Source organism: Salmo trutta, chromosome 37, assembly GCF_901001165.1.
Source record: "Salmo trutta chromosome 37, fSalTru1.1, whole genome shotgun sequence".
In the NCBI taxonomy this organism is placed as follows: Eukaryota; Metazoa; Chordata; class Actinopteri; order Salmoniformes; family Salmonidae; genus Salmo; species Salmo trutta.
In genome coordinates, this window is record NC_042993.1 from 10,558,772 (window position 1) to 10,679,721 (window position 120,950).

The 120,950-nt window shown below is 43.4% G+C and overlaps 6 protein-coding genes and 1 pseudogene across 15 annotated transcripts in view; 5 read left to right on the top strand and 2 right to left on the bottom strand.

Moving 5' to 3' along the window:
- Positions 1 to 2,906, top strand: part of LOC115177523 (uncharacterized) — a 5,068-nt gene extending 2,162 nt beyond the window's left edge. For both annotated transcript variants that reach the window (XM_029738393.1, XM_029738394.1), the window contains 3 exons: positions 1 to 394; positions 670 to 821; positions 1,099 to 2,906. The exon at positions 1 to 394 is cut by the window's left edge and continues 1,065 nt beyond it. In XM_029738393.1, the coding sequence (XP_029594253.1) occupies positions 1 to 394; positions 670 to 821; positions 1,099 to 1,788 (1,236 nt within the window). In that variant the 3' untranslated portion in view covers positions 1,789 to 2,906. The remainder of the gene's footprint in view (positions 395 to 669; positions 822 to 1,098) is intronic.
- A 661-nt stretch (positions 2,907 to 3,567) lies between these two features.
- Positions 3,568 to 6,167, bottom strand: LOC115176465 (toll-like receptor 13; annotated as a pseudogene).
- A 26,129-nt stretch (positions 6,168 to 32,296) lies between these two features.
- Positions 32,297 to 35,249, top strand: LOC115177239 (C-X-C chemokine receptor type 3-2-like). Its single transcript, XM_029737842.1, has 2 exons — positions 32,297 to 32,416; positions 33,396 to 35,249. The coding sequence occupies exons 1-2, from the start codon at positions 32,384 to 32,386 to the stop codon at positions 34,503 to 34,505; spliced, it is 1,143 nt and encodes a 380-aa protein (XP_029593702.1). The 5' UTR covers positions 32,297 to 32,383; the 3' UTR covers positions 34,506 to 35,249.
- Positions 35,250 to 41,442: 6,193 nt separating this feature from the next.
- LOC115176854 (C-X-C chemokine receptor type 3-like) lies at positions 41,443 to 44,245 on the top strand. 6 transcript variants are annotated; one of them, XM_029737193.1, is made up of 4 exons: positions 41,443 to 41,557; positions 41,774 to 41,858; positions 42,344 to 42,703; positions 43,014 to 44,245. In XM_029737193.1, exons 2-4 carry the CDS (start codon positions 41,847 to 41,849, stop codon positions 43,782 to 43,784), a joined length of 1,143 nt encoding a protein of 380 aa, XP_029593053.1. In that variant the 5' UTR covers positions 41,443 to 41,557; positions 41,774 to 41,846; the 3' UTR covers positions 43,785 to 44,245. The 6 variants fall into 6 exon arrangements, with proteins under 6 accessions (XP_029593053.1, XP_029593055.1, XP_029593057.1 ...); XM_029737195.1 differs by lacking the exon at positions 41,443 to 41,557 and adding an exon at positions 42,040 to 42,214 and having other exon boundaries at positions 41,585 to 41,858; XM_029737197.1 differs by lacking the exon at positions 41,443 to 41,557 and adding an exon at positions 42,121 to 42,214 and having other exon boundaries at positions 41,585 to 41,858.
- Positions 44,246 to 45,294: 1,049 nt separating this feature from the next.
- Positions 45,295 to 51,571, bottom strand: LOC115176855 (C-X-C chemokine receptor type 3-like). Of its 2 annotated transcripts, XM_029737200.1 has the most exons (4): positions 51,499 to 51,520; positions 47,312 to 47,366; positions 46,983 to 47,138; positions 45,295 to 46,808 (listed from the first exon to the last, which is right to left on the bottom strand). In XM_029737200.1, the coding sequence occupies exons 3-4, from the start codon at positions 47,088 to 47,090 to the stop codon at positions 46,074 to 46,076; spliced, it is 843 nt and encodes a 280-aa protein (XP_029593060.1). In that variant the 5' UTR covers positions 47,091 to 47,138; positions 47,312 to 47,366; positions 51,499 to 51,520; the 3' UTR covers positions 45,295 to 46,073. The 2 variants fall into 2 exon arrangements, with proteins under 2 accessions (XP_029593060.1, XP_029593059.1); XM_029737199.1 differs by having other exon boundaries at positions 46,983 to 47,366; positions 51,499 to 51,571.
- A 19,741-nt stretch (positions 51,572 to 71,312) lies between these two features.
- LOC115176781 (zinc-binding protein A33-like) lies at positions 71,313 to 76,667 on the top strand. Its single transcript, XM_029737063.1, has 6 exons — positions 71,313 to 72,018; positions 74,186 to 74,281; positions 74,779 to 75,009; positions 75,172 to 75,194; positions 75,287 to 75,405; positions 75,598 to 76,667. Exons 1-6 carry the CDS (start codon positions 71,590 to 71,592, stop codon positions 76,134 to 76,136), a joined length of 1,437 nt encoding a protein of 478 aa, XP_029592923.1. The 5' UTR covers positions 71,313 to 71,589; the 3' UTR covers positions 76,137 to 76,667.
- A 4,720-nt stretch (positions 76,668 to 81,387) lies between these two features.
- LOC115177305 (multiple epidermal growth factor-like domains protein 8) lies at positions 81,388 to 116,742 on the top strand. Of its 3 annotated transcripts, none has more exons than XM_029737954.1 (43): positions 81,388 to 81,943; positions 83,038 to 83,289; positions 83,484 to 83,647; positions 83,935 to 84,144; positions 84,508 to 84,688; positions 85,108 to 85,196; positions 86,168 to 86,381; positions 89,929 to 90,112; positions 90,397 to 90,542; positions 90,782 to 90,892; positions 90,971 to 91,134; positions 91,585 to 91,686; positions 91,831 to 91,978; positions 92,634 to 92,797; positions 93,823 to 94,026; positions 94,140 to 94,343; positions 94,492 to 94,737; positions 94,847 to 94,965; positions 95,079 to 95,210; positions 95,390 to 95,587; positions 95,826 to 96,065; positions 96,231 to 96,415; positions 98,083 to 98,296; positions 99,099 to 99,342; positions 99,460 to 99,592; positions 99,722 to 99,972; positions 100,144 to 100,254; positions 100,334 to 100,452; positions 100,622 to 100,859; positions 101,040 to 101,211; positions 101,493 to 101,656; positions 101,852 to 101,987; positions 102,098 to 102,329; positions 102,509 to 102,635; positions 102,712 to 102,928; positions 103,048 to 103,262; positions 103,407 to 103,602; positions 103,817 to 103,985; positions 105,320 to 105,512; positions 105,800 to 105,970; positions 106,312 to 106,442; positions 113,273 to 113,405; positions 113,598 to 116,742. In XM_029737954.1, exons 2-43 carry the CDS (start codon positions 83,115 to 83,117, stop codon positions 115,092 to 115,094), a joined length of 8,643 nt encoding a protein of 2,880 aa, XP_029593814.1. In that variant the 5' UTR covers positions 81,388 to 81,943; positions 83,038 to 83,114; the 3' UTR covers positions 115,095 to 116,742. The 3 variants fall into 3 exon arrangements, with proteins under 3 accessions (XP_029593814.1, XP_029593815.1, XP_029593816.1); XM_029737955.1 differs by having other exon boundaries at positions 94,143 to 94,343; XM_029737956.1 differs by having other exon boundaries at positions 90,971 to 91,122.
- The last annotated feature ends 4,208 nt before the right edge of the window (positions 116,743 to 120,950 follow it).

Genomic DNA, 120,950 nt, shown 5'->3' on the forward strand with positions numbered 1-120,950 from the left:
CAGACCCCCAAAAACCATGGACCTATTCTCCCACACACACAGCCATTCAGGCCCAGTCCAAACATCACAGTGTCTTCCTTCCCAGCAAGAGGTGGAAGCAGTGAGAGCTCAGACAATCAGATGCAGCAAACTGTCACCAACCCTGTCAGTGTGGTAGCTGCGCGTCTGTGCAGGTCTCTGCAGCTGCCGCTGCTCCGCAGGAGACACCTGGTGGCGGAAAGTAGGGAGGTGCTGCTGCAGGCCCTACGGGAGAGGCACGGGCTCCAGCTGCAGGAGAACCTACTCAACGTGCAGCGACGTCTCAGCTTCAGTACAGGACCCACCACAACCAGGGCCGGCCTGGGGCAGAGCACAATCCTGGCCGGCGTAGATGCATATGGAAGCTGGCCTGCAGGTACGGTATATAATGTACTTGCGGTTGTGAGTGTTGGGTTGAGAACCGCAATAAGAAATGGAATCCTCTGTACTCTTGATCATATAATCATACTGTAACTAATCAGATCATATTGATTGTAATGTTGGCCTATCTGTATTATTTGTCAAATGTTTTATTGTAGCCTAACTGCATTTGGATATCGATAGTATTGTACACCAAAGTGGGGACTTCGAAAATATCTTCAGTGGTGTAGTGTAGTTGAATGATTTGCCAACTCTGTCTTCCTATCACAGCTCCATTGGATGGTGGTTTTGAAGACAGCATGGTGGAACATCCGTGCCTGGACTCCCAGAGGTCAGCCCCCAGCAAGAGGAGGAGGAAGCAGCTATGCCCCAACAGAATGACCCCTCAGCCCCTCATTGGGTCGCAAAACAGCCTGGACACGGTACGAGCATAAGACATTGAACTATCAGTCATCATCAGCCATATAGCGTAATAGTAAATAAAAATTGTGAATTTACATCTAATATATAATTGGTAATTGTAGGTTTATTGTGATAGGATTTCCTAAACAAATTTGCAGTAGAACGTGCTACTATAATGCTACAGTAGATTTTGTTAGTGAAATTGTCACAGAATGTTCTAAATGACAGTCTTCTTTGCAATACTTAGATATACTGTATGATAACAAACCAATTGCTGCCACACTTGCTTCTCTTTAGGCTGCTGCATGGAACCCCAACCCCAGTGTGGAGCAGGTTGGGGAACTGATCGGAGAACTACTTAGGCCCGCTTCCTCCTCGCACTTCCTCATGGACCTCCAGCCCTCTGGTTCCCCCTCTCGCCACCATGTCTTTGCCCCCCCTCCTGCCTCACCTTGGGCAGCTCAATCCGGTCCGCCTCAGCCCTGGGATGACGTATTCGACAGGGGAAGCATGAGAGAGTCAACCAGGGTGGATCACTTTGAGAACTGGAGGTATGACCCAGATTTGAGTTTTCTAAACCAGACAGAAACAGTGAGAGAGAGGATCAGTGGGCCTTTCTATCATGAGAAGAGTATGCAGTGTTTCCTACAGTATCCCACAGGGCCACCAGAGGGACACAGAGACAGACACTTGCCACAGCAGCAAGATCCATATGACATTGAAAGAAGCCATTTTGGTGGTTCTTCCTCATCCTTTTCTGCTCTTACCCACTATCCGCTAGACAGTCATCAGCTCCACCCTTTCTATCGCTTCAACCGCCGCCCCCCAACCAGCCCTGTAATCTCCAGGTCCCACCTTCCTGACATGGCCTACTATCCCCCCTCCCACATGCTGGAGAGTGGCCTGTCCCCTCCTCTGCCCCCTGGGTCCCTACCTGCTTTCCCCAGCCCTGAATGCTGGTCTTTCCCCCGGATGAGACTGTACTGATCCTTTGTGTAGTAGAGACATGCATAAGCACAATGCTATGTTGTTGAGTATTTTCCAAATGCATGCCATCAAGTCTAATTGTTTACAATTACAACTGACTTGATTTATTAATTTATTGTTATTGAATACCATCATATGATGGGCAGGAAGGCAAAGTGCCATCCAGGAAATGTTGTTTGTATATTTACAAATATAAGTTAAATGTGTGAGAAAACATTACTATTTTTAAAATGTGTTCTTTCATACATTTCACATTCTCTAAAACTACTTACAGCCTGTACGGTAAAAACACAATTATGCTGTAGAAAGGTAACAGCAGCAAAATGTATTTTTTATTGCATGATTACTTCTAATTGAAACATGTGCATGCAAAAACATACAGAAACACTGTAAGAGAAAATGCATTGCAGAACTTATGCAGTATGTTGTCAACTATGGCAGTACAAAATATCCAAGAATGTGGCCCTTGTTTTTTTTTTGGGCCAATGGGCCTACTTAAACTATACTTTATTATTTTTGACAAGCAGAATGCTTTAGCACAGATTATCAAAGACATGAATCAGCACGAATGCATTATGCAGAGGATTGTCTGCTGTCCATGGGTAGATCCCAATTGCATATTCCTCGCCTTGTCTCCTTCTCAAAACCCATTGGTTTTGAGAAGGAGCGAGGACACGAAGAGTATACAATTCTCCCCCGGTAAGATGGACTGAATAAAATGAACCTGTGAGTAAAATACTGTACATAGTCACACACTGTATCTTATATTAAAATCTAATAATAGATCATTAATTTACTTGTTTTAGTTTGTGTACTACTGATTGAGACGGTGATATTTTACAACAAGAAGTATACTTATATAATATTTAAATTCACTTTGCAACATGATTTGTCAAGGTACGTCTGATCATCTTGTTTCCATTTTGCATCTTTTAAATGCACATACAGTATTACAATATTATTAAGTACTGATCACAACAGGATTGAGTTTGTTTTTTCCATGAGAGCAAATTACAAAAGCAAACAAATGATGGCTTTAGCTTATAGCAGTCAATCAAAGCATAAACAATGCTGGATTTCAAGAAAGTAGAACATCAAATAAAATGTTATTTCTCACATGCGCCGAATACAACAGGTGTGCATAATTTCAGTACTTTTACTACATTGAACTTTGTTTAATGTCCTGGAAACAGGCTGCTGCCAGGGCAAAGCGTGTCCTTTAACCTTACTGTGAAATGTTTATTTACAAGCCCTTAACCAACAATGCAGTTTTAAGAAAAAAATAAGTGATAAGTAAAACATTTAAAATAAAAGTAACAAATAATTAAAGAGCAGCAGTAAAATAACAATAGCGAGGCTATATACAGAGGGTACCGGACAGTCATGACACGGAGGGCACATTGAGACAGTGATATTTACCAACAAGATGTATACTTAAAGAGTATTAAAATTAACTTTGCAACATGATTTGTCAGGGTATGTCTGATCATCTTTTTTCCATTTTCCTTTTCATCTTTTAAATGTACAAACAGTATTACAATATTATTTAGTAGAGAACAGGATTAAATTTGTTTTTATTACAAAAGCCCCCCCCCCCAAATGAATTAAGCTTATTATAGCTCTCAATCAAAGCATAGACGATGCTAGATTTCAAGCAAGTAGAAATCATGGCACGGAGGGCACATTTACAAGAGATTCAGTTCCTCTCTCTGTCTATGTGTCTGTGTGTGCATAATTTCTGTACTTTTACTACATTGACCTTTGTTTCATATCCAGGAATCAGACTGCTGCTAGGGCAAAGCGTGTCCTATAACCCTTTCCTGAAGGCATTAAGTAATAGTTATCATCATCTGTCGGTGGCTGATTGAAGTATTCCTCCCTCCCCACATCCTCCTCTTCAAACCTGCTGCTCCCACTCCTCAGCGCCCTCCTCAGATGGTTCCAAAACAGTTCCTGGGCCTTGACCGGGTCCATGCAGTCTGACCCCGGCCACTGCAGGTAGGTCTTCTTCAACATGACCTTTCTCATACGGTGGTAAGCCGACAGCTGTCTTTCAGGGATGGGTTCCAAGAAGATGAGCAGGAGCCCATCCCGGAGCTCATGGAAGAGCCTGTAGCTGGCCAGCTGGATCTCCAGGGAACACCACTCGCTGCACAGGAAATGCCTACTAACCATGCAGATGGTCTTGCGGCTGCTGTACACGGCGGAGACAATGTTGTCCACGATGTTGCGGCCCAGCTCCAATTCACGGTGGTGCAGGCACAGCCTGAAAGAGGCTCCGTTGCCCTCCAGGTTGGGAAGCAGCTGGTCTAGTACCCAGGGCTCGTCCGCTGAGTTATAGGAGATGAAAGCATCGTATTTGCAGCGCTCCTCTTTCTCCCTCAGCCTGCGCCAGTGTTAGCCGAACCAGGAGCGGAACACATAATAGCTATACTTCAGTTTCCAATACAGCTTGTTGTAGAGAAGCGGGATTATAGTCAGCAGTAAAATCACAGTGGTTGTGGTAGCTAAAAGGTACTCTCCCAGTTCCAGGTAGCAAACATTGGTGTCAAAGTTGTGGAAGCTTTTTTGGAGTTTTTTATCTTGGCACTGTAGACTGTATAGTAAGACAAACTGGACTCTGGTTAGTCAAAGTCCAGTTCTGCAGGTCACTGTTGAGGCAGGTGCAACTAAGAGGAATGTTGCGCAGGTCCAGGTAGCGCAGTTTAGGGAGAGCCTCCAGCACATTCACATCTAAGGATTGCATTACGTTTTTGTGGAGAAGCAAGATCTGCAGCTCTGTCAGATTCCCAAAAACCTCCTTTGAGAAGGACTGGATGCCCATGTTCCTCGCACTGAGCTTGCTCAATTTCCACAGGTTTTTGAAGACGCCTGGCTGCAGCTGCATCACCCCGGCACAGGAGTTGTCCAAGGAGAGGAAAGTCAAGTTGGTCAGATCGTCAAAAGTGTCTGCTGCGAAGCTGAAGATGTGATTGTCGGTGAGGTAGAGCGATTGGACGGAGTTGAGACCACGGCATAAGGCAGCACGTTGAGGCCATGGGGCATCTGCGCATCTAGTTTGAGGTTGCGAAGTTTTGTTAGATTCACGAAAGGAGAGTTGGTACGTTTAGAGGAGTAGCTAACCTGATTCCCATGTAGATCAAGAACTTCAAGTGTGGCGTGGATTGGTTTAAACTTGGAGCTGTCAATCTGTTTGAGATTGTTTCCATCGAGGTAAAAATTGGCCAGGTTATCGAGCCCCACAAGGCTAACTCTTCAAAATTAGTGATTTTGTTCCCTCCAAGATCCAAAATGTGCAGGTGTTTGAGTGAATGGAAAGTCTTGTTGAAAATAACAGCTATCTGATTGTTACGTAGGTTAAGTATTTCCAGGCTCTGCAGATCTTCAAAGCTATCCTTGTACAGATCGGTCAGGAGGTTGTTGCCCAGACGCAGTGTGACAAGATTAGGCAGCCCACTGAAAGCCTTATGGTCAAGATAGGCGATTATGTTGAGTTGTAGGGTCTTCACATTTGGTGTGTGGTGGAAAGCAAAAGAGTTGACATTGAGTATGCGATTGTAATGGTAGCTCAGATCTGTCAGATTTGGGAAAGAGAGGTTCTGTCTGTTGCAGGACATTAGGGAGGTGAGGTGGTTTTTCTCTGCTGTGAATTTCTTGATTTGATCCTGTCCTTTTGAGAAAGTGGAGGCATCTTACCTTCCTCAACTGGTTGAAGAAAAGGTCCAATAAACCTCGGATTGGTGGACAGTTTGAAAGTGTGTTCTTTCGCAATGACAGAATCCCATTGCTTCCCAGACTCAGCTTTTTAACAAAACCTTTGTACTCAAAAGGCTGCATAACTCCATGAGCAGATTGTCAGTCTTCAACCCCATACCAGAGAAGTCTATGTTTCCAGCTCTAACATTGCTGACATTCAAAAGCTCTGGCACTGTAACATTGGTTGAACGCAAACGCATGTAGTTTAGCTTCCGCAAGTCAACACCTTGGAAAGCCCTTGAAGGGAGCTGGTCATTGTAGGAGAGATCCAGCAGTAGTACATGGCTGAGGAAGCCCCACTCACATGCTAAAATGACCAGATTGTTTTTACAGAGATAGAGGGTGGTGAGCGACTCTGGTAGGTCTGTATGGTTAGAATGATGGAGGGATGTTAGATTGTTATTGCACAGGTCTAGTTTTGTCAGCTTCTGTAAGTGAGTCACAGATACTGCCACCACAGAGAAGTTGTTCAGGTAGTTCTGCCGTAATATGATTGTAGAGCGTGGAGAAAATACGTGGAGAGGGAGCATAATTAGTGACATGTTTAAGCTCTTCAGTTGGCTCAGATTTTGGAAAGCCTGGTTGTCTGTGGTCTCCAGGTGGTTATTGTCAGTCTGAAGCATCCTGAGGTTAGGTATATTGTCCGGTATGTGTTTTATCAGGCTTATGGAGATTATAATTGTGGTGGCATAGGGTGGCAGGTCACCTATTTGCCTGGTGATGTATGCAAATACATTTTGTGTGGTTTGAGGTTGGGTCCTCAGTGCAATTCCTGAAGCTATAGCCAACTGTGATTTGGGCAATGTGAAGGACAATTACTACAGATACCAACATTTTATTTTTTAGCCCGGGCATGTTTTCTGACGAGTACAGCAGGAAAGGGAAAAGGTGAGTAATGTTCTACATCTAGTCTGAACTCTTTCCAAGAAGAATCTTGTCCTTTAAAGCACATTGCCATCATTTTAATTTCCAGGAAATGTTTGCAGTGGAAAAATAAATGAGTTTCATAAATGTGTTTCATTTCATTTTCAGCAAACGTAACATGTAAATATTTGTAGGAACATAACAATATTCAACAACTGAGACATAAACTGAACAAATTCCACAGACATGTGACTAACATAAATGGAATAATGTGTCCCTGAACAAAGCGGGGGTCAAAATCAAAAGTAACAGTCAGTATCTGGCGTGGCCACCAGCTGCATTAAGTACTGCAGTGCATCTCCTCCTCATGGAATGTACCAAATTTAACAGTTCTTGCTGTGAGATATTACCCCACTCTTCCACCAAGGCACCTGCAAGTTCCCAGACATTCTCAATGGGATTGAGATCTGCTGGCCATGGCAGAACACTGACATTCCTGACTTGCAGTAAATCACGCACAGAACGAGCAGTATGGCTGGTGGCATTGTCATGCTGGATGGTCATGTCAGGATGAGCCTGCAGGAAGGGTACCGCATGAGGGACAAGGATGTCTTCCCTGTAACGCACAGCGTTGAGATTGCTTGCAATGACAACAAGCTCAGTCCGATGATGCTGTGACACACCGCCCCAGACCATGATGGACCCTCCACCTCCAAATCGATCCCGCTCCAGAGTACAGGCCTCGGTGTAACGCTCATTCTTTCAACGATAAACACGAATCCGACCATCACCCCTGGTGAGACAAAACCGCGAGTCGTCAGTAAAGAGCACTTTTTGCCAGTCCTGTCTGGTCCGGCGACGGTGGGTTTGTGCCCATAGGCGACGTTGTTGCCGGTGATGTCTGGTGAGGACTTGCCTTACAACAGGCTTACAAGCCCTCAGTCCAGCCTCTCTCAGCCTATTGCCGACAGTCTGAGCACAGATGGAGGGATTGTGTCTTCCTGGTGAAACTCGGGCAGTTGTTGTTGCCATCCTGTACCTGTCCCGCAGGTGTGATGTTCGGATGTACTGATCCTGTGCAGGTGTTGTTACACGTGGTCTGGCACTGCGAGGATGATCAGCTGTCCGTCCTGTCTCCCTGTAGCACTGTCTTAGGCGCCTCACAGCACAGACAAAGTAATTTATTGCCTTGGCCACATCTGCAGTCCTCATGCCTCCTTGCTGCATGCCCAAGGCACATTCACGCAGATGAGCAGGGACCCTGGGCATCTTTCTTTTGGTGTTTTTCAGAGTCAGTAAAAAGGCCTCTTTAGTGTCCTAAGTTTTCATAACAGTGACCTTAATTGCCTACCCTCTGTAAGCTGTCTTAACGACCATTCCACAGGTGCATGTTCATTAATTGTTTATGGTTCAATGAACAAGCATGGGAAACAGTGTTTAAACCCTTTACAATGAAGATCTGTGAAGTTATTTTTTTTTATACGAATTATCTTTGAAAGACAGGGTCCTGAAAAAGGGACGTTTTTTGTTGTTGCTGAGTTTACTTTTGCTGAGTTCACTGTCACTCAGGTGTGTTTCACTCAGGTAAGTTTGAAAGTTTATTTACTGCAATTCTACACATTTTGCCATGGGGCGAAGAGAATTGTTTTGAAATTTTGTAGCAAAATTCATGCAATTTTCCCATGGAACAGAGGGAAAAAAATCTGTTTTACAGGTAATTTCATGCAATTCTACCCATTTTGGCATGGGGTGGAGAGACATTTTTGTGGTTTTAAAGAGAATTTCCTTTCAATTCTACACATTTTGCCATGACTTATGCCATGTTAATATGATATCTGAGTGAGAATGACAAAAAATATATGGGGTCTCCCTGGCTATTGACATTTGTGTGGTAGCTGTGAAGAAAACAATCATCTTCACAATTAAATCTCATACTACCCACTGAGGTCATTTTGACCAGGAGGCATATTTTTTATCACAGCCCAAAGGGGGTTTATTCAATTCTTCAAAATGTTCATGACTTTGTCAATCAATTTGTCAATCAATTAACTACTTCTAGGATGCCTTTTAAATTCAGAAAGGATGTTCGCGAAATGTTCTTTTGACACCTTTCTGTTTTCTCAATGACATTAAAATCAGCATTGGAAAAAGTCGCAAGTTTAAATTTGTTCAGCCTGAGTGAGTCTGACCACAAGTCGGAGACCACTATGATGACACACCAAATGGGTTTGATGGATTGTGGGAAAGAGCAGGAATAGGCTTGCAGGCTACAATCCAAGCTATTGTATGTCATCCAATGGTGCGACTGCTGTTGGTATCCAATTATCATCCAACTTGAATAAACGCTTGGAGGTAAAGAAGACAGCAGTGGTGTAGCCACGGGCGATACGGATATTGCTTATTGATATCTACATTTACATTACATTTAAGTCATTTAGCAGACGCTCTTATCCAGAGCGACTTACAAATTGGTGCATTCACCTTATGATATCCAGTGGAACAACCACTTTACAATAGTGCATCTAAATCTTTTAAGGGGGGGGGGTTAGAAGGATTACTTTATCCTATCCCAGGTATTCCTTAAAGAGGTGGGGTTTCAGGTGTCTCCGGAAGGTGGTGATTGACTCCGCTGTCCTGGCGTCGTGAGGGAGCTTGTTCCACCATTGGGGTGCCAGAGCAGCGAACAGTTTGGACTGGGCTGAGCGGGAACCGTGCTTCCTCAGAGGTAGGGGGGCCAGCAGGCCAGAGGTGGATGAACGCAGTGCCCTTGTTTGGGTGTAGGGCCTGATCAGAGCCTGAAGGTATGGAGGTGCCGTTCCCCTCACAGCTCCGTAGGCTAGCTAGCTAGCTAGCCACCAGAGAACAACGACAAAATGAGATGCAACAGTACAAGTTTTTTCTGTCAATGACGTTTTGCTTTTAATATGATTGGTCTGAAGCCTAATCCAAACTGGCTACTCTTGACACTTTTTTTTTGGTGCTCACTCAGTTTAGCTCAATACTGATTGGCTATTATTTTATACTTTTTTTAATCAAAGGTGGCCAAATGCTTGGTGGCTTCCATCGCATTCAATGCTACGGGCAGGCACAATGTCATATTTTTTTTGACCAGACAGCATGAGATGCAATGCCTTCGGGAAGTATTCAGACCCCTTTACTTTTTCCACATTTTGTTAGGTTACAGCCTTATTCTAAAATTGATTCTATAGTTTTTTTCCCTCATCAATCTACACACAAATACCCCATAATGACAAAGCAAAAAACGCTTTTTAGAAATGTTGGCAAATGTATTAAAAATAAAAAAACTAATATTACATTTACATATGTATTCAGACCCTTTCCTCAGTACTTTGTTGAAGCACCTTTGGCAGCAATTACAGACTCGAGTCTTCTTGGATATAACGCTACAAGCCTGGCACACCTGTATTTGGGGAGTTTCTCCCATTCTTCTCTGCAGATCAATCAATCAAATTGATTTATAAATCCCTTTTTACATCAGCCAATGTCACAAAGTGCTATACAGAAACCCAACCTAAAACACCTAACAGCAAGCAATGCGGATGTAGAAGCAGAGAGATCCTTTCTGAGATCCTCTCAAACTCTGTCAGGTTGGATGGGGAGCATTGCTGCACAGCTATTTTCAGGTCTCTCCAGAGATGTTCAATCGGGTTCAAGTCCAGGCTCTGGCTGGGCCACTCAAGGACATTCAGAAACTTGTCCCGAAGCCAGTCCTGCGTTGTCTTGGCTGTGTGCTTAGGGTCGTTGTCTTGTTGGAAGGTGAACCTTCTCCCCAGTCTGAGGTCCTGAGCGCTCAAGAGCAGGTTTTCAACAAGGATCTCTCTGTACCTTACTCTGTTCATCTTTGCCTCGATCCTGACTAGTCTCCCAGTCCCTGCCGCTGACAAACAACCCCACAGCATGATGCTGCCATCACCATTCTTCACCGTAGGGATGGTGCCAGGTTTCCTTCAGACATGACGCTTGGCATTCAAGCCAAAGAGTTCAATCGTGGTTTCATCAGACCAGAGAATCTTGTTTATCATGGTCTGAGAGTCTTTAGGTGCCTTTTGTTAAACTCCAAGCGGGCTGTCATCTGCCTTTTACTGAGGAATGGCTTCCGTCTGGCCACTCTACCATTCATGCCTGATTGGTGGAGTGCTGCAGAGAAGGTTCTCCCATCTCCACAGAGGAACTCTAGAACTCCATCAGAGTCACCATTGGGTTCTTGGTCACCTCCCTGACCAAGGCCCTACTCCCCGGATTGCTCAGTTTGGCCGGGCGGCCAGCTCTAGGAAGAGCCTTGGTGGTTCCAAAAGTTTTCCATTTAAGAATGGAAGAAGTTTGGTGGAGGCCATTGTGTTCTTGTCAAATGTGGGACCTTATATAGACACGTGTGTCTTTCCAAATCATGTCCAATCAATTGGAAATCAAAACTAAAGAACAGACGGTGGGGCATAGTCCCACATTTTAGGAGAGCAGCAGGGGGTGAGGGAGAGTCCCAGACATCAAAAGCAAAAAGGAGGACTGACACTCCAACCAGTGTGAACTTGGAGCTACCGCCATGCCAGGTTCCATCAGATGAAGTATTACTAATGAAAGAAGAAATTAGGAAGATAGAGGACGCCGACAGAGATGGCCGTCTCGCTTCGCATTCCAGGAAACTATGCAGTATTTTTATTTTTTTTATATATTATTTCTTACACTATTACCCCAGGAAATCTTAAGTCTTATTACATGCAGTCGGGAGGAACTATTGGATATAAGAGCAACGTCAACTTACCAACATTATCACCAGGAATATGACTTTCCCGAAGCGGATCCTCAGTTTGGTCCACCACCCAGGACAATGGATTGGATCCCAGCAGGCAACCCAAAACAACGGCGCCGCAGAAGGGGCCGCGGTCTTCTGGTCAGGCTCCGTAGATGGGCACATCGCCCACCGCTTCCAAGTATACTACTTGCCAATGTCCAGTCTCTTGACAACAAGGTAGACAAAATCCGAGCAAGGTTTGCCTTCCAGAGAGACATCAGAGATTGCAACATTCTCTGCTTCACGGAAACATGGCTCACTCGGGATACTTTATCAGAGTCGGTACAGCCACCTGGTTTCTTCACACATTGTGCCGACAGAAACAAACATCTCTCTGGTAAGAAGAAGGGCGGGGTGTATGCCTTATGATTAACGAGTCGTGGTGTGATCGTAACAACATACAGGAACTCAAGTCCTTTTGTTCACCTGACCTAGAATCCCTTACAATCAAATGCCGACCGCATTATATACCAAGAGAATTCTCTTCGATTATAATCACAGTCTTGTATATCCCCCCCAAGCAGACACCTCGATGGCCCTGAAAGAACTTCATTGGACTCTATGTAAACTGGAAACCACATATCTCGAGGCTGCATTTATTGTAGCTGGGGATTTTAACAAGGCTAATCTGAAAACGAGGCTCCCTAAATTTTATCAGCATATCGAATGCGCGACCCGGGCTGGCAAAATCCTGGATCATTGTTACTCTAACTTCCGCGACACATACAAAGCCCTCCTTCACACTCCTTTCGGCAAATCTGACCACGACTCCATTTTGTTGCTCCCAGCCTATAGACAGAAACTAAAACAGGAAACGCCCGTGCTCAGGTCTGTTCATCGCTGGTCCGACCAACCTGATTCCACGCTTCAAGATTGCTTCGATCACGTGGACTGAGATATGTTCCGGATAGCGTCGAACAACAACATTGATGTATACGCTGATTCGGTGAGTGAGTTTATTAGCAAGTACATCGGTGATGTTGTACCCACGGTGACTATTAAAACCTTCCCCATCCAGAAACCGTGGATTGATGGCTGCATTCACGCAAAACTGAAAGCGCGAACCACTGCTTTTAACTTTTTAGTGACAGGGGGCAGTATTCGGAAATTCAGATGAATAATGTGCCCAAATTAAACTGCCTGCTATTCGGGCCCAGAAGGTAGGATATGCATATTATTAGTAGATTTGGATAGAAAACACTCAGAAGTTTCTAAAACTGTTTGAATGATGTCTGTGAGTATAACAGAACTCATATGGCAGGCAAAAACCTGAGAATCCTGCATTTGGAGTAGTGGACTAAACGCGCGAACAAAAAGGAGGTATTTGGACATAAATGATGGACTTTATCGAACAAAACAAACATTTATTGTGGAACTGGGATTCCTGGGAGTGCATTCTGATGAAGATCATCAAAGGTAAGTGAATATTTATAATGCTATTTCTGATTTTAGTTGACTCCAAAATGGCGGGTATCTGTATTGCTTGTTGTTGTTGTTGTTGTCTGAGCGCTGTACTCAGATTATTGTAAAGTTTGCTTTCGCTGTAAAGTTTTTTTAAAATCTGACACAGCGGTTGCATTAAGGAGAAGTGTATCTATAATTCTTTGAATAACAGTTTAATATTTTATCAACGTTTATGAATAGTATTTCTGTAAATTAATGTGCTCATTCACCGGAGGTTTTGGGAGGCAAAACATTTCTGAACATTACACGCCAATGTAAAATGGGGTTTTTGGATATAAATATGAACTTTATCGAGGAAAACATGCATGTATTGTGTAACATGAAGTCCTATGAGTGTCATCTGATGAAGATCATCAAAGGTTAGTGATTAATTTTAGCTGTATTTCTGGTTTTTGTGACGCCTCCCCTGTCTTGGAAAATGGCTGTGTGGTTTTTCTTGTCTCGGCACTGTCCTAACATGAATTAATGTTATGCTTTTGCCGTAAAGCTTTTTTGTAATCGGACAATGTGATTGGATTAACGAGAAGTGTATGTTTGAGAAATTTTGAATTATGAGATTTTTGTGGTTTTGAATTTGGCGCCCTGCTATTTCACTGGCTGTTGAATAGTGTGTCCCGCGGGTAGGACGCTAGCGTCCCACATTTCCCAGAGAGGTTAATCAGGGCAAGGCGACCGGAAACATGACCGAATACAAACAGTGTAGCTATTCCCTCTGCAAGGCAATCAAACAAGCTAAGCGTCAGTATAGAGACAAAGTAGAGTCGCAATTCAACAGCTCAGACACGAGAGGTATGTGGCAGGGTCTACAGTCAATCACGGACTACAAAAAGAAAACCAGCCCCGTCACGGACCCCGATGTCTTGCTCCCAGACAAACTAAACAGCTTCTTTGCTTGCTTTGAGGACAATACAGTGCCACCAACACAGCCCGCTACCAAAACCTGTGGGCTCTCCTTCACCGCAGCCAACGTGAGTAAAACATTTAAACATGTTAACCCTCGCAAGGCTGCTGGCCTAGACGGCATCCATAGCCGCATCCTCAGAGCATGCGCAGACCAGCTGGCTGGTGTGTTTACGGACATATTCAATCAATCCCTATCCCAGTCTGCTGTTCCCACATGCTTCAAGAGGGCCACCATTGTTCCTGTTCCCAAGAAAGCTAAGGTAACTGAGCTAAACAACTATCGCCCCATAGCACTCACTTCCATCATCATGAAGTGCTTTGAGAGACTAGTCAAGGACCATATCACCTCCACACTACCTGACACCCTAGACCCACTCCAATTTGCTTACCTCCCAATAGGTCCACAGACGACGCAATCACACTGCACACTGCCCTGACCCATCTAGACAAGAGGAATACCTATGTAAGAATGCTGTTCATCGACTACAGCTCAGCATTTAACACCATAGTACCCTCCAAACTCGTCATTAAGCTTGAGACCCTGGGTCTCGACCCCGCCCTGTGCAACTGGGTCCTTGACTTTCTGACGGGACACCCACAGGTGATGAGGGTAGGAAACAACATCTCCACCCCGCTGATCCTCAACACTGGGGCCCCAAAAGGGTGTTCTCAACCCTCTCCTGTACTCCCTGTTCACCCATGACTGCGTGGCCATGCACGCCTCCAACTCAATCATCAAGTTTGCAGGCGACACTACAGTGGTAGGCTTGATTATCAACAATGACGAGACGGCCTACAGGGAGTTGGTGAGGGCCCTCGGAGTGTGGTGTCAGGAAAATAACCTCACGCTCAACATTAACAAAACAAAGGAGATGATTGTGGACTTCAGAAAACAGCAGAGGGAGCACCCCCTATCCACATCGACGGGACAGTAGTGGAGAAGGTGGAAAGTTTTAAGTTCCTCTGCATACACATCACGGACAAACTGAAATGGTCCACCCACACAGATAGTGTGGTGAAGAAGGCGTAACAGCACCTCTTCAACCTCAGGAGGCTGAAGAAATGTGGCTTGTCACCAAAAACACTCACAAACTTTTACAGATGCACAATCGAGAGCATCCTGTCGGGCTGTATCAACGCCTGGTACGGCAACTGCTCCGACCACAACCGTAAGGCGCTCCAGAGGGTAGTGAGGTCTGCAAAACGCATCACCAGGGGCAAACTACCTGCCCTCCAGGACACCTACACCACCCGATGTCACAGGAAGGACAAAAAGATCATCAAGGACAACAACCACCCAAGCCACTGCCTGTTCACCCCACTATCATTCAGAAGGCGAGGCCAGTACAGGTGCATCAAAGCTGGGACCGAGAAACTGAAAAAAAAGCTTCTTTCTATCTCAAGGCCATCAGACTGTTAAACAGCCATCACTAACACTGAGTGGCTGCTGCCAACATACTGACTCAAATCTCTAGCCACTTAATAATAAAAAATGGTATGCAATAAATGTATCACTAGTCACTTTAAACAATGCCACTTTATATAATGTTTACATACCCTACATTACTCATCTCATATGTATATACTGTACTCTATACCATCTACTGCATCTTGCCTATGCCGTTCGGCCATCGCTCATCCATATATTTATATGTACATATTCTTATTCATTCCTTTACACTTGTGTGTATAAGGTAGTTGTGAAATTGTTAGCTTACTTGTTAGATATTACTGCATGGTCGGAACTAGAAGCACAAGCATTTCGCTACACTCGCATTAACCATGTGTATGTCTGCTAACCATGTGTATGTGACCAATACAATTTGATTTGAGAGGGATTTGAACAAGCTAGAAAGTATTCTTGAGGAAACATTCACACAATGGAGAGAGTTACTTAACATGTGAAAATAATGATGGAATACTGGAGGAACATCCTTTTTGTTCAAGACTTTGAGCTGACTTTGAGGAGACTTTGAGGTGAAGTTATTGGATATGGGTTGAGCCAAAATAGAAAGAATGGAGTGCAACCATCAGCTAAGGAACAATTCAAAGCAAGCAGTCCTCAAAGACATTGTGGAGAGAATGAACATTGTCCTGGATGAAGACATAACGACACAAGTTTGATGGTAACACGCCACCATACAATTGCTGGCATCCTGATGCTTCCCCATCTCCTTGGGGAAGACAGCACACTGTTTGTGAAGGAGTTTTATAGCTAGACTTCTGATGCTTCCCCATCTCCTTGGGAGTTTTCATTAAGTGACTATTTACGGTATTTCATGTATTGGCGTATGCTACATTCTTTTTCATTCAATTTTATAATATATTGTTTTTTATTCATTTAAGGAGACTTCCACACCATCTGATGTCACCACAGGACCTCTAACTCCCTGTGTTGTGAGTATTGGCTCAGGCCATTCTTCAACACGTTTCTACTTGGTGGTGGAAAACAAAGCAGTACTTGCTCTGCGTTATTTTGTGTATGCTATTGCAGCATTATAAATTTCATATGACATATTTTGGCTACTGTACCCAAAGTGTGACTGTACTTTCAAATTTATACAGGTGCAGATACTGAAAATGCCAGCCTTTTTAATTTTTTTTAACTTCAAAGACATGTCTAGGGAAACATTTTTTTAATATAATTTTGCGTATTAAAGTTAGGCAGGCTGGAGGCAGTTCATTTATGTATAGAAATATTGTGAATAGAGTTTAACCTCTTATGGCTAGGGGGAAGTATTTTCACGGCCGGATAAAAAACGTACCCGATTTAATCTGATTATTACTCCTGCCCAGAAACTAGAATATGCATATAATTATTAGCTTTGGATAGAAAACACTCCAAAGTTTCTAAAACTGTTTGAATGGTGTCTGTGAGTATAACAGAACTCATTTGGCAGGCCAAAACCTGAGAAGATTCCAAACAGGAAGCGCCCTCTCTGACCATTTCTTGCCCTCCTTGATCATCTCTAACCAAAACAGGGGATCTCTGGCATGACGTGACACTTCCTATGGCTCCCATAGGCTCTCAGAACCCGGGAAAAATCTGAATGACTTAATTCCAGGCCCTGGCTGAAAAGCTTTAGCGCATTTGCTAAGTGGTCTATCAGCGGACAATGGGACCCCGTGTTTTTATTCTTTCGTTTTTGAACGGATACGACTCCCGGTCGGAATATTATCGCTTTTTTACGAGAAAATTTGCATAATTTTAAACAGCGGTTGACATGCATCGAAGTACGGTAATGGAATAATTTGACATTTTTTGTCACGAAATGTGTCGTGCTCGTAACCCTTCTTTACCATTCGGATAGTGTCTTGAACGCACGAACAAAACGCCGCTATTTGGATATAACTATGGATTATTTTGAACCAAACCAACATTTGTTATTGAAGTAGAAGTCCTGGGAGTGCATTCTGACGAAGACAGCAAAGGTAATAACATTTTTCTTATAGTAAATCTGACTTTGGAGAGTGCTAAACTTGCTGGGTGTCTAAATAGGCTAGCCCGTGATGGCTGGGCTATCTAGTCAGAATATTGCAAAATGTGCTTTCACCGAAAAGCTATTTGAAAATCGGACATGGCGATTGCATAAAGAAGTTCACTATCTATAATTCTTAAAATAATTGTTATGTTTTTTGTGAACGTTTATCGTGAGTAATTTAGTAAATTCACCGGAAGTGTTCGGTGGGTATGCTAGTTCTGAACGTCACATGCTAATGTAAAAAAGCTGTTTTTTTATATAAATATGAACTTGATTGAACAAAACATGCATGCATTCTATAACATAATGTCCTAGGGTTGTCATCTGATGAAGATCATCAAAGGTTAGTGCTGCATTTAGCTGTGGTTTTGTTTTTTGTGACATTATATGCTAGCTTGAAAAATGGGTGTCTGATTATTTCTGGCTGGGTACTCTGCTGACAATCTAATGTTTTGCTTTCGCTGTAAAGCCTTTTTTTTTAATCGGACAGTGTGGTTAGATAAAGGAGAGTCTTGTCTTTAAAATGGTGTAAAATAGTCATATGTTTGAAAAATTGAAGTTTTCGGATTTTAGAGGAGTTTGTATTTCACGCCACGCCCATCATTGGATATTGGAGCAGGTGTTCCGCTAGCGGAACGTCTAGATGTAAGTTAACGAGACTTTTTGTCATTCCAGATAAAATGTTGTATGGCATGTCTCTTTAATCATGTTGAAGTTAGTACTGTACTTCTGGTTTGTTTATGCAAAAGTGTGTATAGATGATGTAATATACCAATAATGTATAGATTATATAATGTATTATAGATGATGCCAAAGGAAATAATGTACCATGTTTGACTATGATTGTTTTTAGTGTCCCAGAACGCTTTGAGCAGTCCGCAATGTGTGTATTTTGTATAGTCAATTGATGTATCATTGTGGAGTGACACTGTAATAAAATTGTCTAACTCTTCAAACTCTGATAGTGTTCAGGGATTTTCAAGAGGAAATTACACCAAAATAAAGGGTTCCAGTTCTGCAGTAAACAGAACTCGTAACACCAAAAAAGGTTTCAATTCTGCGCTAAGGGAGCGGTCTAAATTGACACAATTGTTACCGGAGGAAAATTGGGGAGGGTCATGCTTTTTCAATTTCAGTCAGGGTGAGGGTTTAGTATATTTGTATTTAGTCCAGGGGAGGGTCATGTCATTTGTCATTTAAATGTCATATTGCTCAGGGTTTGAGAATGAGTTGCTTATTATAGTATCTTGATGTGTGCCCGATGATTCCCCTCATCCTTGATTCTCTGCTGGGCGAGCAATATCAAGTGCGCCTAGTGTGGTCTCAATAAAATGATCCATAGCCTATACTATACACTATAGGCCTAGACTATACGAAGAGGATGCTTGGAGAATCACAGGGCAAAGTTGTATTTCTAAGAAAATGTACTTCCTTCCTGAGTTTATGCGCTACTGGGATAGTGTATATAAAACCAGGCTACACTGCATTACACACTGCAATGGATAGGCGTTCCCAATCATGAGCCCCGGCCTGTCCTGCTCTTGCTGATGTAAACCCTTTTGTGCTGCCTAACGGTGTACGGTGGCACTTCAGGAGGCGAGTCAAAGGCATTATGTATCTGTGTGTGGATTAGGCCTTCTGAGAGGGAGAGTGTGAAGATGAGAAGGAGGACCAGCGGTAAGCTTGCAACTGCTATAATTGATTTGAATAAAAACATTGCCCATAATTGACATTTTTATCACAGATATTCAGTGGTGTAAAGTACTTAAGTAAATATACTTAAAAGTAATGCTTAAGTAGTTTTTTTGGTTATCTGTACTTTACTATTTATATCTTGGACAACTTTTATTTTTAATTCACTACATTCCTAAAGAAAATATTGTACTTTTTACTCCATACATTTTCCATGACAACCAAAAGTAGTCATTACATTTGAATGCTTAGCAGGACAGGAAAATTGTCAAATTCATGCACTTATCAAGAGACCATGTGGTCATCCCTATTGCCTCTGGCGGACTCACTAAACACAAATGCATCTTTTGTAAATAAAGTCTGAGTGTTATAGTGTGGCCCTGGCTATCCATACATTTTAAAAACAAGAAAATGGTGCAGTCTGCTTTGCCCCTTTACTCCTTCCTACATGTACATATTACCTCAATTACCTCGACGAACCTGTTCCCCAGCACATTGACTTGGTACCTGTACCCCCTGTATATACTGGAGCCTCATTATTGTTGTTTTATATGTGTTACTTTAGTTTATTTAGTAAATATTATCTTAACTCTATTTTTCTTAAAACTTGTGGCGAAATCCTGCACGGAGCTTTCACTGTGCACTGCCACTTTAAGAGCGCATCAGCAGTAAGGAAGGAGGAATTAAAGACAGCTCTTTCAGCTCTCAATTGGCTGACGACACCACCATTATTTTGGAAGATCATAATGGAGTCAAGAAAGCTATCGAGTGTATTAATGCCTTCACACATGTATCAGGTTTATCTCTGAATATTAGGAAATGTGAATTATTTGTGTTGAAAAGATTTACATTTAAGTCATTTAGCAGACACTCTTATCCAGAGCAACTTACAGTAGTGAATGCATACATTTCATACATTTTTTTTTTCCCGTACTGGTCCCCCGTGGGAATCGAACCCATAACCCTGGTGTTGCAAACACCAAGCTCTACCAACTGAGCCACACGGGACAAAAAATGTGACTTAAACTCAGTATGTAATATCCCTGTAAAAGATGTGATCGCATATCTTGGTATTTTTTATTTTACCAGGTAAGTTGACTGAGAACACATTCTTATTTACAGCAATGACCTGGGGAATAGTTACAGGGGAGAGGAGGGGGATGAATGAGCCAATTGTAAGCTGGGGATGATTAGACAGCTGTGATGGTATGAGTGCCAGATTGGGAATTTAGCCAGGACACCAGGGTTAACACCCTACTCTTACGATAAGTGCAATGGGATCTTTAATGACCTCAGAGAGTCAGGACACCCGTTTAACGTCCCATCCGAAAGACGGCACCCTACACAGGGCAGTGTCCCCAATCACTGCCCTGGGGCATTGGGATATTTTTTAGACCAGAGGAAAGAGTGCCTCCTACCGGCCCTCCAATACCACTTCCAGCAGCATCTGGTCTCCCATCCAGGGACTGACCAGGACCAACCCTGCTTAGCATCAGAAGCAAGCCAGCAGTTGGATGCAGGGTGGTATGCTGCTGTATTACAGTTAGCAAAGATCAAAAAGAAAGGGCCAACTTAAATTTCTCTCCTATTGTAGAGAAAATTGGAAAGAGATTTAACTCCTGGTTATTAAGAGATCTTTCTTTATCTGGACGTGTACTTTTATCAAAATATGAAGATCTGTCCAGATTGGTTTATACCTCCCTTGCCTTGGATGTTCCTCTGTCAGTAACTAAAATGGTTGATACGAAATTATTTAACTTCATATGGAGGAATAAACCACATTATTTAAGAAAAGCGGTAATATGTAGCACCCAAGGTGAGGGAGGGTTGAATGCTCTGGATTTTAAAACCTCTAATATAATATTTAAAATTAAATGGATGTATAACTATTTAAGAAATAAGGATTGCATCTGGAATATCATCCCTAATTTAATATTCTAACAAATTGGTGGTTGAGAATTCTTACTCAAATGCAACTTTGATATGGGTAAAATCCCTATTAAGCTTGCAAACTTTCATAAACAAGTACTTCTAACTTGGAACCTCATGTACAAACACAATTTTTCCCCTCATAGGTATACAATCTGGAATAATAAAGACATAAAATACAAAAATAAGTCTTTGTTTTTCCAGAACTGGTTTGACAACAACATTATTTGAGTTAAACAATTACTGAACAATGATGGACAACTATATGATTATCCAGAATTTATTAGAACACACAATGTTACATTCACTCCTGAGGAGTATCAAATTGTTGTTAGAGATGTCCCTAAAGGTGCTATTCTTCTTTTAGGAGAATATAACAATACTCCAAGTGCAACTGTTGAGGATTTTGTAGCCTCAATACAATTACAAGGAATTTACATTTTAAACTATAAATGTAATAACATATATATAAGGAAACTATGTCAATATGTTACTATTCCCTCTGCTAAAATGTACTGGAATGCAGCCCTAGGACAAGTGAACTGGAACAAAGTTTCATTGTTATCTGGTAAATATTGTATATCTAATAAGGTGAAAGAAGTATCATACAAACTCATTCATAGAATCTACCCTGTAAAGAACTTTATTATACACAGATTTAAAACCTAAAAAGAACTAGATTAATAATCAGATTACGTTACTGAGTTTGGGGTAGGTCAAAACTTACGTTACTGATTACAATTTTGGACAGGTAAGTAGTAATTGTAACGGATTAGATTTAGAAAGTAACCTACCCAATCCTGGCTATTAATGGATTCAAGGTGAGGTCGTTTTTATTGAGCTCAGATTTGTCAGTGTCAAAGTAACCTGTCATTTCAATAATTTGTGTGGTATGAAAAAATATTTGGAAAAATGTTCAGTCATTTAAATTAGAATTGCATGAAGTGCATTTAAGTAAGGCCATTTTTCTGGGCCCTAGGCTACTAAAAATAGTCCCCATGTGTGCAACTTCTGTAAGCGCCTCTACTCTACTTCTCCATGCCAACACGCAAATGCAATGACATGCATGCAATGTTTTATTATAAAGGTACCTCAGAGCATCCCAGGTCACCCCATCTCGCTTTTTGTTCCGGCACCTCTCGATAGAAAAAAATTAAGCACTGAACAAGGTTGTCTAGACTCTAGCTAACCACCATTTACTAAAATATCCACACAAGCCACTAGCCAGCCAGCCATATAACACGAGTTAGAAGATTATGAATATTAGGCCAAATTATGACATTAGTGAACATTGAAGATAAATCACAATCAGTAAAAAAATATTGAGCTAGCTAACTATCAGATTCAAATCAATCATTAACATCAATGACCAGCTTATAGCCTACCCTCTTTTCCCAATGTCAATCATGTCTTTAGGAGGCACTGTAATCATAGCAGGGGGAAGTAGAGGTGCTGAGGGTGCTATAGCAACCCTTGATTAATCAGAATATTTTATATCCTTTTTTTAATCGCACCAAATTAGTACACTGGGCCTTTATTACTCCTATATGAGCAGACAAAAATAGTCGTCAGCAGTGTGGGGAGAAAAAATTCTACCAGCTTTCCTCAGCACCCCCACCCCAAAATATCTTCCCTCTGCCATAACTGTAACTAGCTTGCTTACAATTAGTGATTGTAAGTGAGGGTGTTGTTGCAGAAATAAACAGTTCTATGCTAAAAATGAAAATGTAAGTAGATTTTTCTTTTAATAAGGGGGGGTGCCCTTTTTTCATTTTGAGCACTTGCCCCCTTAAAGGTTTGTGCATGGCCCTGTGCACGACTCATAGTACTAATGCAACCCTTTGAATATAATGAGAAATGAGAACTCGGCTGTGCCACTTCTGTGAGGGCTTTCTGGAGGTGAGTTTTTGTCGTGTCACTGAAAACAGTTAGAGCAGGAGCATGCAGTGGCCTCTTTCATTCTCCCTCTAACTCATTCTAAATATATTTTCGCTAAAAGGCTCTCTCTGTGGCCTTATCTGCCTTACTATTGTTTGTGGAGATTAGAGGTCGACCGATTATGGTTTTTCAACGCCGATACCAATTATTGGAGGACCAAAAAAAGACGATACCAATTAATCGGACGATTTTTATATATATTTGTAATAATGACAATTACAACAATACTGAATGAACACTTATTTTAACTTAATATAATACATCAATAAAATCAATTTAGCCTCAAATAAATAATGAAACATGTTCAATTTGGTTTAAATAATGCAAAAACAAAGTGTTGGAGAAGAAAGTAAAAGTGAAATATGTGCCATGTAAGAAAGCTAACGTTTAAGTGCCTCGCTCAGAACATGAGAACATATGAAAGCTGGTGGTTCCTTTTAACATGAGTCTTCAATATTCCCAGGTAAGAAGTTTTAGGTTGTAGTTATTATAGTACTATTTCTCTCTATACGATTTGTATTTCATATACTTTTGACTATTGGATGTTCTTATAGGCAATTTAGTATTGCCACTGTAACAGTATAGCTTCCGTCCCTCTCCTCGCTCCTACCTGGGCTCGAACCAGGAACACATCGACAACAGCCACCCTCGCAGCAGCGTTACCCATGCAGAGCAAGGGGAACAACTACTCCAAGAGTCAGAGTGAGTGACGTTTGAAACGCTATTAGCGCGCACCCTGCTAACTAGCTAGCCATTTCACATCGGTTACACCAGCCTAATCTCGGGAGTTGATAGGCTTGAAGTCATAAACAGCGCAATGCTTGAAGCATTGCGATGAGCGAAGAACTGCTGGCAAAATGCACGAAAGTGCTGTTTGAATGAATGCTTACGAGCCTGCTGGTGCCTACCACCGCTCAGTCAGACTGCTCTATCAAATCATAGACTTAATTATAATATAATAAACACACAGAAATACGAGCCTTAGGTCATTAATATGGTCGAATCCGGAAACTATCATCTCGAAAACAAAACGTTTTTTCTTTCAGTGAAATACGGAACCGTTCCGTATTTTATCTAACGGGTGGCATCCCTAAGTCTAAATATTCCTGTTACATTTCACAACCTTCAATGTTATGTCATAATTATGTAAAATTCTGGCAAATTAGTTCGCAACGAGCCAGTTGGCCCAAACTGTTGCATATACCCTGACTCTGTGTGCAATGAACGCAAGAGAAGTGACACAATTTCACCTGGTTAATATTGCCTGCTAACCTGGATTTATTTTAGCTAAATATGCATGTTTAAATATATATACTTCTGTGTATTGATTTTAGGAAAGGCATTGATGTTTATTGTTGTGGGTCCCGTGTGGCTCAGTTGGTAGAACATGGTGCTTGCATTGCCAGGGTTGTGGGTTCGATTCCCATGGGGGACCAGTTTGGAAATAATATTAAATGAAAGGCACAGTCGTGCAACAATTGTGCTTTTTTCGCAAATGTGCTTTTGTTAAATCATCCCCCGTTTGGCGAAGTTGGCTGTCTTTGTTATGAAGAAATAGTCTTCACACAGTTCGCAATGAGCCAGGTGGCCCAAACTGCTGCATATACCCTGACTGTTGCAAGAGGTGACACATTTTCCCTAGTTAAAAGAAATTCATGTTAGCAGGCAATATTAACTAAATATGCAGGTTTAAAAATATATACATGTGTATTGATTTTAAGAAAGACATTGATGTTTATGGTTAGGTACACGTTGGAGCAATGACAGTCCTTTTTCGCGAATGCGCACCACATCGATTATATGCAACGCAGGACAGGCTAGATAACTACACATGGTTGATGATATTACTAGTTTAACTATTATGATTGATTGTTTTTTATAAGATAAGTTTAATGCTCGCTAGCAACTTACCTTGGCTTCTTACTGCATTCGCGTAACAGGCAGGCTCCTCGTGGAGTGCAATGTAAAGCAGGTGGTTAGAGCATTGGACTAGTTAACCGTAAGGTTGCAAGATTGAATCCCCGAGCTGACAAGGTAAAAATCTGTCGTTCTGCCCCTGATCAAGGCAGTTAACCCACCGTTCCTAGGCCGTCATTGAAAGTAAGAATGTGTTCTTAACTGACTTGCCGAGTTAAATAAAGGTGTCCAAAAATACCGATTACCGAATGTTATGAAAACTTGAAATCGGCCTTAATTAATCGGCCATTCCGATTAATCGGTCGACCTCTAGTGGAGATATGCTCTGATGAAGGTAGACTGACTGAAAGCTCAGCTATAATTAAAATGCATTTGCATTTGACTGGAAGTGTGCAGCGATTTTTTTTCGTCTTTCTCCATGAAATTAAGGATGTGAAATCTTACACTCTTGTGTGTGCAATGTAGTTGCTTTCCGGTTGGTTTCCTTAAACAAATAGTAGTCTGTGATATACTATTAGATCAAGCGAAAAGGTTTCCCTCAATTGGATAGAAAAGAAACACCCAGTCTGAGAGCTTTAAAGATTTTCAAACAACATTTACATAATCCCTTTTAAAAACTTTACTTATGACTAACACCAACTAATTACCCATGATGTAACGATTGTGGTCAACATGAGACCAAAATGCAAGCGGGATGTGGATGCTCATCTTGTTATTTTTTTTTAAATAAAGAGAACACCAAAATAACAAACGAAGAACGCACGAACAACAAAACAGTCTTGTCAGGCTCACACAGGCAAAACAAGAAACAATCTCCCACAACACTACACCAAACAATTACCCATATATAGGACTCTCAATCAGAGGCAACGAGAAAGCACCTGCCTCCAATTGAGAGTCCAACCCCCCATTAACCTACACATAGAAATACCACAAACCAGAAAGAACATAGAAATACAAAACATACAACATAGACCAAAACCTGGAAATAATAAATCAAACACCCTACTACAAAAATCACCACCCCGAACCACATAAACAAAATACCCTCTGCCACGTCCTGACCAAACTACAATAACAAATAACCCTTATACTGGTCAGGACGTGACAGTGCCTCCCCCAAAGGTGCAGACCCCGGATGCACCTCATAAATAAACAAAACCCCCAAAACAACAACAACAACAAACAAAAAAATCCCCCTAAACTAAAGGGAGGGAAGGGAGGGTGGCTGCCGTCACCGGCGGCACTTGTGCTACACCCCCCCTCCCCAACCCACCTATACAGGAGGTGGTTCTGGCTCCGGCCTACTGTCCTCCAGAATGCAGACAGACTTGCTCAGTTTCGGGCCGTAGGCAGACTCCCATCGTTCCGGATCGTAGGCAGACCTCTTCCGTTCCACACTGTAGGCAGACTCATTTGATACACAGTTAATCATATTTAGTTCCGGATCGTCAACAGACTTACTCAGTTCCGGGTTGCTGATAGACTCCCTTGGTTCCAGGTCATAGGCAGACTCACCCGGTTCTGGGTCACAGGCAGACCCCTTCGGTTCCGGGTCGCAGGCAGACCCCTTCGGTTCTGGGTCGCAGGCAGATTCCCTTGGTCCCGGGTCGCAGGCCGACCCCCTCGGTTCCGGGTCGCAGGCAGACCCCTTCGGTTCTGGGTCACAGGCAGATTCCCTTGGTCCCGGGTTGTAGACCGACCCCCTCGGTTCCGGGTCACAGGCAGACCCCTTTGGTTCCGGGTCGCAGGCAGACCCCTTCGGTTCCGGGTCGCAGGCAGACCCCTTCGGTTCCGGGTCGCAGGCAGACCCCTTCGGTTCCGGGTCGCAGGCAGACCCCTTTGGATCCGGGTCGCAGGCAGACTCCCTCGGATCCGGGTCGCAGGCAGACTCCCTCGGTTCCGGGTCACAGGCAGACTCCCTTGGTTCCGGGCTAGACACTGTTGCCGGATACTCTGGACTGCACACTGGTGCCGGATACTCTGGACTGCACACTGTGGCCGGATACTCTGGACTGCACACTGATGCCGGATACTCTGGACTGCACACTGATGCCGGATACTCTGGACTGCACACTGATGCCGGATACTCTGGACTGCACACTGATGCCGGATACTCTGGACTGCACACTGTTGCCGGATACTCTGGACTGCATACTGTTGCCGGATACTCTGGACTGCACACTATTGCCGAACTCTCAAGGCTGGGCTGACGCACTGGAATCCTGATGCGTGGTACTGGATGTGCCAGTCTGGGGACACGCACCTCAGGGCTAGTGCGGGGAGCGGGAACAGGACGAGTCGGACTGGGCTGACGCACTGGAAGCCTGATGCGTGGTGCTGGTACTGGAGGTATCAGCCTGGGAACACGCACCTCAGGGCTAGTGCGGGGAGCGGGAACAGGACGAGTCGGACTGGGCTGACGCACTGGACCGTAGAGGCTTACTGGCGGTCTCGAGTGCAGAACTGGCATCGCTCTTACTGGCTGGATGCCCACTTCCCCCTGGCAAATACGGGGCGCTGGTACTGCGCATACTGGCCTAAAAATACTTGGCCTCGCCACAGTACCCATTACCCCGAAGCACGGGACCTGTCTAGTCACTGGTTGCCCAAAAAAGGTACGGGGATTTGGCCTGGGGCTCACTCCTCGCCCAGCCAAACTACCCGTGTGCCCCTCCCCCCAAAAAATCTTGGGGCTGCCTCTCAGGTTCCCTTAAATCCTCCACAGCCCTGGAAATGCTTCTCCTCAACTCTGCCCATGTCTCCTTTTCCCGACAGTCCATATCACATTCCCATCGCTCCCTTCTCCGCTGCTTGGTCCTATTGTGGTGGGAGATTCTGTAACGATTGTCGTCAACATGAGACCAAAATGCAAGCGGGATGTGGGTGCTCATCTTGTTATTTATTTTTAAATAAAGAGAACACCAAAATAACAAACGAAGAACGCACGAACAACAAAACAGTCTTGTCAGGCTCACACAGGCAAAACAAGAAACAATCTCCCACAACACTACACCAAACAATTACCCATATATAGGACTCTCAATCAGAGGCAACGAGAAAGCACCTGCCTCCAATTGAGAGTCCAACCCCCCATTAACCTACACATAGAAATACCACAAACCAGAAAGAACATAGAAATACAAAACATACAACATAGACCAAAACCCGGAAATAATAATTCAAACACCCTACTACAAAAATCACCACCCCGAACCACATAAACAAAATACCCTCTGCCATGTCCTGACCAAACTACAATAACAAATAACCCTTATACTGGTCAGCACGTGACACATGAATTTAATAACAAAGTTATTTCCCCATATACCTTGAATAGTTTACCAAAACATACTTTGTACATTATTGATAAGAGAATTATCTAATAAAGGTAAATGAATCAATAATCCATTATTAATTAGTAGTTATGTAGCATGGATAATGAATAATTAATGTACTGAATGGTTAGTCCAATAAGGTCTAGTAGAAGGCCGGGACAAAATGTGTGTGTGTGTTTTTAGCAGGGAGGTATCTCCAAGGTTTCTCTCATCTCGGGGGAAAGGAACGGGCAGCGCTGGACAGTGATTAACGGTTGTGAGAAATCCGGGGAGTGAATCATACATCTAATATTTGTGTGTATGTATGTGCGTAGGTTATCTACTGTTTGTGTGTGGAGTGTGCGTAAATGAGGAGCCTGGTATATAATGATGTTTTGTTATTTGGACCTCAGAACGTTCTCTGAATAAAGCCGAATGGACCTTTTGCAGAAAGCTGAGTCCTTGCCTAATTATTCTTAAACCCAGTGTCTTACAAACCCTGGGGATTAGTCAAGGTTTATTGATTGCTAATTATTATCATTAACATATAAAATTCCGTTAACAATTATCTTACTCTCAATGCCAAACAATCTTTTGCTTTTTTCCATTTACTAACATCACACCTCTCATACAGCCCTGTGAGTCAGAGTGTAGAGGAAGGAAACAGTAGCTAGGAAGTTGCACAATAATAGTATAAGCCACCACTCCAAACAGTTACAACCTCAACATGCTATAATGTCCCTCTCAAATGCAGCCTTGTCTCTGCAGTGCTTTAAAAATAACAAGTTCTAATTGTGTGTATGCTATGTAATGAGTTTTTATTAAGAGCAAAGGTATTGCAGGTATTTTCAGACTTTTGCTTCTTCCATTTGTGCTCCTGTTTAGTGCCTCTACATACCCCACTTACCTTTCTAATATTGACCTCACAACCCAGAGTAAAAACCTTGTAGCGTCTTTATTCTTTTGTCAAGTGAATAAAGAGAACCTGACAGCTCCACCACCTAACGTGACTTTTTCTTCATTTTGTTACGTTACAGCCTTATTCTAAAATGGATAACATTGTTTTTTTCCCCTCATCAATCTATACACAGTACCCCATAATTACAAAGCAAAAACAGGTTTTTAGAAATTTTAGCAAATGTATTAAAATATATATATATGTATATCACCTTCACATAAGGATTCAGACCCTTTACTCAGTACTTTATTGAAGAACCTTTGGCCGTGATTACAGCCTCGAGTCTTCTTGGGTATGACGCTACAAGCTTGGCACATCTGTATTTGGGGAGTTTCTTCCATTCTTATCTGCAGATCTTCTCAAGCTCTGTCAGGTTGGATGGGGAGCGTCGCTGCACAACTATTTTCAGGTCTCTCCAGAGATGTTCGGTCAGGTTCACGTCCGGGCTCTGGCTGGGCCACTCAAGGACATTCAGAGACTTGTCCTGAAGCCACTCCTGCATTGTCTTGGTTATTTGCTTAGGGTCGTTGTCCTGTTGGAAGGTGAACCTTTGCCCCAGTCTGTGGTCCTGAGAGCTCTGGACCAGGTTTCCATCAAGGATCTCCTTGTACTTTGCTCCATTCATCTTTCCCTTGATCCTGACTAGTCTCCCAGTTCATGTTGCTGAAAAATATCCCCACAGCATGAACCTGCCACCACCATGCTTCACCGTAGGGATGGTGACAGGTTTCCTCCAGACGGGACACATGGTATTCAGGCCAAAGAGTTCAATCTTGGTTTCATCAGACCAGAGAATATTCTTTCTCTTGGTCTGATTCCTTTAGATGCCATGTGGCAAACTCCAAGCGGGCTGTCATGTACAGTGGGGGGAAAAGTATTTGATCCCCTGCTGATTTTGTACGTTTGCCCACTGACAAAGAAAGGATCAGTCTATAATTTTAATGGTAGGTTTATTTGAACAGTGAGAGACAGAATAACAACAAAAATATCCAGAAAAATGCATGTCAAAAATTGTATAAATTGATTTGCATTTTAATGAGGGAAATAAGTATTTGACCCCCTCTCAATCAGAAAAATTTCTGGCTCCCAGGTGTCTTTTATACAGGTAACGAGCTGAGACTAGGAGCACACTCTTAAAGGGAGTGCTTCTAACCGCAGCTTGTTACCTGTAAAAAAGACACATGTCCACAGAAGCAATCAATCAATCAGATTCCAAACTCTCCACCATGGCCAAGACCAAAGAGCTCTCCAAGGATGTCAGGGACAAGATTGTAGACCTACACAAGGCTGGAATGGGCTACAAGACCATCACCAAGCAGCTTGGTGAGAAGGTGACAACATTTGGTGCGATTATTCGCAAATGGAAGAAACACAAAAGAACTGTCAATATCCCTCGGCCTGGGGCTCCATGCAAGAGCTCACCTCGTGGGGTTGCAATGATCATGAGAACGGTGAGGAATCAGCCCAGAACTACACGGGAGGATCTTGTCAATGATCTCAAGGCAGCTGGGACCATTGTCACCAAGAAAACAATTGGTAACACACTACGCCGTGAAGGACTGAAATCCTGCAGCGCCCGTAAGGTCCCCCTGCTCAAGAATACATATACATGCCCATCTGAAGTTTGCCAATGAACATCTGAATGATTCAGAGGACAACTGGTGAAAGTGTTGTGGTTAGATGAGACCAAAATGGAGCTCTTTGGCATCAACTCAACTCGCCGTGTTTGGAGGAGGAGGAATGCTGCCTATGACCCCAAGAACACCATCTCCACTGTCAAACATGGAGGTGGAAACATTATGCTTTGGGGGTGTTTTTCTGCTAAGGGGACAGGACAACTTCACCGCATCATCTGACGGGGCCATGTACTGTCAAATCTTGGGTGAGAACCTCCTTCCCCCAGCCAGGGCATTGAAAATGGGTCATGGATGGGTATTCCAGCATGACAATGACCCAAAACACACAGCCAAGGCAACAAAGGAGTGGCTCAAGAAGAAGCACATTAAGGTCCTGGAGTGGCCTAGCCAGTCTCTAGATCTTAATCCCATAGAAAATCTGTGGAGGGAGCTGAAGGTTCGAGTTGCCAAACGTCAGCCTCGAAACCTTAATGACTTGGAGAAGATCTGCAAAGAGGAGTGGGACAAAATCCCTCCTGAGATGTGTGCAAACCTGGTGGCCAACTACAAGAAACGTCTGACCTCTGTGATTGCCAACAAGGGTTTTGCCACCAAGTACTAAGTCATGTTTTGCAGAAGGGTCAAATACTTATTTCCCTCATTAAAATGGAAACCATTTTATAAAATTTTTGACATGCGTTTTTCTGGATTTTTTGTTGTTATTCTGTCTCTCACTGTTCATATAAACCTACCATTAAAATGATAGACTGATCATTTCTTTGTAAGTGGGCAAACGTACAAAATCAGCAGGGGATCAAATACTTTTTTCCCCCACTGTACCTTTTACTTAAGTGTGGCTTCCATCTGGTCACTCTACCATAAAGGCCTGATTGGTGGAGTGCTGCAGAGATGGTTGTCCTTCTGGAAGGTTCTCCCATTTCCACAGAGGAACTCTGGAGCTCTGTCAGAGTGACCATCATGTTCTTGGTCACCTCCCTGACCAAGGCCCTTCTCCCCCAATTGCTCAGTTTGGCCAGATCGGCCAGCTCTAGGAAGAGTCTTGGTGGAAGAAGTTTGGTAGAGGCCACTGTGTTCCTGGGGACCTTCAATGCTGCAGAAATGTTTTGGTACCCTTCCCCAGATCTGTGCCTCGATACAATCCTGTCTCCGAGCTCTACGGACAATTCCTTCGACCTCATGCCTTGGATTTTGCTCTGACATGCACTGTCAACTGTGGGACCTTATATAGATAGGTGTGTGCCTTTCCAAATCATGTCCAATCAATTGAATTTACCACAGGTGGACTCCAAGTTGTAGAAACATCTCAAGGATGATCAATGGAAACAGGATGCACCTGAGCTCAATTTCGAGTCTCATAGAAAAGGGTCTGAATACTTAAGGTATTTCTTAAGGTATTTCTATTTGTTATTTTGTATTCATTTGCAAACATTTCTAAAAGCCTGTTTTTGCATTGTCATTATGGGGTATTGTGTGTAGATTGCTGAGGATTTTTTTAAATCCATTTTAGAATAAGGCTGTAACTTAACAAAATGTTAAAGTTAAGGGGTCTGAATACTTTCCGTATGCACTGTATGTACTGTACGTGTGCAATGTACTACATATCGCCAATATAAGCCAGGAATAACAGTTAGACAGAGAAATGTTTTTCTGGTTATGCACTGTCTATATCTGAGTCAGCCACATACATTTAGTTTTTTACCTTCGATATGTCACAATCCCCTTTGGACACAGTCACCGGTTCCTAACAGCTGTCTTTGAATAGATGTGCTTGGCCTAAAATATGAGAGGATTCAGTTCCTGAATTGCTAACTTCTCCTTTTTATTTGGTTTAGAGTGGCAAAAGAAGAGAGGAACGCGGGTGAGACTACGAGAAGAGTGTCCTGAGTCTGTGAAGGTGTTTCAGGTGTTCCGCTGTTTCGTTGGTAACAATGGATCACGTCAAGGCAACCACAGATTACTATGTGAGTAACGGTCTTGTTATGCCACATACTGATGAATGTAGTTCTTTATGACTACAAGAGCAATAGATGCTGCAATAAATAATTGGGAGTAGCAGACAAAAAAAAAATTGTCAAATAAGAAATTATATTTTACAACATGGTTAGTCAAGAAATTAACAGAATAAAAAAATATATCACAATGAAATACAATCTGTACATGAATACTTTAATTTTAAAACAATGATTAGAGTGTCTGAGGCCATTTAAAATATTGTTCAAAATCATAGAAGCTACAAGCGTAGGATCTTAATTTGATCATGCTTTTGTTGCTGAGAATTTTCCTGCACCACAGGAAATGCAGATAAGCTTTGGAATTTACATAAATTCACTGAACTTACACTAACAAACGGTTATATTAACATTACTTTTCATGTAGACTTCTTTTGTCCAGCTAATAGACTAACCACCGATCAAGCAACATTATGGACTAAATGTTCATATCCGATCGCTTCAGGACTATTTTGCTGTGACCATATAGGTCAAATTAAGATCTGTAACAGGTACACACATCTGGATGAATTTAGCACAGCATCATCTTGAGTTTAGTTAGAGATACCTTCCCTGTGGCTCAGTTGGTAGAGCTTGGTGTGTGCAACGCCAGGGTTGTGGGTTTGATTCCCACGGGGGGCCAGTACAAAAAAAAAAGTGCACGAAATGAAATGTATGCACTCACTACTGTAAGTCTCTCTGGATAAGAGCATATGCTAAATGACGTAAATGTTATACAAATGCATTCTGTCCTATGAGGAGAATCCAGGGCCTGTATCCATAAAGTGTCTCAGAGTAGCAGTGCTGATCTAGGATCAGTCTTACCTTTTAGATCATAATGAAAAAGATTATATGGGCAGGGGGGAATGCTTTATGCATAAGGACCCAGAACATTGTTGTAGTTAGCTAATTTTCCTTCCTCTCACTCTCTTTTCCTCTTCTATGTCTCCAGATCTATGAAGACATCTACAACAGCTCTTATTCTGAAACAGGCAGTAGCCAATACAGTGTGCCCTGCAATGAGGATGGCATCATGGACTTCACCCGGAGCTACTCCCCTGTGGTCTACAGCCTGGTGTTTGTGCTGGCGCTGGTGGGTAACATCCTGGTGCTGTGTGTGCTGATGCGCTACCGCACCTCTCAGACAGGTGGGACCTGCTCCTTCTCCCTCACCGACACCTTCTTGCTCCACCTGGCCGTGTCCGACCTCCTGCTGGCCCTCACGCTGCCCCTGTTCGCCGTCCAGTGGGCCCGCCAGTGGGTGTTCGGTGTGGCCGCCTGCAAGATTTCCGGAGCCCTGTTCTCTCTGAACCGCTACAGCGGCATCCTGTTCCTGGCCTGCATCAGCTTCGACCGCTACCTGGCCATTGTCCACGCCGTCAGCACCAGCTGGAAACGCAACACCTGCCATGCCCAGATTGCCTGCGCCCTGATCTGGACAGTTTGCTTGGGCCTGAGTGGGGTGGACATCGCCTTTAGACAGGTGGTAGAAGTGGGGCGCTCGGGGGATCATCAGGGCCTGCTGGTGTGCCAGGCGGTGTTCACCCACAGCTCAGTGCAGTGGCAGGTGGGGATGCCGCTAGTCAACTTGGTGCTGGGTTTTGGGCTGCCCCTGCTGGTCATGCTCTACTGCTACATCCGTATCTTCCGCTCCCTCTGCAACGCCTCGCGCCGCCAGAAGAGGAAGTCCCTTCACCTCATCGTCTCCCTGGTGTCCATGTTTGTGCTCTGCTGGGCGCCCTACAACTCCTTCCAATTGGCCGAAAGCCTGAAGAAGCTGGGCGTGATTAGTGGAGACTGCCAGTTTGGCCGCACGGTGGACATCGGGATCCTGGTGTCTGAGAGCATGGGGCTGTCACACTGTGCCCTGAACCCGCTGCTGTACGGCTTTGTGGGGGTGAAATTTAGGAGTGAGCTGACCAGAATGTGTAAGGGGCTGCTGGGACAGAGGTTCTATCCAGGGATGAAGGGATGGGGAGGACAGAGGAGAACACGGAGGCCCACTGGGTCCTTCAGCTCAGCAGAGAGCGAGAACACCTCCCACTTCTCTGTCATGGCGTGAGCCAGCCAAGTGCACAGATAGGGGTCTACCTGTACCCGAGCACCTTTTTGTTGTTGTTCTGAACCCACAAGTCATCGTAAAGTCGTCAAGTTCACCACCCCCCATCCCATCCATTGGTCTGCCCTGTACAGAGCTTGCGTGTGCCCGGTATCCAAACATGCATGGCTTGAGATGCAGTCACCAGTCGAGTCTGTGTAGCAAGCTACCTAGTTTAAATATCAACAGTACTGCCACAGCAGCATAACATTTGATTTACATCATCAATATTTGGTTTGGCCTACATAGCCTTTGCGCAGCAGAGAGGCAGAAGACATAGAGAGGAGCAGCTGCATTCATGCTCTACGACCCTCTGACCCAACTCCATCCCTTCATCAGTCGGGTGTTGCACATGTGTGTCAGGGCAGCAGCAACACAGGTAGTCTAGACTTTAGCTAATCACCATATACCAAAATATCCACACAAGCCACCAGCCAGCCAACCATATACTATAGCATGAGTTAGAAGAGTATGAATATTATAGTATATAATGAAGTTATTATTTAAGAGCATTGAAAAGAAATCTCAAAAAATGCTAGTTAACTATCAGGTTTACATCAATCATCAACACAATGATCAGCTGATAGCCTATCCTCTTTACCCGATGTCAGTCATGTTTAGGAGGCACTGTAACTAGCATGCTTACAATTTTTGATGAGTGATTGTGTTGTTGCAGAAATAAATAGTTTTTTTTTTTATCCCTACAAAGGCAGGTAGTATGTTATACATTTAGAGATATCTTTTTTTAAGGTGGTTGTCACTAGTTACCACAGCCACAAAGTCAAAATTGTCTCTAATGTAAAAATTCATGAAAACAAATATTCGCTTTTTGGTCTTAATTTAAGGTTAGGGTTAGGCATAAGGTTAGCAGTGTGGTTAGGGGTAAGGTTAGGTTTAAAATCAGACTTGAAGAGAAATTGTAGAAATAGGCGGGGTCTAGCCATAATTATGACTTTGTGGCTCTGGTAACTAGTGACGATCGTGAAAGGTCTGTGCGTCACGGCCCCGGTGAGAGCCTGGAGAGGGAGGGAGAGAGAGTGACAGAAAAAGAGAGAGGAAGAGAGAATACAAGACAAAAGGGGGACAGGGAATCATGAACAAGTGGGTGCTGAAAAGAGGGAACACAAATTGTTGATTGTGAAAATGACAAAATGGGGAAGAAATACAGATGTGCACATTGTGTCAAAGTGAGGAATCAATGCATGTTAGTTTGTTGTGATTCGTTCCTCTGGTGCTTCCTGATAGTGGCCCTGCTCCTACTGTAATAGCTCAAAATTATGGTGCTTTTAAAGACAGCACATTCTCAGGGAGGGCATTTTTCATATAGTAGCCTATTTTCGCTCTCTTGTAAATTTTGTTCCTGAGATTCTACTGTCCATCCAATCGCATAGCCTTCCAAGTTAAAACCCCATCTGCCTCTCGTGTGACCATGTTATCCCATCTGCCTCTAGTAGTGTGACCATGTTAACCCCATCTGCCTCTAGTGTGAGCAACAAAGACTGCATAATATGAAGTTGAGCAGTGAACAGTTTCTCAAGCTGTTTGGTTTCCTGATAAATTGATGACTATAATTTCAAGGAACTGGATAATCTCTTGCAAAAAATGTTTTTTTAAATGCATGAAACCCACTTCCTCAAAAGGGTCAAGTCATCACTATATGTGTTACTCATACAGTGAGGGAAAAAAGTATTTGATCCCCTGCTGATTTTGTACGTTTGCCCACTGACAAAGAAATGATCAGTCTATAATTTTAATGGTAGGTTTATTTGAACAGTGAGAGACAGAATAACAACAACAAAAATCCAGAAAAACACGTCAAAAATGTTATAAATTGATTTGCATTTTAATGAGGGAAATAAGTATTTGACCCCCTCTCAATCAGAAAGATTTCTGGCTCCCAGGTGTCTTTTATACAGGTAACGAGCTGAGATTAGGAGCATACTCTTAAAGGAAGTGCTCCTAATCTCAGTTTGTTACCTGTATAAAAGACACCTGTCCACAGAAGCAATCAATCAATCAGATTCCAAACTCTCCACCATGGCCAAGACCAAAGAGCTCTCCAAGGATGTCAGGGACAAGATTGTAGACCTACACAAGGCTCGAATTGGCTACAAGACCATCACCAAGCAGCTTGGTGAGAAGGTGACAACAGTTGGTGTGATTATTCGGAAATGGAAGAAACACAAAAGAACTGTCAATCTCCCTCGGCCTGGGGCTCCTTGCAAGATCTCACCACGTGGAGTTGCAATGATCATGAGAACGGTGAGGAATCAGCCCAGAACTACATGGGAGGATCTTGTCAATTATCTCAAGGCAGCTGGGACTATAGTCACCAAGAAAACAATTGGTAACACACTACGCCGTGAAGGACTGAAATCCTGCAGCCCCCGCAAGATCCCCCTGCTCAAGAAAGCACATATACATGCCCGTCTGAAGTTTGCCAATGAACATCTGAATGATTCAGAGGACAACTGGGTGAAAGTGTTGTGGTCAGATGAGACCAAAATGGAGCTCTTTGGCATCAACTCAACTCGCCGTGTTTGGAGGAGGAGGAATGCTGCCTATGACCCCACGAACACCATCCCCACCGTCATGGAGGTGGAAACACTATGCTTTGGGGGTGTTTTTCTGCTAAGGGGACAGGACAACTTCACCGCATCAAAGGGACGATGGACGGGGCCATGTACCGTCAAATCTTGGGTGAGAACCTCCTTCCCTCAGCCAGGGCATTGAAAATGGGTCGTGTATGGGTATTCCAGCATGACAATGACCCAAAACACACAACCAAGGCAACAAAGGAGTGGCTCAAGAAGAAGCACATTAAGGTCCTGGAGTGGCCTAGCCAGTCTCCAGACCTTAATCCCATAGAAAATCTGTGGAGGGAGCTGAAGGTTCGAGTTGCCAAACGTCAGCCTCGAAACCTTAATGACTTGGAGAAGATCTGCAAAGAGGAGTGGGACAAAATCCCTCCTGAGATGTGTGCAAACCTGGTGGCCAACTACAAGAAACGTCTGACCTCTGTGATTGCCAACAAGGGTTTTGCCACCAAGTACTAAGTCATGTTTTGCAGAGGGGTCAAATACTTATTTCCCTCATTAAAATGCAAATCAATTTATAAAATTTTTGACATGCGTTTTTCGGGATTTTTTTGTAGTTATTCTGTCTCTCACTGTTCAAATCAACCTACCATCAAATTATAGACTGATCATTTCTTTGTCAGTGGGCAAACGTACAAAATCAGCAGGGGATCAAATACTTTTTCCCCCCAATTGTATATATACTACCGTTCAAAGTTTGGGGTCACTTAGAAATGTCCTTATTTTCAATGAAAGCATACATGAAATTAGTTGCAAAATGAATAGGAAATATAGTCACAACACTTAGAAGGTTATAAATAATGATTTTTAATTGAAATAATAATTGTGTCCTTCAAACTTTGCTTCAAACTTTGCTTTCATCCTCCATTTGCAGCAATTACAGCCTTGCAGACCTTTGGTATTGTAGTTGTCAATTTGTTGAGGTAATCTGAAGAGATTTCACCCCATGCTTCCTGAAGCACCTCCCACAAGTTGGATTGGCTTGATGGGCACTTCTTACATACCATACAGTCAATCTGCTCCCACAACAGCTCAATAGGATTGAGATCCGGTGACTGTGCAGGCTACTCCATTATAGACAGAATACCAGCTGACTGCTTCTTCCCTAAATAGTTATTGCATAGTTTGGAGCTGTGCTTTGGGTCATTGTCCTGTTGTAGGAGGAAATTGGCTCCAATTAAGCACCGTCAACAGGGTATGGTGTTGCAAAATGGAGTGATAGCCTTCCTTCTTCAAGATCCCTTTTACCCTGTACAAATCTCCCACTTTACCACCACCAAAGCACCCCCAGACCATCACATTGCCTCCACCATGATTAACAGATGTCGTCAAGCACTCCTCCAGCACTTTTTAATTTTCTCTGCGTCTCACAAATGTTCTTCATTGTGATCTGAACACCTCAAACTTAGATTCGTCTGTCCATAACACTTTTTTCCAATCTTCCTCTGTCCAGTGTCTGTGTTCTTTTGCCCATCTTAATCTTTTATTTTTATTGGCCAGTCTGAGATGTGGCTTTTTCTTTGCAACTCTGCCTAGAAGGCCAGCATCCCAGGGTCGCCTCTTCACTGTTGATGTTGAGACTGGTGTTTAGTACTAGTTAATGAAGCTGCCAGTTGAGGATTTGTGAGGCATCTGTTTCTCAAACTAGACACTTTAATGTACTTGTCCTCTTGCTCAGTTGTGCACCGGAGCCTCCCACTCCTCTTTCTATTCAGGTTAGCGCCAGTTTGCTCCGTTCTGTGAAGGGAGTAGAACACAGCGTTGTACGAGATCTTCAGTTTCTTGGCAATTTCTCGCATGGAATAGCCTTCATTTCTCAGAACAAGAATAGATTGACGAGTTTGAGAAGAAAGTTCTTTATTTCTGGCCATTTTGAGCCTGTAATCGAACCCACAAATGCTGATACTCCAGATACTCAACTAGTCTAAAGAAGGCCAGTTGTATTGCTTATTTAATCAGAACATCAGTTTTAAGCTGTGCTAACATAATTGTAAAAGGGTTTTCTAATGATCAATTAGCCTTTTAAAATGATAAACTTGGATTAGCTAACACAACGTGCCATTGGAACGCAAGAGTGATGGTTGCTGATAATGGGCATCTGTACGCCTATGTAGATATTAAAAGAAAAACTGCAGTTTCCAGCTACAATAGTCATTTACAACATTAACAATGTCTACACTGTTTTTCTTATCAATTTGATGTGATTTTCTTTAAAAAACAAGGAAATTGACCCCAAACTTTTGAACAGTAGTGTATATATAAAAAAAATTGGGGGGTGGGGCTTGCCTGTTTTGAATGATATTTTGGCATTAATACGTGTCACATATCAGTTTACAAACAATGTAAAAATATATGTCATTCAGTTAATAAAGCTGCATACACACGGTCTCTTTTTTGTTTTCTTGAGTAAGGCAGCTCCAAAATGCAGGTGTTTCAGCCTAGCTCAGTGCTTTCTGTGGGGGTGGGGCGAGCCAGCAGAAAATAGGAGCATTGTGCCGTGATTAGCTCAGTGTTCTGTCACTCATGGGGACAGTACGTCATCACCAAGTTTAAGTCCTTAGTAAGGGTAGACATCCAAAATTTCAGCCCTTTGGGTCCTGCCATAGAGTTATATTACAAGTGCCCTTCCAAGAAGGCTCAAGGTCATAGGCCACAGATAAACCAATTTCCTGGTTAAATAAAGGTAAAATAAAAAGTTTAAAAAATCATGTCAAATCACGTTATATGTACAGTAGCTTTGATTGGACTGATCATGTCATCATCTTACTTTCAAAGTCTTCGCAAGCAGTCATCATCATGAATCAAGTCGACAATCTACTGGCAAATCCTTTTAATCCTTGTCATATGAAGATAAATAATTAAGAGAAATTATAGATAAAACGTATCGGTGCTCATCGGCCAATGGACATAAAGATTACACAACAAGTTGTAAATTGCAAATTCAACAATGAGTCGTTGGTCTATTTTCACCAATGCGGTATTGTAAACACATCGTTCGTGGCCCAGTGTGTGTTTGTTTGCATACTTAGGAAATGTAATGTATATATGCATAACCCTATTGCTTTTAGTAGGGTAATCTTGTGTCTTCAGATCAGTGAAGGAGGAGAGGATATGAGATGAGATTAGGGCAGGAGGTGTTGTTAGTCTAAACTATTGAGATGGACTTGCACCACAAATTTAATATAACTGAAGCACTATTTTGTCAGGCCTCGATGTAGCACAACTACTGCGGTTGAAGCCTAAGATATGCATGCAAACTAGAACTGTCTCCAACACTTCATGTTTGGACCTTGGAGCTCATATGTATAGCAGCGGCACCTACCAATACAGAAGTGGATAAAAGTTTCCCTCGAAGTAACCACAGCTCCTCATACCAGCACCATATTTGCCAACCTGGTCTCTGAGCATTTTGTATTATTCTGTATGTACCGAAGCACTCCATTTATTATGTTTTTTTATTTTTTTATTTTATTTAACCATGTAACTAGGCAAGTCAGTTAAGAACAAATTCTTATTTACAATGACGGCCTACCTCGGCCAAACCCGGACAATGCTGGGCCAATTGTGCGCAGCCCTATGGGACTCCCAATCACAGCCGGATGATACTGTACGTTACGTTTCTTATGGTATGTATTAATTTGTGGATGTCCATCACCCATTTCTTATATGTTACCAATTGCAAATCCTATTATATGTTACGCATTTGCAAAACGTACAATATGTTACGGATTTGCAAAACTATGATATGTTACGAATTTTAGCTATGTGGCTAGGTGGCTAACATTAGCTAGGTGGCTAACATTGGCTTGCTGGCTAACGTTAGCTAGGCTACAGGTTAGAGTTAGGAGTTAGATTAAAGGGTTAAAGTTAGGGGAGGGGTTAGCTAAAAGGGCTAAGGTTAGGGTTAGCTAACATGCTAAGTAGTTGCAAAGTAGCTCAAAAGTAGTAAGCAGTTGAAATGTTGCTAATTAGCTAAAAGGCTAAATTTGTCCATGATGAGATTTGAATTCACAACCTTTGGGTTGCTAGACATTTGCGTTATATGCCGACCCCAACCAACCACCATACTTAAGTTTTTCCTTAAGTAACCCTCTGTCTTATCTAACCATACCAAACGTAACATATCATACACATTTTTGTTTCACGGATCTGGATTTACATTTACTATGTTGTGTCTTGTCTATGAGACCAGGCTGCAACATCAAAACAACACTTCCAACAAATCCACTCTCGCAAGATGCGACTATGTTCACACTGCGCACAGCACAGCTTTAGTGAGCGCAAGCCCTGCCAAGTACATGTTATTGACCAACAATCGGCAGCTGCGGTAGGTGTTACCTCTCTTCTGCAAAGCTCCCAAAATACAGGCACTGGTTCTCTGGGTGTGTGACGTGTGTACTGTACAACTCTGCTCACGGTGTAAGTAGAGGACTGAAATGACTATACTTCCTCTCTTCTAAAAGTCCTGCATCATCCCTATGACCTCCTTCACTTTTGTTTTGTGTGAACTGTTAGTTGAAGTTGTTGTCTCTCTTTCCCCTCTTCCTTTAAGCTCTTTTCTGTTCTGCTTCTTTAAGTGCTCAGGGGATGAAGCCATTCAAACAAACTGCCTGTTCTCTCCTGTCTTATTTATAGTGTAAGCAAACAGCAGTGTTTGTCTCAAGTCTCTCCAATGCTACTTGGACTACTAAATGATTGGTTATAGAACATGGCTAATGTGGTAAGTACATTTCTCATTTCAAACCCCTTCTACTGTCTAGGTGTTTTCTCTTTTCTCCTCGTCTGTGGTCTTTGTCCTACACAAGTTGTCTTTACTCTGCTTAAGTCTTTCATGCTGTTTCAATTCCTTTGTGTGTGTTTGTATGCATATGTCCGTGCATCCATACGCCCATATTTCCCAGGATATGTTCTCTCTCTGCCTCATCTGGTGACATCGGAATCATGTGAGCAGCGTGAATATAACCTGATCTGGCCCTTGTCAGATGAGACACTTCAGGGGATACCTCTCTTTCTCACACCCACACAACTTGTCCGTGTTAGAGCAGAGGACCGGAGACTAAAGACAGATCTCTCTAGGTATAACTTGGTGAAAGAGGAAATTGTTGTTCTCGCCAACACACATTCTGCCTGCATTGTTTTTATCTTAAACCCAATAGATTGGCCTGTATTACCCAAATGATCAACTGATTCTTGACTTCTCCACAGACAGACATGGATTTGGACCTGGGAGGGATATTTCTAGAGAATAGCACCTATAACTACGATGAGGACTATGTTTATAAAGACGAATGCTCCCCTGAAGATGGCGTTGGGGTGCGTTTTGGCACGGTGTTCCTCCCGATGCTCTACTCTCTGACACTGGTCCTGGGGCTAGTGGGTAATGGGCTGGTCCTGGTGGTTCTGGTCCAGAGGAGGCGGAGCTGGAGGGTGACGGACACCTTCATCCTGCACCTGGGCTTGGCTGACACCCTGCTGCTGGTCACGCTGCCCCTCTGGGCTGTTCAGGCCACTGGGGAATGGAGCTTCGGGACCCCCCTCTGCAAGATCACTGGAGCCATGTTCACAGTAAGGACTGGGGAGACGGGACTGGTCAAGCAAGTGTATATACTTGTATGAACACGTAAACTGAGGGTTGGGGATGGGGAGAGAGGGTAAATGAAAAGGATTTGGACTAGTGTGGAGTGGTGTGGTATATGATGGGGGTACTCTTAATGGGCTCTTCCTCTGAGTCCATTAATAAACTCTCAACATTTCTGGGAAAAGAGGAAGTACAAAAGAGGAACACAGTTGTGTCAACTTAATGTTCATTCCAGCCAAGAGGTTTCTCAAGTTTATATCTCTCTGTCTCTCTGTCTCTCGCTCTCTCTCTCCTCAGATCAACTTTTACTGTAGCATCTTCCTGCTGGCCTGCATCAGTCTGGACCGCTACCTGTCCGTGGTCCACGCGGTCCAGATGTACTCTCGCAGGAAGCCCTGGATGGTGCAGGCCAGCTGCATGTCCATGTGGCTCCTCTCCCTCCTCCTCTCCATCCCCGACTGGCATTTCCTGGAGTCTGTGAGGGACACCAGACGAGACAAAGTGGAGTGTGTCCACAACTACTCGTCCCTCTCCCAGTCTGGGTTTGACTGGCGCCTGGCCTCCCGCCTGCTCTACCACACGGTGGGCTTCCTACTCCCCTCTGCAGTGCTACTCTTCTGCTACTCCTGCATCCTGCTGCAGCGTGGCTCCCAGGGCCTCCAGAAGCAGGGGGCCGTCCGAGTCATCCTGGCCCTGGTGCTGGTCTTCTTCCTCTGCTGGACGCCCTACAACATCACCCTCATGGTGGACACTTTTCAGGGGAGACCTGGGGAGCCTGTTTCTGTTTCCTGTGAGAACGGGAGGACAGCTGTGGAGAAAAGTCTGTTTGTCACGTTCGCTCTAGCCTGCCTGCACGCTTGCCTCAACCCAGTGCTCCATCTCGGCCTGTGTAGAAACTTCCGGCGACGCGTGCTGGATATGGTGAGGTGTGTTGAGGGGGTGCAGGACGATCCGAAACTCTCACTGTGGGATTCAGGTGTGGTTGAAGACTCACCTGACCAAGCAGAGGAGAAGGGGACGTTGAACCCAATGACAACCATGGGACAGGTACAGTCCACCCAGAGCTGATGGGTAGGAAGCGGATCCTAATGATTAATATAGTATGTCTTCCTGTCTTGAGGGGAAGTTGACGTATGGGTCATGGGTTTGGGTCTGGGGACTGGTGGATGACTGTAAACTGGGTCATGAGAGGAAGACATGCATAGTAGAAAGCCCTTTATGAGGACTGCTTTCTTTGAATTGCACTTTCATGGAAAACTCTCAGACTAAATGTATATTTATATATTTTTATAAAGTCAGCGGGTTGTCTGCTCTTCACGTTTTACCTATCAATGTCGTCCGGCTCTGTAGAATCTGTTGGAAAGAATCATGCATTCATTATTCAAACCTACATCTATATATATTTGTGATTTGGAATAAATGTGACATGGAATGGAATGGAAGAACTGACCTGGAATATTCATGCCAGAACGTGACCCTATTTGTATTTTGGTTAACCACTTTTCCTCCTTCCTGTTTTTGCTCATGAACATACTTGTTTTGGTTTTGTTTCACTGTGTGATATTTCACCTTTTGTTTTCTATGAGATATGGAGGACAGAGAAATCATGTGTCAGTAGCAGCAACACACCAAACTCAAGATATGACCTGCTTCCTGTTTCTCTTCCTGTTTCAGCTACAGTGGATTATACTTTTCTCTTCTTGCTAAAAGGTGGTAGAGGCAAGCTGTTCAGTTGGACTGAGTGATGCTGTCCATTAAGTCTTGTCACTCAACATTATTGATGATTAAGTAAAGCTAACTCAAGGCTGAAGTGCTTATGAAGCTCTTGAATGGAACAAGTAATGAGAGAAAGATTAGAGAAAGTTTTTGTTGCTGCTGTATGTCCTTCTAGAATAAACCTTTAGGTGCATATATGCTGTAGTAAAGCAGAGAAGGGACAGGAAGAGAGGCAGACTGTCTCATCGTCATCTTGGGTGGGGACTTCTCATATCGCTCTTCACTCCTGTGTTATATTTTTTTTAAATCAAAAAACGTTTTTTGTGTGCAAAGCCCTTTGGTGCAAAGCTTTGTCACCCCATGTTGGTAAGCTTTACTTGGCTTCCTGCCACAGTAAAAGTATGTATTTTTCAGCTGAAACCACAGAGAACTTGGGTAATTATGTTATCTTTTTGCGGACACTCTTATCCAGAGCAATTATGTGCCTTGCTCAAGGGCACATCTGCCCCCAAAAAATGTACCTTCAAACCAGCGACTTTCAGGTTACCTGTGCAACACTATTAACCACTAGGCTACCAGCAGGCCTACCATGTTGTGTTCAGTGAGGTGGAATGTTCGGAATGTTTGCAGATAAAAATGTGATGTATAGAGCTGACACAATTCGCCATTCTACATGCCAGACTATCATAGATATCAATTCATGTCTATGATTGTTCTGTGATGTTGAATCATCCTGAAAAGGCCTTTGGTGGCGGTGTGTCTACATCACTTATGCTGATCTGAGTCTTGCTGCCTCTAGGGGTTTTCATTTTTGGTGTACAAGCATCTATTAACCAACCATTAAAAGACAGAGATTCTGAACGATAGTATAAAAAATATAACTTTATTCAGTATTTCCCTATGGTTCCTTGAAATGCAAACCTGTCATAGGATACTGTGCATTTTTGTTATGAAAAAATATATCTCAAATTATTGCATGTGTCAGTAATACCAAATGCATTAACTATAACAGAGCACATATGCCAGTTATCATTTAACAAAACCTGAAGCAGGTAAGTAAAATGATAAATTACAAACTTAAAACTTAAAAAGGTATTTTCATACTCAGAACTGTTTTAGATTTTTTTTTTTATAGTGGAAATATAATTTTGTAATCACGTTAATATTATTTTTTAAGTATGTACAACTGATTGATTTACTTATGTGTAACTTCATTATAGGCTCCATTCTTTACAAAGAGTTTCTTTAATAGGAAATAATTCTACGCGCTCTATTGGGAAAAGATGATGGTGAAACACGGCGGCTCTAACAATCTTTCCTCCAGCCCAAATCTACTGGAGGGGAAGCTAGAGTGGACTAAAGGTCACATTGATATTCCACTTATTGAGTCAACAACAACTCAAGAGCAACAGGATAGAGCAGTGTTTCCTAAACTCGGTCCTCGGGACACCAAGGGGTGCACGTTTTGGTTATTGCCCTAACACTGCACAGCTGATTCACAATCTCAAAGCTTGACGATTAGCTGATTATTTGTGTAAGATGTGTATTGCTAGGGCAAAAAACAAAACATGCACCCTTTGGGGTCCTTAGGACCTAGTTTAGGACCTAGTTTTGGAAATCTTGGGATAGAGAGAAAAGTCCTTAATAGATGGCAGAGGTGTGGGAGGTGTCTCCAGACTCAGACCACATGGAGCTCCTCCGTCTGGCAGTCTGCAGCCTGACTCCACTCTTCAGCTTGCAGTCCCGGGACTTCAGCTTGTCCAGCAGGTGGCGCCGGAACTTCACCCCCACGAAGGCGTAGAGTACGGGGTTGAGGCTGCAGTGCAGGTAGCCCAGAGAGGAGGTGGCCGTCAGGGAGATGTCCAGGGCTTTTTGGCTCCCGCAGGTGTCCACCAGGGTGTTGTTAGAGTAGAGGGTGTCCACCATGAGGGTGATGTTGTAGGGCGTCCAGCAGAGGAAGAAGACCAGCACCAGGGCCAGGATGACCCGGACGGCCCTCTGCTTCTGGAGGCCCTGGGAGCCGCGTTGCAGCTGCAGCAGGATGCAGGAGTAGCAGAAGAGTAGCACTGCAGATGGGAGGAGGAAGCCCACCGTGTGGTAGAGCAGGCGGGAGGCCAGGCGCCAGTCAAACCCAGACTGGGAGAGGGACGGGTAGTTGTGGACACACTCCACTTTGTCTCGTCTGGTGTCCCTCACAGACTCCAGGAAGTGCCAGTCGGGGATGGAGAGGAGGAGTGAGAGGAGCCACACAGACATGCAGCTGGCCTGCACCATCCAGGGCTTCCTGCGAGAGTACATCTGGACTGCGTGGACCACGGACAGGTAGCGGTCCAGACTGATGCAGGCTAGCAGGAAGATGCCACAGTAAAAGTTGATCTGAGGAGAGTTAGAGAAAATCAGACTGTTATAAAACTGCTACAAAGTTGACAAAGAGTACGTTTGTAATTGGGTAATACATATTGACGACAATTGTATTCCATTCGCTATTGTATTCCTCAGAAATGTAAACTAAACCCAACAGTGTATTTATTTAATGTGTATAGTCCTTACTGTAAACATGGCTCCAGTGATCTTGCAGAGGGGGGTCCCGAAGCTCCATTCCCCAGCGGCCTGAACAGCCCAGAGGGGCAACGTAAGCAGCAGCAGAGTGTCGGCCATGCCCAGGTGCAGGATGAAGGTGTCTGTCACGCTCCAGCTCCGTCTCCTCTGTACCAGAACCAAAAGTACCAGCCCATTGCCCAGCAGCCCAAGAACCAGTGTCAGGGAGTAGAATATGGGGAGGAACACAGCGTCAAAACGCATGCCCTCCATGCTGCACACCCCCCCAGTAGAACAGCACATGTCACTGTAGGTCTCATTATAATCCCCATCATAATCACCAGAGAGGTCAACTTCGGTAAATGTTAACTTTTCACCGCCGGCCATGAGGGAATCCTGTAAGTGAAACAGAACTAATTGTCTTTGACATTTAAGCATAATAATGCATCACAGTGTGTGAGTAAAATGCAATGGCAAAAAAAGTGGAAAATGTAGTGTTTTTCACCTGTATGATATATGTGGCTATTTTACATTTTGAATGGTTGATTTTCAGATGACGGACTGTAATTCAGATGATGATATCCTTATGTCAATTGATCATACAGACTGCTCTATTGTGCACCCAAGGGGGCGCTGTCTACTCACTGACACAGAGGTAATAGAGCTCACCAGTTTGTAGTCCTAAAGACCTGAAAGGAGTTGGTGTCGTTCAGCCATTCCTATAGAGTACCACAGTATGATGCTTTGATAACTGTGTAAATCTCTCTAGGACAAGGTGACTGTTACGCTAGGGTAAGCCTACGCGAAACACAGCCCTTATTTTAAGGGTTTCTAAAATTCCCTATGGGAAAAATGTATGGTTTAAAAACTATTGGAATCATTTCCCTGTTTGACCGCTAGGTTTTATGGGTATTATGACACCTCCACTGTGGGGCTCTATTGGGGAAATGAATGGAGAAAGAATGGGGTTTAGGGATAAACGCTGAAAATTAGGTCTGAGGTTAACACAGGCTTAGGAGATTTTATATGTTTTGGTCTCTGTGATAATATCAGGCAGTTAACATGACCTTTATGAATTACGAAGCCAAAACAACAGCTATGTGGGTGTCGGTTATGTCTGGTTAACTCTTGATCTGATAGAATCTAGGTCTTACAGTGAATTTACACATAACACAATCATTTGGATAACCATGCTAGCTTCGCCCCTCATGTTGGTGCTAGCAAGCAGGCTAGGTAGTGCTACAGTGAGGGAAAAAAGTATTTGATCCCCTGCTGATTTTGTACGTTTGCCCACTGACAAAGAAATGATCAGTCTATAATTTTAATGGTAGGTTTATTTGAACAGTGAGAAACAGAATAACAACAAAAAAATCCAGAAAAACACATGTCAAAAATGTTATAAATTGATTTGCATTTTAATGAGGGAAATAAGTATTTGACCCCCTCTCAATCAGAAAGATTTCTGGCTCCCAGGTGTCTTTTATACAGGTAACGAGCTGAGATTAGGAGCACACTCTTAAAGGGAGTGCTCCTAATCTCAGCTTGTTACCTGTATAAAAGACACCTGTCCACAGAAGCAATCAATCAATCCGATTCCAAACTCTCCACCATGGCCAAGACCAAAGAGCTCTCCAAGGATGTCAGGGACAAGATTGTAGACCTACACAAGGCTGGAATGGGCTACAAGACCATTGCCAAGCAGCTTGGTGAGAAGGTGACAACAGTTGGTGCGATTATTCGCAAATGGAAGAAACACAAAAGAATTGTCAATCTCCCTCGGCCTGGGGCTCCATGCAAGATCTCACCTCGTGGAGTTGCAATGATCATGAGAACGGTGAGGAATCAGCCCAGAACTACACAGGAGGATCTTGTCAATGATCTCAAGGCAGCTGGGACCATAGTCACCAAGAAAACAATTGGTAACACACTACGCCGTGAAGGACTGAAATCCTGCAGCCCCCGCAAGATCCCCCTGCTCAAGAAAGCACATATACATGCCCGTCTGAAGTTTGCCAATGAACATCTGAATGACTCAGAGGACAACTGGGTGAAAGTGTTGTGGTCAGATGAGACCAAAATGGAGCTCTTTGGCATCAACTCAACTCGCCGTGTTTGGAGGAGGAGGAATGCTGCCTATGACCCCAAGAACACCATCCCCACCGTCAAACATGGAGGTGGAAACATTATGCTTTGGGGGTGTTTTTCTGCTAAGGGGACAGGACAACTTCACCGCATCAAAGGGACGATGGACGGGGCCATGTACCGTCAAATCTTGGGTGAGAACCACTTTCCCTCAGCCGGGGCATTGAAAATTGGTCGTGGATGGGTATTCCAGCATGACAATGACCCAAAACACATGGCCAAGGCAACAAAGGAGTGGCTCAAGAAGAAGTACATTAAGGTCCTGGAGTGGCCTAGCCAGTCTCCAGACCTTAATCCCATAGAAAATCTGTGTAGGGAGCTGAAGGTTCGAGTTGCCAAACGTCAGCCTCGAAACCTTAATGACTTGGAGAAGATCTGCAAAGAGGAGTGGGACAAAATCCCTCCTGAGATGTGTGCAAACCTGGTGGCCAACTACAAGAAACGTCTGACCTCTGTGATTGCCAACAAGGGTTTTGCCACAAATACTAAGTCATGTTTTGTAGAGGGGTCAAATACTTATTTCCCTCATTAAAATGCAAATCATTTCATAACATTTCTGACATGCATTTTTCTGGATTTTTTTGTTGTTATTCTGTCTCACTGTTCAAATAAACCTACCATTAAAATGATAGACTGATCATTTCTTTGTCAGTGGGCAAACGTACAAAATCAGCAGGGGATCAAATACTTTTTTCCCTCACTGTAGGTATCAACAGCTGTCACAGTGCATTTCCACATAACACGATGGGCGTGGTGAAACAATACAGACCCATTCATTTTCAATGAAGGGAAGTTAAGTGGGTGTTGTAACCATTTGGCGAGCATGGATGAGGGAGGATGAACAGGACGGGACCAAAGTTGGGGAAAGCTGCCCATTTTGCTTCTCTTCCATTGGATATGAATGGCTTTCTGTAGTTTCATTGCCCAAATTGTCTTCAGTTATGAGGCACTGTTAGACACTAAAAGATACAATAGGCTAATTCCTGGACAAACTAACACCTTTTCTGCAAGCAAAATCACACGAAACCACGACTGTCACTTTGTGTGAGGTTTTTTTTATGTCTTAGTTTTCAACCAGGCGCCCATGTGTACTGTATGTTGAACTGTGACATATTAACCCTATCAGTCCAGAGACCCCAGCAAAAATGGGCTTTTCATTTATCTACAGCCCTTATATTTTGCCTCACAATAAAGTGTTTTTAGCATTTTCTTTTCAGGACAACCAGGGCTACAACACAAAACAACTGGACATAACCAGTTGCACTCATTACTTTTATTGACACATTTTTATTTAAAAAAAATCTAAGTATAGAAATGTTTGCTCACTGGGAAATGAATATCTAACTAGTCAGTGACAACTGTTTGGAGTTTGTGACAGCAACTATGTGAGCTTATTACAGTATTAGAGACACTATGTCCTGGGATTTCTAATTATCTTCTATGTAGAGTAACCCCTTACCTTCTAACAACTCTTGTGTAGCTTGTGAGAATCATAGAGCAAAACATGTTACATGTGCATGTTCGTGAGAGTCTCGGCTTTTCAAAGATAGCTTTTAATAGTTTGTAGTTCAAGCCATTCGGACTCAACATTTTTGTAAAAAGACTCAGCCCCGGGCCCCTTAAAGGATCCACCCTTGTCTCACAAACACCACTCAGCCCTCGTTAATCACACAGACAAATGTTTGGTATCTATAGACAAATCCAATGGTACAACCCAGAAGACTTTAGCTCTGTTTAAAAGGGGTTAGAAGTCCAAAACATACTAGGAGAAGGAAAGAGAAGGAAGGAGAATATAGGCCGTTTGCTCCCCAATAATGCAACTGTGAGTCAAAATATTAGTGCGTTATTGTGGAACATGTGAACATCTTAACAAAATGTGTGGGTACTGTCTTTCTTTTCACACATATTTTATATACCCGGGACTGCACCTGTGAAATATGTTAGATGAGATGTGGGGACACTACCTGAAACCCTATCTGAGTTTTAGTTCCTCTCAACAGGTTTCAAATGTCAATAATGTAGGGCTTTCCTTATCAGAAGAACATCTGTCGAGATTCTGTCATTTTAGACAATTTAATTAGACCATTTCCAAGACTGTTCACACCTACACTTAATGTAAAGGTGCTTTTCTTAGGTCTGTCTCAAATTTAGGACAGTTTTGCAGCGCATGTAACAAATGAAAAGCCTATTATTATTATCAATTTGCTTTGTGAAAAGGTATGTAAAATTGCTTAAAATACCATTAATACTCCCAACTGTTATTTAAAAAACAAAAATAGACAAATAAAATAAGTGTACCTATTTGTACAAAATCAATGTTGTTATTCAATATGATAGTGATTATTCTGTATATGCAGTTGAAATATGTGTATATAGGGACACTTACCATGCCTTTGAATTGTATTGATGCAGTCTGTCAATCAGTTTCCACAGAGATGATGGGCTGGCGCTGTTGTGAGCATGATATCAAACAGAACTGCTATTTTCAGTGAATGGGGAGGAACCAGTAGAGAGGAAATAAGTTTAAAGGCATTCATATTTAATCATATGTAATACTTCTACAGACCCAATGTTGATCACAGATTTTTTTATTTTATTTAACTAGGCAAATCAGTTAAGAACAAATTATTATTTACAATGACAGCCTACTGGGGAACAGTGGGTTAACTGCCTTGTTCAGGGGCAGAACGACAGATTTTTACCTTGTCAGCTCGGGGATTTAATCCAGCAACCTTTTGGTTACCAACGCTCTAACCACTAGGCTGCCCAGTGGTCAGATTTATTTTATGAATGTGCATTCATTCGTATTTATTATATTCCATATACCTTGTTTTCCTGTCATTTTTAATAAATGTGTTATTACTTAATAAACACATTGTTGAACGCCGTAACATAAAGAAGAGAGTTGAAAAAGTCAACATTGTTAGCTTGCACATTCTAACACAAAGGTGAAGGATGATAAGACCCTCTGCTAAGGCTGCACAATTAACCACATAGTCACACTGAACAGATTACATATCACTGCCTAACATGACACTTTAAACTCTCTCTCTCCACCTACCCCAGAGTGTGAATTACGGGGGACTAAACCCCACTGAATGAGAGATGAGCACATCTAAATGCAACAAAAGTCAAAGTTTGGAGGGTCTCTAAGTAATGCTAATTTAACCATTCTCCTATTTGTTTAAAATGCAATGTTGTACTGCTACAGTTGTAAATATCCAAATGAAATGAACAACCCCACCTCTCTGTCATAGTTTAAACATTGTTTTTCACAGGTAGCTGCAGTTGTCATCCCGGGACAGTCCCGTATTTCAGCCCCTTTTCAGGTGTCTTGAGTTATTTGATTTTCTTAAAAGGTACATTTATCAGCAAGATGCATCATTTAATTCAGGCTACAAAACTGTGGACCTAATGACAATCACCGAATGTGACTTTTTAGCAATTTGTAACAGTTGTGTCTTTCCATTCATCAAATAGCAGTTTGGATGATGGAATGATTTTGGAGTGGACAAACTACTTGCGCAGGTCAATTTTTTTAAATCATTTGTTTGACAATCAGATGAAAACATCATGACTGGTTGTGTTCATGCCACATTAAAAGGTCATACATTTTTACAGTAAAATTACATCTTTCCCATTAGGCCCATGAAAAAGAGATATAATTCACACTCTGCCCTACCCTTTTTATTTTGCTCTTATCCCCTCGCTCTTTCTCTAGTTTCAGTGAAATGGGATTAAAAGGTGAGAAGACACCCTTCCTGTGTGTGTTTCTGATACTAACATATCTATCTGCATGGTGGTGTGTCTGTGCTATGAATCTGTGAGTACCTAATTGTCTGATTGCAGGCAATACCTGATTTCTAAATCTGCACCCAAAGTACATTATGACAAGTAGGGCCAGGAGTTGTTTCAAGTTATAGGCTATAACAGGTCACATGGCCAAGATAACTCTGCCACAGACATATGGCATCTTAAATGTAGAACTAGTATTATGATATTGTGATCTCTAAGGTTTTCATTATGAATGAACCAAATGTTCTTTATCTTGATTTCAACGTATTTGTTTAAAAAAAATCTTATCTTACTTTCTAACCCACTTTACATCCTGTTTCTACTACTTTCGTTCATGTTGTGATCCCTACCGAAGCCATCAAACCACATCACCTGCCTCTCTCTCACACACACACACACCACACACCACACACACACACACACACACACACACACACACACACACACACACACACACACACACACACACACACACACACACACACACACACACACACACACACACACGTCTGCTTTGTTTTAGTGTCTGTTCTTCTTGTCTGGTCTGTGCACATGGTGTAGTTGCAGTGTTTTTAACACCTTTGCAGCGTCCGGTGCAGCTGTAGTATGTGAGGTGAGCTATCGATGCTGCATGTGGGACACAAAGAGATAGATCTCATCTTTATATCTGTGCTATTATAGCGTCTGACAGCATGGCCAGCGCATAGTGGAAGCCCTCAATGGCAATGTTCATGCTAAAACTGGTTATATATATACACACATGATGAGTCCTCTATATATTTCTATAATGGGCACTAAACTCTGCTCTTCTCAGCACTGTTCACCTGCAAAGACACCCAACACCAACCCCCAACCACACACACACACACAAACACACACACAGGGATGCACAGATGCACTCATAAAATTGGATATCAATGTATTCTAAACCATTTACAACCTGTGTTCTGGTTGGCCCTAAGACGTCGTTAGTCACTGCTGTCAGTATCTGTTGACTCAAAGCCAGGCAGTGCTGACCAGATGCTTGAAACCTGATCTGTCTTGCACAACTCAATGTGAGGATAGATAGAGGGAACAGAGAGGCCACAGGTGGGGGTCACGTCTGACTTTCTCACCCGTGTCTCCTCCTCTACTTTGAAATGGTTCTTTATATCACTAGACAGTGAATTTAAAATCTGTTTCATGTTCACATCCGGAAGCGCTGTTCCCCCCTTTTTCAGAGTGCTTTTCTCACTTAACAATGACATTACAATAATGTCAAAAATTGTATCATGTATATCTCTAGTTTACATACACCTTAGCCAAATATATTTAAACTCAGTTTTTCATAATTCCTGACTTTTACTCCTAGTAAAAATTCCCCGTCTTAGGTCAGTTAGGATCACCACTTTATTTTAAGAATGTGAAATGTCAGAATAATAGTAGAGAGAATGATTTATTTCAGCTTTTATTTCTTTCATCACATTCCCAGTGGGTCAAATGTTTAAATACACTCAATTAGTATTTGGTAACATTGCCTTTAAATTGTTTAACTTGGGTCAAACGTTTCAGGTAGCCTTCCACAAGCTTCCCACGATAAGTTGGGTGAATTTTGGCCCGTTCCTCCTGACAGAGCTGGTGTAACTGAGTCAGGTTTGTAAGCCTCCTTGCTCGCACACGCTTTTTCAGTTCTGCCCACAAATGTTCTATGGGATTGAGGTCAGTGTTTTGTGATGGCCACTCCAATACCATGCCTTTGTTGTCCTTTAGCCATTTTGCCACAACTTTGGAAGTATGCTTGGGTTCATTGTCCATTTGGAAGACCCATTTGCGACCAAGCTTTAACTTCCTGACTGAGGTCTTGAGATGTTGCTTCAATATATCCACATCATTTTCCATTCTCATGATGCCATCTATTTTGTGAAGTGCACCAGTCCCTCCTGCAGCAAAGCACCCCCATAACATGATGCTGCCACCCCAGTGCTTCACGGTTGGGATGGTGTTCATCGGCTTGCAAGCCTCCCCATTTTTCCTCCAAACATAATGATGGTTAATATGGCCAAACAGTTCTATTTTTGTTTCATCAGACCAGAGGACATTTCTCCAAAAAGTACAACCTTTATCCCCATGTGCAGTTGCAAACCGTAGTCTGGCTTTTTTATGGCAGTTTTGGAGCAGTGGCTTCTTCCTTTGCTGAGCGGCCTTTCAGGTTATGTCGATATAGGACTCATTTTACCATGGCTATAGATACTTTTGTACCTGTTTCCTCCAGCATCTTCACAAGGTCCTTTGCTGTTGTTCTGGGATTGATTTGCACTTTTCGCACCAAAGTACATTCATCTCTAGGAGACAGAACGCATCTCCTTCCTAAGCGGTATGACGGCTGCCTGGTCCCATGGTGTTTATACTTGCGTACTATTGTTTGTACAGATGAACATGGCACCTTCAGGCATTTGGAAATTGCTCCCAAGGATGAACCAGACTTGTGGAGGTCTGCAATTTTTTCTGAGGTCGTGGCTGATTTCTTTTGGTTTTCCCATGATGTCAAGCAAAGAGGCACCGAGTTTGAAGGTAGGCCTTGAAACACATCCACAGGTACACCTCCAATTGACTCAAATGATGTCAATTAGCCTATCAGAAGCTTCTAAAGCTATGACATAATTTTCGGGAATTTTCCAAGCTGTTTAAAGGCACAGTCAACTTAGTGTATGTAAACTTCTGACCCACTGGAAGAGTGATACAGTGAATTATAAGTAAAATAAACTGTGTAAACAATTGTTGGAAAAATGACTTGTGTCATGCACAAAGTAGATGTCCTAACTGACTTGCCAAAACTATAGTTTGTTAACAAGAAATTTGTGGAGTGGTTGAAAAACGGGTTTTAATGACTCAACCTAAGTGTATGTTAACTTCCAACTTCAACTATATATGTATAACCCCTTTTGAGGACTCAAACCTCTTATCTTCTAGAACACAAATTGTTTCTGTAGGGCCTGGTTACATAATGATATGTAGTCCTGTATTAGCTGACCAGATATAGCCGTCTGTAGTGAGTGAAAAACATGTTCACTGAGCTTCTCTGACACTGGCCGCCTCATCATCTCTCACACCAGGCTCCCCTCCATTGGAGACTGGGTTTTTAGCCAACTCTGGAACTCCCTCGCCCTGTGAGAGCCTCATATTCCATACACATATTCAAGTCCTACACTCTTAGAAAAAAAGGGTTATTCGGCTGTCCCTGTAGGAGAATAATTTTTGGTTCCAGGTAGAACCATGTAGAACCATTTCCCTAGAGGGAACCCACTAGGGTTCTACCTGGAACCAAAAAGGTTCTACCTGGAATCAAAAATACTTATTGTCACAAGAATTTATATCCCAATTGTTGAACTCAACAATCACTTAAGCTTTGACCAATTCCCAGAGGTTTGTAAGACTGGTTAATGAAGAATTAGACAAAGCCCCCAATCTACAATAGATCAATCCTTTATTCAGAGAGTACTCTGTCCTCCAAATGAGAACAGTCATTTTATCACACACACACACACCAGTAGAAACTCATATTGCGAAATAGTGACACAATGTTCTAGTCACACACATTATGGAATTATTTAAAACCATACACTTGCCCCTCTTCCTCCCCCTTTCTTTCAACTGCCACCTCCCGTCTATCTTTTTCGGTTTTCACCGAAAACCAATTTTCTGTACATGAAAATTGGCTTCACATGACAAATAGTAGAAAAAAAACATATTGCAAAAATAATTTAAGGCCTCATTTGTTCTCAAAACATATAAAAAAGCAATTGTTTCAAAAGGCAGTTGTTACACATGTAACAAGTTTGACTGAGTGCACTACTTCCACATGGTACAAGAACTGAAATGTACTAATAGTGAAAAGGAAACTCTTTTATAGATGTTGTTAAAGGAACTGGTACCACAAAACACATGAGCTGTGATTATAGTTCACTATGGTGCTTGAGCAGCAAACAAACCATATCAATGACAACACAAATATTAGGACTGAATTTGACCGAGTTGAAAGGTTGTTTAATATCTTCTTAGTGTTTTCAAAATGGGTGTACACACCAACTCATTTTTTCAGAGAAAAAGAATACTGAATCTATTTTAATACCAGAGTTTTACCATTTGCACTGAAGATATGACTTTGAATATGTCTCTCATAAAACCACCATTTCCTCTCTCACCTCTCAATTTGGTGGAAGATGAAGTCGAAGTATCGGTGGTGTTAAGTGTGGTGAAGTTGTCGGACCCCGAGGCTTACACCGAGGGTCAGGATAAAGAAGAGTCTGACAGTAGGAGTTTTTGGAAAAAGTGGACCCTTGCCTTTTGGCTGATCCATTTGTGTTTTCAGGGTGGGTGAAAACAGAGTTGGGTGCTGCGAGATCAGTGAGGGTAACCAGAACTGGTCTTGTGATAATTGTTTGTGTTTTTGCTGGGTCAGATGGAGAAGGCGTTCCGCGTTAAATGAATGGAGGCAAGAAATGTGAATCGTTTTGCTCTCAAGAAAAGGGTGCCATTGAAAGGAGTGATTACTGGGGTAGCAGTAAACGCAAAAGTTGACCAACTGAAGGGGAAGATTCCTGAGATTGTTGATGCTTTTCATTTGGTGCGACACAGACAGGGTGGCGGGAGTGGTGAAACAGAAGAGTCATTGTCTGTTATTTTGAGTTTTGATGTTGAATCTTTGTCCGATAAAGTGATGTTAGGATATATAAGTTATCCTGTATGAGCTTTTGTGCTGAATACATTACGTTGTTACAGGTGTCAAGCTTATGGCCATGTGGCAGCAGTGTGTAGGAGGAAGGTTCCTAGGTGTGAGAAGTGTGCAGAAGGGCATGAGACAAAGGAAGGTGTAGCATTGGGGAAAGTAGTGGAATGTGTTAATTGTAAGGGTGCCCATGGAGCTGGGGATCAGAAATGGCCCGTGAGAGCGAGGCAGGTTGAGGTTTCCAGGGTTAGAGTAGTGCAGAAGTTGTCATATGCTGAGGCAGTGAAGTAGAGGAAGATGGGTCAAGGGGGATGGATCCTGAGAGGAGTGGTGTGAGTAGTAGATCTGTACCGGTACAGAACGATAGGACAACAAGTGATATACAGTACCAGTCAAAAGTTTGGACACACCTACTCATTCAAGGGTTTTTCTTTATTTTTTACTATTTTCTACATTGTAGAATAATGGTGAAGACATCAAAACTATGAAATAACACATTTGGAATAATTTAGTAAACAAAAAAGTTAAGCAAATCAAAATATATTTTAGATTTGAGATTCTTCAAAGTAGCCACACTTTGCCTTGACAGCTTTGCACACTCTTGGCATTCTCTCAACCAGCTTCATGAGGTAGTCACTTGGAATGCATTTCAATTAACAGGTGTGCCTTGTTAAGTTAATTTGTGGAATTTCTTTCCTTCTTGATGCGTTTGAGACAATCAGTTGTGTTGCAACAAGGTAGGGGTGGTATACAGAAGATAGCCCTATTTGGTAAAAGACCAAGTCCATATTATGGCAAGAATAGCTTAAATAAGCAAAGAGAAACAACATCCCATCATTACTTTAAGACATGAAGGTCAGTCAATCCGTAAAATTTCAAGAACTGAAAGTTTCTTCAAGTGCAGTCGCAAAAACCATCAAGCGCCATGATGAAACTGTCTCATGAGGACTAGCTAGCTGAGCACTCATACGTTGGAGAAAAACCGGCACCTGACTCCTCAGAAGAAATTGAGGAATCTGGACATTGGGTTGTTTCTGAAAATCCAGTCAATAGTCCCGCACCCAAAAAGAATTGTCTTTGCGCAAACTACAGGTCAACATAATCAATTCTGTCTCTGCAAAGATAAACGAAAGAGCCAATGGTCTGGAGAAAATGATACGCGAAAACACATCAAAAATCGTTCACCTCGAGACCTCTCCGAATCATGCATACAAGAGTATCGAAGAGCTTAAACTTGCAAACACTGCTACTTCTGAGAAATGCACTGCACAGGAGAAGACCATAGTAGACATGCAAGAGTGCTAATCGGAAGTAGAGCGATAGCGGAGAAGGTGGGGGCTACGGCTTTAGTGTCTCCGAGGACCAGGATGAGAATATGAAGCGCTTAGTAAGAGACATCTGTAACCGTGTGGCACCAGACTTCTCCGATGGATATATGGATATGACTGTGGATGTCACTCATCGTATTGGGAAGAAGTAAGATGCCATCGTCAGCCGCTCAATCATCATCCAGTTTGCTTTTCGCACAGCGAGAGATGCCGTTTGGAAGAAAGCAAAGGAAAGCGCCTTTCTGAAAGAGAGAAAATTTAGAGTCGGTGAGGACTTGACTGCAGCAGACAAGGCAGCAAAGGCAAAATTGTGGCCTCTTGTACAACAGGCCCGAAATCAAGGAAAGGGTGGATACTACAGGGGAATCAGAGCCTTTTTCGCAGATGGAAAAGAAATACGACCGGGGTGATTTATTCTGTCAGTAGGTTTACAAGATAGCTCCTTCCCCACTGCAAACTGAACGTTCTAGTTTTGAATTATGGTGTTACTGTTTACAAGTGAATACTTCTGTTAATACATATATGAAGCAACTTTTTAAAGAGAGGGTAGAGTTGAGATTGCATAGGATTTTTCTTTCTATTCTGTAGATATGGACTTGAAGTTTATGTAAATCAATGCCAGGGGGATACGTAACCTGTTGAAGAGAAAAGCTTTTTTTGTTTTGTAAAGACTGCAATGCAGATCTTGTATTTGTTCAGGAAACACATTCATGCAAAGAGGACTATAATTATTGGAAAAATCAGTGGGGCAGTGTCATTTTTTGGGCCCACGGGACTAATCATTTAGCTGGGGTTGCAATTTTAGCACACAATTTCAAAGGGTAATTTTTGTTTACTCAAATGGACATTTGCTAGTAGCAGTCATCAACCACATGGGCAGATTATGTGTTGTGTAATGTATATGGATAATGTTCTAGTCCTCCAAATAACTTACTTCTAGAGGAAATTGAAGAAATTCTTAAAAGTCTGAGAAAATATCCATCCAGTCAGATTATAGTTGGAGATTTGAATATGGTTTATTCTAACGAGACTGATAGGCCTATGGGGCAATCTAACATTGGTGTGAACAAGTTGGTGAATTTCTGCCAAAGCCTGGACTTAACCTCTCTAGGGGGCTGGCCAACATCCAATGAAATTGCAGAGCGCCAAATTCAAAAACAGAAATACTCATTATAAACATTCATGAAATATACAAGTGTTATACATCGGTTTAAAGATTAACTTCTTGTTAATCCAACCACGGTGTCAGATTTCAAAAATACTTTAAGGTGAAAGCAAACCATGCGATTATCTGAGAACAGCGCCCAGCAGACAAATCATTATAAACAGTAACCAGCCAAGCAGACGAGTAACAAAAGTCAGAAATAGCGATAAAATTAATCACTTACCTTTGATGATCTTCATATGATTACACTCACAAAACTCACAGTTACCCAATAAATGTTCGTTCTGTTCGATCAAGTCCCTCTTTATATCCAAAAACCTCCATTTTGTTAGTGGGTTTTGTTCAGTAAAACACTCTCAAACAACATCCGGTGAAATTGCAGAGCATGAAACTCAACAAAACAGAAATTCTCATAATAAACATACATAAAATATATAAATGTTATACACCAGCTTAAAGATAAACTTCTTGTTAATCCAACTGCTGTGTCAGATTTCAAAAAGGCTTTACGGCGAAAGCAAACCATGCGATTATCTGAGAACAGCGCCCAGCAGACAAATCATTACAAAGTTAGCAGCCAAGAAGAGGAGTAACAAAAGTCAGAAATAGCGTTAAAAGTATCACTTACCTTTGATGATCTTCATATGGTTGCACTCCGAAGACTCCATGTTGCACAATAAATGTTCGATAAAGTCCCTCTTTATATTCAAAAACCTCAATTTTGTTGGTGCGTTTTGTTCAGTAATACATTGGAACAAAGCGCGGTCACAACAGACAGATGGAAAATCAAAAAAGTACCATAAAAGTTCGTAGAAACATGTCAAACGATGTTTATAATCAATCCTCATGTTGTTTTTGTCATAAATAATCGATAATATTTCAACCGGACAAAAGCTTCGTCAATAGAAAAGGAGAAACAAGAAAGGTGCGCTCCCGGTCACACGCTGGACTCATGTCTGGAAATTTCCACTGTCCACTCATTGAAAGTGCTGTTTCTCCCTCATTTGTCATAGTAAAAGCCTGAAACGATGCCTAAAGACTGGCCACATGTTGTGGAAGGCATAGAGATCATGAACTGCGTCATAAGTCTTTGTATGGTGGATAGGCTTTCAATGGAAAAGAGACATTTCAAAATAATAGCACTTCCTGGATGGATTTTCCTCAGGTTTTCACTTGCCATATCAGTTCTGTTATACTGAGACATTATTTTAACATTATTGGAAACTTTAGAGTGTTTCCTATCCAAATCTACCAATTATATGCCTATCCTAGCTTCTGGACCTGAGTAGCAGGCAGTTTACTTTGGGCACGCTTTTCATCAAACATTCCAATTTTATTTTACCTTTGTTTAACTAGGCAAGGCAGTTAAGAACAAATTCTTATTTTCAATAACGGTGGGTTAACTGCCTAGTTAAATCTGCAGAACGACAGCTCGGGGATTTGAACTAGTAACCTTTTGGTTACTAGTCCAAAGCTCTAACCACTAGGCTACACTGCTGCTCCAAATGCTGCCCCCTACCCTAGTGAGGTTAATTGACATATGGAGAGTTAAAAACCCTGGAGAGAAACAATACACATGGAGTAATAGAGATTGTTCTTTACAACCAAGAATTGATTTGTGGGTGATGGGCTCAAGACTAGAGGTTAACACTGTAGAGGTAAAAATACTGCCTGCAGTCCTGACGGATCATAAAGTCATATGGTTGACTGTAAGAATGTGCAGTAATGATGGTAAGAAATACTCTGGTGGTTATTGGAAATTAAATAACTCTGTTATTGCATGATGATTTAAAAAATGTTATTAAGAATCTCATTTCTGTTAACTGGAGTTTAGCTACATCTAATGCAGAATATGGGAAATATTGGGAACTGCTGAAATGTAAAATCCGCTCAGCCTGTATTACTTATGAAAAACAGCTTGCTTTAAGAAAGAGATGTGAGGTAGCTGAACTCTCTAAGACAATTGTGGATATCACAGATTGAGCATCTTGATCTTAATGAGAAAGCTAAATTGAATGATTTACAGAATCAACTAGATACACGGTATGAGGAAAAGGCTAGAGGAGCTTTCATAAGATCCAGAAAACAATGGCTTGAAAAAGGCGAAAAGAACAGTAGATACTTTTTTAATTTGGAAAAGAGGAGAGGGGAACTCAACACACTTCGGAAATGTAAGATTAATGGGGATACCACTGAGGATAGAGAGTTGTTATCAGACTTTACCACTAAGTTTTATGAGAATCTTTACTCCTTAGATAACAATTTGAGTGACTCTAAGGATCTCCTTGATTCTATAGAGAATGTTAATTCGGTAAGTAAAGAATTCAATCGGTCTTGTTGTCAAGATTTATCCATTATGGACATCCAGTACGGGGTTGCTCAGTTAAAAAATAACAAATCTCCAGGTTGTGATGGATTCATCTCTGAATTTTACAAAACCTTCTCTGAAGAAATAGCACCATTTTTATTTGAAACCTTCTCTGAAGAAATAACACCATTTTTATTTGAAACCTTTGAGGCTATAAAGAAGGGAGAACTACCTGCTTCTCTGAAGCAAGGGGTTATTACTCTTATACCTAAACCACACAAGGATCTCTTAAATATTGATAATTGGCATCTAATCACACTCCTAAATAACTACAAAATTATAGCCTTAATCTTTGCAAAAAGGTTCAAGTCTTGCTTGAATGATCTGATTGTCAATCAGGGTTTAATGAAAGGGTGCCATATATCTAATAATCTGAGGCTGGTGTTAGACTTGGTTGAGTATTGTGATCTATTGGATGACTTCCCTGTTATCCTATTTTTTGATTTTCAGAAAGTATTTGATACAGTAAGTCACAATTTTATCTTTGATTGTCTTAAGCATTTGAAATTTGGTCATTTTTTGTTGATGCAATTAGAACTCTGTAGAATGGTGGCATTAGCTGTATCAAACTCTGTCATGGAACATCCTCAAGGTTTAACATTTACAAAGGAATACGACAATGTTGTCCAATTTCACCTTTTTATTTTTGTTAGCATCTCAAATGTTATGCTCATTAGTTCATAAAAGTCAATTTGAAGGCATTACATTCCAGGCCAGAGAGATAAAGATATCCCAACTGGCAGATGCCACCTCACTTTTCTTTTTAAATGTGTCACAAGCTAGATTAGCATTGGATAAGCAGTTCTGCTAAATTTGTTTGTTTGAAAGGAGCTGTCAATCCAGCAGATTGTAACATCTCTGAAAAAGATACTGTAACCTACCTCGGTGTAAAGATCACCAAAAATCTTAAGGCTGTGAATGATCTTAATTTGAACCCTGTAACTGAATCTGTCAAAGAAAATTCTTTGACAGATTCAGGAGGGATTTAAGTCTTCAAGGAAGGGTGCTTTTATCCAAAGCTGAGAGGCTATCTTTTTCATCTATTGACATTCCCAAATCCACTTGCTGTACCTTAGATAGGCTATTGTACAACTTCATATGGAAAAACAAGCCACATAAGATAAAAAGAGATGTTAACACCAACAGGATTTGTGATGGTGGTCTAAATGTCTTAGACTTCACTCTCTTCAATCAGATATCAAAGGTCAACTGGATTAAAAAGGTACATAAAAAATCCTCCGTTTCTGGAATATTAAACCTCATTTTGTTTTTCAGAAGTTCAGAGGGCTTAATTTTTTACTACAATGTCCATATATTGTGGGTAAACTTCCTGTGAAACTGGCGGTTTTTCACAAGCAGGCTTTAATGTACTGGGCTTTGTTGTATGAACAGAACTTTTCACCTCATAAATGTTTTATATGTAACAATGGGTCGATATTACATAGAAACAAGATATTATTTAACCATAAATGGTTCTCAAAAACATTGTCCTTGTCAGCCAATTAGTTAATATTAGTGGGAATCTATTTACATGGAGAGATTTTATGGAAAGATACAACTTTGAGGTTTCAAGCAAGGAATATGACACTGTTATTAAAGCTATACCTAGTGGGATAAAAACTTTACTTCAGAATAATGCATATTTTGGAATATCTCCGATTGTAAGCGATATCCAGGTGAATGGCATAGGTCTACTAGATACGAACTTCAACAATCGTTTATTAAGGGATATTTTCTACAGGAAGTCTATTCCCTCTGCAATATTTTGTTGGGCTTCATCGTTTGATGTAAACTGGCGTCATGCTTGGCTCACTCCACACAAATTTATGGTGACCAATAAAGTAGAGATCTCCTTTAAGATAATCCATAGATTCTATCCGTGTAATAGCTTCATTTCTAAATATATACCTGATGTTACCAGTGAATGCAGTTTTAGTGTTTTTGTGAACTAGAAACTGATTCTATTGTACACTTATTCTGTCATTGTTTATATAGTGAAGTGTTCTGGACTGATGTAAAACTATCTTGGCCTCAAATTGCATACAACCATTCAAATTTCTAAGTTCGACATATTATTTTACTACACTGATTCCATAATTGAACGCGAGTATGTCATAAATCTATTTTATTTGGAACATTTTTCATACACAAATTAATATTTTATGAAGAAAAAGGCCCTTTTCTTAATTTTTTTTATCTGATTCGGAAAACTATTTAGAGTCATTAAAACTTAAACAAAACAAAATGTAAAAAAAATGTATTCACTACATGTCTGTATTTGAATTGATATAATGTGGATTAGTTTAATTTTTTTCTCATTTCTTTGTGGAATCCCTCGGGCTGTTAATGTTTTGCATGTTACACACACACACAAACACACACACACACACACACACACACACACACACACACACACACACACACACACACACACACACACACACACACACACACACACACACACACACACACACCATTTACGTCATTTAGCAGACGCTCTTATCCAGAGCGACTTACAAATAGCCTATAATTGATGCTTCGTGGTCTTATGCTGCCATCTATTGGAAATATTTAGCAATTAAAAGTTATTAATTCACATAAAGGCATTGGTGAAGCAGCTGAGAAAGAAATTGTATTTTTCTTATTAATTCCTGAGATCAGTCTCAAACCTGCACAACCTATCCCCGCCAATTGCTGGACTTTCACATATAGGTTACTAGGTCACACCCAGTTCAAACCACATTTGAAAAATAAAATGTGGCTTGTTTATCAATTGTTCTGCCTTGCAAAAATAAATGTCATAAAATAACAAATAACAAAAAATAGCAAAATGCTTGCATAGGTTTTGATTAACAAAATAATGAAAACGCAATTTAGTACTATAATGGTATTTACTAACATATTATTACAAAATTGTTTAAAAGTGTTCTAGGCTACCCTACCTAAAAATTAGGGTTAGGGTTTTGGCTAAGATAGGGTTAGGGTTTTTAAGGCAAAAAAACAGTATAGGTTTATAGCCCTCTTGCGCCTCCCTGTGGCCTTCTGTGGGTACTACATAACTCATTAGTGACACTTGCTCGCCTTATAATCTGAGGTAGCATCTGCGTCAGATCTACAAATCAATAAACTAGACCTATCCATTCAAGTTTGCAACTCTGAACCTGCGCAGCATTCGCGCCATTCGATGCCTACTAACAAACAGACTGACGCATATCAAAATACTCAGCAGCTATTTAGAAACAACAAAACGTTGTTTTTTTTTTTATATGTTATTTCTTAATTTAAAAATGTCTTATGGCTGTTTAGATCGGCCACATCTTGAAAATAGGACAAGGACATATGGTTAACCATGACCAGAAAACGTTAAACGTTTGATGGCTATGCGCCAGCCATCGTTAGCACTGTGGGTTACATCAACGTGAACCCAGGCGAACAGTGAGCTTATTGTTAACCTTGTTAATAATACATTACTTGAGGTAAGCCTACGTGTTTAACGTGGGCATGTCATATTGCTAACAATAGCGAAGCAGGCATTGTGACGTGGAACAATGGACTGGGAATAGAACGTTCTGAAGGCGAGTTGGTGCTCAATAGAACTAATAGGAGCTGGCAGGGTGAAAAATGCCCTAAAATATAACCTGTTTTTTTGCGATTACCACAAAACTAGCGCAAGTAGTTGGGACAGATGGTAATATTTAACTGCGCTCCACGGCGGATGCAATGAACTTCTTATCAGGAAAAAAAGCGTTAAATGTCATGTGTCCAGCCTACCTCGAGTAAACAAATAACTTACGTCCTGTTTTCTCTCAGATGTGTGGTCCTGAATGATTAGCTAGCTAAACTAACTAGTTACTATTTTTCTGACACGTGCAGAATCGGATTTATTGCGCTACCGTGTTAGCGGAGAAATATATAATAGTGTATATATCGCGCTAGCTACTAACGTTATTTCTCTCTTCTTGCCTATGTGACATAATCAAATCGAATTTATTTATATAGCCCTTCTTACATCAGCTGATATCTCAAAGTGCTGTACAGAAACCCAGCCTAAAACCCCAAACAGCAAGCAATGCAGGTGTAGAAGCACGGTGGCTAGGAAAAACTCCCTAGAAAGGCCAAAACCTAGGAAGAAACCTAGAGAGGAACCAGGCTATGAGGGCCAGTCCTCTTCTGGCTGTACCGGGTGGAGATTATAACAACACATGGCCTAGATGTTCAAATGTTCATAAATGACCAGCATGGTCAAATAATAATAATCATAGTAGTTGTCGAGGGTGCAACAAGTCAGTAACACAAGAGTAAGTGTCAGTTGGCTTTTTCATAGCCGATCTTTGAGAGTATCTCTACCGCTTCTGCTGTCTCTAGAGAGTTGAAAACAGCAGGTCTGGGACAGGTAGCACGTCCGGTGAATAGGTCAGGGTTCCAGCAGGTCTGGGACAGCAGGTCTGGGACAGGTAGCACGTCCGGCGAACAGGTCAGGGTTCCATAGCTGCGGGCAGAACAGTTGGAACTGGAGCAGCAGCACGGCCAGGTGAACTGGGGACAGCAAGGAGTCATCAAGCCAGGTAGTCCTGAGGCATGGTCCTAGGGCTCAGGTCCTCCGAGAGAGAGAAAGAAAGAAAGAGAGAAAGAAAGAAAGAAAGAGAGAATTAGAGAGAGCATATTTAAATTCACACAGGACACCGGAAAAGACAAGAGAAATACTCCAGATGTGACAGACTGACCCTAGCCCCCCGACACATAAACTACTGCAGCATAAATACTGGAAGCTGAGACAGGAGGGGTCAGGAGACACTGTGGTCCCATCCGATGAAACCCCAGGACAGGGCCAAACAGGCAGGATATAACCCCACCCACTTTGCCAAAGCACAGCCTCCACACCACTGGAGGGATATCTCCAACCACCAACATACCATCCCGGGACAAGGCCGAGTATAGCCCACAAAGATCTCCGCCACGGCACAGCCCAAGGGGGGGCACCAACCCAGACAGGAAGACCACGTCAGTGACTCAACCCACTCAAGTGACGGACCCCTCCCAGGGACGGCATGGAAGAACACCAGCAAGCCAGTGACTCAGCCCCCGTAATAGGGGTAGAGGCAGAGAATCCCAGTGGAAAGAGGGGAAACTGGCCAGGCAGAGACAGCAAGGGCGGTTCGTTGCTCCAGCCTTTCCGTTCACCTTCACACCCCTGGGCCAGACTACACTTAATCATAGGACCTACTGAAGAGATGTGTCTTCAGTAAAGACTTAAAGGTTGAGACTGAGTCTGCGTCTCTCACATGGGTAGGCAGACTATTCCATAAAAATGGAGCTCTATAGGAAATAGCCCTGCCTCCAGCTGTTTGCTTAGAAATTCTAGGAACAATTAGGAGGCCCGCGTCTTGTGACCGTAGCGTACGTGTAGGTATGTACGGCAGGACCAAATCGGAAAGATAGGTAGGCGCAAGCCCATGTAATGCTTTGTAGGTTAGCAGTAAAACCTTAAAATCAGCCCTTGCCTTAACAGGAAGCCAGTGTAGGGAGGCTAGCACTGGAGTAATATGATCAAATGTTTTGGTTCTAGTCAGGATTCTAGCAGCCGTATTTAGCACTAACTGAAGTTGATTTAGTGCTTTATCCGGGTAGCCGGAAAGTAGAGCATTGCAGTAGTCCAACCTAGAAGTAACAAAGGCATGGATACATTTTTCTGCGTCATTTTTGGACAGAAAGTTTCAGATTTTTGCAATGTCACGTAGATGGAAAAAAGCTGTCCTTGAAACAGTCTTGATATGTTCTTCAAAAGAGAGATCAGGGTCCAGAGTAACGCCGAGGTCCTTCACAGTTTTATTTGAGACGACTGTACAACCATCCAGATTAATTGTCAGATTGAACAGAAGATCTCTTTGTTTCTTGGGACCTAGAACAAGCATCCCTGTTTTGTCCGAGTTTAAGAGTAGAAAGTTTGCAGCCATCCACTTCCTTATGTCTAAGACACAGGCTTCTAGTGAAGGCAATTTTGGGGCTTCACCATGTTTCATTGAAATGTACAGCTGTGTGTCATCCGCATAGCAGTGAAATTTAACATTATGTTTTCGAATTACATCCCCAAGAGGTAAAATATATAGTGAAAACAATAGTGGTCCTAAAACGGAACCTTGAGGAACACCGAAATGTACAGTTGATTTGTCAGAGGACAAACCATTCACAGAGACAAACTGATATCTTTCCGACAGATAAGACCTAAACCAGGCCAGAACTTGTCCATGTAGACCAATTTGGGTTTCCAATCTCTCCAAAAGAATGTGGTGATCGATGGTATCAAAAGCAGCACTAAGATCTAGGAGCACGAGGACAGACGCAGAGCCTCGGTCTGACGTCATTAAAAAGTAATTTACCACCTTCACAAGTGCAGTCTCAGTGCTATGATGGGGTCTAAAACCAGACTGAAGCGTTTCGTATACATTGTTTGTCTTCAGGAAGGCAGTGAGTTGCTGCGCAACAACTTTTTCAATTTTTTTTGAGAGGAATGGAAGATTCAATATTGGCCGATAGTTTTTTATAATTTCTGGGTCAAGATTTGGCTTTTTCAAGAGAGGCTTTATTACTGCCACTTTTAGTGAGTTTGGTACACATCCGGTGGATAGAGAGCCGTTTATTATGTTCAACATAGGAGGGCCAAGCACAGAAAGCAGCTCTTTCAGTAGTTTAGTTGGAATAGGGTCCAGAATGCAGCTTGAAGGTTTAGAGGCCATGATTATTTTCATAATTGTGTCAAGAGATATAGTACTAAAACTCTTGAGTGTCTCCCTTGATCCTAGGTCCTGGCAGGGTTGTGCAGACTCAGGACAATGGAGCTTTGGAGGAATACACAGATTTAAAGAGGAGTCCGTAATTTGCTTTCTAATGATCATGATCTTTTCCTCAAAGAAGTTCATAAATTCATTACTGCTGAAGTGAGAGCCATCCTCTCTTGGGGAATGCTGCTTTTTAGTTAACTTTGTGACAGTATCAAAAATAAATGTTGGATTGTTCTTATTTTCCTCAATTAAATTGGAAAAATAGGATGATCGAGCAGCAGTGAGGGCTCTTCGATACTGCACGGTACTGTCTTTCCAAGCTAGTCGGAAGACTTCCAGTTTGGTGTGGCGCCATTTCCGTTCCAATTTTCTGGAAGCTTGCTTCAGAGCTCGTGTATTTTCTGTATACCAGGGAGCTAGTTTCTTATGACAAATGTTTTTAGTTTTTAGGGGTGCAACTGCATCTAGGGTATTGCACAAGGTTAAATTCAGTTCCTCGGTTAGGTGGTTAACTGATTGTTGTCCTCTGACGTCCTTGGGTAGGCAGAGGGAGTCTGGAAGGGCATCAAGGAATCTTTGGGTTGTCTGAGAATTTATAGCACGACTTTTAATGCTTCTTGGTTGGGGTCTGAGCAGATTATTTGTTGCGATTGCGAACGTAATAAAATGGTAAACAGTAGCTATAAAAAGTGATTGAGTAGGCTGCATAGATTTCATGACTAGAAGCTCAAAAGACTATGTTTTTTTTGTTGATAAATTTAAATTTGCTATCATAAATGTTAGCAACACCTCCGCCTTTGCGGGATGCGGGGGGGATATGGTCACTAGTGTAACCAGGGGGTGAGGCCTCATTTAACACAGTAAATTCATCAGGCTTAAGCCATGTTTCAGTCAGGCCAATCACATCAAGATTATGATCAGTGATTAGTTCATTGACTATAACTGCCTTTGAAGTGAGGGATCTAACATTAAGTAGTCCTATTTTGCGATGTGAGGTGTCACAATCTCTTTCAATAATGGCAGGGATGGAGGAGGTCTTTATACTAGTGAGATTGCTAAAGCAAACACCGCCATCTTTAATTTTGCCCAACCTAGATCGAGGCACAGACACGGTCTCAATGGGGATAGCTGAGCTGACTACACTGACTGTGCTAGTGGCAGACTCCAGTAAGCTGGCAGGCTGGCTAACAGCCTGCTGCCTGGCCTGCACATAACATGTTTTAAGATTAGAGTAACCGGTTAGCTATTAATAACCTCACTCAATTATATTTTACCAATAGTCTCCTGTATTGATTCGCAAAATGACAACTGTTAACTAGTCGTCAGTTTCTTGCATGTGCGGAGCCCAGCTAATTTAACGTTCTTGATTTAGCTAACTTACAGTGTGGCTCAGTTGGTAGAGCATGGTGTTTGCAACGCCAGGGTTGTGGGTTCGATTCCCACGGGGGACCAGTACGGAAAAACAATGTATGAAATGGATGCATTCACTACTGTAAGTCGCTCTGGATAAGAGCGTCTGCTAAATGACTAAAATGTAAAAATGTTACTGTTCCTCAGCATGTTAACGGAAAATAGCTAGCCAAACAGTTAATGCCCAGTACAAAACGCTTTAATATCTCATTTATGCATAACATTAAACTATATATTCATAACATACTTTTCTATCTCGGTGGCGTTATAAAAGTTTCAACAACGAATCTTTACTTAACGTTCGCTACATTAACACAAGCGTTGAAGTCCTTTCCAAATCACCTCCAGTCCAACATCTGCTTCTCATTTTGAACCTAATTTACTAAGCCATCTGACAGACCAATAAACGCGACTTTGAAAAACCCATCTCGACACTTGATCCCACCTACTCGGCTCCAATTGGAAACGGCAGGATGTGGTGGTCTATCTTAAGTAGAACATCATTGGTTGTGTACCATATTAGTGAGTGTAGTGTGGTAGAGTATTTATTTATTTATTACATTTTTCAAGCAAAGTCTAAGGGAATTGTACTCCAGTCTGGTAGGTGGCGGTAATGCAAAAAATTGGATGCCAACCGCCGTTAAAACCTCAGAAGAAGGTTGCACGCCATACACACACCTACTCAAGGAAGGAAGTCAGAAGGGAGGTTACGGTTGGAACGGCAGTCAACAAAAAGGCACATTTTACCTGTTTACAAACTAAAGTTCTGTGTTGGGGGTCAAAAAATCTACAAAGAATAAAGGTAAACCGTCAATCAGAAAGAAAGAGTGTCTCTGGACAACTGTCAGCGTATAAAAAGGAGCATTTTGAAGAAAGCGAAAGTAAAAACTTTACGCGTTTTCTGAAGGGGCCTGCAGATCCGACACCATGGCTGAATGTGGTTGGGATGAGGAGATGTCAGAGAGTCCATCCTTCCTTCAGGAGGACCTGACCTGTCCGGTCTGTAAAGGTCTTTACCGGGGGCCCGTTCTTCTTTCTTGCAGCCACAGCTTCTGCAAGGAGTGTTTGGAGCAATGCTGGAAGGGGCCGGAGCAGAAGTGTCCCGTGTGCAGGAAGAGCTGTGACGGCGAGCAACCAATATCCAACCGGGCGCTGATGGATGCGACGGAGTCGTTTCAGAAGGAGAAGCGCTGGTGGGGACCGAACGCAATCAGTAAAGTGCCTGTTTGTAACCTGCATCGTTTGGCGTTTCAACTTTACTGCGTAAAGGACGAGGAGCCCGTGTGTATCGACTGTGTCCCTCTACATCGGGCTCACGACCTGCTGCCACTGAACGAGGGGACGCCGTTGTGTAAGGTGAGAGTGAGGATATTCGATTATCTGGGCCGGGGTTCCAGGTGAGAGGAGTTTGTCTGGGTGAAAAGTAGTTGCATTCGTTTTGGAACCCGTTTGCCTCCCTGGCTTGAGCCAGATGCCCGCTCTGGCCGACGGCGAAGTCGGCTCAAAACAAAAGTGACAGATTAAGCACGTGGAGTATTAATATAATGCGGTGTTTTGACATGCAAAGTGATTGATTTTGATTATTATTTTTTAAAACATTTATCTGCCTTCCCAATGAAAACTGTATTTCTGAACGAGGCACCATGCTGCCTTGTTGACATGACCAAGCGCTGCAGATTACTGTTCAGTTGAGAAGGGCACTCCTACCTCACCGCTTTTGCACTTTATAGATGGTTTGAAGTCAGATACAAATATGATTCCTGGCCATGGACTTGTGTCTGAACTGCTGTGGCTAACGAAAAAGTTGGATCATGTTATACTTTGAGGCTTTAAGTGTTCTTACACTGATTTTGAACATTCAAAGCAACTAGAAAACGTCCATAGCAGGCCTTTTCTTCTTCCAGATTTTATTGGCGGACTACATCCAAAAGGGGTATTGTCACCACCCACTGGGTGGGGTAGAACTGAGATAAAATAACTTTACTACTAATACAAAATAAAACGCACACAAAAAACACACAAAGTCAACATACTCCTTCACTTAGTCAAATGTACTCAGATCCCGACACAGGTTCTGGGGCCTGAGAGGGGGAAGAATTCCAGACATTCCCTGCAATGTTTCAGATGTGAAATCCTGGAGTTCTAAGAACATTAGCTGCTTTCACAATGATTTCCAGTTTCTTATATTTTTTTGTTTTGTTTTGTTTGTCCTGTACAAATAATCACCTGCGTCAGATGCAATGAACGCAACAAAATCAAAATTCTTCACGATTAGTGTTTCTGGATCTTTCAACTGACTGACACCCACAGACTGTTGGGCATCCACTGCCATAGCTTCATCATCTCTACTCGCTGCGTCAACAATTTTCACTGACTGCAAAGGAGACCTTCTCAACAGCCCTGATCCTTCCTGCTTCGACCTCCATCCTAACAGGGCACTCAGGGAACTCTGGAATGTGATTCCCATCACAATGGCAACATTGTGCGTCCTCAGACTCTTCAACAATGATATTCTGTTTGCAAACACTTGACACATGGCCAAACTTTTTACATTTATGACATTGAAGTTGCTTTTGTACATGAACTCGCACCACATATCTCATATCCCAGCTTTACATGGGTTGGGAGAAATTCTTCATCAAACGTCAATAACACAAAGGCTTTCCTCCTTTCCATTCACAGTGCGGGTTAAGCAACGTGAATCAACTATTCCTGGCATGTTAATCTTAAACCATGAAGCCTCAATATCCATAGAGATGCCAGATATGACACCTTTTATTGGTGACTTACTCCGATAATCATAGCATTCCACTAAATGTGTCGATAATTTGTGCATTATCCTTTTGTTCTTTTGACACACATGAAATCAACATCATACCACTCCAGGTCTCTCTGACTCCACTTCTCCCAATGCATCCTTTGCCATCTTTGTGACCACAAATGGGTTTCCCTAAAAAACATCCTTGCTCACGAATCGCGGTCCAACAACAAATGAGGCATTATCATACTGAGGCTTATCTTGATTTTAAAACTTTAGCCCTTTTTACCTCCATTTCAGAATACTGAAATATCTATCTTCACTCGCACCATTGCTCTCCCTCCCCAAGTTAGTGATTACAACAACACAACTTTCCCGGCAGGCATTGTTGTCACCTTAGCTTGCTACATAACTTCTGAGTGATAGGAACCACGAGCACCACCACCAATCAGCCAACACCATTGTGGACACACCCATCGTTACTATGACAACTAGCGTAGCCATGTCAGCTAATGACTGCTGTCTGAACACACATCTGATTTGGTCACTTGTAACTTGCTGTTCGGACAGTCAGTGTTCCTAAACAGATTTGAGCATTAAGGCCTGCAGTGTGAACAAGGCTTTATTGTCCCTTAGTCAACACCCAATAGCTTAGGACCTGAAACAAATACTGCAAATAAGTTGCTGTATGTTTTTTATTATCTGGTAGTCACTAGATCACAAACTATTATGCATATTAATTTTGTTTTATGTGTTCTATTGCAGGAAGAACTGACCATTAAAGTCAACATATTGGAGGAGAAAGTGGAGACCTTCAAGAGAATGAAAAAGAAATACTCAAACACAGTTGATTTCATGAAGGTACTATAATACTGTCTCTGCTTGACCTGCTGATATCTACACTGTAGGGCCTATCCATGACCATTACTAATGCACACCTGTCAATGTCATGTGGATAGATCTTGGTGACGGTTTTGTGTAAGATAATGATATTTGTTAGACCTCTTTGATGCCCTCACTAGTTCTATCTAGACGTGTGTAGCCTATCCAGAGCCCAACAGTTTGATGTTCGTCATTGTTCTGTAATGTGATATGTGAACCAACCTATTTGACTGGTTATGAGTAGGGACAGACTGAGATTCCTTGACCCACCAGAAAGAATTGGAAGTAACAAAATAGTTGACTGTAGAGCAAACCTAGGGCCTGGAGTCCTGACAAGGAAAAAGTCCAAGAAAGCCTCTAGAGGAATCTATAATTACAGCCTATAGATGAGTAATGTTGTGTGAGATATAAATGACGAGAGGTATGTCAGTATCATTACAAAATGTCACTCTTCCTCCAACCTCTCTCGTACCCAGAGCCAGGCCGAGCAGGCAGAGAAGCAGATCAAGGCAGAGTTTGAGAGGCTCCGTCAGGTGCTGTGTGAAGAGGAGGCTGCCAGGCTGAAGGCCCTGGCAGACGAGGAGGAGGACAAGAGATCCAGAATGGAGGAAAGGATCAGCTCCTTGACCAGTGACATTGCTGCCCTCACTAAGCTGGTCCAAACCGTAAAGAGGGAGATGGGGGCGGAGGATTTAACCTTCTTGCAGGTAAGCAGGAGGGGTCTCCCTCATGGGGCGGGGGTCGTGGGTCGCCCTCTCTCATCCTAACTGTACATTGTCACTATGCATGACAGTGAGACCTTTTTGAATGCATGCATTTGTCAATCTTATTCACAATGAACTAATGGATTCAATTGTGTTGTTTTTCAGAACTTCCAAGCCTTAAAGAAAAAGTAAGTACAGTAACATCCTATCAGTTGCCCAACAGTTTGTGTACCCTCCCTCTAATATCATGGTCATCTTCTATGACGTCATGTTTTCACAGAGCCCAGTGGCCTCGTGAAGACCCCCAGAATCCCTCAGATGCTCTCCTGAACATGGCCAAGCACGTGGGCTCTCTGGGCTACAGCATTTGGAAGAGCATGCAGGCTCACGTCACATGCCGTGAGTACATGTACTGAAGGTTTAGTTTAGGGTTTTAACTTGCTACATAAGTTATGACACATAATAAAATGGGTGTGGATGGCTATATAATGTGTAATGGGGTCAATGTTTTGAATGAAGGAGGAAACACTTTGAGCAACAGTTACGCTTCAGTCATAATGTTTTGTAACACGTCTCCCTCTCTCTCTCCAGTCCCAGTGGTGATGGACCCTAACACGGCCTCTCCCTGGCTTTCCATGTCCCCAGACCTGGCCAGCGTACGGGACAGCCCAGAGCGCCAGTCCCTCCCGGACAACCCTGAGCGCTTCGACCCCTGTGTCTTTGTCCTTGGAGCTGAGGGCTTCCGCTCCGGCAAGCACCGCTGGGAGGTCCATGTGGGAGACAACCCGAAGTGGATCCTGGGAATCTGTAAGGAGTCTGTGGCTCGCAAGAGGAAGTTCACCGTGTCCACAGACAGGGGCGTGTGGACCATCGGGCTGAGCAAAGGGGTGTACAATGCGCTGACGGGCAAACGCACAGTGCTGGTCGTGGAGAGTCGGCCAGAGAGGGTCCGGGTCAAGCTAAACATGGATAAGGGGGAGGTGTCATTTTGGGATGCAGGCAACGGTGGGAAGCACCTGTGCACCTTCACACATGAGTTTACAGAGAGAGTGTTCCCCATATTTGGTCCTGGGCTCCACACCACCCCGATGGAGGTTAACCCGGCCAAGGTGACCATTCATACTGTGTGACAGGGCAGTGTGACAGTCACTACAGCTTGCTAAGTGTCTGGTTCAATAGCCGATGGGCAGTAGTAGTACTCGCTTGGATAGAGGTCACATGTTATGGTCAGAAGGTAGCCTAAGATGTGCACTTGAATAGATGGTGTGGTTGTATTCTAGTAGTTTTACTGTGGCTATAGGTTTGCTTTGAGGTTTGGATCAAGGCTTTTTGTATGGTCACAATCATCTTTGAAAATGTGCCATAGCAGTATTCCTATGCTTTCCATAGGATGTACAGTATGCAGGCATTTATTACATGAGGGATTTTTTTTACCCTGATTTTCTTTAACTGGTATGTTTAGATTGCTGAGCTATTATACATAGATTTTCGAGGACTAGAGGGGATCCAGTGGTAAGAACGTATTTTCTGTCAAATTTTGCTGCATTCTGAGATTTATTGGTATGTTTGCTGATTTAATTATGTATCGGTATGGAATTATATGAACAAAACAAATCAAATGTTATGTCACATGCGCCGAATACAACTGGTGTAGACTTTAACGTGAAATGCTTGCTTACCAGCCCTACCCAACAATGCAGAGTTTAAAAATCTAAATAAAATAGTAACAAGAATAAAATACACAAGAATGGAGCTATATACAGAGAGTACCAGATCAATGGGTACGAGGTATTTGAGGTCGATATGTACACGTCTTCCCTGTGGCTCAGTTGGTAGAGCATGGTGTTTGCAACGCCAGCATGGTGTGTGCAACACCAGGGTTGTGGGTTCGATTCCCACGGGGGGCCAGTACCAAAAAAATGCATGATAAATGAAATGTATGCATTCACTACTGTAAGTCGCTCTGGATAAGAGTGTCTGCTAAATTACTAAAATGTAAAATGTACGTGAAGGCAAGGTAAAGGGACTGGGCATCAGGATATATAAGAGTAAAATAAAGAACAGAGCAGCAATAGTCAATGACTGTAAAAGTGTGTGTGGAAGTGTCAATGTAGTGTGTTTGTGTTAATATATATACATAAATATACAGTGCATTTGGAAAGTATTCAGACCCCTTTTTCCACAATTAGTTATGCTACAGCCTTATTCCAAAATGTATTAAATCATTCCCCCCCCCTCAATCTATACAATACCCCATAATGACAAAGCAAAAACAGGTCTGTAGAAATTTTTGAAAAATGTATTACAAATTAAAAAACGATCACATTTACATAAGTATTCAGACCCTTTAGTCAGTACTTTGTTGAAGCACATTTGGCAGCGATTTCAGCCTCGAGTCTCCTTTCATATGATGCTACAAGCTTGTATTTGGGGAGTTTCTCCCCTTCTTCTCTGCAGATCCTCCCAAGCTCTGGCAGGTTGGATGGGGAGCCGTCGCTGCACAGCTATTTTCAGGTCTCTCCAGAGATGTTTGATCGGGTTCAAGTCCGGGCTCTGGCTTGGCCACTCAAGGACATTGAGACTTGTCCTGAAGCCACTCCTGCGTTGTCTTGGCTGTGTGCTTAGGGTCGTTGTCCTGTTGGAAAGTGAACCTTCAACCCCAGTCTGAGGTCCTGAACGCTCTGGAGCAGGTTTTCATGAAGAATCTCTCTGTACCTTGCTCTGTTCATCTTTCCCTCGTACCTGAATAGTCGCCCAGTCCCTTCCGCTGGAAAACATCCCCACAGAATGATGATGCTGCCACCACCATGCTTCACCGTAGGGATGGTGCCAGGTTTTCTCCAGATGGGACACTTGGCATTCAGGCCAAAGAGTTCAATCTTAGTTTCATCAGACCAGAGAATGTTGTTTCTCATTGTTTAAGAGTCCTTTAGGTGCCTTTTGGCACTCCAAGCAGGCTGTCATGTGCCTTTTACTGAGGAGTGGCTTTTGTCTGGCCACTCTACCATAAAGGCCTGATCGGTGGAGTGCTGCGCAGATGGTTGTTCTTCTGTAAGGTTCTCCCAACTCTGGAGCTCTGTCAGAGTGACCATCGGGTTCTTGGTCACCTCCCTGACCAAGGCCCTTCTCCCCCGATTGCTCAGTTTGGCCGGGTGGCCAGCTCTAGGATAAGTCTTGTTGGTTCCAAACTTCTTCCATTTAAGAATGATAGAGGCCACTGTGTTCTTGGGCACCTTCAATGCTGCAGAAATATGTTGGTACCCTTCCCCAGATCTGTGCCTCGACACAGTCCTTTCTCGGAGCTCTACGGACAGTTACTTCGACCTCATGGCTTGGTTTTTGCTCTGACATGCACTGTCAACTGTGGGACCTTATATAGACAGGTGTGTGCCTTTCCAAATGATGTCCAATCAATTCAATTTACCACATGTGGACTCCAATCAAGTTGTAGAAACATCTCAAGGACGATCAATGGAAACAGGATGCACCTGAACTCAATTTTGAGTCTCATAGCAAAGGGTCTGAAGACTGATGTAAATAAGGTATTTCTGTTTATAAAAATGTTATACATTTGCAAAAATAAAGAAAACGTTTTGCTTTGTCCTGATGGGGTATCGTGTGTAGATTGATAAGGATATTTAAAAAAATATATATATATATATATATATATTATAGAATAAGGCTATAATGTAACAAAATGTGGTCTTGTGTGTGTGTGTAGGGTCAGTGCAAGATGGAGTCAGTGCAGGTAGTTCGGGTACCATTATTTTACAAATTAGTCTATGCCAAACTGTCTTAGTCTTTGTATAGCCTATTCTATATGATGCTTTATTTGCTCATCTAATGTCAAAATTTTTAAAAATCTAGTAAGGCATATGATTGCATATTCTCTTGACAGTGTTGTATGATATTTTAGTGACATGATGTAATGTTTCAATGAAAAATCTGTGACAATTAGATCATATGACATGAAATAATGCATTGATAATTTCTTACTTTTCATTTTCTTAGGTTTGAGTGAATGCCGAAGTGTTTTGCTCTCAATCAAATTGATTGTATTTGTTATTAATTTATTATATATATTTTTCAAAAACACTATGGGAAAGTAGAGTTTGTCTTTTTATGTTTGTTTTTTTTAAACTATAAAGCTGTTGAATCAGTCAAGCTTTTTCTCTGGGAGATGTTCAGACACTATTCAATGTTTGTTAAACCAGTAATCTGTTTGAATAAGTTGTTTGTGTTGATACTGATTTTGTAAAATAATGATGAATAAATGGATTGAGTGCTTTGAAGTCTACATACACCAGATTCACCACCAATGCACTTGTCAGGTGATGCACAGCAGCTATAGCTATGGTAATAAAGGTTTAACTGGTAGACACTACATCTGATTAGACATCCGAACTACACTTTGCCTTACACCGTTTCACCGTTTCTAGTTGTCAATGTTCATACTTTTTCGGGTGATTTTCTCTGAGGATGCAATTACCAAACATTGCCACTGGAGGGCAATGCTGAGGTTTACAATTTTAGTGATGGAGTGATGACGAGTGGCCTTTTGAGGTTGCGGTGGCCAGGGTCAGAATAGCGCAGAAGGTGTTGTATTTTGAGGCAGTGAAGAAAGTACAGGAGGGGTCAATGGTGAGGATCCCTGTGAGTAGTAGTAATGGATTTACACTCCAGTCCAATTGGTGGCGGTAAAGCACCATGTGATTGCCAACCGTCATTTAAAAACAGAAGAAGAAGAAAATTGTGGATGCGTTGGCTGAGGCGTCATAGATGAGAGTAACGGGAAGTGGGCATATTCTGTTTTTTGTATATCTGTCAGTGGAGGCTGCTGAGGGGAGGACGGCTCATAATAATGTCTGGAATGGAGTCAATGGCGTGGTATCAAACACGTGGTTTTCTATGTAGTGGAAGCCATTCTATTGACTCCATTCCAGCCATTATCTTGAGCCATCCTCCCCTCAGCAGCCTCCACTGATACCTATGGAACAGAAGGAGCATGCTCTGCGACTCAAGAACATAGTGGATTGATTGGCATGTGGATCTTCGAATCATGTCGCCAATCAAGGGTGTTATCTGTGGGGTGGTGCTCGAAGTAAAAGCCAAGATTATATGGTAAGAATTGGATCAAGTGGTTGGTGTGCACTGACTAACCAACATGGTGGATGGAGTGAGGAAGCCCACTCCATCCATTCTACTGTTTCCTGATGAAGAGTCTCCCTTCTCACGTGTATTTGGGTTTTATGAGATTCCCTGTGAGAGCCTTCATACCCAAACCTATGCAGTGTAATAAATGCAAACTATTTGGTCATGTGTCAAGTGTATGTAGACGGGAGGGGTATCATATGCCAGCTGAGCCTAAATGTGGCAATTGTGAACGCACCTGAATTTATGAAGTGTCCTGTTAGTGTGAAGGAGACGGAGGTGGCAAGAATAAGGGCTGTCCAGCATGTCTCCTATCCGGAGTCGGTGAGAAGAGCGGAAGAAAGGAGTGAAGTTGATGGTAGTAAGAGTAGAGACACCAGATAATATTCCTTGTCAACAATCCTGACATGTTGCATGTTAAAAATCTTTGAAGGATCCAACCCGTTTCCCAATTTTCTACTAAAATGACTTACCCAAATCTAACTGCCTGTAGCTCAGGACCTGAAGTAAGGATATGCATATTCTTGATACCATTTGAAAGGAAACACTTTGAAGTTTGTAGAAATGTGAAATTAATGTAGGAGAATATAACACATTAGATCTGGTAAAAGATAATGCAAAGAAAAAAAAACATTTTTTTGTGCCATCATCTTTGAAACGCAAGAGAAAGGCCATAATGTATTATTCCAGCCCAGGCACAATTTAGATTTTGGCCACTAGATGGCAGCAGTGTATGTGCAAAGTTATGGACTGATCCAATGAACCATTGAATATCTATTCAAAATGTTGTATCAAGACTGCCCAAATGTGCCTAATTGGTTTATTAATACGTTTTCAAGTTCATAATTGTGCATTCTCCTCAACCAATAGCATGGTATTCTTTCACTGTAATAGCTACTGTAAATTGGACAGTGCAGTTAGATTAAGAAGAATTTAAACTTTCTGTCCATATCAGATATGTCTCAGTCGTTACTTACAACCTCATGCCAATCACATTAACCTACGTTAGCACAACTGTCCCGCTGGGGGATACTGATCCCGTAGAGGTTTAAGAAGGTGGACTTTGTAGCGTTTATTGCATTGGTTGTAAACTGCACAGCGCTAACAGAGAGGGAATCTGTGACTGGGATGTTTTTTTTGTGTGTTTTGCGTGATGTCGGTCACCCCTCCCCCCTTTCCCGCAATGGAATGCGTTTTGTTTCAACAGTAGGTGGCGACAATACACCAATAGGTCTAGTCTGCAATACAACTTTAAAAAAGAAGAAGCAGCGAATACAATGGAATATTTTTTGTTTTTATACCCTGTACAGTAGGTGGCAGAATAGGTGTAGTGTGCCATAAAACTTTAGAGAAAGAAGAGGAGCATTTTGTGTGGGAGGCTGCCATGTACAAAAACAACAAACATTAAGTAACATTTCACGCTGGCTAGTGTGCTAAGGCGTAACAGCATAATTTAGGCAAATGTATGAAGATGTGTCTGAAGCTGCGGCAGATATATTTCATTAGTATTATGATTTAGCTAACCATCATTGAATAGATGGCTGCGCTTTTGCATCTGGAAATAGGTTGCTCGCTAACTGGCTAGCAGCAATCCAGTAAACGCGAGCCCCTGATCTGTGTCCTTTGATTCAGGACGCCGGGGACTGGAGTCCAGTGCTGGAGTCCGACGATCCTCTTTGGTAGCCGCTGCTGGCTAACGTTAGCTACCTCACAAGCAGTTTTGCGTTGTGTCGCTCATAACTCACGGACAATGTAGAATATCATAGGGACGGAGACACGGGATCTGGTGAGTATTACGAATGCATGGGAAGGCTAAGCTAACGGTCCTCTGCTATTGTGGTATTTATTTAACTAGGTAACGTTAACGTTATCTCTTTCAAGATAGCTAGCGTAGCGGAATTTGCTGTTAACGTTCAATACTCGCTTGCTAGCTGGTTATAACTAACTAGATACTAGCAACGTACACCGTTTGTATTTAGCTATTCTGTTTACGTTAGCCAACTAATGACATTACGTTAGCTAGCCTTAGCAATAACCGTTAATGTTAGCTAGCTAGTTATGGTTTGTCTGCGGTTAGCTAGCATTGTTTTGATAGTGGCTAGCTACTAGTAACGTTAGCTAACAGCTCGCTCACGGTTTCCTGGCATTTAGCTATAAGTTATATGCGTTTATCTTTCTTTAAAATGATTTGCTAAACGTGGTTCAATTGAGATGTTTGCTAACTAGTAAGCTAGAAACAGAGCAGCACCCATAGACAGAATAACTGCGATGATGATTACCTATGAATATCTATATTGAAAACGTCTTAATGTTTTGACAAGTGTAACTACAAACTATTTGTACATGTCTGAAATTCAAATGAATGAGATTCTGTCATATTGGCAGAAGCTGAATGTTCTACAATGTGCGGGGGACACGTTGTCAGTTTACAACATCACAGCTGGCTCCGACTGTTGTCACTTTATAAAATGTGAATCATTAATTTACTTTTCTTAGAGACAGAAATAATTGGAACAGTAATAACACTAGTCTCATATGAAAAACGCATTCCTTAAGTTGTCATTGTGCCATCGACATAAATGAAAGAATATGTTCTCTGCCTGCCAGCACAGATTTCTTTACCCTGTTTGGTTACTTCTGTATGTGACTGCAAAATGTATGTATTTAGTTTGATTGGAAGTTATTGCCTAATGTCTATCTTGCAGAGTTTTAGATTTTTGACTCTAAATATGGTGCTGTAATCAGAATGCAACACTGATGTGACATATAGGCAAAACTAGAGCTTATTTCATCCTATGTTGAAATGTAACTTCTTTGTAAAATATTTTTGCATATGTAGTCCGTCACTGAAGTTGCATTGCTTGTTTGAACCGTTTCTAGGTTCCCGGCTTGTGAGCGAGGTAATCGGACAACCCCATCTTCTTCACCTCCTCCACCTATTCCAGGTGGGGGAGAGGATGGCCTCCCTCCTCCATGTCCCCCTGCTGGGGTTGCTGCTGGTGGCTGTGGCCCCTGGGTGTTGGGCAGGAGACTGTAAGGGCCACCGACAGGTGCTCAGGGGCCCCCCAGGGTACGTCACAGACGGGCCAGGGAACTACTCTGTAAACGGGAACTGCGAGTGGCTCATCAAAGGTGAGTGAGACAGTGGTAGGAAAACTGAGTGCTGTGAGGACAGTGTGTGTTGATAGATTAGTTGTCTTAGTTGATTGTCAGTTTGATGTGAATACATGGGTCTCAAGATATGCCAAGGAAAATCCTGTATAGAGCAAATTAAGTGAACTCTAAATTATATCAGACTGATCTTTCTTACCTGTATTCTCTCCAAGCCCCCAGCAGCAATTACCGTATCGTCCTGAACTTTACCTTCATGGAGACAGAATGCACATATGATTACCTGTTCGTCTATGATGGAGACTCCTACCAGAACCCTCTACTGGCCAGTCTGAGTGGCACCACCCTGCCGCAGCCCATAGAAGCCAAGTCTGGCAAGGTAACCGCATCATTATCTATGGAAGGCGGAACTAGACATGTTCTGAGATGTAGGATATCAACCTCAGACTGCTGGGGATTTGGGTGGGGATACTTCATACCAGCATTAAATGGATGGATTTATTGACAGGTTTCCATGGCCCCAATTTGATTTCAGCACACAATTTAGTGTGACAGCTGGACTTTTCTGACTCGATGGGCTGGAATGATTACAATATCATGGAAAAAATGTAATCCAGTTGTTCATTGCCCCCTTCACATCCTTTCTCTCTTCTCTCCTCCCTCCAGATGCTGCTCCACCTCTTCAGTGATGCCAACTACAACCTCCTGGGCTTCAATGCCACCTACTCGTTCTCTGTGTGCCCTGGGGCCTGCGGAGGTCACGGGCGCTGTGACACGGCCTCGTCCCTGTGCCAGTGCCATCTGGGCTGGGGAGGAGCCGACTGCAGCACCCCTCTATGTCCCCAGGCCTGCATCCTGCACGGCACCTGTGACAAGGTAAGAAGGGGAAGGGAGACTTTATTATCCACATTGGAAACTGCAGTCTTTAGACAACATACAGGCAACATATTGGTTTATTACTGTGCAATAAAACAAAGGTTGGGATGAGTTAGGCGTGGATTGAAAGTGGACAGCCAACTGAGATGCTGGAGACAGCTAGCTGAGGGAACCTATGTACAAGGCTGCCTAAGAAGTTAATTATTAAGCAGGGTATACATTTGAGTTCAAACACATAAGGGGAAACCAGTGCTGCAACATAAATAAGGGTTGAATTACCCTCCTTTCCTTTACACGTTGTAATAGCGTTGATTGCTGATTTCTCTCTTTCTTTCTTTCTCCTTTCCTTTCTCTTCCTCTCAGAGAGGAGAGCGTTGTCTCTGCAGCTCAGACTTCCTGGGCCAGAGCTGTCAGCTGGGTCTCCGTGATGACAGTGGGGCGGGGCAGTGGTGGCAGGTGAGTGGGGGTGACCCCTACATGCCCCCCCGGACCGGCTCTGCTGGGGTCTACCTGTCCTCCACTGGAGCCATGTACCTGTTTGGAGGTGAGAGATGGAACACTGAACAACTGTTTGTTTATTTATTTTTATATAGTGGTGGATCCCATTGTACATAAAACAAGTATTATACATGCCCATTGTATACAAATAATGTGTACCATTCTAATTCAGGTGTTGTTAGTTAGCAGGGTGTTGCAAGTCAGGATGTTAGGATTGATTTGTTTTCACTTTATGTGCTGATTCATTGTCTAACTGGACCTGATATCGACCCAGTCAGGAGTTTTGTTGGGCTTGGTTAACATTAACCCAGTTTAGATGAGGCGAGCACATGGCTTCACAGAAGACCTTGACCTTATTGCTGTTCGACAACTGGCTCTGAAATAGTAATCATTGTGGGTTTCAATGTATGTCATGATGTAATGGGTTAACTGGTTCTGTATGGTTGGGGCTGTTTGATATTTCAGGGTTTGACTTGAACCGAGCTTTGGGGGACCTGGTTAAATACAACTTCAGCTTGAACCAATGGGAGAACAGATTTTATGGACACTCCCCAGTAAGTGCCTGCCCGCATGCCAGAAATGTAATCTTAATAAAATATGTCAAAGACTGTTCTCTTTAGTTATTCTTACCTGTGTTTATCTTATGCTTTGATATTTTATTCAAGATCCCAGCAAAAATCGGCTTTTCATTTATCTGACTTTCATTAAACTACATGTCCAGCCCTTATATAGCCTCACAATAAAGTGTTTTACCATTTTCTTTTGAAGACAACCAGGGCTACAAGTAGAACACAAAACAATTTGACATAAACAGTAACATTCATGAGTTTTATTGACACATGTCCATAAACAAATAAGGTCAGCCAAAGCAAAAACCTGACAAATGAATTTATATGAATGCTGTAAGTACAGAAATTGTCAGTGACAACTGTTTGGAGTTTGTGACAGCAACTACAGTATGTGAGCTTATTACTGTATTATAGACACTATGTCCTGGGATTCACTATGATCTTCTATGTTAAAGAACCCCTTATGTTTTAATGACTCTTTTGTAGCTTGTGAGCGTCATAGAGCAAAATATGTTACATGTGCGTGTTCATGTGACTCTCAGCTTTTAATAGTTTGTAGCTCAAACCGTTCGGACTCTACAGACGTTTTTGTATAAAAGACCCGGCCCCGGGCCCCTTTGGGTTACGCCTTGTCTCACAAACACCACTCTAGCTTCGCCCCCGTTAATCACACAGACTAAAAGGGGTTAGTTCAAAATGCACCGGCGATGCGATGGCACTCATTGGACTAAACCAATGCTCCTAAAAATCTCACTTTCCCTCCCTCTCCTGTTAACCCATTTCTACAACTCTCTCTATCTTACTGCCTCACTTTCACCCCTCCCTTTTCTTTCTTCTTGTTCCCACTTCCGCTCATCCTTCCCTTCCTCCTGCCCACCCTATCCCAACTGCCATCTCTCTTCTCATCACCTCCCTCTTCCTCTCTCCCTTCTTTCTTTCCCCCCTCCGTCTGTCAGGCGGCTCGTCACTCCCACACGGCAGTAGAGTGGATAGGGAACATGGTGATCTTCGGAGGAGAGCTCGCGAGCGGCGCTTTAGCCAGCGACGTCTGGATGTACCGCCCAATCCAGGATGACTGGCAGCAGCTCGGCCAATCCCATTCGCCCGGGGCACCGAGAGTGGCCAACCATGCAGCAGCTGTAGTGGACAACTATCTCTACATATTTGGAGGTAAATAACAACATTGCATTTCAATAAGTTAACTGAATTTGTAGAATACTTCTTGCAGAATATGTTTCTAAACACTTCTACATTAATGTGGATGCTACCATGATTATGGATAATCCTGAATTAATGGTGAATAATGATGAGTGTGAAAGTTAGAGGAGTAAATGCTAACCTCCCCTGTTATTGTAATGGTAAGATGTTAGCATGTCTTTGGGGGTATGTCACGAGAATTTTCAATCCCAATGATTATAACTAACAATTATTTAAGCTTTGACCAATCCCCGAGGTTTGTAAGACCCTGGGTTTAATAATAATTAGGCAAAGACTCAGATTCTGCAAAAGGTTGGTTCTTTATTCACGAGGACGTTCTAAAGTCAAAAATAAAAAGACCTGTCATTTTATAACTTCCACCCCCACCTACTTCCCCGCACATACACACACACACTCACAAACAGTAGGTGGGCTGTATCTCTCCCCACAGTCCACATTCCTCGTATATCACTACCAAGCTGGCAGTTCCATACCGTTCCCTCCCTCCCGAGATTAGAGGGACCTTGACAGTGTCTCTTTCCTGTCGTAAGTTTTTCAAAGTTCCAACCAGGTCAGGTCATGTATAGTTTAATTGTCCTCTGTGTTTTCTTAGTCACACACACATTTCTCTCCCTTACTTGTCTCGACCAAACCTTATTGGACTTAAGTTTATCACTCTAATTCATTTTACTTTACATAGTCTAATAATTACGTTAGTCTAATTATTCATTATACATGTTACATAATCTAATAATTACGTTTCAGGGGGAAATTATTTGGTCATTACCTTCAACATATATATTCCATTATCACTAAGCTTCTGTAACTATTAGGGTGAAATACTTTAGTCATTACTCTTAATGTCATTCAGATTCTCTTATTACTTTAAACATATAAATTCCCTTATCAGGGTATGATATTTGCGTCTAACTTTTTATTTTACGCTGTACTGTTAGATTTCAGATTCCAAAAAGCAAGTCCTGCAGGCTCTAGTTTTGTCTTCACTTGATTATTGTCCAATCATGTGGTCAAGTGCTGCAAAGAAAGACATAGTTAAACTGCAGCTGGCCCAGAACAGAGTGCCACGTCTTGCTCTTCATTGTAATCAGAGAGATAGTATACAGTGCATTCGGAAAGTATTCAGACCCCTTGACTTTTTCCACATTTTGTTACGTTACAGCCTTATTGTAAAATTGATTAACTAAAAAATGTTCCTCATCAATCTACACACCCCGTAATGACAAAGTGAAACCAGATTTTGAGACATTTTTGCTAATATATTAAAAACGGATACCTTCTTGACATAAGTATTCAGACCTTTTGCTAGTAGACTTGAAATTGAGCTCAGCTGCACCCTGTTTCCATTGATCATCCTTGAGATGTTTCTACAACTTGATTGGAGTCCACCTGTGGTATATTCAATTGATTGGTCATGATTAGGGCTCCCAAGTGGCGTGGCGGTCTAAGGCACTGCATCTCAGTGCTAGAGGCGTCACTACAGACACCCTGGTTCGAATCCAGGCTGTATCACAACCGGCCGTGATTGGGAATCCCATAGGGTGGCGCACAATTGGCCCAGCGTTGTCCAGGTTTGGCTGGTGTAGGCTGTCATTGTAAATAAGAATTTGTTTTAAAATATCTTGCCTAGTTAAATTTAAAAAGATATATATATATATAATTAATTGGAAAGGTACACACCTGTCTATATAAGGTCAGAGCGAAAACCAAGCCATGAGGTCGAAGGAATTGTCCGTAGAGCTCCGAGACAGGATTGTGCAGAGGCACAGATCTGGGGAAGGGTACCAAAAAAGGTAAACAGCATTGAAGGTCCCCAAGAACAGAGTGGCCTCCATCATTCTTAAATGGAAGAAGTTTGGCACCACCAAGACTCTTCCTAGAGCTGGCCACTCGGTCAAACTGAGCAATCGGGGGAGAAGGGCCTTGGTCAGGGAGGTGACAAATAACCCGATGGTCACTCTGACAGAGTTCCTCTGTGGAGATGGGAGAACTTTCCAGAAGGACAACCATCTCTGCAGCACTCCACTAATCAGGCCTTTATGGTAGAGTGGCCAGAATGAAGCCATTCCTCAGTAAAAAGCACATGACAGCCCGCTTGGAGTTTGCCTAGGCACCTAAAGACTCTCAGACCATGAGAAACAAGATTCTTTGGCCTGAATGCCAAGTGTCACATCTGGAAGAAACCTGTCACCATCCCAACGGTGAAGCATGGTGGTGGCAGCATCATGTTGTGGGGATGTTTTCCAGCAGCAGGGACTGGGAGACTAGTCAGGATCGAGGGAAAGATGAACAGAGCAAAGTACAAAGAGATCCTTGATGAAAACCTGCTCCAGTGTGCTCAGGACCTCAGACTGGGGTAAATGTTCACCTTCCAGCAGGACAACAACCCAAAGCACACAGCCAAGATAACGCAGGAGTGGCTTCGGAACAAGTCTTTGAATGTCCCAGCCAGAGCCTGCACTTGAACCCGATCGAACATCTCAGGACAGACCTGAAAATAGCTGTGCAGCGACGCTCCCCATTCAACCTGACAGAGCTTGAGAGGATCTGCAGAGAAGAATGGGAGAAACTCCCCAAATACAGGTGTGGCAAGCTTGTAGCGTCATACCCAAGAAAACTCGACACTGTAATCTCTGCCAAAGGTGCTTCAACAAAGTACTGACTAAAGGGTCTGAATACTTATGTAAATGTAATATTTCAGATTTACATTTTTAATACATTTGCAAACCTTTCTAAAAACCTGTTTTTGCTTTGTCATTATGGGGTATTGTGTGTAGATTAATGAGGGGGAAAAAACGATTTAATCCATTTTAGACTAAGGCTGTAATGTAACAAAATGCGGAAAAGGTCAAGGGGTCTGAATACTTTCCGAATGCACTGTATGTCGTGTTTTGTGTGGACGCCCGGAAGAGTAGATCCTGCTTTTGCAACAGCTAATGGGGATCCAAATAAAATACCACATTTTTTGCGATTCATTCAGGACTATGAGTAATCATGGTAGCATCCATGTTCATGTAGAAGTTTTTTTAAGGAACATTATATTCTTATTTACAATAAAGGTGACTCCAAAATGACACTACATTATTTACCATTCATTTAATTTGGGCGCACAATCTGAAACACAACCAAAACAAACAGCAAATGCATCCAACAAGTTTATAGAGTCACAAGCTTGATGTAGTCATTGTGTACTAGGAATATGGGACCACTTACTAAACTTTTGACGTCTTTAATACACACGTAAGGGTATTATGTACAAAAAGTGCTGTTCTATCTAAACAGTTCACCCAATATGGATTACAATACCCTCAAATTAAAGCTGACAGTCTGTACTTTAACCTCATAGTCCATTGTATCATTTGAAATCCAAAGTCCTGGAGTACAGCACCCAAACAACAACAAATGTGTCACTGTCTCAATACTTCACTCTATCCTAAGATTGTGCCTATCCGTTGTGAATAAGTACTCTTGTAATCTTTCTCTCCTCCTCTCCCCTCTGCAGGTCGTACGGAAGAGGACATGTTCTCGTCATCTCTGTATCGGTTTGGTCTGCGGGGGTCTGGGGTGTGGGAAGCGGTGCAGCCCACTGGGGGGAAGCCCCCCGCCACAGCAGGCCACTCCATGGTGTTCCACCCCCCGTCCCGGGCCCTGCTGGTCTACGGGGGCCACAGGCCTACCACTGCCAGGTACAGTTGGAGGAGGGGGTTGTGGGACTGTGATGGTGATGTGTGTTTATTATCAAAGTTAAAGTACACACTGAGTACACATTGTGTCGTGTGTGTTTGATGCTATTTGGTAATGCAAGAACAGGTTCTCGCTAGGTTCTTGGCTTCTCCAAGTGTCAGTGTCCGTGTGATTCCCAGTAGTGTTTGGTATCTATTTGTGTCTCAGCAGGTGTCTGTGTTAACGTTGGACTGTTTCTATTGTCTCAAATCATTTGCCTCCTTCCTGTCTCTCTCTCCCCCCTCAGGTTCAGTGTACGTGTGAACTCCACGGATGTATTCCATGTGGACCGGAGGTTCTGGACCTCGTTCCGTTCCCGTTTCCCAGCCACAGGCCCAAGGGAGAGAGCCTTCCACTCAGCCACCGTCATCGGAAACTACATGGTGGTCTATGGTGAGGGGATGTATGGTAGAGATGGTGATCACAGAGAATTTTGGATAAAGATGGAGACCTCTTGAATGGATTCATACAACTGTTTGCTGTCCAGCCCCTTTTCCCTCTAATATCGCTCTTATTCTCCCTATTCTCTCTCTCTCACTCTCACTCTCTCTCACTCACTCACACACACACACACACACACACACACACACACACACACACACACACACACACACACACACACTCACACTCAGGGGGGAATGTGCACATCCACTACCAGGAGGAGAAGTGTTATGATGAGGAAATCTTTTTCTACCACCTGGGGTGTCATCAGTGGGTGTCAGCTGGGGAGAGCCTCCAACACAGTGAGTCCCTACACACACACATTCTCACTCACACATATTCATGTTGCTTTATGTTGCATCATCTCTCTTTCCGTACAGGAGGAGAGGCTGTGAGAGGGCGGTACTCCCATGTAGCTGCTGTGATGGAGGGCAGGGTGCTGCTGGTTGCCGGGGGTTACAGTGGTATTGCCCGTGGAGACCTGGTGGCGTACAAAGTTCCACTTTTTGTGAGCAGTGACCCAGGAGACCGGGTGAGTCAAGAAGTAAGGAGGGGGGAGGGATGGAGAGTTTATTAAGGAATATTATTGCATGGTGGACAGGGGCGTATTGAAAGGGGGAGAGGTGGATGGTTGAAACTGCAATGCTCTCATCTCCTGAAGCATAATATTTTTCAGTGATAAAGTTTTTTGCGGGTTGAAAGCAGGACTTGTAAACATTGTATTTCTTGTGCACAATTTTGGGGTAGTTCACAGTATAGTGTGGTGCAGGGGTCTCCAACCCTGTTCCTGGAGAGCTATCCTCCTGTAGGTTTTCACTCCAACCCCAGTTGTAACTAACCTGATTCATTTTTATCAACCAGCAAATTATTAGTATCAGATCATTAGTATTAGGGTTAGAGCGAAAACCTACAGGACGGTAGCTCTCCAGGAACATGGTTGGAGAGCTCTGCTGTGGTGTATCTTTGTTTGACTGTGTGTTTCTGTGTGTGTCAGGACGCTGTGTGTGCCGAGGCACCAGACGAGAGCATGTGTCTGAAGAACCCAGAATGCAGCTGGTGTGAGGGCCGCTGTCGGGAGTACCAACCCACCAACCCGGTAACACACCTGTCCAACACCCTGCTTTTTCCATCCCTTTTTCTCTATCTTCAACCCAAACCTCATCCATCTGTCCTCCCCATCCACCTTCTAAGAATCTAACTTGACCATGGATAAAAACAATGTTTAACTGTCTCTCTCCAGTGTGGCAGCACAGGGTGCCTGGGCCTGCCCCGCTTCCTGTCTGACTGCCAGTCCTGCCTGGTGTTCAGTGGGGCTCCGGGTTCCCTGCCCCGCGCCCCCGGTGACTTCGGCTGGTGTGTCCAGAACGAGTCCTGCCTACCTGTGTCAGGTGAGATGCACAGAGGGAGGAGGGGAAATACAAATATCAAAAGCTAAAATGCATAGGAGAAAAAAGACATGAGGGACCATGAATTGGGCCTCCCCCCCTAGATACCTACTGCAGCCCTCATCCTCCACATACAACACCCATCTGCCAGTCACATTCTGTTAAAGGTCCCCAAAGCACACACATCCCTGGGTCGCTCCTCTTTTCAGTTCGCTGCGTTTCATCTCCATCTCTTCATTCAAAGAATCAATCATGGACGTTCTTACTTACAGTTGTGGCTGCTTCTTGTGATCTGTTGTTGCCCTTTGTGCTGTTGTCTGTTCCCAATAATGTTTGTACCATGTTTTGTGCTGCTGCCATGTTGTGTTGCTACCATGCTGTGTTTTTATGTGCTGCTGCCATGTTGTTTTTATGCGTTGCTGCCATGCTATGTTGTCATTTTAGGTCTCTCTTTATGTGGTGTCTCTTGTCATGTGTGTTTTGTCCTATATTTTTTATTTATTTTTAATCCCAGCCCCTTCTGGTAGGCTGTCATTGTAAATAAGAATTTGTTCTTAACTGACTTGCCTAGTTAAATAAAGATGAAAAGTATTGTAAGATTGAGGTCTGGTACTGCGTGTGTTGTTTAATGAGCTCTCCCTCCCTCTCGGTATTGCAGATCAAAGTGCTTGCCGTGTGGACCAGATCTCAGGAGCGTACGGCTGGTGGGGGGAGCGCACCCGTTTCCTCACCTCCCTCCTTTCCTGTCGCACTGAGAACTATGTCCCGGGACTGCACCTGCTCACCTTCCAGCACCCCCGCAATGATTCCCAGCCTGACAAGGTACAGAGGCCCCGCCAAGTAGGGCTGCCAACATCGCAATACTACTATAACTGATTTTCCATGGCAAAAAGGAAAACACAAAGCAGACAACTCTTTGGTCTTTTAAAAAACCTACTGTATGTAGATGATTGTGTGTTATAGCTTGGAAAATGAACTGAATTCTGGGTGACATCAGGCTGCTTGTTTCCAACATTAGGACTGTTTCCTCAGAACATTTACTCCGCTCCATGTTTTGTTTCATGCCACGATACCTCTGAGTATCAGTATACTGGTATTGTGACAACCCTACCGCCAAGTATTGTGGTCCTGTGTGGCTTGTGGGTTCGATTCCCTCACAAACACAACCAGTCATGATGTTTTCATCTGATTTGTCAAACAATCACTTCAAAGGGCTCCTTTTACTAGGCTATCCAGGCACATTCATCCACTCTCAACATAGTTCCAGCCTCCAAACAGTGCTGAATGGAAAGCGACATCTTTTACACAAAAAACGTGTAATGACATTTGCCGATTATCATTAGGCAATAATTTATGCATCCACTGCTGTCCTGGTGTCGGCCACTCAACTCTGGCTTGTCAAAATGTCAGTGTTCTCGTCGTACCACATCACATTGTGGAGTGTGGCCTAATACCACCCATTTATTTTCAAGTCCATTTGCAAATGTTTCATGCCTCTGACATGCGGTAATGAAAAATAATGGTGTAGTAGCCTACAGTTTTCTTGACATTTTGTTTGAATTATTATGATAGGCCTGTGTTTTACCGGTACGCGTACCCCCACTTTATTTTGCAGGGACACCGTACCACCTTACTTTCTGGTATTACTGGTATTACCTCTACTTCTAGCTATACTGCGTCTCTAAAGCCCCTCTAAATACTTACCCTTCTCCCACCCTGCTTAAGATACTGTGGGCTTCCCAAACTCTTATCTGACTGAATGTAGTGCTGCTGACTTCTGACATGTTGTACCTTGCTGTCTGTTGTAACACCTCCATCCAATCCCTCTTGAACCTCCACCCCTTCAGGTGTCCATCCTGCGCAGCACCTCCATCATCCTCAGCCCCACCACAGAGATGGACGTCACCCTGCAGTTCCGGGGCTTCATCCACCCCCTGTGGGGCGCCCCTCCACCTGCGCCCCCTCCCACCGAGACTGTTTCCATGTGGGCCCGGATACAAAGGCTACACTTTGAGGCCCGCATGGCTGCTGGACCCAACTCCCTGCAACTGGTGAGCGAGGGAGAGAGAGCGGGAGATGGGTGCTTACATTACGAGATACGAGTAGATCCAGCCAGTAATTTGTTTTACTGAACTCTCTCACTCCCTCTTCCTCCTCCCCTCAGAAGGAGTTGGTAGGTCGTTGGGCAGCTCACCAGGAGAAGGAGACGAAGCTGCTGTCCCGTCCTGACATGGGTCGTCTGTTTCCCAACCTGACCCGAGGGAACCGCTACCTGGTCCAGGCCGAGGGATACCTCAACAACTCAGGCTCTGGACAGACTAGTGAGATGGCCTTGACCTGGAACAGAACCGCTCTCCCCGGCGGAAGTGTGAGTACCAGCTGACAATTACACATTTTATAAACAAAAGGTTTTCACAGTAATACTGAGGCTCAATACCCTTAACATCAATATCGAAGACGTTTGCTTCTCCCACTGTCTAGCTCTTTTTTTTGTTCTCATTTCTTTCTCTCTGTAGGAGATTTCCTTCCTGTTCTTGGAGCCATACCGTTCTGGCTCTTGCTCGGGGTACCAGTCTTGCTTGGCATGTCTGTCAGACCAGTCCTGTGGCTGGTGCCCATCTCTGGGCCGCTGTCTGTTCCGTGCACTGCCTGACCTGGAGCCCTGCCCGGAGGACCAGGGGGGAGGGGAGCGCCACCTGCTGCTGGCCCCGCCACAATGCACCCTCTGTGAGGAGTACAGGGACTGCTCCGCCTGCACTCAGGTATTTAACATACAGAACACCTCACTGCCATTAGCTTCATAAAACAGATTTTTTATACTCCCCTTATAGATCTTGTAGACCTTTGACTTTTATGATCTTTGGCCGACAGGACCCCTACTGTGAGTGGCAGATCAACTCCAGCAAGAAGGGTGACTACCAGTGCAGCCGACGGGGAAGACTGGATGGATCCATTCGCGACCCAGAGGGGTGCCCTAAAGTCTGCAACCAGTGAGTACCCACTGTCAGGCTCATCGTAATATAATGTTGCTGGGGCAATTACTTCTAGGGTATGCATCTCTCTCTCTCTTCTCTCTCTCCACCTTCCCCCCCCTCTGTAACAGGAGGAGGACTTGTGGGGAGTGTCTGTCTAACTCCAGTCAGTGTGCGTGGTGTGAGTCGGCCCAGACCTGCTTCTACTTCGCTGCCTACCTCACCAAGTATCCCTATGGAGAGTGCAGGGACTGGTATGACAGGTAAACCATTAGAACCAATGAGCTGAACTCCTGTAGTCAGCAGTTTTAAAATGGAGGTTTAATCTTATTTCTCTTTCCTATTTGGAATCTATTATGTACCAACCGTTTCTGTCTCCCTCTCCCTCCTTCCCCCAATCCTCTCTCCATCCCTTCCTCTATCCCTCTCTCCCCTACTCCAGTGTTCACTCAGTGCCCCAGTGTAAGCAGTGCTCAGCTCTGGTCACCTGTACAGACTGTCTCCAGACGTTTCAGTGCGGCTGGTGTGGAGACTACAACAACCCCACCATCGGCAGGTGTCTACGAGGAGACTGGGGAGGGATGGACGACCCCTCTGTGTATAACTGCAGTGTGGCTGTGGATGAAGTACGGGCTACCAGGTATGATGACCAGCAAACTACCACACTTCAAAATGCTTACTTACCCAGGTTTGACTTCAACTGAGGACAAGCCCACAAAACGGGCTGTGGTGATGGAAAAAATAATTCTCTGAGCAGGTCCAGTGTAACTAATGCCTGCCTACACTGGACCTGCCTGTGAAGTTACCATGTCAATACCAGACCACCTCTCTGCATTAGGAGGTAATACTGAACCTTTTTATTCCTCCTCCCCCTCTAGTCCTGAGCCCCAGACCTTGGCCCCCCCGCGGCCCATGGAGATGGAGATGGAGCTGGAGCACCTGGAGGAGGGAGAGAGGGACCCAGTCTGGTCCTACCCCACCTGTCCCGATGTGGAGGAGTGCAGGCTGGGCCTCCACAGCTGCCACCCCTTCGCCACCTGCGTCAACACCCCCACCTCCTTTGAGTGCCACTGTGAGAGGGGCTACACCGGGGACGGCACCCTGCACTGCAACCAGACGTGAGAGAGGCTCACTCCCTGTCGCTCTTTCTTTTTCTCTCTCCCTCTCATCCTCCCTATCATGACAAGCCCTTTTCCCTTCCACTAACTTTTATAATGTCTCGTTCTCTGAATAACTCCATTCTCCTAAGCTGACCTCTCTCTCTCTCTCTCTCTCTGCTCCAGTTGTTATAATGAGTGTCGTGAGGGCCAGTGCAGCGGCAGCCCGCGGTTCGAGTGTGAGTGTTCCCTAGGCTGGACATCTGACCCAGCCACCCTGGTGCTGAGCGGGGTGGAGTGTGACGTGGACTGTGGCTGTAACTTCCACAGCACCTGTATCACTGCCCCAGGCATCTGTGACCACTGCCAGGGTGAGACAGACATAAATATCAACCCATTCTAGGCCTTCCAAAAAAGGAACAATTTACAGCAACACCCCAAGATGACCAGAAAAACAACATATACAGTCGTGGCTAAACGTTTTGAGAATGACACAAATATACATTTCCACAAAGTTTGCTGCTTCAGTGTCTTTAGATATTTTTATCAGATGTTACTATGGAATACTGAAGTATAATTACAAGCATTTAATAAGTGTCAAAGGCTTTTATTGACAATTACATGAAGTTGATGCAAAGAGTCAATATTTGCAGTGTTGACCCTTCTTTTTCAAGACCTCTGCAATCCACCCTGGCATGCTGTCAATTAACTTCTGGGCCACATCCTGACTGATGGCAGCCCATTCTTGCATAATCAATGCTTGGAGTTTGTCAGAATTTGTGAGGTTTTGTTTGTCCACCCGCTTCTTGAGGATTGACCACACGTTCTCAAAGGGATTAAGGTCTGGGGAGTTTCCTGGCCATGGACCCAAAATATCGATGTTTTGTTCCCCAAACCACTTAGTTATCACTTTTGCCTTATGGCAAGGTGCTCCATCATGCTGGAAAAGGCATTGTTCATCACCAAACTGTTCCTGGATGGTTGTGAGAAGTTACTCTCGGAGGATGTGTTGGTACCATTCCTTATTCATGGCTGTGTTCTTAGGCAAAATTGTGAGTGAGCCCACTCCCTTGGCTGAGAAGCAACCCCACACATGAATGGTCTCAGGATGCTTTACTGTTGGCATGACACAGGACTGATGGTAGCGCTCACCTTATCTTCTCCAGACAAACTTTTTTCCAGATGCCCCAAACAATCGGAAAGGGGATTCATCAGAGAAAATGACTTTACCCCAGTCCTCAGCAGTCCAATCCCTGTACCTTTTGCAGAATATCAGTCTGTCCCTGATGTTTTTCCTGGAGAGACGTGGCTCCAAAAGTCTTCTGCCTGCTGCCATTCCTTAGCAAGCTCTGTACTGGTGGTGCCCCGATCCCGCAGCTGAATCAACTTTAGGAGACGGTCCTGGCGCTTGCTGGACTTTCTTCGGCGCCCTGAAGCCTTCTTCACAACAATTGAACCGCTCTCCTTGAAGTTCTTGATGATCCGATAAATGGTTGATTTAGGTGCAATCTTACTGGCAGCAATATCCTTGCCTGTGAAGCCCTTTTTGTGCAAAGCAATGATGACAGCACGTGTTTCCTTGCAGGTAACCATGATTGACAGAGGAAGAACAATGATTCCACGTACCACCCTCCTTTTGAAGCTTCCAGTCTGTTATTCAAACTCAATCAGCATGACAGAGTGATCTCCAGCCTTGTCCTCGTCAACACTCACACCTGTGGCAATGAGAGAATCACTGACATGATGTCAGCTGGTCCTTTTGTGGCAGGGCTGAAATGCAGTGGAAATGTTTTTGGGGATTCAGTTCATTTGCATGGCAAAGAGGGACTTTGCAGTTAATTGCAATTTATCTGATCACTCTTCATAACATTCTGGAGTATATGCAAATTGCCATCATACAACCTGAGGCAGCAGACTTTGTGAAAATTTAAATTTGTGTCATTCTCAAAACTTTTGGCCACGACTGTAGTTTATTAATTTCAAAAGTTATAATTTTCTCTAATTAGTTAATGTGCTCTCCGTTCTCCCTTCTCCTCAGATTGGACAATGGGTCTCCAGTGTGAGCACTGTCGACCAGGGAGTTTTGGTTCTGCGCTGGCCGGGGGTGGGGGCTGTGTGCCCTGCCAGTGTAACGGCCATGGAGGCCCCCTCCTGGGCTTCTGCCACAATCAGACAGGCCAATGCTACTGCACACACCATACCCAGGGACCACACTGTGAATCCTGCTTGCCTGGATACTACGGAGACCCCAGGTGAGGGGGACAGACAATGGACTCTGGATGGATGGATTTATTATCCCCAGTGAGGACATTAGTTTTGCAGCATTACAAGGGGCAAATAATAGGCATTCTGTAAATGATCTGTTTTATAGAACAGCATGTGTACTGTGCATCAGCAACTAGTTGCTATGTGCTCTGTAATTAAGAACCTGCTTCACTATTGTGGTGGCTAATTTCTCTATTACCAAATGAGGAAAAACAAACTTCACACACCAGTCAGAGTTATACTTAAACTGCATTTTTAGTAATAAGAGCTTTGCATTAGCATTGACTTTCAATGATGCACCATTTCTAATGAACCATTGAAAGTGACAACACAAAAGTACAAAGATCTTTTATAGCCAAGATACACCCCTCTCAACCTACATGACGAACAACAGATACATAGAATGGTCACAAGGTTAAGATTTGTATGAAAGGTATCTACTTCATTGTAAAGACCAGTGTCTGGTCCTCCTACTCCAAACTGGAACCGTCTCTCCCTGGTACGGTATAGAACAGAACCATTAGCTCATGTTCTCTGGAATGCTCTTTAGGTTTTATCACCCAAAGACATCGTAAATCTCCTCTGTCAGTGCTATCTCATAGAGGCCCATCCTCAGTAAAACACACACACAATAGTTAACAGAATACTCTATTCTGTCGAATAAAACAACCATTATAATACAATACAAGCATTATAACATAATCTTGCAATTTCCACGACACTATACATTTGAATGTTTGAATTTTTCTCACTTAATGCATATCACTTATACAACTCTCTCTTCCTCAGGAATAATGGCACCTGTTTCCGTCAGTGTCAGGGGCGCTCTGTGATCCTGTCCCACCAGTCACCCCTCTCTGAGCTCCCTATCTCGTCCTCCATGGGGTGGCGAGGTGGCGTCGGGGGGAAGGGGGGACTCTCCCACTGTCTGTGGGTCCTGTCTGTCTCTGAGAACCTGGCCCCCTGTGTGCCGGGCAAGCTGTGCCCTCCTGTGGCTCTCACCCTTCACCCAGACTCCTACACACAGTGCACTGTGAGTACTAACCACACACACTAACTCCTACAACAGACTGATGTTTATTGTGCTGTAGTGAACAGAGCCACCAGCATTCCCATGGCCTGAGATGTATTTGCTGTCTCTCACACACAGAGCTCCTACGTTTACGTGTTTGACGGCCTACCTCGTTTCTTGAGCAACGGGGTGGTGCACTCGGACCACAACCTGATTGGCGCATTCTGTGGGACGACCCGGACTCAGCCAATCACAGTGGAGGCGACTTCAGGTTAAAACTAGTCATTTTTTAAAAAGTTTTAAAATAAAGTTTTTCTCCAACTTATTTTCTGACTGTAAATATCATGAGTAGTATTGAAAGATTCCCTCTCTGATCCCTCTGTCTTTCTCTCTCTCCCAGGTGTGATCTCTGTCTACTTTGAGGCCAACGTCTCATCCGACCGCCCTCAGGGTTTCAACGCCTCCTTCTGGGTGCGGCGCTGTCGCCAGGGTTCTGAGGCGGGGGAGGATGGGTCACCCGTATGCCAGGGAGGGGCGCAGTGCAGCGGGGGGCTGTGCCAGTGTACTCAGGGGTATGGGGGACCGTACTGCGACAGGCCCCTCTGTCCTGGGGGCTGTGGGCTAGCAGAGGGCCGAGGCTCCTGCAACTTGGTGAGAGGGACTGAACAGTAGCACTGTTACTGCAAGACAGTGTGAATGTTCATTGTTGTTTTGTTGGTGTTTTGATGTTTTCCTCTTTGTTTATCCTATTCCTATATATTGCAGTCTCTTGTGTGTCTCTAATGTTAACCCTCTCTCTCTCTCTCTATGTGTACGTTTTAGTCTCTGGGAGTGTGTGTGTGTGCAGACGGTTGGGGTGGCTCTGACTGCTCCACCCTTCTGGACTCCAGCAGCCTAGTTTGGGAAACCCTACTGGACACACAGCTCACAGCGGTAAGAACAAGGACACACATATATAAAAACACTCCCACCACAGAGTGTCACAGTGTTAAACTTCCCCCTCCCTCCACAGAACCAGGCCCACAGGTTCCTCCACCGGATGGGCCATTCTCTAGTGTCTGGGCCCCAGGGGAACCTCTGGATGTATGGAGGCCTCTCTCTCTCAGAGGGCATCCTGGGAAACGTCTACAGGTGGGGGGGATGACTTTTTAATGGCTGTGTTTTTATTAACGTTCATTTAAAGATGCCTTTTATGAGACAGCAATTTTTTGTTGTTGTAATTGTTTGAAATTACCAGTAACTCATATCAGTTAGTTTCTCTGTATGTCTCTCTTCCCTCTGTGTTGATTGGTGGGTTTAGGTATTCTGTGTTGGAGCGGCGCTGGACTCAGATGCTGACCAGCTCAGTGGAGGAAGGCTCCACCCCCAGCCCCCGCTACCACCATGCTTCTGCCCTTCTGGCCAGTCACGAGCCTCTCTCCGACGCCCAGGGAGCCACTCACAACCTCATGCTGGTGGTGGGCGGTGTCACGCAGAAGGGCGTCGCCATGGATACATGGAGCCTCAACCTCAGCAGTCTGGTGTGGAGACAGCACAAGGTTAGAGTTGGTTTGTTTAGTTTTAGTAATCCACCATCTTGCCTTACTTGGGAAAATATATGAACAAAAAACCACTAAACATAAAATATTGGTAGTTATCTGTCAGCCTACACCCCATGATTCAATTTACTATAGACTTGTTCTATGTAACCAATTAGTCTGTGTCCTCTTCCCCCACAGAGCTCAGTGCTGCCACCGGTGGCAGGTCATACTCTAACGGTGCGTCGGGACTCCTCTATGCTGCTCATCGGAGGTTACTCTCCAGAGAACGGCTTCAACCATCACCTGCTGGAGTTCAACATCCACTCTGGCAACTGGACCGTCACCCCCCACACCGGCACACCTCCTACAGGTCAGAAGGACCTATCTCCACCTGCACTCATTAACTCACTTAGTACCTGCCAATCTGGAAAGTCCCTACTCAGCTTTCGTGGAACCTCTCCCACTAAGTAGGCATAGAATATAAAGATTGAGGTGCATCCATTATGGTTGGAGCGAAGAGTTATTTCTGACACCGTGAACAGTAAACTGCTGTCCCTTATGATGTTGCATAATTTACCAGTCTGTTGATTAACCCTTAACCCTCCTGTGTTGCCTCTTGACTGACTCCTGTGTGTCCTGTCCTCTCTTCAGGTCTGTATGGCCACTCTGCTGTGTACCACGAGCAGACGGACGCCGTGTACGTGTTCGGAGGCTACCGCTTCCACGTGGAGACAGTGGAGCCCTCAGGAGAGCTCTACAGTCTCTACTATGCCAACCTCACCTGGTCCCTACTGGTCCCCTCACAGGGGAATAAGGTAGGAACTACCACGGCAGCTTTACCACGAGAACATGCTTCTTTCACAACTAGCTAACCGGTATTTAAACAGCTTTTACATGTTCCCAGGCTGGTCTTAATTGATGACATCATCATTATATCGTAACAATTTTTCTTAAATTAACACGTTCTTTTTTCTTTCTCCCTCGCTTACTTTCTCCCTCTCTCTCCTCAGCCCCTGTCTCGTTTCTTCCACGCTGCAGCCCTGATAAAAGACACCATGGTGATCGTGGGAGGGAGGACAGGAGTGGAGGACTACAGCAACACAGTGTCTCTGTACCAGATCAACTGTAACACCTGGATACAGCCAGGTAACTGTGTGACTGACACTACATGTGGCTAGCCAAAACACTGCATATATGCTCAGTTTGATGATGATGTGGAGATTATCCTAACGTTTCTCCCTTCCTCTCTCTCTCAGACTCGGCGGTGGGCGAGCCGGTTAACCGTTCAGTGTCTCTGGCCATGGTGGGCTGGGGTGGGCGGCTGTTCCTCTCTGGGGGGTTCAACGGGGTCACCCTGGGGCGTCTCCTCACCCTGACCCTTCCCTCTGACCCCTGTGCCTTGCTGCCCACGCCTGAGGCCTGCAACACCACCACAGGCAGCTGTGTCTGGTGCAGGGGCACCTGCGCCGCCTCCGATACTGCTGAGAGGTACAGCTATGGTTATCATGGGAATTATGTTGTTTCCAAGTTGTTGACTGTCTTTTATTTTGGAGGTGTATCTTGGGGTTGTCACTTTGTGTAATCATGTTTATTCTTTCCCTATCTCAGAATTAGTGACAAACTATCCCTTCTCTCCCTCTTTATGGTGTGTTGTCCCACTCTCTCAGACTGGGCTGTTCCATTGGTCAGTCTCCCTGCTCACCCACCCCTCGTCTACCAGACCAGTGTCGCAGACTGAAGACCTGCAGCGAGTGTCTGGCACGCCACCCCAGGACCTTCTCTAGCCCCTCACAGGTAATACACACACGCAAATGCACACAAACACCAGCTCAGACAGTACACACACACACTAACCTCCCCTCTCTGTCAGTCCCAGTCTGCTCTGCAGTGTAAGTGGTGCACCAACTGTCCAGAGGGAGCATGCATCAGCAGTACAGTCAGCTGCACCTCCGAACACGACTGCAGGATCAACCAGAGAGAGATCTTCCTGTCCAGCAACTGTACTGAGACCAGCTGTGAGGCCTCCGACTGCCCCAAGTGCACCGCCTCAGGGAAGTGCATGTGGACACGCCAGTTCAAACGCACCGGTGAGAGACACCGCCATTCACCTTCTATTGCTAGGGACAGGAGTCTTGGGTTGACCACTAGACTAAGTTGTGGCTGGAACTGAGAACCACTCTCTTACATCTTGTTGCGGTTCCTCCAGGCGAGACCAGGCGCATCCTGAGTGTGAACCCCACCTACGACTGGACGTGCTTCAGCTACGCCCTGCTCAACGTGTCCCCAATGCAGGTGGAGTCCTCCCCCCCTCTGCCCTGCCCGCCCCCCTGCCACCACCTCAGCACCTGCAGCCTCTGCCTGGGCTCCCGGGGCTCAGACGGGGGCTGGCAGCACTGTGTGTGGAGCATGGCACTGCAGCAGGTAAGATGGAGACAGACTGTGTGTGGGTGGCGGGTAAGGGCATATCTGTGTCTATTTTTTGCCAAAAATATATTTCTGCATTGTAGCTTAAAAAATGAACAAGACTATGTTTCTGTCCTCCCTTCCCCCTCTCCTCTCCTCCAGTGTGTGAGTCCGTCCTTCGTGCCTCTGCGCTGTGAGGCGGGTCAGTGTGGTCGTCTGCTGTCTGGTGGGGACTCCTGCTCCCCCCAGTGCGCCCAGCTCACCCAGTGCTCTCAATGCATCGCCTGGCCCCAGTGTGGCTGGTGTGCTGCCCGGGGGGGCAACGGGGCTGGACGTTGCCAGCAGGGAGGCCTCGACGGTGAGGGGAACAGAATTGAGTAGACCTTGAGAATATCCTTTTATAGGATAGAATAATAGATCCTCATCCTATGTATGTATGTATGTATGTATGTATGAATACAATACGAGCTTTATAGAATGCAACTTTATTGTCCTTCATTTAGTGTTATGTTCTCTACTCCCGATAACTATTTCAAGTTACCTCTTCTCACTTTCCCCTGTGTGTGTGTCAGGTGTGAGTGAGGGAGTGTGTCCCCAGAGGAACAGCAGCTGGTCCTTCCTCCACTGCCCAGAGGAGGATGAGTGTGCCAACGGCCACCACCACTGTAACATCACCCAGGACTGCCATGACCTGACCCAGGGATACCACTGCACCTGCAAGCAGGGCTACGTTCTCAGCCGGTAGGAAGCCACACGTCACAATCATCATTAACGGCAGAAGTAGCAGCACTTGGAGACCTCAGCAGCTATACACACACAACCTCATCATCATTACATCATCACAATCATCAGTACTACCACTCCACCTGTCCTGCAAACATTCAGTTGGTATACATGCATAGTATCCTGAAAAGGTTCTAAAGCTGTACCATTGAGATCATCTTGACTGGCTGCATCACTGCTTGGTATGGCAATAGCACCGACCTCGATCGCATGGTGCTACAGAGGGTTGTGCGGACAGCCCAGTACGTCACTGGGGCCGAGTTCCCTGCCATCCAGGACATCTATATCAGGAGGTGCGGAAGGAAGGCCCGGAAAATTGTTAAAGACTCCAACCATAGACTATTCTCTCTGCTTCCGCACAGCAAGCGGTACCGATGCATCAGGTCTGACACCAGCAGGCTCGTAAACAGCTTCTATCCCCAAACAATAAGCCTGATAATTAGCTAACAGAATAGCTACACAGACTGAGTTTGTCTTGTATCTTTATTAACCTTTTATTTCAATATTTGCACTGTCTCTATGCACACTCACAGGGCCCTACACACTGTCACTCCAACACACTCACACACTGTCACTCCAACACACTGTCACTCCAACACACTCACACACTGTCACTCCAACACACTGTCACTCCAACACACTCACACACTGTCACTCCAACACACTCACACACTGTCACTCCAACACACTGTCACTCCAACACACTCACACTGTCACTCCAACACACTGTCACTCCAACACACTCACACACTGTCACGCCAACACACTCACACACTGTTACTCCAACACACTCACACACTGTCACTCCAACACACACACGCATACAAACACTCACTCCATCATCTTCTCACTCACACCCGCCCACTCACACCCGCCCACTCACTCACATACAAGCTGCTGCTAATCTGTTTATCTTATATCCTGTTGCCTAGTCAGTCACCTTACCCCTGTACATATCTACCTCCATCACACCAGTATCCCTGCTCATGTAAATATGGTATTGGAACAGACTTTTTAAATATTTCTTGTGTATAGTATCCTTATTGCTTACTTTATTGTGTATTTCATATTTCTTATTTCTCGTGTTTTTTCTAGTAATACATTGATTATTGCATTGTTTGGTTTTGAGTTTGCAAGAAAGGCATTTCGCTGTACTTGTGCATGTGACATTAAAACTTGGAAACAAACAGAGCTACAAATTCAGTAGACATACATACATACATACATACATACATACATACATACATAGTATCCGTTTAAGTTTCCTCTTTCTCTCTACTCCCTCTCTGCAGTGTGTCAGGCCAGTGTGAGCCGGTGTGTGCTCAGGGCTGTGTCAACGGGACCTGCGTGTCCCCGGGAGTGTGTCAGTGTCACTTTGGCTTTGTAGGGGACAACTGCTCGTCTCAGTGTCGCTGTAACAAACACAGCAACTGTAAAGGAGTGTCTGAGCCTGACAAGTGTCTGGAGTGTAAAAACAACACTATGGTGAGTGGGGCAGACACACACACACACACACACACACACACACACACACATATATATATATATATATATATATATATATATATATATATATATATATATATATATATATACACATACAATCACACAGTATTTCAGCACGTCAACTGTAAGATTATGCATGTCAAAGCCCAATGTGTATCTTGAGTGCCAAAACACTAGTGACACACTGGTGCTGATCCCAGGTCAGATTCTCAGTTCATTCAGTGTATCATATACTGATGTTTGTGGCTCTCTCTCCCCTGTTCCAGGGTGATCACTGTGAGAAGTGTAAGCCCCTGTATGTGGGGTTGGCGGTGGGTGGGGGGACGTGCCGCCCCTGTCGGGAGTTCTGCAGGGGGAACAGCGCAGTGTGTCTGTCCCGGGATGAACTCAAGAGGGCGCTAGACCACCCCCAAGACCACCCTCTGGACCCAGACAGCGTAAGTGACTCACTGTCTGTTTACTTCATTTATATGTTCTTTCCATCTTGCTTTGAGTTTATTTATGGATTACTTTGGATCTGATCAACAACCTCTTTTGTGGTCATATCAAATTTTATTAGTCACATGCGCCGAATACAACAGGTGTGGACCTTTACAGTGAAATGCTTACAAGCTCCTAACCAACCATGCAGTTTAAAAAAATACGGATAAGAAATAAAAGTAACAAGTAATTAAAGAGATTTATGTGCAAGTTAGAAACTCACTTTGTAGGAACGGGTATACCATCTTGGATGTCATTTAACTGCAATTCTCTTGTTGAACTCCCTCTCCATTATCAGATTATTCAGTGGGTGTCGGAGGGTCCTACAGAGGACTCAGCGGTTTGTGTGAGCTGCCAGAACAACAGCGTGGGGGACAAGTGTGAGAGCTGCCTCAGCGGTTACTTCCTATTGCAGGGGAACTGTGACAAGTGAGTAGTGATTCCTTTCAAATGAACCTCTAGCCACATCTAATTCACTTGTAATCAGTGGTGGAAAAAATACTAAAATCTCATACTTGAGTAAAGATACCTTAATAGAAAATGACTGAAGTAAAAGTGAAAGTCACCCAGTAAAATACTACTTGAGTAAAAGTCTAAAAGTATTTGGTTTTAAATATACTTAAGTATCAATAGTAAATGTAGTTACTAAAATATACTTAATTATCAAAAGTAAAAGTATGAATAAGTTTACATTTCTTATATTAAGCAAACCAGATGGCACAATTTTCTTTTTTTTCTTTTATTTACGGATAGCCAGGGTCACACTCCAACACTCAGACATCGTTTAAAAAAGCATTTGTGTTTAGTGAGTCTGTCCGATCAGAGGCAGTAGGGATGACCAGAGATGTTCTCTTGATAAGTGTGCGAAATTGGACCATTTTCTGTCCTGCTAAGCATTCAAAATGTAACGAGTACTTTTGAGTGTCGGGGAAAATGTATGGTGTAAAAAGTCAATTTTCTTTAGGAATGTAAAAGTAAAAGTTGTAAAATACAGATACCACAAAAAAATACTTAAGTAGTACTTTAACTTCAGTACTTTACACCACTGCTTAATGGATGAAAGGGACATGGAGCCATATTTTGGTGTTCACACCCATCCGAATCAAATCAGTTTATTTGTCACGTGCACCAAATACAACAGGTGCACCAAATACAACAACCTTACAGTGAAATACTTACTTACAGGCTCTAACCAACAGTGTAATTTCTAAGTAAAAAAAGGTATTAGGTGAACAATAGATGAGTGAAGAAATAAAAACAACAGTAAAAAAGACAGTGAAGAATAACAGTAGCGAGGCTACATATAGGCACCGGTTAGTCGGGCTGATTTGAGGTAGTATGTACATGTAGGTATGATTAAAGTGACTATGCATATATGATAAACAGAGAGTAGCAGTAGCGTAAGAGGGGTTGGCGGGTGGTGGGTGGTTGGACACAAATCAGATAGTCCGGGTAGCCAATGTGCTGGGGCACCGGTTAGTCGGGCTGATTGAGGTAGTATGTACATGAATGTATAGTTAAAGTGACTATGCATATATGATAAACAGAGAGAAGCAGCGTAAAAGTGGTGTTGGGGAGGGGCACAATATGCAAATAGTCCGGGTAGCCATTTGATTACCTGTTCAGGAGTCTTATGGCTTGGGGGTAAAAACTGTTGAGAAGTCTTTTGGTCCTAGACTTGACACTCCGGTACCGCTTGCCATGCGGTAGTAGAGAGAACAGTCTCTCTATGACTGGGGTGGCTGGGGTCTTTGACAATTTTTAGGGCCTTCCTCTGACACCACCTGGTGTAGAGGTCCTGGATGGCAGGCAGCTTAGCCCCAGTGATGTACTGGGCCGTACGCACTACCCTCTGTAGTACCCTGCGGTCGGAGGCCGAGCAGTTGCAGTACCAGGCAGTGATGCAACCAATCAGGATGCTCTCGATGTTGAAGCTGTAGAACATTTTGATGATCTGAGGACCCATGATGAATCTTTTTAGTTTCCTGAGGGGGAATAAGCTTTGTCGTGCCCTCTTCACGATTGTCTTGGTGTGTTTGGACTAGAGGTTCACCAACTATGATTTTTCAACGCCGATACTGATTATTGGAGGACCAAAAAAAGCCGATACCGATTAATCGGCCAATTCTTTATATATATATATATATATATATATATATATATATATATATATATATATATATATATATATATATATATATATATATATATATATATATATATATATATATATATATATATATATATATATATATATATATTTGTAATAATGACAATTACACAATACTGAATGAACACTTTTATTTTAACTTAATATAATACATCAATAAAATCTATTTAGTCTCAAATAAATAATGAAACATGTTCAATTTGGTTTAAAACAGGCAAAAACAAAGTGTTGGAGAAGAAAGTAAAAGTGCAATATTTGCCATGTAAAAAAGCTAACGTTTAAGTTCCTTACTCAGAACATGAGAACATATGAAAGCTGGTGGTTCCTTTTAACATGAGTCTTCAATATTCCCAGGTAAGAAGTTTGAGGTTGTAGTTATTATAGGAATTATAGGACTATTTCTCTCTATACCATTTGTATTTCATATACCTTTGACTATTGGATGTTCTTATAGGCACTATAGTATTGCCAGCCTAATCTCGGGAGTTGATAGGCTTGAAGTCATAAACAGCACAATGCTTGAAGCACAGCGAAGAGCTGCTGGCAGATGCGGGAAAGTGCTGTTTAAATGAATGCTTACGAGCCTGCTCCTGCCTACCACTACTCAGTCAGACTGCTCTATCAAATATCAAATCATAGACTTAATTATAATATAATAACACACAGAAATACGAGACTTAGGTCATTAACACCTATGGGCTACGTGGGACGCTAGCGAGTGAACACAGCCAGTGAAATATCAGGGCGGCAAATTCAAAACAACAAAATCTCATAATTCAAATTTCTCAAACATACAACTATTTTACACCATTTTAAAGATACACTTGTCCTTAATCCAACCACATTGTCCGATTTCAAAAAGGCTTTACGGTGAAAACATAAAGTTAGATTATGTTAGGACAGAGCGTCAACAAGAAAAACCACACAGCCATTTTCCAAGCAGGAGAGGGGTCACAAAAAACAGAAATACAGCTAAAATTAAGCACTAACCTTTGACGTTCTTCATCAGATGACACTCCTAGGACTCAATGTTACACAATACATGTATGTTTTGTTCGAAAAAGTTCATATTTATATCCAAAAACCCCATTTTACATTAGTGCGTGATGTTCAGAAAATATTTTGCCTCCAAAACTGCCGGTGAATCAGCACAACAATTTACAAAAATACTCATCATAAACATTGATAAAATATTAAACTGTTATTCAAAGAATTATAGATAAACATCTCCTTAATGCAACCACTGTGACAGATTTCAAAAAAGCTTCACGGGGAAAGCACACTTTGCAATAATCTGAGTACGGCGCTCAGATAAATACATCAGACAATACAGATACCCGCCATTTCGGAGTCATCTAAAATCATAAATAGCATTATAAATATTCACTTACCTTTGATCTTCATCAGAAGGCACTTCCATAAATCCCAGATCCACAATAAATGTTGTTTTGTTCGATGAAGTCCATAATTTATGTCCAAATACCTCCTTGTTGTTTGCGCGTTCAGTAAGCTACTCCAAATGTAGGAAGCGCGCCGAAAATTTCACGACGATCAATCTTTAGGCCCTTTTTAACATAAAACGTCAATAATATTCCAACCGGACGATTCCAATGTCTTGAAAAATGTTATGGAACACAGCTACCTCATCACGTGAACGCGCGCCAATGAACTCATGTCATTTTCTGAGTCACCAGCTTCCCGGCCTTCTTGTTCGCTCTCTGTTCACTGCAAAAAAGCCTGAAACAAGGTTCTAAAGACTGTTGGCATCTAGTGGAAGCCTTAGGAAGTGCAAAATGAACCCTAAGTCACTGTGTTAGATAGGCAATGACTTGAAAAGACTACAAGCATCAGATTTCCCACTTCCTGGTTGGATTTTTCTCAGGTTTTTGCCTGCCATATGAGTTCTGTTATACTCACAGACATCATTCAAACCGTTTTAGAAACTTCCGAGTGTTTTCTATCCAAATCTACTAATAATATGCAAATATTTGACTCTGGGCCCAAGTATTAGGCAGTTTACTCTGGGCACGCATTTCATCCGAAATCGAAAATACTGCCCCCTATACCTTAAGTTAATATGGTCAAATCCGAAAACTATCATTTCGAAAAACAAAACGTTTATTCTTTCAGTGAAATACGGAACCGTTCCGTATTTTATCTAACGGGTGGCATCCCTAAGTCTAAATATTGCTGTTACATTGCACAACCTTCAATGTTATGTCATAATTATGTACAATTCTGGCAAATTAATTACGATCTTTGTTAGGAAGAAATGATCTTCACACAGTTCGCCAGGCAGCCCAAACTGCTGCATATACCCTGACTCTGCTTGCACAGAACGCAAGAGAAGTGACACAATTTCCCTAGTTAAAAGAAATTCATGTTAGCAGGCAATATTAACTAAATATGCAGGTTTAAAAATATATACTTGTGTATTGATTTTAAGAAAGGCATTGATGTTTATGGTTAGGTACACATTGGTGCAACGATAGTGCTTTATCCGTGAATGAGATTGCTAAATCATCACCGTTTGGCGAAGTAGGCTGTGATTCGATGATAAATTAACAGGCACCGCATCGATTATATGCAACGCAGGACAAGCTAGTTAACCACACATGGTTGATGATATTACTAGTTTAACTAGTGATTATGTTAAGATTTGATTGTTTTTTATAAGATCAGTTTAATGCTAGCTAGCAACTTACCTTGGCTCCTTGCTGCACTCGCGTAACAGGTAGCCAGGTAGCCAGCTGCCACGCAGTCTCCTTATGGAGTGCAATGTAATTGGCCATAATCGGTGTCCAAAAATGCCGATTACCGATTGTTATGAAATCTTGAAATCGGCCTAATTAATCGGCCATTCCGATTAATCGGTTGACCTCTAGTTTGGACCATTTTAGTTTGTTGGTGATGTGGACACCAAGGAACTTGAAGCTCTCAACCTGCTCCACTACAGCCCCGTCGAAATGGGGGCGTGCTCGGTCTTCCTTTTCTTGTAGTACACAATCATCTCCTTAGTCTTGATTACATTGAGGGATAGGTTGTTATTCTGGCACCACCCGGCCAGGTCTCTGACCTCCTCCCTATAGGCTGTCTCATAGTTGTGTCGTCTGCAAACTTAATGATGGTGTTGGAGTCGTGCCTGGCCACGCCTTTCAAAGCACTTCATGCTATGGACTTGAGTGCTACGGGTCTGTAGTCATTTAGGCATGCTACCTTAGTGCTCTTGGGCACAGGGACTATGGTGGTCTGCTTGAAACATGTTGGTATTACAGACTCAATCATGTTGAAAATGTCAGTGAAGACACCTGCCAGTTGGTCAGCACATGCCCAGAGCACAAGTCCTGGTAATCCGTCTGGCCCCGCAGCATTGTGTATGTTGACCTGTTTAAAGGTCTTACTCACGTCGGCTACGGAGAGCGTGGTCACACAGTCGTCCGGAACAGCTGATGCTCTCATGCATGCCTCAGTGTTGCTTGCCTCGACGCAAGCATAGAAGTGATTTAGCTCGTCTGATAGGCTCGTGTCACTGGACAGCTCGCGGCTGTGCTTCCATTTTTGTAGTCTGTAATAGTTTGCAAGCCCTGCCACATAAGACGAGCATCAGAGCCGGTGTTGTACGATTCAATCTTAGCCCTGTATTGACGCTTTGCCTGTTTGATGGTTCGTCGGAGGGCATAGCAGGATTTCTTATAAGATTCTGGGTTAGAGTCCCGCTCCTTGAAAGCGACAGCTCTACCCTTTAGCTCAGTGCGAATGTTGCCTGTTATCCATGGCTTCTGGTTGGGGTATGTACGTACAGTCACTGTGGGGACGACGTCCTCGACGCACTTATTGATAAAGCCAGTGACTGATGTGGTGTACTCCTCAATGCCATCGGAAGAATCCCGGAACATGCTCCAGTCTGTGATAGCAAAACATTCCTGTAGTTTAGCATCTGCTTCATCTGACCACTTTTTTTTATAGACCGAGTCACTGGTGCTTCCTGCTTTAATTTTTGCTTGTAAGCAGGAATCAGGAGGATAGAGTTGTGGTCAGATTTACCAATTGGAGGGAGAGCTTTGTATGCTTCTCTGTGAGTGGAGTACAGGTGATCTAGAATTGTTTTCCCTCTGGTTGTATATTTAACATGTTGATAGAAATTAAGTGGAACTGATTTAAGTTTCCCTGCATTAAAGTCACCGGCCACTAGGAGCACCGCCTCTGGGTGAGCAGGTTTCCTGTTTGCTTATTTCCTTATACAGCTCATTGAGTGCGGTTTTAGTGGCAGCATCCGTCTGTGGTGGTAAATAAACAGCCACGAAAAGTATAGCTGAAAACTCGCTTGGGAAATAGTGTGGTCTGCAATTTATCATAAGATACTCTACTTCAGGCGAGCAAAATCTAGAGACTTCCTTAGATTTCGTGCACCAGCTGTTGTTTACAAATATGCACAGACCGCCCCCCCTCGTCTTTACCGGAGTGTGCTGTTCTATCTTGCCGGTGCAGCGTATATCCCACTAGCTGAATATCCATGTCATCATTCAGCCACGATTCCGTGAAACATAATATATTACAGTTTTTGATGTCCTGTTGGTAGGATATTCGTGATCGTACCTCATCTAATTTTTTGTCCAATGATTGCACGTTGGCGAGTAATATTGACAGTAACAGCAGCTTTCCCACTCGCTTTCTGCGGATCCTTACGAGGACACCGCTCTGTGTCCTCTGTACTTGCATCTCTTCCTCTTGCCAATAACGGGGATGTTGGCCTTGTCAGGTGTTCGGAGTATGTCCTGTCTTTGTCTAATCCAAGGTGAGTGATCGCTGTCCTGATATCCAGAAGCTCTTTTTTGCCGTAAGATACGGTGGCAGAAACATTATGTACAAAATAAGTTACAAATAAAACACTTAATAGCACAATTGGTTGGGCGCCCGTAAAACTGCTGTCATTTCTTCCGGCACCATTTTTCTTCCGGCGCCATCTTCACTTTTCCAGATTGTGCACTTCAGAAGAGTGTTCTTGATGAAGGTGTGATTCTGTAAAAATCCCTTTGGAGGGCTGAATCCCACAGAAAGCTGAAATGCTCTTTGTTCCTCCCACCTGCAGGTGTCAGTGTAACGGCCATGCAGACACGTGTAATGAACATGACGGCACAGGCTGCCCATGTCAGAACAACACAGAGACCTCTTCCTGCCTCAGCAGCCCGCAGAGCGACAGGAAGGACTGCTACAGAACACAGGTATGGATAGGATGGTGCAGGCACTAGACACAGTTTACAAGCAGGTATACTGATACAGCCTGGGGAGTTCTGAATAAGGATACCTTGATTTTCCTGGTTGTAAAGATCACATCCATATACAGGCAATAAGCACAGTACTTACATGCTCTTGTATTTCTTGTTTCTTCTCCCTCTCTGGAATCCTCCACGCAGTGCGCCAAGTGCAAAGACTCCTTCAACGGCACACCGGTGAACGGGCGCCAGTGCTACCGGCAGTTCAACGTGGACAATGAGTGCTGCTTCGACCCCACCTCTCAGACAAACTGCTTCCACGACCCCACCATCCGCAATCTGCCCAAGGGACGCACCGTCTTCTTCGCTGCCCAGCCAAAGTTCACCAACGTGGACATCCGGGTCACCATCGACGTGACCTTCGGGGAGGTGGAGGTGTACGTGTCCAACTCCCATGACACCTTCATCGTAGAAGTGGACCGCCACACAGGCATCCACGCCATCAAGATCGAGGATGAGTTGGCGGCCCGAGGTGGGGCGAGCGGGGGGGATAAGGAGACGCCTCCATCACCTATGAAGGTGTATGCCAACTCCTCATCCAGCCTGGCTGGGCCCATGCTCCCCAACACCCCCCTGCAGCTCCACGCCAAGCCCCAGGGGGCGGACAGGGAGGTACGGGAGGCCAAGACGGAGGGGCTCATCTCCTACATCACGGTGTGGAAGCCCCAGACGGTACTGATTGTTCGAGGTGTCCGTGACCGCGTGGTCATCACCTTCCCCCATGAGGTCCACTCCCTGAAGTCCAGCCGTTTCTACATCGCCCTGCGTGGGGTAGGCACCGAGGAGAGACAGGGCGAGTCCCAGGGCCTGCTCTTCCTCCGCCAGGATCAGGCCCACATCGACCTGTTCGTCTTCTTCTCTGTTTTCTTCTCCTGCTTCTTCCTCTTCCTCTCCGTCTGCGTCCTCCTCTGGAAGATCAAGCAGTTCATGGACTTCCGTCGAGAGCAGAGGCGTCATATCCAGGAAATGACCAAGATGGCGTCCAGGCCCTTCGCCAAGCTCACTGTCTATTTGGAGCCAGAGGAGCCCCAGCTCATCTACCTGCCCTCCACAGGGGGCGGAGGGGTGGGGGGCAGTGCCGTGTCCCTAGCCCATCCACGCACAGGCAAGCTGGGGGGCATTGTAGTTGGCCAGAGGGGGCGAGCTGGAGCCATCTCCTACAAACACGAGCCAGGCTCCGGCCCCACCGTCCACCACCACCTTACCCTGGGCGGAGGCGGCAACAGTGGGCAGCACCTGCCCCTGCATTACCTCAACACCCACCACTATGTCCCCACCACCGCCAACACCACGGCCTCACACCACCACCACCCGTCCTCCCACAGCGGCTACCAGCACTTCTGCCGCTCCGACCCCTTCCTGTCCCAGCTCATGGGCTTCTCCTACTCCACCTTCAAGGTGGGGCCCATCACTCTGGAGCCCACGGACGACGGCATGGCCGGGGTGGCCACAGTCCTCATCCAGCTGCCGGGGGGCATCCTGGCCCCTAACCGCGCCTGCCTAGGGTCCGCCCTGGTCACACTACGGCAGAATCTCCAGGAGTACTGTGGTCACGGCAATGGAGGGGGACACCCCGGGGTGGGAGGGGGGCGCAAAGGCCTGCTAGGGCATCAGCACCTCACCACCATGGCTATGTAGAGAACAGAGGGGGAGAAAGGAAAAAGAAAGTGGGTAAGAGAGAGAGGGGTATGTGGTGGGGTGGTAGTAACATGTTAAGAGGTTTGAAGAGAGATGGGGAGTTACATGAAAAAGGCCATACAGGAGAAAGTTGTATAAGAGCCTGTTGAAGTTGATAGGATTGTACCTTTATTTACGCTGTTTCAATATTGATTGTCTTTTATTCTGTTATGTATCGCTATATTTCAAACGCTTCACGTGACCAAGCCAGCTATCTCTAAAATGCACTACAACTACACGTAATATCAGCTCAACCATTCAGTTGCATCCTGTCTGCGTCCGCTATCGAGGTATGAGTGCAGTCGACAACCAGAGACTTTTGCTGCACTGTCGTTTTTTGGAATGACCAATAAAAGTAGGGATGATAACTACTGGCGTTGGAACCAACATGTGCTTTATACCCCAAAAAGTGACAATCAAACATTGCCATTAAAAACAAGAGACAGAAGGCGCAGTCCGCCAGGATGTGCAACATTGAATTGACATGATAGGAAAAATTCAAAAGTGATGCTTGTTTGTCAGATGTTTTTTATATCATGGTAGTAATGATGAGTAATATTAATTGTAACTTAATCTATGGCAGGCTTTTAAGCTACGTGTCTGTTTATGAACTCAAACCCCTACGTATATATTTGTGCATGTTCATTCACAGGACCTGTTACTTGGTTCTTTATCGGTTGCTGTTGTGTTTGTTTCTCTGCTCATCTGCCTCCGGTTCTTCTGCCTTTGAACTCCCAGGCCTACAACTAACAATCCTGTTGTGTATTGTTTCCTATTGTGAGGCTTATGGAGAACATATTAAGCAAAGCAACACTTTTGACACATTTCATATCTGTTTAAATTGATTTTGTTACAAATGAAGGATTTAACTTGGTTGTTATCAGACTTCTGTCCCTGTAGCCATTTTATGAGTGGATAACATAACACTATGTATTGTTTAGTTTCTAAGGATTTTATTTCAGTTCTTTGATATGAACTGTATGTTAAATTATATGGTTTTGTTTTTGGCTCTCTCGATTGGATGATTGTATCAGCCAATGAGAGCTATGATTAGAATTTAATTAACTTTTTGGATTTGTCTTGTGACAAATGGAACAATTAGTATGTGGAACAACATTTTTTATGGAAATTAAGTCAGATTATAATGGAGACAAGGAAAGGGACAAAATATGTGCAAAGCTGCATCTTCCTAGTGAAAGATAACATGAATGGGAAAAAAAGTGTTATTTTCAAGGAGGGTGTGTTCCATTTTTTGTTACTGTTTTTGCATTCTCATATGATTCCCCCCAAGATAATCTGAATGGTGCTAATGGATACACTACAAAAAACAACCATTAGGCTACAAAATGATTAGTCGTTCTCATTTACATGTATTTAATCGAATATATAACAAATGACAGCTTTCTTGTTTAGTAGCATTGCACCTATTTAAGGAAAATTGTAACGCTATCTTCAGCTACGCTTGAGTCTGGTCACAAGCATTATTAAACTGGTTACATTGTGCTTGTCTTGTATTTGTTTGTTTACATTATTCATTTGCGCTTGTTCTTTTGAAGGGAACACTGCGCTGGTGATGAGTAGGTGCCAATATTAAAAGTGCAAGATGACACCTCTTGTGCATGTTTTTTATTTTTTAGTGAAAGGGGGGCGATAGGTGAGATCGACTAGTTATATTCTCTTTAACTAGGCAAGTCAGTTAAGAACACATTCTTATTTGCAATGACGGCCTAGGAACAGTTCGATCTATCAACATTTCGGTTACTGGCCCAACGCTCTAACCACTAGGCTACCTGCCACACCTATTCATGTCAGTCCAACACAAAATTTAAATGGTGGCAGATTCCTTGGTTGAAGAACATTTTATCCTGTTACGTCATCAGTAGGGGAAGGCTATAGGCGTTTGTAAATTCGCTCTGGCTATCGGGTGCAATGATTGAATAACATGTATGTGTACATGCATTTTGCGATGCGAGCGGTGCCAGAATGCAGAATAACTGATGCATTTACGAACGCTCAAAACCCGTTGAAAATGGCCGGTGTCAGTAATCATCGGCAAAAACATTTAATTAAATTGTTTCCAGCAGCACAGTTAGTCGCCAACGCTCTGGATAAAATGAAAACCGCCTAACCAGCTCTGCTAGGTCAAGTAAAATGGTCAGAGTGCGGTGTTCTCTCATTTATGTCTGGAAGTAACTAGCAGTTAACTTTAGCCAGATAGCTTGGGTGTTTGACTGCCGTTGTGAGGTCAGAAGGCTCGGATCAACCCTACACCTCCGCCACAGCGTACAGGGTGCGCTCTAAACGCTCCGAATGTATTAACGCACAGAGGGCACTCATTGGCACACCAGAGTGAATTTACGAACAGTCCTGGCCAGCAAACCGATAGGCTATTTAATTTCAGAATGGGATACAATTAGGTTAGTTTAAGGTCAGTGGGTACCCACACTTTTCTGCGAGTATCCCTTTTAAAATCATCATCAATCAGCAGACTACATATATCTACATGACACCCATGCCAAAGATGTGCAAACAGAGTTCTTCCGGTCACTGTGTTTGGTTTGAATCGAATAAGGTAAATTAAGTTATTTTGACTTCTGTCCGTGAACGACTTGTTTCCTAAGCAAAAGTTTACGCTCATCGTTGATATGTTTATAACAAAGTTGCGTTATGTGACCATTGTCAAATGTAGCTAAATAAGATGTAGGAAGCTGCGTAATTTGGTATATCCAAGTTTCACTAAAACCACGTGATGTGTTTTTGTAGCTATCTCGCGTTTTAAAACAAAGACCACATTTTCTAGCTAGATTCTAGACAGCTTTAACCGTAGCTCAATTCAACACCGTTTCAAATAGCTGCCGGTCAACGGCACACATGTCAGCAAATATACCCCTGTTTCAAATAAACGTCAGGTCTAAATTAGTTTAACTGGTTAAAATTAATTGTTTTACTTAGTTTAATATTTTTGATTTGGTACGTTTAAATTATTCAGTATTGACTTGTGTTTTTATCGCCAGTAAGAAACTGCTAGTTGCGAAAGTAATAATCGCCGAAAATGTATTTTCAAATAATTATTTGTCAAAGATGTATTTTTTTACATTTACATGTAAGTCATTTAGCAGACGCTCTTATCCAGAGCGACTTACAAATTGGTGCATTCACCTTATGATATCCAGTGGAACAACCACTTTATAATAGTGCATCTAAATCTTTTTAAGGGGGGGGGGGGGGGGTTAGAAGGATTACTTTATCCTATCCCAGGTATTCCTTAAAGAGGTGGGGTTTCAGGTGTCTCCGGAAGGTGGTGATTGACTTTTTAATTTTAAGAGGCATACTAAGACTAAAACAGTAGTGTGTAAGTGATAACACTAGTTCAGGAAATTAAGAAATTGATTAAAATTCTGCAATTAAACAACTATGCAAAGCTGTGTGCATTAAGAAAATACTCTGAACATGCCACATTTTCAAAGATTTGACTGAGTTAAGGAAATCAGTCATTTGAAATAAATTCATTGGGCCCTAATCTATGAATTTAACATGACTGGGAATAACATAACAAGAAAAATAAAAAGTTAGGGGTGTGGATCAGAAAACCAGTCTGTATTTGGTGTGACCACCTTTTGCCTCATGCAGTGTGACACATCTTCATATAGAGTTGATCAGGCTGTTGATTGTGGCCTGTGGAATGTTGTCCCACTCCACTTCAATGTCTGCGAAGTTGCTGGATCTTGGCGGGAACTGGAACACCCTGTTGTTCACAACGATCCAGAGCATTCCAAACATGCTCAATTGGTGACATATCAAGTGCGTATGCAGGCCATGGAAGAACTGGGACATTTTCAGCTTCTAGGAATTGTGTAACGATCCTTACGTCGTGGGGCTGTGCGGAAACATGAGGTGAAGGTGGAGGAGGAATGGCACGACAATGGGCCTCAGGATTTCGTCACGGTATCGCTGTGCATTCAAATTGCCATCGATAAAATGCAATTCTGTTCGTTGTCCGTAGTTTATGCCTGTCCAAACCATAACCCCACCCCCACCATGGGGCACGTTGACTCAAGCAAACCGATCGCCCACATGCCATACACACTGTCTGCCATCTACCCGGTACAGTTGAAACTGGAATTCATCCGTGAAGAGCACACTTCTCCAGCGTGCCAGTAGCCATCGAAGGTGAGCATTTGCCCACTGAAGTCGGTTACGATGCCCAACTGCAGTCAGGTCAAGACCCTGGTGAGGACAACAAGCAAGCAGATGCACTTCCCTGAGACAGTTTCTGACAGTTTGTGCAGAATTTCTTTGGTTGCTCAAACCCATAGTTTCATCAGCTGGCCAGTAGCTTGTCTCAGACAATCCCGCAGCTGGATGTGGATGTCCTGGGCTGGTGTGGTTACACATGGTCTGCGGTTGTGAGACCGGTTGGACGTTTGAGGCAGATTAAATGAACATTCCTGCAGTCAGCATGCCAATTGCAGGCTGCCTCAACTTGAGACACCTGTGGCATTGTTGTATGACACACCTTTTAGTGGCCTTATATTGTCCCCAGCTCAAGGTGCAACTGTGTAATGATGTGTATAGTCCGTGTGGCTCAGTTGGTTGAGCAGGGTGCTTTCAACACCAGGGTTGTGGGCTCAATTCACACGGGGGCCCAGTACGGAGAAATAAACTATGGGATAAGAGTGTCTGCTAAATGACTAAAATGTAAATGTATTCATGCTGTTTAATCAGCTTCCTGATGTGCTACACCTGTCAGGTGGATAGGTTATCTTGGCAAAGGAAAAATGCTCACTAACAGGGATGTAAACAAATTTGTGCAACCTTTTTTTGAGAATTTTTTTGGTACATATGGAAAATTTGATCTATTATTTTAGGTCATGAAACATAGGACCAACACTTTTGCGTTTATATTTTTGTTCAGTGTAGATGCCTTGCTCAAATAGAAGCCTGTCTCTAATAATGGCCTATTATGTAGTGATTTAATAAAATAAATGCCTGGGACATTCATTTATGGTCATTTAAGACAACTAGCCTTGTTAGTTGAATGATTCAACTTTTTGCTAATAATCCATAATTGTGTCTAATCATCATTGCCTTAGCAGCCTAAGTCTGCAGTGTTGGGTGTATAGGCTGTAATGGTCCTGGGATACACTGTATCAAAGTGCCATGAAAATAAAGTGATTTTCGTAGCAGGTAAGGAGAGCATTTTCCTAACCTTAACCAGTCTCCTAACCTGCTACGAAAAAGTCACTAAAATATTCAAGTGCCTTGAGAAGAGTTTCCCTTATGGTCCCTGACCTAGTCTAGCTCGTCTTGGTAAGGCTGATGCTCACTGACACTCTGCTTCTCTTTTCACTCAGAATGCCAGTAAGGAGGATATTAGAGGCACTTTAGTCAACAAGATGAAGATCAAGCAACGTGCAAAAACTAAACCACTGCACAAAAAACCAAGGGGACTAAACACCATGGAAACCTGGGTATAACATAAACAGAACATGACCCACAGTCAGGTGATGACTCCACCGGCAGAGATGAATCAGATTGTACCCAAGCCCTCTCAAAGAGCACCAGTTCAACTCATCATTCAGATTCTAGTCCACTCCACAAGGATCCTGTGCTAACCAGGTTGGCTGAGGTAAGTAGGATTAGTGTTTTCTAAGGTCCCCCTGCTCAAGAAAGCACATATACATGCCCGTCTGAAGTTTGCCAATGAACATCTGAATGATTCAGAGGACAACTGGGTGAAAGTGTTGTGGTCAGATGAGACCAAAATGGAGCTCTTTGGCATCAACTCAACTCGCCGTGTTTGGAGGAGGAGGAATG

What these genes read in the sequence shown, in the direction of transcription:
- LOC115176855 (XM_029737199.1), bottom strand. An exon ending in TCACTGGAGCCATGTTTACA is followed by an intron (nt 46,809 to 46,982) that starts GTAAGGACTATA and finishes AACTCTCCTCAG; the next exon opens with ATCAACTTTTACTGTGGCAT.
- LOC115176781 (XM_029737063.1), top strand. Translation starts at nt 71,590, where the DNA reads ATGGCTGAATGTGGTTGGGATGAGGAGATGTCAGAGAGTCCATCCTTC. An exon ending in AGGATTTAACCTTCTTGCAG is followed by an intron (nt 75,010 to 75,171) that starts GTAAGCAGGAGG and finishes GTTGTTTTTCAG; the next exon opens with AACTTCCAAGCCTTAAAGAA. An exon ending in GCAGGCTCACGTCACATGCC is followed by an intron (nt 75,406 to 75,597) that starts GTGAGTACATGT and finishes CTCTCTCTCCAG; the next exon opens with TCCCAGTGGTGATGGACCCT.
- LOC115177305 (XM_029737954.1), top strand. Translation starts at nt 83,115, where the DNA reads ATGGCCTCCCTCCTCCATGTCCCCCTGCTGGGGTTGCTGCTGGTGGCT. An exon ending in GACCCAACTCCCTGCAACTG is followed by an intron (nt 94,027 to 94,139) that starts GTGAGCGAGGGA and finishes TCCTCCCCTCAG; the next exon opens with AAGGAGTTGGTAGGTCGTTG. An exon ending in CCAGCAGGGAGGCCTCGACG is followed by an intron (nt 103,603 to 103,816) that starts GTGAGGGGAACA and finishes TGTGTGTGTCAG; the next exon opens with GTGTGAGTGAGGGAGTGTGT.
- LOC115177239 (XM_029737842.1), top strand. Translation starts at nt 32,384, where the DNA reads ATGGATCACGTCAAGGCAACCACAGATTACTAT. An exon ending in AGGCAACCACAGATTACTAT is followed by an intron (nt 32,417 to 33,395) that starts GTGAGTAACGGT and finishes CTATGTCTCCAG; the next exon opens with ATCTATGAAGACATCTACAA.
- LOC115176854 (XM_029737193.1), top strand. An exon ending in TCACTGGAGCCATGTTCACA is followed by an intron (nt 42,704 to 43,013) that starts GTAAGGACTGGG and finishes CTCTCTCCTCAG; the next exon opens with ATCAACTTTTACTGTAGCAT.